Raw genomic sequence first — 144,179 nt, 5'->3', positions numbered from 1 at the left:
GATCGTGCTTTACTTTAGAACGAGATTTTTTGGAAAGAAAAAAAAACGAAAAAGAAACATTGCCATTTTTTGTAAAAGTAAAAATAATTGAAAGATGAAAATAATTGCGAAATGTAAGTAAATGGATGGCCCTACAAATGAGTCATTACATCTTGGGCAAAGTGTAAGACTTTATTATGCATGTAAAAAGGAAAACAATAAAAATTACTCTTTCAGTAGAGTAACTCGGACGACTTTTTCAGACGACCAATTGTTGAGCCTTTCTCCCGGGACACACAGGCGAATCCAGCTATCTAAGTCACAGTCGCTGTCAACCTTGTCTTCATCTGCAGCATTGACGATGTGGGGAGAAACCAAACCCCCGCTGGAGAAAGTACCAGCTTCATTCTTCTGAGACCCCAGAGTATACCCCAATCCGAACTTGTCTTCTTTGATGATTGGCTCCACCAATTTGCCCCAGCCTTAGGCATTACCAGCTTTAACCACTTCAATAACTTGCTTGTATAAAGAGATAAAAGTCCCGACCTTCTCGGACTTAGGTGAAAAGACAGCTTCGGGCGCGACCTCACTGATGTTTATGGCTTCGAAGCCCTGACACAGCATCTCATGCATCTCGCCATCCATCTCCACATACTTAAACGTAGACAGGTGGCTAACAAAAATATCCTCTTCACCATAGACAGTGACGACTTGACCTTCTAGTTCATATTTGAGCTTCTGGTGGAGAGTAGAAGTAACAGCACCGGCAGCATGAATCCAGGGCTGACCTAGCAGACAGCTATAGGCAGGCTGGATATCCATCACATGAAAGGTGCTCTTGAACACCTGCGGTCCAATCTTAACTAGCAACTCAACTTCGCCAAAAACAGCTCTCTTAGAGCCATCAAAAGCCCTCATTATTAAATTACTTGGCTTCAGGATGATGCCATCGCAATCCAACTTCATTAAGGCTTTCTTTGGAAGAACATTCAGAGAAGAGCCTGTATCAACCAAAACATGGGAAAGCACCGCCCCCTTGCATTCCATTGTGATATGCAAAGCTTTGTTGTGATTCCTGCCCTCAGATGTCAGGTCATAGTTGGTGAAACCTAGCCCATGGCTAGCGTTTACATTTGAAACTACCAACTCCAGCTGGTTAACAGTTATCTCTGGTGGAACATGGGCCGCTCTGTGAGCCTCAGAGCACATCAATAATGAGAGAATGGAGATCTTTGAGGGTGTCTGATTTAGCTGGTCGACTACCTTGTACTAACTTTTCTTGATAATCCTCATAAACTTGTCCACTTCTTTCTCGAATGCGGTCTTAGGAGGAGCTTCCTCAGTAGTAACCTCTTCGGTGGCTATCTATTTTCCTTTAGCCTTGGCAGCTGCCTCAGCTTCAGTATTCGTGTGCAATGTTGATGGTGCAAATAGGCGTCCACTGCGGGTGAAGCCACCAACTCCTCTAACATTGTCTACAGCGGAGCTACCAATGTCATTGTCTTCATCGTTAACTTTCCGCCCCGGGAAGTAGATATCAACCCCATAGTGCCACGGGATAGCACTGTCTTTCTCATACGGAACAGGTCCTGGTACCGTGATGGTGACCGGACTAACCAAAGCTGGTTGAGGGCTGTCAGAGTAAATTGTAACTGGTGCTGGACTTTCGATGTTTACCGTTGTTGGTTCTGTACTTTCTGGGAAATAAACTGTTATCGGAGCGGGTCTCTCGGGAACATATATTTCTTCAGGAGTGAAATAAAACGTCACTGTCGACACATCATTCTTCACTGGACGGGTCTGATCGAACTGAAGACAACCTTCATCTATCAGTTGGTGAATACCCCTTCTCAAACTGTCACATCCGTTCTCGGCAGCTTGACAATTTTTGCACTCTCCCCCACAGCCCGGGAAAATTTGTCCTTTCAAAAGTCGGTCTTTGACCACCGATAGCGAAGTCTTCACTTTAGTCACATCAGAAACCAAATTCAAAATTTCCCCGCTATCAACAGCATTAATCCTTTGCCCTCCGTGGGCTGGCATCGGGTTTTGGATAACATTAGGCGCCAGAGAAAAATTGATAGGCTGGGCATCTCTCAAATCTTATACCTTTAGCTGGAGAGCCTTGAAATTATTTGTAGTATGGCCAGGTGCGTTGGAGTGAAAAGCACATCTGGCGTTGACATCATAACCTCTGGGCAAATTATTGGATTGATTGGTGGAGCCAGAGTTCTTAACGTAACCAGATTCAGGTCAATCAGTCTGGGAAGTAATACAGAATAAGGCATTGGGATTGGGTCAATGACCCGGTCCGTTTGCCTTGGACGTTGTTGGTAGTGTCTCTGCTGACCCGGATTAACTCCTTGTTGTTGGTTGTTGTACCTGGGTTGCTGTTGCGGATGATACTACGGTTGTTGTTGATGAGCAGGTGTCGGAATAGTGACTGCGGCCACTTGATCTTGATAATAATTAGGGCGTCCTCTGCCCCTGCCTCTGCCGGCATACACAACGCTTGTCTCGCCTTCTCTTCCTCGCTGACCGTTACCAGTAAATGGTTTCTTGGAAGCACTGTTATCTTGAATTCGGCCCATCTTCAACAGACTCTCGATCTTTCTCCAGTAATTACTATCTCTGCAAAGCTGATTGACGGGAAAGCAGCCAATCTCTCGATATAATTGCCTTGAAGAGTGTTCATGAACATGTCCGCCATCTCCCTTTCAGACATAGGGGGTTGGACGGACGCAACAATTTGTCTCCAACACTGAGCATATTATCTAAAGGTCTCCTTGGCATTCTGAGACATTCCTTGCAACAAGGTCCGATTTGGAGCCATGTCCAAGTTGTATTGATATTGCTTGACAAAAGCTTATGCCAAGTCTTTCCAGCTCTTGATGGTAGTATGAGACAAATGAGAATACCATTTACGAGAAGCTCCAGTTAGACTGTCTTGAAAATAGTACATCTACAACTTTTCATCTTCAGTGTGAGCTCCCAACCTTCCCAAATAAGATTGGAGATGAGTGCGTGGGCAAGAATCCCCGTTGTATTTCTCAAAAGTAGGGGGTTTGAACTTGTGTGGGATCCTTACTCCCTGAACCAGACCAAGATTTGTGACATCAAAACCTAAGGAATTTTGAGACTCCAAAGATTTGAGCTTCTCAGCAAGCTCATCCATACGGCGAGTGGTCTCGTGAGCTTCGTCGTGCAAAGAGAATTGATCATACTGATAATCTTCAGTAACAGGGCGACCGTTAATCCGAATTCCTTGATTCACATTATACCTTCCACCAATACCATTTCCAACATTCCCTATGTTGCCAACATTACCCGGGTTTCCATCAGCATTTGCGTTACCCGCATTACCAGTGTTCACAGGGTTATCAGCGTTCCCCTCGGCATTTGGTATCTCTACCTCTGGATTGGGCCTCGGTTGCTCAACCAATTCCCTCAGCTTTTCCTGGTCTTCTGCCATACCAGTCATCAATGTCATGAACTGGTCCATCCTTTCACGCATATCAGCCAGCTCTTTCTGTACCTGGTCCATTGCTAGTTGCGGACGATTTTCTTTTGTCGGGTACCTGTGGACTCGCTTGGGACCAATAATGCCACAAACAGGGAACAAACTTTAGACACTGCGGTGACACCTGAAAAAGAAACAAGGGTTAATATGCATGGTATGTGATACGCTGCTTATTCAATTTTAAGGCACCCCCTTTTGAAAGGGAATACCCTACAAATGAATAAGCATGAGATGTTGGATGCAAATATGCAGATGATGTTATGCAATGCAAAGGCATGTCAATCAGGATTGCTGGACCCGCTTGAACATCTGTCAGGTTGCACTATCTGAAGAGAAACCCACTGAGGAATATAATACCGGATCAGCACTTCGGCATGAATTCGGAACTGGGAACCATAGAACACAATCATCAACTCAGAACCCATATTTCAGAACCAACGGTCACCAACAAGAACCGAACAATAGTCACCGACAGAACAAGTCACCATCAGTACCTGCAAATGGTTCATTCCCGCCACACTCACTGGTGTAATCTAGGCCAGGGTAAGGTCAAGAGAAACGTAGGGTATCCTTTCAAGAATATCATCATATGCACACCAGGTGTATGCAACGATAATACCCCATCAGAATCTGAACTGCTCGTGATACCATGTTCCGCTAAGTGGCGCCATACCACCCGCTTCCCATGAATCACTCTATTCCTAGGTGTCCTAAAGTTCACTCATAGCCTGTGTATTGGGCCTTTTACCTCTTGTGGAACATCCCATCCCAACAAACAGAAACAGCAGATACGGCAATCATATGTACACAATGCAATAAGATAAAGCAGGTAAATGCTAAAAAATAAATAACTGTACAAAAGAATAAACACCCAATAAACAAACAACCTACAAAAGCTAGGAGGGACTCGCTTAGGGAAACAAGGTCCCCAGCAAAGTCGCCAGCTGTCGCAACCTGAAAAAAGGAAATGCGAAAAAAACAACCGGAGAGAAAAGAGATGACAGAAGAGTCGCCACCGTGCGTTATTTATCCCAAAGGAGGGAAAGGAAACGCTCAAAGTAAACCTGGAAAAAGGAAAGGAAAAGACAAGGTCTCGCAACCAAATCTTGGGTTCGGGAGTCGGTTATGCGAAGGGAAGGTATTAGCACCCCTACGCATCCGTAGTACTCTACGGGATCCACTTTTGTTGTTCTTGTCTAAAGGGTGTGTGTTTATCTAATGTACTATTTATTAAAAAGGGGTCAAAAGGAAATGACTCGCACGGATGTCGCATCCACTGCATACGTATCCCATCTGAATATGAGAATCAGAGCAAGCCGTAGTTCGGCTAATTACGGGTTAAGGGTTGTGTTTTGGGGTGAACGACGTTACTACGCAATCTACCGGATGCTCGACCTTTGGAGACTTACTCGCCTGTAGTAGAAGGAGTAAACGTGTTCTTAGGAGAAGAAAAATCAATGAGTTGTTTGGGGTTTTAGGAACGCTCATGCAAAAGGGGTAATGAGGATAAGACCTCATAGCTTTTAACCCTGGACAGGGTGAGCTCATGACAAAAAGTGGGAGTTCAGAAAGGTGGAACCCTCTCCACTGACTGATCGGACAAAAGATCTGGGGTTTTTGTTCTGAAGCATCGACACGTAGTGTGATCTTAAAGAACGACGCACTGAATAACGGGGGATTGATTATTGATCCCTTTTATCCGTCAATTGCCTCTTCACGGAGGTCTTTAGGCTAAAAAGTAGTAAAATGCGGGAAAGATAAAGGGGGTTAAGAGATCTACCACACGGATAAAGATCCGAAGCAACAGAGAATAAAGAGGTAAGAAACCCAGAGATCTCTCACGCTAGCACCATCAAAGAAAGCGAGTCAGTACAGGTAATCAAAATAAACCTCCAGGTGGTATCCCACCAATAAAGTGGAACACCAGGCCATCTCTGCAAGAGTCATGTGAGCCCTCACAAAAAAACTCAATAAACGGGTTAGAGAAACAAGATAGGGTAATCAAGAGTTGCCCCCAAATCAAAATGTAACCACATGAATCATGCCATTAAAATTCACAAAAAGCTCACAAAAAGCAACCAAGGGTAGGAGGCCTAAACCTCTTGTCAAACACATACATCGAAAGGGTATCAAATTCACCCATAATACCTCATACATTCAGAGCATTCAAATTAAAAGCATAAAGTAATGGGAATAAGGCAAACCTGACTAGAGAGATCGAATGAAATTGAATTGCCCTGTTGGGTTTGCAAAGAAATCTGAGGGTTTATATGAGATGGAATTGGTTCTTTGCAGATGAGCTCCCTTCATTTTCTGGAGGTTGCTCTGAACTCTGTTAGCTCTTCTCTCACTATCTTTTTCCCAGCCGGGGTAATAGGAATAGAATGGCCTTTTGTTTCACTGAAACTCTGAATTTATAACCTGATTTTTGTGGACCTGTGGGCTCAAATGACAGAGGCCCAAGTCCAAAATTTTTCTGTTATATTTTATTTATTTATTTATTTATTTATCGTGTTTTTTTTCGTTTTTTTTTCGTTTTTTTTAAAACACGTGGGCTTCGCCTAGCGAGCATGACAGTTCAAGAAATTCCTCTGAGCGTAGGTGATTCTGGTGGCTTTTCTTGGGACTCGCTAGGCGACCCATTCTGCTCGCCTAGCGGACCCATTCTTCTCTCACTATCTTTTTCCCAGCCGGGGTAATAGGAATAGAATGGCCTTTTGTTTCACTAAAACTCTGAATTTATAACCTGATTATTGTGGACCTGTGGGCTCAAATGAGAGAGGCCTAAGTCCAAAAATTTTCTGTTATATTTTATTTATTTATTTATTTTTGTTTTTTTGTTTCTGTTTTTTTTTCGTTTTTTTTAAAACACGTGGGCTTCGCCTAGCGAGCATGACAGTTCAAGAAATTCCTCTGAGCGTAAGTGATTCTGGTGGCTTTTCTTGGGACACGCTAGGCGACCCATTCTACTCGCCTAGCGAGCATGACAGCTCATGAACAAACTTTTGCTCCTTCAAGATTAACGTTTTGACTGACGAATAGACCCCTGTTGGAAGTAACTCAAGTCCTTCCCTTGTGTTGACTGATCATCTAAATAGAACCCACAAAGTGTCCTGGATGATGTTCAAGCTTCTTGGAGCTAATCCCGATTGACATGATGAAATGCAATGTATCTAATTCTGATTGATAATGATGAAATGCAATGTGAAATGTTAAATGACCTAAAAATGAATGCATGAATGAGGAGGGCAAATTTTGGGGTGTTACAAATTAGCTCCCACTCCAAACATCGAAGTTGAAGTAGACACATTGAATTTGATTTTGCAACTTGGAAATCTTTCATATCATAAAAAATGAGCAAGTTATGGCCTTGGGAAGTTGACTTTCAAATTAGGGTTTAGACAAAATGACCTATAATGTTTCAACATAGAAAATGATTTTCCAGGCAAAACTAGCTCTAGGTATCAACATGAAAGTTGTTTATAATGTCATTTAGAGTAGGTTTGCTCTTGTAATAATTTTCATGTGGTGAAAAGTGTAGGAGATAGGGTATAGGGAGACCCAATTTTGATCAGATGAATCCATCTGGCCTACCACCATCAACCAACTTGCTAACTTCCATTTCTCTTGACTTTCTTGGCTCATGGTAGATCATATATCCATAAGATGATGAATTTTTAAGTTTCCCTTGATAAATTTGATTAATTGGTAAAATAGCTTGTAGAAGAAGTTACTCAAGATACCAAGTCAAACTAGGGTTTCCAAGGCAAACCACCCTCAAGCTCTTAAAGAAAACTTGATTAATATAACATATTGAGATCATTGGGACTCATATATGATGTTCATAACCATTCTTGAATCAATTCTTGGTTGTGCTCTTTGTTCATGAGGGTCTCAAACCCTAGATTTGAACTTGATGAATCCATGAGATCATGCCCCTACCTACAAAAGAGTTAGATAGATACAAAGACATATTTTTGGTATTTTAATTAGTAAAATGATAATGTACAAGTATGATATAATCACAAAGTTCTTGGTGATCTATCCCAAAATAAACCCAATGAAGGAGGGGTAAGGAGGATGCCATGTATGATCCCAATGCTAATGCATATTGTAGCAGGAAATTCATGATCATCAAGCTATTGACAAGATAGAGATCAATTAACAAGAGTCGCCACCGCGTTTTTTTTATTTCCAAGGGAAAGGGAAAAGTATGAACAAAACCCAAATAGTAAGAAGTTTTCAAATAAAAACTAATAAGAATAAGAGATCACAGGTAAGGGGGTTGGTTACACAGAAGGAAGGTGTTAGCACCCAAAGTGTCCTAGGTACTCCTAGGGAGCCCTTTTTTATGTGTATATGTTTTTTGGCAAAAAATGATGTTTGAAAAAATAGAGTGTGGGGATAAGAAAAGAACTCATTAATTATATTTTTGTGTTTGACAAGACCTTCGGTGCCTACGTACCAACAAAAAAATGAGGGATCAAACCCTCGTAGTTCGTGCTAAGAATTTCAAAATGAGTATGTTGGTTTTAACAAAATTTTAAGTTTGAAAGAAACAAAGGCCTAAAATGGTTTGAATGAGTTAGTTCTTTTTGGCTTTTTGAAAGTTTAGGTCAAGTATAGTTAAGTTTATTCATAAGTTTGATTTAAGAAAATAAGTTTTAAAATGCAATGGCATAAGGCCAAAGTTTCTATCTTTTTCGAAAGTGGTCAAAGTTTAGAACAAAAATAGTTCTCACAAATAAGGTTTTAAAAATGGAGGGAGATATTTTGGAATTAAAGAAATGCAGAGAAGATGAAAAGACTACCCTATGCATAAAATTTAAAAGTTTAAAATTAAAAAGATCTGACCAAATGGGTAGCAATCCAATAGACAAGTAAGTCAATAGAAACCCAGAATTCCCATGGACTTTTTGGATCAAGCAACACACAAATGCACAATTATATTATCTTGAAGAGGAAGGCATCAAATTAAGATGGCGTCATCCAAGATTATCCACTTCATGATCTTCTTCAAAATAGCCCATGCAACGGATGAATTCCACAAGTCACAGGTTCAAAACAACAGCTTCACAAATGATCAATGTTGCATATGAATCTTAGAGAGATCTTCAAATATATATCAGATGAATTCAAATTGCAAGCACTTGGTTCTTCATGAATTGGAATTGGCCAAGTGCATTAGCAAAGGAATGTTGCCTAAGTTCTAAGTCTAATTGGTCCACAGATCAAACCAATAGTCCACACAAAAGTTTTTTAGGGTTTTTATGATTATTATGTACATTAATGGTCATAGACCAATCAAACAAACAAAGTATATACAAAACAAAATATATCACACAATATGGTCCAAATGGACAAAGTAAAAATTGCATTAACTTAAACAATTAGAATGATATGTATAATGGCAAATGAAATAAAGTGCTAAAAGTAAATTGCATTAAAAGTAAGAGCTTGAAATTAAAAGTTAATGGTTAGTAAGTTAGAAGTTAGTTTTACTTTGCTTTTGATTTCAAGACATTCTTTGGAGAACACTCAACCCACTTGCCACAAGCATGGATCCTTGAACCAAAACATATTCCAAAGGAAGGAAAGAAGGCCAAGTTTTCATACAATACCATGGAAAGGGGAGACTTACAATCTCACAAACTAGAATGCTTATGCCTTTGTATCCAAAATTTAGCGCTATGTTAAGCAATCGTAATTGGACTTATGTTGAAGTCACAACTATTTGAGGTCGGGCAATAGACTTTTGGTGTTAATTCATGTTGGAGACATAGTATTATGAACTATGCTCATTAAACATACCACACCCAAAAAATATGCAAAAGGTGTAGCCTAATCTCATACATACTCATGTTAATCTTTTAATCAACTAGCAATAGGACTTTGAGATATCATTTGCCAGATGGAAATGAATGAATGAAGAAAGGGAATTAGATGAAGGGGAAGGGGATGAATGAGATCACAAATTGGTCAAAGGAGGACTTTTACCAAATTAAAATCATTCATTCATTTTGGGAGATGGAATGTACATTCCATCAATCCCCTAAATCCAATGATATTAACTTGACAAAGTCAAATCAACATTGACCAAGGCCCAACAACAAACAATCAAACTCAATTAAGTTAATACAAATGGTCAACACAATTAAAATGACATTTATTCAATTAAAAATAATAAAATAGTGCATTAAATTCAAAAATGTTTTTTCCAAATCCTAAAATCTCATCAAAACACCAAAGAAATGGCCATGAGATTTATCATAGGTCAAAAAGGCCAAAGGATCTTTGAGAAAAAAATTCATAATTTTTGGACACTTAAAAATATTTATTAACAATAAAAAACAAATGCAAAATCAATTAATTCATGAAAAATATTAATAATGATCCAAAAATAAATTTTAATTCAGAATATGAAAGAGAAAAATATTTGAAGATTTTTGGTGAAAGTCCCATATTTTTTGGATCAATATTAAATTTAATATGAATTATTGAAGAAAATGGAATTAAAATAAAATTCAGAAAATGCTAAATTACGTGGACCATCAGATCTCCCTCATTAATTGAGGTGGCAGATCTGATGATCCAAAACGCGCGCTCCACATACACCTGAGTCAACCGAGTGGCAAAACGAGTAATCACAAGGAACGATCCAGATTAGAACATTAGACTTGGATCAAGTGGTTTAGATACAAGACACATCATCACCGGAGCCAGAGCTCCTTTTGTCTTCTCCAGTGGGCTTCACCAGACTGGTCATCATGAACCATCACCAAAAAAACAAATAGAGACATGATCTTAAATAAAAAACATCACTGAGCTCGAATATGACCTCCAATTCCTCCAATTCCAAATATATTAAGAGATATATGGATTTGAAAAATGAGGTACATTATCTGAGTTGCTTCGATTTGACCTCGAAGCAACTCAATCTTCTTGCCTACATTGGTAGGACTTCAGACAAACAAAGAATCAATGGAATTGAGCAATAAATTGAGAGAATCGAAGAGTTTAAAATTACTGCAAATTACCTTCAATGGAGGTCTGAACTTGCTGGATCTTGAGCTCGCTTGCACTTGGCTTCACTTCAATTGCTTGCAGGAGAGGAATGGAAAGGTTTAGAAGCAATGGACTCCTGGAGAATTGAATTCCAAAACAGTGGAGATTCAAGCTCAAATTCAAAAGAAATTTATCAGGGTTATCCTATGAGAGTGAAGGGTTATCAATGGAGATTCAAAGCTGGCGCAATGTGTGTGTTAATTCTTAGCAAATGCAGCGGTATTTATAGGGGAATTGGATGATATTTGCACACTCACTTCCACTTTCCAATTTTGGTAAAATGATGATGCCATGCTGCATCGCCGTGTATAGGCCCATGAAATGATGGTTTGAAAGTCCAAATTAAAGTTCAGATGCTTTAAATATGGATTGGATTGCAAGGTACATATGCATTATTGTTTGAAGTTGGATCCATGCCAAATGATATCAGCCTGTTTAAGCCATGCGCAGCCTATGTATTTCTCATCCAAAATGAATGAATTTGAGCTCTTTGAAAATGTGAGATCAAGAGGAACATGTTTGATGTTGAACACTTTTTCATTTGGATCTTGGAACTTGTGGAAATCTGAGGTGGAAGTTTGGAAAAATTTGACATATCAAAAATTTTCTGAGTGTCAAGTCATGTGTCTCAAAATTTCACCTTGGTTAACTTTTTCTATTAGCTTCAAATGAGAAAAGTGTATTATCAAAGTTGTAACTCTCTCAAATACCTTATAAATGGTCACCAATTTAATGTCATTTGGATTTAAAATGATAGAGTTATGCATTTTTGAAGTTTGGAAAAATCACTTGATCAATGGTATAGGTCAAAAGTGACCTATAATGTTGCCTCTTATCACATGCTCAAAAAAGTTGAATTAGCTCCCACTCAAAACATCAAAATTTAAGTAGACACATTTAATTTGATTATGAAACTTGGAAATATTTCATATCATAAAAAATGAGCAATTTATGGCCTTGGGAAGTTGACTTTCAAATTAGGGTTTAGACAAAATCACCTATAATGTTTCAACATAGAAAATGATTTTCCAAGCAAACCTAGCTCTAGGTCTCAACATTAAAGTTGTTTGGAATGTCATTTAGAGTAAGTTTTATCTTGTGATCATTTTCATATGGTGAAAATTGTAGGAGATAGGGTCTAGGGAGACCCAGTTTTGATTAGATGAATTCATCTGGCCAACCACCATCAACCAACTTGCTAACTTCCAATTCTCTTGACTTTGTTGGCTTATGGTAGATCATATATGTATAAGATGACGAATTTTGAAGTGTCCCTTGAGAAATTTGAAAAATTGGTGAGATAGCTTGTTGTAGAAGTTACTCAAGATACCCAGTCAAACTAGGGTTTCAAAGGAAAATTACCCTCAAACTCTTGAGGCAAACTTGATCAATATATTATGTAGAGATCATTGGAACTCATATATGATGCTTATAACCATTCTTGTATCAATTCTTGGTTGTGCTCTTTATTCATGAGGGTCTCAAACCCTAGATGTGATCAATGAATCAATCAGATCATGTCCTTCCTACAAAAAGAGTTAGAAAAAAGCAAAGACATATTTTTGGTATTTTAGTTAGTAAAATGTTAATATACCAGTATGATATAATCACAAATTTCTTGGTGATCTCTCCCAAAATAAACCCAATGAAGAAGGGGTAAGTAGGATGCCAAGATATGATCTCAATGAAAATGCTTATGATGAAATTGCATGATGGATCTTAGGGTAAATTGGGGTCTTACAGCTGCCCCTATTTTGGGACATTCTAACTGAGGAGGAGAAGGTTAAAATCTTCATGTCGACTCAGTAGAATGGGCTTAAATAACAACACATAGAAACAAATTTTGGTCCCTAAGAGACCTCATGATGCATATGATATGAATGCAAAATGTTAACGCTCTGTGGAGAAATATGGCCACAAAGGAAAAAGAAATCATAGAGACCGAAAGTCCGCAGGAGTATAATGCATTCCATAAGGAAAACTCAATGGGGAGACAGAGACTCTAAGGGGATAAAAAGGAGTTATGCGTAGGCCAGGCTATGACTTAAAACTACTGGGTGGACTCGAGGGATTCCATACAAAATGGAAAGACTCAATCGAGGAAACAAAACATCTGTAGAGGATACGTGTAGGTCAGGATAAAACTGAAGTACTCGACTCGCGTAGGGGAAAAGCGATTTCACTAAGGAAATACGCACTCAATTGGGGAAGAAATAAACTTCAACACAGGAGGAGCAGAAATCTACTATCCACTACCTGTTACTGGGTAAGGAGATAATAAAGATCTGACAGAGAGAACATTCGTCATCGGCTAGGATGAACATATCAAGGATGGCTCGTTGAGGACCACCAGGAGGGAGTATTCATTACCGGTTACTGAGTAAGAATAGCCTTGCTGGGGAAAAAATGCAAAAAGAATAGGATTTACAACTACTAGTTACTGGGCAGAAAACCAAGGGTGGGAATATCCGTCACTAGTTAAAGTGAACATATCAAGGATAGACTCGACAGGGAAGAAAATCCATCATCGGTTAGAGTGAACATATCAAGGATATAATTTCACGGAGATGTTCAGGAGGGTACCCGTCATCGGTTAGGATGAACATATCAAGGATATACCAACTGGACAAAAGGGGAATTGCATCTATCGAAATCTGGATAGAAAACCGTCAGAGAGAGAATCCGTCACCGGTTAGGATGAACATATAAAGGATCAACTCTATGAGGGGACAAAGTTGGATTTACAACTACCGGTTACTGGGTAGAAGACCAAATCAAAGAGAAATTCCATCACCGGTTAGGATGAACATATCAAAGATAGACTCTGAAAAGGGGGAACAAAAGTAGGAATTACATCTATCAGTTACTGGATAGAATACCAATCAAAGAGAAAATTCGTCATCGGTTAAGATGAACATATCAAGGATAGACTCTGATGAGGATATAAAATAGGAATTACATCTATCAGTTACTGGATATAATACCAAAGAAGAGAAAATCTGTCACCGGTTAAGGTGAACATATCAAGGATTAAATCTGCACAGGGAAAAAAGTAGGATACAACTACCGGTTACTGGGTAGAAGACCAACAAGGAGAAGAAAACCCGTCATCGGCTAAGATAAACATATCAAGGATTATCTCTCTAAGGAATAAAAATAAGGATTACAACTACCTGTTACTGGGCAGAAAACCAAGGGTGAGAATATTCGCCACTGGTTAAAGTGAACATATCAAGGATAGACTCGACAGGGAAGAAAATCCGTCACCGGTTAAAGTGAACATATCGAGGATATACTTCCAGAGGACTCTACAGGAGAGAAAATGATTGTTTTGTCGGGTATTGGGCAAGAAGTAACAAACTGCAAACTAAGAAGAATATTACCAGTTACTGGGTAATAGACTCTTAGGGGACCATAATATCTATCTAGGTAAAAGCTAGAAAGAAACAATCGATCAAGGCTCAACCCAATGAGGACATAACTCAAGGGGAGTAATTCCATCCAGAAAATCTATTGGGGAGGAAACTGAAATAACAATCATCCACGAGGAAACAAACTCAGTGGGGAAACAGAGAGAGGTTAAAGTCGTTCTGCTTAAGGGGATGACACTATACAATTCAGAGAGGACAGACACCAGGTTTGGTATGGGGGATAAAGTACCACCATAACAGAGAATAAGAATCTCAAACAAATCAAATATGAGGATGCAGGATATGCAAATCACGAAATTTATATGACAAAACGATCATAATGGATACAAAGGTGTCGCAAAGAAATTGAACCACCAGTATAATCCTCGGTCAATCCACAAAATATGGAGACAAGTTGTTGGAGAACAGAGAGATTAACATCCCAAGGGCTTAACCCTAACTGGGGAAAGAGGAGATCTGCTGAGGAAAGAACAACTAACTCTATGTGGAATTTTAGGTCAACACCATAAAAATGGGAGACAACCCTACAGAGAAAATCAGCAAATGCTGCTCAGAAACCAAGAGGAAACTCTGACTGGGAGCAAAGATACAGCGATTGGTGGGGACACCAAAGTGATCTACTAGGGAAGATCTTCCAAATCTCTGATGATCAACCCTACTGAGGAGATACGAACTCCGCTGGAGATATACAAACTTCGATGGGGAAGCCGAAGCTCTCTTGGAGATGGAGAAAGAAACTCCACTTGGATGTACAAACATTCTGGCGACTTCACTAGGGAAAAAGATACGCCACAGAGTATCTGAATCGACCAAACTCGGCTGGGGATAAAGAAGTTCTGTTGGGGATCAAACACTCCATCGGGGAACAGAATCTATCAGCTGAGGATAAAAACATTCCACTGAGGAAATGAATCAACACTGATGTCTAGGGATAACCGAAGAGTTATTGCCTAGGGAACCACAGATGCTTTGCACTTAAGGACTTACCATCCATTGAAATGTTGTTGATATTACTGTTACTTGCTTCTAGAAAAGTTCTTGCTTTTATAGCTTGAGTTTGATTTAAAAATTTAATTTCAAAATCATCATAATAAAATTTAAAACTATTGGGTGAAATAAATAAGAGCAGAAACAATTTGGATAAAGGCCCAACTTTATTTAATAGAATAATAGTCTGTAAATGACAAGACTCCATAGATTTTACAAAGTTTGACAATGGTAATTTACATGGAAAAAGGGTACATTGAATACAAATGATCCTTAATCCTTCTACCAACTCTTGATATCCACCGTGCTCTTGACCGCTGTTGGGATAATAAACTGACGTCAACCCTCGTGCTCAAACAAGTCTTCAAACATTACTGAAGATCAGCAGAATGCAGTTACTTGCCATAATCCCTAATTTTTGCATAAGTTGCCCCAAGGTGGGGCACTCAACTTATCGGGAAATTCTTTCTGTTTTATGTCTCTAACTTTTTCCTGGATCGCCCTTTCGAGTTTTCAATCCAACGAGACGCTCATTTTTGCCTAAGCCGCTCTTTCGGGTTTTCAACTTAGCGAGCTGTTCTTTTTTTTCTTTTTTAGGTGAAGTATTTCTTGACTGCATCTGCGTTCACAGGACGAATGAACTCTTCACCATCCATAGTTGTAAGAATCAGGGCACCGCCTGAAAAACCTCTCTTAACAACATATGGGGCTTCATAATTGGGAGTCCATTTTCTTCTGGAATCTCGCTTGAACGTCAAAATTTTCTTGAGCACAAGGTCACCTTCTCTGAATACCTGAGGTTTGACCTTCTTATCAAAATCTTTCTTCATTCTCTGCTGATATAACTAACCATGACACATGGAAGTCAACCTCTTTTCGTCTACCAAATTCAACTGGTCAAACCTGGTCTGACACCATTCATCTTCAGTCAACTTGGCTTCCATGAGCACACGCAACGAAGGAATCTCAACCTCTATGGGGAGCATTGCTTCCATACCATACACAAGAGAGAAAGGGGTTGCCCCTGTTGAAGTGCGGACGAATGTACGATACCCATGCAAAGCAAATGGGAGCATCTCATGCCAATCCTTATACATCATAACCACCTTCTGGATAATCTTCTTGATGTTCTTATTCACAGCTTCAACAGCCCCATTCATCTTGGGTCTGTAGGGAGAAGAATTATGATGTGCAATCTTAAAGTCTTTGCAAAGAGCTTCCACCATATTATTATTCAAGTTCGACCCATTATCAGTAATGATCTTACTTGGCACACCATAGCGGCATATGATCTGATTCTTGATAAACCTCATAATAACTTGCTTGGTTACATTTGCATACGATGCCGCTTCAATCCATTTTATGAAGTAGTCAATTGCCACTAAAATGAAACAATGTCCATTCGAAGCTCTGGGCTCAATCATCCCAATCATATCAATTCCCCACATGGAGAAGGGCGATGGGGAAGAGATAACATTTAAAAGTGTTGGAGGAACATGAATCTTATCAGCATAGATTTGATACTTGTGGCACTTCTTCACAAACTTGCAACAGTCAGATTCCATTGTCAGCCAATAGTAACCTCCTCGCAACATCTTCTTCGCCATTGCATGTCCATTGGAATGAGTACCAAAGGAACCTTCATGCACTTTGGTCATCAACAAGTCTGCTTCGTGTCTATCCACACATCTGAGCAAAACCATATCGAAGTTTCTCTTGTACACTATATCACCATTCAAGTAGAAGTTACCGGCTAATCTTCTCAAAGTCTTCTTATCTTTCAAAGATGCCCCAGGCGAGTAAATCTGACTATGGAGGAAACATTTGATGTCGTAATACCACGACTTCTCTTCTTCGATCTCTTCAACAGCAAATACATGAGCTGGCCTATCAATACGCATCACAGATGAATTGGGAACTTCATTCCAATATTTCACTACAATCATTGATGCTAACGTTGCAAGAGCATCTGCCATCTGGTTCTCGTCTCGAGGGATATGATGAAACTCAACCTTTGTAAAGAAAGTTGAAATCCTCCTCGCATAATCTCTATATGGTATTAAATCGGGTTGATTTGCCTCCCATTCACCTTTGATCTGATTCACAACCAAATTCGAATCACCAAAGACATCCAAATATTTGATTATGAGATTCATGGCCTCTTCAAGCCCCATAATGCAAGCTTCATATTCTGCCGTGTTGCTTGTACAATTGAAAGTCAACCTAGCTGTAAATGGTAGATGCGTGCCTTGAGGAGTAATAATCATTGCCCAAATGCCATTTCCTTACTGATTAACAACTCCATCAAATACCATGCCCCAACGGGAACTAGGTTCTGGCCCTTCTTCTAGCAATGGTTCAACACAATCTTTCATTTTCAAGTACAAAATCTCTTCATCAGAAAAGTCATATTGCACTGACTGATAATCTTCAATTGGTTGGTGAGCCAAATGGTCAGCCAAGATACTACCTTTGATTGCTTTTTGAGATCGGTATTCTATATCATACTCTAGTAACAACATCTTCCAACGGGAAATTCTCCCAGTTAAAGCAGGCTTCTCAAATATATACTTGATTGGATCCATTTTGGATATCAACCAAGTGGTATTATTCAACATGTACTGACGCAGACGCTTAGCAGCCCAAGCCAATGAGCAACAAATCTTCTCAAGCATAGAATACTGAGTCTCACAATCGATGAACTTCTTACAGAGGTAATAAATTGAAAATTCTTTCTTCCCAGTCCCATCTTGCTGACCAAGAACACAACCCATACTATCTTCTAGCACAATCAAATACATGATCAACGGTCTTCCTTCAACAGCCGGAGACAAAATCGGAGGTTCAAGCAGATATTCCTTGATACTATCAAATGCTTTCTGGCAATCTTCGGTCCAATCACAAGACTGATCTTTCTGAAGAAGCTTGAATATAGGCGCACATGTGGCAGTCATATGGGAAATAAATCTGAAAATATAATTCAAGCGGCCGAGAAAACCTCTGACTTGCTTCTCAATTTTGGGCGCAGGCATCTCTTGTATTACTTTGCCTTGGCAGGATAAACTTCAATACCCTTCTCGCTGATAATAAAGCCCAACAACTTACCAGAACGAACACCAAAAGTACACTTTTTGGGATTCAAGTGGAGTTTATACTTCCTCAAACGCTGGAATACCTTCAACAAATGCTCAACATGTTCCTCTTCATCAATTAATTTAGCAATCATGTCATCGACATAAACTTCAATCTCTTTATGCATCATATCATGAAAAAGAGTAGTCATTGCTCTTTTGTAAGTTGCACCAGCATTCTTTAAACCGAAAGGCATCACTCTATAACAGAATGTTCCCCAAGGTGTAATGAATGTGGTCTTCTCCATATCTTTAGGTGCCATATTGATTTGATTATATCCGGAAAAGCCATCCATAAACGAAAAGACTTTGAATTTAGCAGTATTGTCTACCAACATATCAATGTGTGGCAAAGGGAAATCATCTTTCGGACTGGCTTTATTCAAATCTCTATAGTCGACACACATGCAGACTTTTCCATCTTTCTCCGGCACAGGCACAATATTGGCCACCCATTGCGGGTACTCAGCGGTCACAAGAAAACCGACATTAGTCTGCTTCTGAACTTCCTCTTTGATCTTCACATCCATGTCAAGATGCGCTCTTCTCAACTTATGCTTGACTGGCGGGCATTCTGGCTTCAACGGCAATCTATGCTCCACAATCTTAGAATCTAACCCAGGCATGTCTTTATTGGACCAAGAAAACACATCTGAATACTCTCGCGGAAGATCAATTAACCCCTTCTTGACATCTGAACACAGGCGAGACCCAATCTTGATTTCTTTCACATCATCCTCGGAACCCAAGTTAACTAGCTCCATCTGATCTTCAAACGGCTGAATAATCTTTTCATCTTGCTCAAGAAGATGAGACAATTCTTCGCTCACCTCTACATCACTTTCCTCCTCGGCTTCCAACACAGGGAATTCAAAATTTGGAGAAGGAGAAGGATCATTGTTTTCAATGGGGTTTGGATAATTATATTATTTATTTATGTTTTTTGGTGATTACCATTTTCAGAATAAAAGTAAAAAGTAAAATAAACATCAAAGATGTGGATGAATAAAATTAATTATATTGATGATCAAATTAAAATAAACATCATAGGAGAAGGATTTTTTTAAATATAAAGAAATTACTTAGATCGATGCAAAATAACAAGAATATCAACAGCAATCCAATTGTTGCATGTCCCTCCATGCGTTATAAAGTTGGTGCAGTCTTCCTCTTCACTATCCTCTAACACAACAGTTGAGTTTTGTTCATTTCCATGAATGAACCCTCCGCTACGGAAGTTAAGTTGCATCTCTTCAGATCTAACACCTGACGATCCCTTCTGGAACCCTAAACCAATTATGTCTTTGTTCTCGGAGACCTCTACCATGCGCCCCCACTGATCAACATGACCTTCTTCAACAATTTTCTGAGCATCTTTCAGAGAGGACATTGGTGCCCCAACTCTCTTCTCAGCAGCAATAGATAAGGCTTGGAACGGAGTTCCAACCTCATCCTCAACTTCCACCTATGAGAAAGATGACAGATGGCTAACCAACAACGCCTTCTCTCCTCCAACAATTACCAGCTTGCCATTCTTGACAAATTTGAGCTTTTGGTTCAGAATGGAGGTAATAGCCCCTGCCTCGTGAATCCATGGCCTTCCCAATAAACAACTGTAGGCCGGGAGAATATCCATTACTTGGAAAGTAATCTGAAAATCACTCAGACCTTTCTTAACTGGAAGGTCCACTTCACTAATGACTGTCTTGCGCGAGTCACCAATGGCTTTGACAATCACCCCACTGTAGGCCGGGAGAATATCCATTACTTGGAAAGTAATCTGAAAATCACTCGGACCTTTCTTAACTGGAAGGTCCACTTCACTAATGACTGTCTTGCGCGAGTCACCAATGGCTTTGACAATCACCCCACTGTAGGCCGGGAGAATATCCATTACTTGGAAGGTAATCTGAAAATCACTCGGACCTTTCTTAACTGGAAGGTCCACTTCACTAATGACTGTCTTGCGCGAGTCACCAATGGCTTTGACAATCACCCCACTGTATCTCATGGGAGCTCCTTGGTAAGATAACTTTGACAATGTTGACTTCGGAAGCACATTGAGTGACGAACCGGTCTTAACATGCACATTTGACAAAGCATCCTCTTTACAATTCATCGAAATATGCAAAGCCATATTATGATTTCTTCCCTCTTCAGGGAGTTCTTCGTCGCGAAAGCTCAGATTATTGCATGAAGTGATGTTAGCCATAATGTGATCAAATTGATCCACAGTAACATCTTGTTCCACATATACCTGTTCAAGAACTCTCTGTAGTGCTTCTCTATGCGCTTCAAAATTCAAAAGTAGAGACAACACTGAAATCTTTGAGGGGGTCTGGAGCAACTGCTCAACCACATTGAATTCACTCCTCTTGATCAGTCGGAGTACCTCATCATCATCATTGGCTTCCAAATTGCTGGATTCACCAGACTTATCCTTTGAACAACCAACTGGATCTACGTTAGGTATCTCCACCTTCTTACCATCAATTGTATCTTCTTTATTCTCCGGGAACACCGGTCCAAAAACTCGACCATTGCGGGTCACCTTTGTAACATCGACAATGCTCACTATTGAACTTGTAATAGGCAACGAGACCTCTTGACCATTCTCTAACATCGTAGCATTGTGCTGGTATGCTATAGCCTTATCAGATACATACGGGATTGGGCCCGCTAACCATATTACCTATGGCGATACTGATCTTTGATTGACATTCTTGTTACTGCTGCTATCATACTGGATTACCAACCGCTCTTGCTGCTTGAAAACGGCCACTATGACATTGACACCGTCATCTACATGACAGGATTGAACAATCTGGATCATGCCTTCATCCACCAGACGTTGGATGTCCCTTTTCACTACATCACAACCCCTTGGGTTCACACTACAAATAACACAACCATCATGGTCATGTTCACAATCACTCACCAAATAGATATCTTTGTGCATCTGCACCAAAGAGCTTCAGATAAACCGGATATCAAAAACTTTGAATTCACCAAGACAACCGTCCACCATATTCATTGAGGTGTTCCCATGAGCGGGTAAAGGGTTATCTTTCACATTAGCATGCGGTCTTCAAAAGACACCATGCCATTCTTCATAAGCTTTTGCACCTCATACTTCAACGAATAACAATTTTCAATATCATGCCCAGGTGCACCCTGATGAAAAGTACAACGAAGCTCAGGTTTATACCACCAAGGAAGTGGCTTTATGATCTGCGGTGGGTTCTTGGTTGAATCAAGTTTTTGAGGACTAAGGATGGATATAACTCCGCGTACGACATTGGAATCGAGTCAAAAGAGACCTTCTTCCTCTCGAAGTTCTGCTGATGTTGATTGTTGATATTGTTGTTGTTGTAGGTGTTCGTTATTTGTTACGGTTGTTGTTGTTGTTGTTGTTAATGTTGATATTGGTGTCGTTGTTGTTGCTGAATCGGAGTGGTTTGCTGATTAGAGAATACTGGAATAACTGATGATACTTGATGATGATGATGTAGACGTGGTGGTGGACTTCTTCTTGCTTGAGGCCTCCTCTGCCTCCCACTAGAAATTGCATTGGTCTCATTATCTTTCCTCTTGCTGAAACTGCTGCCATACTTCTTAGTGGTTGATGCCTCATCTTTTGACAAGCATCCTTCACGGACCCCCTCTTCAAGTCTCATCCCCATGTTTACCATTTCGGTAAAATCACTGGGAGCACTGGAGATCATACGTTCATAGTAAAATAAACTCAGGGTTTTCAGGAAGATTTTTGTCATCTCTTTCTTCTCCAAAGGAGGAGAGATCTGGGGAGCCAACACCCTCCATCTCTGCTCGTACTCTTTGAAAGTCTCCTTGTCTTTCTGAGACATGGACCTCAATTGGTCTCTATTTGGCTCCATATCCACGTTGTACTTGTATTGCTTCACAAAAGCCTCACCTATATCATTGAAAGTGCAGATGCTTGCACTATCTAACCCCATATACCAACGGAGTGCAACACCTGTCAGGCTATCCAAGAAGTAGTGAATCAGCAACTGGTCATTATCTGTCTGGGTTGACATCTTGCGGGCATACATCACAAGATGACTGAGTGGACAAGAATTCCCTTTATACTTCTCAAAGTCAGGCACTTTGACTTTCACTGGGATTTTTACATTGAGTACCTAACACAGTTCAACATCACTCTTCCCAAACAGATCTTTACCTCTCAGCGTTTTCAATTCCTTGCGCAGCTCAAGAAATTGGTCTTTCATTTCTTCCATCTTCTCATAGACATCCGGACCCTCAGACGATTGGGAGTGATAGATGGTGTCCTCTACAAGAGGCAAAGTGTGCACAACTGGAGGTGCTGTTTACATGACTGGGCTAGATGTCGGCATGGAAGGAAATGTAGGAGCAAAACCTTCTGGACCAAAATTGGACGGCAATCCCCACGGGAATCCGGCAGGCAGGTTAGGCGCGAAGTAGGCGGTGGCAACAGGTACTGTAGAGGTAACCACTTCAGAAATAACTGTCCTCGCGGGAGGAGTTGCAGGCATTGGAGAAGCTTGGCTTTGGGCAACAAGAATTGACTCCATCATGGCAGTCAGCCGGGCAATCTCCTCTTTCAAATCTCGGTTCTCTTGCTCCAGGTGGTCCCTGATTCTTGGATGATTAGCTCTGGTGTTGTACGGGTGAGTCATCTAGGCTAAAGCATAGAAGAACACCAATCAGACACCTGGAAAAAACCTGTTTATGCAAATGATGCATGAAATGCAATGTTTGATTATTTTTTTATTTTCCAAGAAATTTACTATATCATTTGCAAATATATATATTTAAATGGCAATTGCAACAATTTGATATGACCAAAAATCTCTTTTTATTTATATAAATTGGAAGGATTGCACTGAGTACAATTTTAGAAACCAAAGTAAAAGAAAGATACAAGAGAGAAGGAGACTAGTCATCCTAAGGATCCCTAACAACAATGTCAGAAGATCTGGATGAAGGCGCGTACCTCCTTCGAATGCGACGGATCTCGGTCTCAAAAGAAGCCTTCATCTGAGTTTTCTCGAGGACAAGCTAGTTAACAAACTTCTTCCAAGCAACGGAAGGTTGAGGCGTGATAGAAGATGAAACCTCTGGCTCTCTCTGTCTCTTCATCACTCGGTTTTCAAGTAGCTCAATCAGTGCATCTTTGTCCTTATACTCCAATAGCAACTCCTCATGCTTCTTGCTAAAAGCATGGAAACGCTCTTCCCACATATCCTTCTCTTGCTTCATCTTGATGAGCGCGTCTTCCAACTCCTCTACATCTTAGTTAGAGAGAGTTCATGGCTCAACCACAACCATAAACATAGGTCTTTCACAAGGATAAGGCATTTTCAACTCCATAGCTCTCTTCTTCACCCAAAGAATGTAAGCTTCCAAAGCTACACAGTTGCGCGGACCATGCTCGGATCTTCCTTTCCTATGCACATTATGCCAAGCATGCACAATCTTCTGCTTCAAATGTTGGGGATCTTTACCCTCTTGATAGAGAAGACCTTCTAACAACATGTTATTAGGTTTGTCTCTCAAGGGGAACCCAAGTTGACGACGAGCCAAAGTAGGGTTGTAGTTAATTCCTCCTTGTGTACCAATGAGAGGCACATTAGATAATTCACCACAACTATCACTAATCTCCAAACTTCTTAAGGACGGATCATACCAAACTATATCATCATTAGTGAGAGACATAAGTCTCTGAGACCACCTTAGACATTGCTTGTTCTCCAGAAAAGCAGGTGTCTGAGGCAAGTGAGAAATAAACCACTTATTCCGAAGAGGAATGCAACAAACAATAGTTCCACCACCCTTAGAATTCCTTAGATGCAAAGAGAAATACATATCACCCAACAAAGTAGGCACATGATTCCCAATCAAGAAAACTCTAATGGCGTTAAGATCAACAAAACCGTCAATGTTAGGGAACAAAGCTGACCCATAGATGAGCAACACAAAGATAACTTCAAAAACATCCACACTACCAGCTTGAGCAAAAGTGGTAGCTTCCTTGATGAGGAAAACAGATGGCAACCCAAATAAACCTCCTTTCTTCACGCAATGAGCCTCTATCTCAGACTTCTTCAAGTGAATTGCTTCAACAATAATACTTGACCGGGGAATCTCCTCCAATCCACTAAAAGGCACTCTACTAGAAACTGGTATCCCCAAAAGATGAGAATACTCCTCCAACGTAGGCACAAGCTGAAAATCTGGGAAAGTGAAACAATGGTAGAGAGGATAATAGAACTGCACTAGCACACTCAAAAGTCCTTAAACTACATCACCAGACAAGATGGATAGAAGCTTCCCATGATGTTGTTTGAAGTCCAAGGGATCTAATACAAAAGATGCTAACTTCCTTAGCTATTTCAAATTTGGACATCTGAAACTGTACTTCTTAGTGTTCCTTCGTCCATAATCCATGGTCTGAAAATATTTGCAAATGATACCTTAGTTCCTTGAAATTTTCGTGTGATGAATGTTATGATGCACATGAATGCACGAATGCAACAATCACAAGTAAGGGACCACACACAAGGCAAACAAAGGTCAAGGGAGGAATCAAGTCATTGTCAAGATCAATCATCCAGTTTGGTGGAGTCTGGTTTTCACCTTATCAACACCCAAGTTCCATTGATATTGAAAGACTTGATTGGATCAACCAAGAATCAAGGGTTTGTTGCAAGTCACGAGCATGGAGTCTGGGTAAGAACCATCCCAAAGGAGTGAAATAAGGATAAAAACCTGTAGATCATGTTCTAAAAAGTTCCCAGAGTCTTAATTCCATCTATCGGATATTACAAGTTAAGATGACTGACTCATCCACCCATAATATTCTCAAGAATAACTCGTCTGAGTGTAGTATCACGTAACAACTGTTAGCAAGTCTACACTTGAACAGATTCCGTACTACGTCCTAAATAGGCCAAGATGGGTTAGGCGTTCTAAGGTCCTTAGCTTCTCAGACCCAATTAGAAATAGTAATGCCTAACCACAAATACTTGTGTGACACTTCCAAATCCAAAGAAGTCTCCATTGAGCAGATGGATCTCAAGCCAACTTGTTAAGGACTACACCACACAAGTCGAACATGACTATATCATCCTCTTATCTAAATTGCACTCAAGTTCGGGTGAGAACTTATCTCACCACTCAGAGATCACCAAGCACAGCAAGCAGATTAATCACACATATATACAAATATATTCACACAAAATGTAGGCTAAACTCACTGGAGACTACTCCCTAGTAGAGTCGCCACTTAATTTCTGTAGCGGGAAATTCATGATCATCAAGCTATTGACAAGTTAGAGATCAATTAACAAGAGTCGCCACCGCGCTTTTATTATTTCCAAGGGAAAAGGGAAAAGTACGAACAAAACCAAAATAGTGAGAAGTTTTCAAATAAAAACTAATAAAAATCAGAGATCACAAGTAAGGGGGTTGGTTACACTGAGGGAAGGTGTTAGCATCCAAAGTGTCCTAGGTACTCCTAGGGAGCCCTTTTTGTATGGATATGTATTTTGTACAAAGTGATGTTTACAAGCAAATAGAATGGGGGATGAGAAAAGAATTCATTAATTATATTTTTATGTTTGACAAGACCTTCGGACTTGTGCCTACGTACCAACATAAAAATGAGCGATCAAAACCTCGTAGTTCGTGCTAAAAATTTCAAAATGAGTATGTTGGTTTTAACAAAATTTTAAGTTTGAAAGGCACAAAGGCCTAAAATGGTTGGAATGAGTTAGTTTGTTTTGGCTTTTTGAAAGTTTAGGTCAAGTATAGTTAAGTTTATTCACAAGTTTGATTTAAGAAAATAAGTTTGAAAATGCAATGGCATAAGGACAAAGTTTATATCTTTTTTGAAAGTGGTCAAAGTTTAGAACAAAAATAGTTCACAGAAAGAATGTTTTAAAAATTGAGGGAGAGATTTTGAAATTAAAGAAATGGGGAGAAGATGAAGAGACTACCGTATGCACAAAATTTAAAAGTTTAAAGTTGAAAAGATCTGACCAAATGGGTAGCAATCCAATAGACAAGTATGTCAATAGAAACCCATAATTCCCATGGACTTTTTGGATCAAGCAACACACAAATGCACAATTATATTATCTTGAAGAGGAAGGCCTCAAATAAAGATGGCCTCATCCAAGCTTATCCACTTCATGATCTTCTTCAAAATAGCCCATGCAACAGATGAATTCCACAAGTCACATGTTCAAAATAACAGCTTCACAAATGATCAATGTTGCATATGAATCTTAGAGAGATCTTCAAATATGTATCAGATGAATTCAAATTACAAGCACTTGGTTCTTCACAAATTGGCATTGGCCAAGTCCATTAGCAAAGGAATGTTGCCTAAGTTCTAAGTCCAATTGGTCCACAGATCAAACCAATAGTCCACACAAAAGTTTTTTAGGGTTTTTATGATTATTATGTACATTAATGGTCATAGACCAATCAAACAAACAAAGTATATACAAAACAAAATATATCACACAATATGGTCCAAATGGACAAAGTGAAAATTGCATTAACATAAACAATTAGAATGATATGTATAATAGCAAATGAAATAAGGTGCTAAAAGTAAATTGCATTAAAAGTAAGAGCTTGAAATTAAAAGTTAATGGTTAGTAAGTTAGAAGTTAGTTTTGCTTTGCTTTTGATTTCAAGACATTCTTTGGAGAACACTCAACCCACTTGCCACAAGCATGGATCCTTGAACCAAAACATCTTCCAAAGGAAGGAAAGAAGGCCAAGTTTCCACACAATACCATTGAAGAGGGGAGACTTACAATCTCACTAACTAGAATGGTTATGCCTTTGTGTCAAAAAATTAGCTCTATGTTAAGCAACCGTAATTGGACTTATGTAGAAGTCACAACTATTTGAGGTCGGGCAATAGACTTTTGGTGTTAATGCATGTCAGAGACATATTATTATGAACTATGCTCATTAAACATACCACACACAAAAAATATGCAAAAGGTGTGGCCTAATCTCATCCATACTCATGTTAATCTTTCAATCAACTAGCATTAGGACTTTGAGATGTCACTGGCCAGATGGAAATGAAAGAATGAAGAAGGGGAATTAGATGAATGGGAAGGGGATGAATGCGATCACAAATTGGTCAAAGGAGGACTTTTACCAAATTAATATCATTCATTCATTTTGGGAGATGGAATGTACATTCCATCATTTTGGTCATATCATTTCAACTCTTAACTTTTAATTTTATGCTTAAGATTAGCCTCTTAATCTTCTCCCACTTCTTAAATTTCAAAATCTTTACCCCCTTTTTCAAAAATTTTCTTTTCTTGTGATTTCAAACTTAGATGTCATTGCAAATTATATACTTTGTCCTTATGCCATTTGATTTTTAAACCCTTTATATTAATCAAATTTTTAAATGAACTTAACCATATTGACTTAAAATTTCAAAAGACAAAAATAACTAACACTCATTCAAGCTCTTTGGGCCCTTTTTTCCTCTTTTAAATTTAAATTTTGATTAAAAGCAATCCCCTCATTTTGAAATTGATACCACAAACTACGAGGTTTCGATACCTCATTTTTATGTTGGTACGTAGGCACGAGACCGAAGGTCTTGTCAAACACAAAAATATAAACAATGAATTCTCTTCTCATCTTTACACTCTATTTGTTTCAAACATCTTTTATACCAAAAACACATACACACATAAAAAAGTGCTCCCTAGGAGTACCTAAGACACTTTGGGTGCTAATACCTTCCCTCTGTGTAACCAACCCCCTTACCTGTAATCTCTGGAATTTTATTAGTTTTGATTTGAAAACTTCTTATCTTTGGGCTTGGTTCATACTTTTCCCTTTTCCTTTGGAAACAATAAAAGGCGACTCTGGTTTTATTGACGTTAAGTTTATCCATAGCTTAATGGTCATGAACTTACCGCAATAGAAATTAAGTGGCGACTATGCTGGGGAGTAGTCCTCAGTGGGTTTAGCCTACTCTTTATGTGTATATAATTGTACATTTGATATTTGTATACTTGTTTGTGTGATATAATCTTCTTGTTATGCTTGGTGTTCTCCGTGTGGTGAGATAAGTTCTAACCCGAACTTGAGTGCAATTAAGATAGGAGGATGGTGTATTCATGTTCGACTTGTGTGGAGTAGTTCTTAACAAGTTGGCTTGAGACCCATCTACTCAGTGGAGACCCTCTTGGAGCTATTGATGTCACACAAGTTATTTATGGTTAGGCATTACTTTCTCTGATTTGGAGTCCGAGAAGTTGAGGACCGTAAAAAAATTAACCCAACTTGGCCTATTTAGGACGTAGTATGGAGACTGTTTAGGTGTAGATTTGATAACAGTTGTTATGCGATACTACACTCAGACGAGTTACTCTTGAGAATATTATGGGTTGATGAGTCAGTCATCCTAACTTATAATATCCGATAGATGAAATTAAGACTCTCGGAACTTTTTAGAACATGATCTATAGGTTTTTATCCTTAGTACACTCCTTTGGGATGGTTCTTAACCTAAGTCCATGCTCGTGACTCGCAACAACCCCTTTGATTCTTGGATGATCCAATCAAGTCTTGACAATATCAATGGATCATGGGTGTTGATAAGGTGAAAACCATAATCCACCAAAATGGATGATTGATATTGACAATGACTTGATTCATCCCTTGACCTTTGTTTTCCTTGTGTTCCCTTATCTGTGATTATTGCATTCATGCATTCATGCGCATCATGGCATTCATCACATGAAAATAAATTCAAGTAATTATGGTTTTATTTGCAAATATTTTCAGACCATGGATTGTGGCTGGAGGAACACTAAGAAGTATAGTTTTAGATGTCTTGACTTGAAAGAGCTAAGGAAGTTGTCATCCTTTGTATTAGATCCCTTGGACTTCAAGCAACGTCATAGGAAGCTTTTATCTGTGTTATCTACTGATGTGGTTGAAGGACTTTTTAGTGTGTTGGTTCATTTTTACGATCCTATCTACCGTTGCTTCACTTTTTACGATTACCAGCTTATGCCTATGTTAGAGGAGTATGCCTATCTCTTGGGAATACCTATTTCTTCTAAGGTGCCTTTTAGTGGATTGGAGGAGATTCCCAGATCTTATACCATAGTTGAAGCTCTTCATCTGAAGAAGTCTGAGATTGAGGCTCATTGGGTGAAGAAAGGAGGAATGTTTGGGTTGACTTCTGAGTTTCTCATAGGGAAAACTACTGTTTTTGCTCAAGCCGGTAGTATGGACGCTTTTGAAGCCATCTTTGTGTTGCTCATCTATGGTTTAGCTTTATTCCCTAATATTGACGGTTTTGTTGATGTTAATGCCATTAGAATCTTCTTGATTGGGAATCATGTGCCTACTCTGTTGGGTGATGTGTATTTCTTATTGCATTTAAGGAATTTTAAAGGTGGTGGGACTATTGTGTGTTGTGTTCCTCTTTTGTACAAGTGGTTTATTTCTCACTTGCCTCAGACGCCTGCTTTCATGGAGAACAATCAATGTCTACGGTGGTCTCAGAGACTCATGTCTCTCACTAATGATGATATTGTTTGGTATGGTTCTACCTTGAGTAGCTTGGATATTATTGATAGTTATGGTGAATTCTCTAATGTGCCTCTGATTGGTACACAAGGAGGAATCAACTACAACCCTGCTTTGGCTCGTCGTCAACTTGGGTTCCCCTTTAGAGACAAACCTAATAACACTCAGTTAAAATGTCTTTTCTATTAAGAGGGTAAAGATCCCCAACATTTGAAGCAGAACTGTATAGCTTTGGAAGCTTACACTACTTGGGTAAAGAAGAGAGCTTTGGAGTTGAAGATGCCATATGCTTGTGAGAGACCTATCTCTGTGGTTGTGGTTAAGCCATTAACTCTCCCTAACCAAGACGTAGAGGAGTTGGAAGATGCACTCGCCAAGATGAAGCAAGAGAAGGACATGTAGGAAGAGTGGTTCCATGCTTTGAGTCGAAAGCATGAAGAGTTGCAGCTTTAGTCAAAAGACAAAGATGCACTCATCGAACATCTTAAAGACCGAGCAGTGAAGAGACAGAGAGAGCCAGAGGGTCCATCTCCCTCTAGTATGCCTCAGCCTTCTGGTGCATGGAAGAAGATTGTTGATCAGGTTGCCCTTGAGAAGGCTCAGATGAAGACATCCTTTGAGTCCGAGATTCAACGCATCCTAAGGAAGTACACACCAGCAGCCAGATCATCTGATATTGTTACTAGGGATCCTTAGGATGATTAGTTTCCTTTCCTCTTGTCTTTGTACTTTGGTTTCTGAAATCGTACTCAGTGTAATCCTTCCAAATTATATGAATAAAAGAGATTTTTATGGTCAATCAAATCGTTACTATTTTTATGATATATTTGCAAATAAAGCAGTATGTTCCTTGAAATTAAAAAAAAAAACATTGCATTTCATGCATCATTCACATAATAGGTTTTCTTCTGCCAGATGTCTTATCGGTTATTCTTCTGTGCTTCAGCCAAGCTAACTCACCGATACAACACTCACGCCAATCAACCCAAAAACATGGAGCATTTGGAACAAGAGAATAGAGAATTGAAAGAAGAGATTGCTCGTCTGACTGCTATGATGGAGTATGTTCTTGCTGCATAGAATCAATCTTCACCAAATCCTGCAACTCCTCCTCCTCAGAGGATTGTCATCTCAGAGGTTACTACTTCAACCATGCCTATGGCTACTACTCAACCTAGTCCAACTATGCCTGCTGGATTCCCGTGGGGAATGCCACCAAATTTCATGCTTGAAGGGTTTGCGCCCATGTTTGCTTCTATGTTGGCATCTAGCCCAGTCATGTCTGTGCCACCTCCAATTGTTCATACCTTGCCTCGTGTTGAGGACACCATTTACAATTCTGATCCGTCTTAGGGCCCAAATGTTTATGAGCTGCGCAAGGAATTGAAAACATTGAGGGGAAATTATGTGTTTGGTAAAGTGTCGATGAACTCTGCTTAGTACCAAATGTCTAGATCCCGATGAAGTTCAAAGTCCATGACTTTGAAAATTATAAGGGAAATACTTGTCCTCTTAGCCACCTTGTTATGTACGCCAGAAAAATGTCAACTCAAATTGATAATGATCAGTTACTGATTCACTACTTTCAAGACAGTTTAACTGGTGCTGCTCTAAGATGGTATATGGGGCTAGAGTGTGCACGTGTTCGCATGTTCAACAATTTGGGAGAAGCTTTTGTGAAACAGTATAAGTAAAATGTGGATATGGCGCCTGACAGAGACTAGTTTAGGTCTATGTCTCAGAAGGAAAAAGAGACATTTAAAGAATACGCTCAAAGATGGAGAGAACTTACCACTCAGATCAATCCTCCATTGGAAGAGAAGGAGATGACAAAGATTTTCCTAAAGACCCTAAGTTCATTTTATTACGAACGTATGATTGCCAGTGTCCCCAGTGACTTTACCGAGATGGTAAACATGGGGATGAGGTTATAGGAAGGAGTCCGTGAGGGAATTCTGTCTAAAGAAGGGGGTCAACTAGTAAGAAATATGGGAGTGGTTTGGCCAGAAAGAAGGAAGGAGAAACCAATGTAGTATCCGTAGGGAGGCAGAGGAGGCCTCATGTCAGAAGAAATCCACAACAACATCATTGTGACACCCCGATAATAATATGGTAATTATTTAAATTAAGTTAATAATATATTTATTAATTTAATTAGATAATTGGATTATTATTATTATTATTTTGGAATTATTGAATTATTATTTTATTGGGATAATAAAATAAATTGGAAAATATATAAGTGTGAAATAAAGAAAAAGAGCCCAATTGGTAAAGAAAAGGTTTTAACGTGAAACAGAGAAGCGATTGAGAAAGAGGAGAAAGGGCAAAGAGGCAGAGCAAGAGGAAGAAGATTGGAGAAGAGAAGAGCTTGGAGCTTAGAGATTGCCGGATTAACTCAGGTAAGGGGGGTTTATCGTCGTTTAATGGGTATTATGGGTTAGCATGTAATGGGTAGTGATAAACCGTTGAATTGACCCTAATTGGGATTAGGAATGCTGAAAATTGTGATGAATATGTTGTGTAAAAACTGAAATTTAACCTGTAATTGAGTGTGTTGTAATTCCCCTAACGTATAGCTTTTTACGGAATTGGAATCGGAGGTCCGGAAGTCCCCCAACGGCGGAAAATGCGGAGAATTTTGCATTCTGCTTTGTGTTAGCGCAGGAACTACTGTTTTGTCTGCGTTAACCGGTTAACCCAGGGTGTTAACCGGTTAACACTGTTACGAGTTGAGAATTAGTGCTGTTTTGCCTGCGTTAACCGGTTAACCCAGGGCGTTAACCGGTTAACACTGTTAAGTTTTGGGCAGTAAGCGTGTTTTGCCTGCGTTAACCGGTTAACCCAGGGCGTTAACCGGTTAACGCTGTTGCAGAGTGGAAAAATTGTTAATTTAAATGTTGTGTGCCTAATTGGTGGTTGTCTATATCAGTGTGTGATATGGTAGGGATTATTTCCCGCTGTTTTGAGCAGTATAGGTATTAGTAGAGTGTGCTAATACTGTGTTCAATTATTTGAGATGATACGATGTTTTGACAAATGTGTTGATGATGTATGATGATATGCATAATGTTGTGAATGTATGTATTATGCATGTATTGTAAATGGGTTGTTATATGGCTTAGAGTGTGAGCATGTGTCCATTGTGGATTGTTGTTGATGTTGCATTGCTAGATGATTAGCGTGCATAGCATAGCCCTTGGGTTGTAGCTAATTCCCATGGTGAGGAATTAGTGAGTGAATTATTGTAGATTTGTTGTTGATGTCTGCATGCTAGATGATTAGTGTGCATAGCATAGCCTTTGGGGCTGTAGCTAATTCCCATGGTGAGGAATTAGTGAGTGAGTCACTAGGTCTCAAATGAGTGGGACTAGTGAGCTTAGTAGCCGTATCTGGATTTGATCGGTGAGCTTGAACTATATGTTCAAGAATAGTCGGTACCGCATGTGTGGAGTCTCATTGCATAATGTATGTATGGCGTATAATATGAATGGATGTATTCCAATATTATACTTGTGGTTGTGTTGACATTGAGTACGAGTATGATTGAGTTGATATTGCCGTTGCTGAATGTGTAATCTGATTTGGGTGATGAAATGTGTTATTTACTTAACATGACATGATAATTGATAATGCTTATTATATCGATTGAGGAACTCACCCTTACAACTATTTTTCAGGTAACGAGCAATGAGTTGAGTAGAAGCTAATGCTTGGAGTCTAGTGTAGTCTCCTTAGTGGGTCGTGCTCTGATAGATGTAACATCGGGATGGGATGTTTTAACTTGTTTTAAATGTTTTATGTTGGTTGTGAACCATTTTACATGTAATGTCTTACATGATTGATGAGATTTATATCCGCTGCGTTTTATGCAAATGTTTATGTTTTGAATTAATAAAGGAGCATGACCGTTATATTGTTGAATGGTGTGGAATATTGTGTGGCACCCTTAAATGGCATATTTACTCTGATTGATATATGTTGTTATTTTAATTAAATATTTGGGGTATTTTAGAAGGGTGTTAAATTAGTGGTATCAGAGCATAGTCGGTCGAGTCGAGTCGTAATTATTCTGTTTCTCCTGTACGGGATAGGTGTTGTGTAACCCTATCAGTACTTATTGTTTTAGCTTGTTGGATTTTCAGAATAGAGATGGCTGGAAGAGGTAGAGATGACGCTGCGATTGCTGAGGCTCTGGGTATGCTAGCTGGAGTACTTGGAGGAAATCCGAATGTTGTGGGAATGGGAGCTGCTCGTCAATTGAGTGAGTTCCAGAAGAACAATCCTCCAATGTTCAAGGGAGCATACGATCCAGATGGCGCTCAGAAGTGGTTGAAGGAGATCGAGAGGATCTTCCGAGTGACTGAGTGTGCCGATAACCAGAAGGTCAGGTTCGGTACGCATATGCTGTCAGAGGAAGCAGATGATTGGTGGGTTGCTACCCGCACTGAGTTGGAATCTGCTGGAAATGCTGAGATCACTTGGGCTGTGTTCAGAGAGAGATTCCTGAGGAAGTATTTTCCAGAGGATGTTAGAGGAAAGAAAGAGATAGAGTTCTTGGAATTGAAGCAGGGCAATCGGTCGGTTACTGAGTATGCTGCTAAGTTCACATAGCTGTCGAAGTATTACACTCCCTATAATGAGGCTGCTGGAGAATTTTCGAAATGTGTGAAGTTTAAGAACGGGTTACGTCCCGAGATCAAGCAGGCTATTGGATATCAACGGATCAGAGTGTTTTCTGACTTGGTGGACTGTTGCAGGATTTTTGAACAGGATTCCAAAGCCAGAGCTGAGAGCTATCAGCAAAGGGTTGATAGGAAAGGCAAGAATCAGAATGATCGTGGAAAACTGTATGCAGCTGGCAAAGGTTTCCAGAGGCAGAGTGGGATGAAGAGGCCTAGTGGGGGAGACTCTAGCGCCCCTACTAAGTGTTATAGATGTGGTCGGGCTGGACATCGTGTCCATGAGTGTACCAGTGCTGAGATGAAGTGTTTCAAGTGTGGCAAAGGTGGTCATTTGGCTGCAGAGTGCCGGTTGAAGACTGTAACTTGTTTCAACTGTGGAGAGGTGGGTCATATCAGTCCACAGTGTCCTAAGCCGAAGAGAGAGAACCAGTCGGGAGGCAAGGTCTTTGCTTTATCGGGTTCTGAGACTTCTGCAGATGATCGTTTGATCCGAGGTACGTGTTATATTAATGGCTTTCCTCTTGTAGCTATTATTGACACCGGTGCTACTCATTCCTTTATATCTTTGGATTGTGCTGTGAAACTTAAGTTAGAAATATCTGAGATGCATGGTAGTATGGTGATTGATACTCCTGCAAAGGGTTCAGTGACTACTACTTCAGTTTGTTTGAGTTGTCCTTTGAGTATTTTTGGTAGAGACTTTGGAATGGACCTTGTGTGTCTTCCACTAGTACAGGTTGAGGTTATCCTGGGTATGAACTGGTTGGTGTTTAACCGAGTTTCTATCAATTGTTTTGATAAGACTGTGATATTTCCTAAGGTTGAGGAAGGAAAGGATTTGTTTCTATCAGCGAGACAAGTGGATGAGGCAGTAGCAGATGGGGCAGAGTTGTTTATGCTGTTAGCGACTTTGGAGGCTAAAGATAAACTGGTGATTTGTGATCTAGCCGTGGTGTGTGATTTTCCTGATGTGTTTCCTGAAGAAGTGAATGAATTGCCGCCAGAGCGTGAAGTTGAGTTCTCGATTGATTTGGTACCTGGTACTAGACCGATATCGATGGCTCCGTACCGTATGTCTGCTGTTGAGTTAACTGAATTGAAGAGTCAGTTGGAAGATCTGTTGGATAAGAAATTTATTCGTCCGAGTGTGTCACCGTGGGGTGCACCAGTGTTATTGGTTAAGAAGAAAGAAGATACTATGAGGTTGTGTGTGGACTACAGGCAACTGAATAAAGTGACGATCAAGAATCGGTATCCTTTGCCGAGGATTGATGATTTGATGGATCAATTGGTTGGTGTGAGTGTGTTCAGCAAGATAGATTTGAGATCTGGGTATCATCAGATACGTGTGAAAACTGAGGATATTCAGAAGACTGCTTTCAGAACAAGGTATGGACATTATGAGTATTCTGTAATGCCTTTTGGTGTGACTAATGCGCCTGGAGTATTTATGGAGTATATGAATAGGATTTTCCATTCGTACCTAGATAAGTTTGTTGTGGTGTTTATTGATGACATTTTGGTGTATTCGAAATCTGAAGAAGAGCATGCTGAGCATTTGAGAGTGGTTTTAGAAGTTCTCCGAGAAAAGAAGTTATTTGCTAAACTGTCTAAGTGTGAATTTTGGTTAGAGGAGGTTAGTTTTCTTGGTCATGTGATTTCAAGAGGTGGTGTTGCTGTTGATCCTTCTAAGATAGAAGCGGTGTCTAAGTGGGAAGCTCCGAAGTCTGTTGCTGAGATTCGCAGTTTCCTGGGATTGGCTGGTTACTATAGGAAATTCATTGAGGGATTTTCTAAGTTGGCGTTACCGTTGACGATGTTGACTAGAAAGGGGCAAGCATTTGTTTGGGACTCAAAATGTGAAGAAGGTTTCCAAGAGCTAAAGAGAAGGTTGACTACTGCTCCTATTCTGATATTACCGAGTTCGTCGGAATCATTTGAGGTTTTCTGTGATGCTTCATTGTTGGGTTTGGGTGGTGTGTTGATGCAGAATAAGCAGGTTATAGCTTATGCTTCGAGACAACTGAGGGTTCATGAGAGGAACTATCCGACACATGATTTAGAGTTGGCAGCTGTGGTATTTGTTCTGAAATTATGGAGGCATTACTTGTATGGGTCAAGATTTGAGGTTTTCAGTGACCATAAAAGTTTAAAGTATTTGTTTGATCAGAAAGAGCTGAATATGAGACAGAGGAGATGGTTAGAATTTCTGAAGGATTATGACTTTGGTTTGAATTACCATCCGGGTAAAGCAAACGTAGTGGCTGATGCATTGAGTCGGAAATCATTGCATATGTCTATGTTAATGGTTAAAGAATTGGATTTAATTGAGCAGTTTAGAGATTTGAGTTTGGTGTGTGAGAGTACTCACAATAGTGTTAAATTGGGAATGTTGAAGTTAACGAGTGGTATTCTGGATGAGATCAGAGAGGGTCAGAAATCCGATGTGCTTTTGGTTGATAAGTTGACTCTAGTGAATCAAGGTCAAGGTGGTGAATTCAGAGTTGATGAGAATGGCATTTTGAAATTTGGTAATCGGGTGTGTATTCCGGATGTTACCGAACTTAAGAAGAGTATTCTAGAAGAAGGACATCGTAGTGGCCTGAGTATTCATCCTGGAGCTACGAAGATGTATCATGATTTGAAAAAGTTATTTTGGTGGCCGGGAATGAAAAGAGAAATTGCGAGTTTTGTTTATTCCTGTTTGACTTGTCAGAAGTCGAAGATTGAGCATCAGAAGCCGTCTGGGCTAATGCAACCGTTGACTATTCCAGAGTGGAAGTGGGATAGTATCAGTATGGATTTTGTTTCTGGTTTGCCGAGGACAAGTAAGAATTTTGAAGCTATTTGGGTGATTGTGGATAGATTGACGAAGTCGGCTCATTTCATTCCGATCAGAATGGATTATCCGTTAGAGAGATTAGCCGAGTTGTATATTGAGAAGATTGTAAGTTTGCATGGTATTCCGTCTAGTATTGTTTCGGACAGAGATCCTAGATTTACATCGAAGTTCTGGGAAGGTTTGCAGAGGGCTTTGGGAACTAAGCTGAGATTGAGTTCTGCATATCATCCGCAGACTGATGGTCAGACTGAGAGGACGATTCAATCACTGGAGGATCTTTTGAGGGCTTGTGTTCTGGAGAAGGGAGGTGCTTGGGATTGTTATTTACCTTTGATTGAGTTTACCTACAACAATAGTTTTCATTCGAGTATTGGTATGGCACCGTTTGAAGCTTTGTATGGTAGGAGATGTCGGACACCTTTATGTTGGTATGAGTCCGGTGAGAGTGCTGTGGTTGGACCGGAGATTGTTCAACAGACTACGGAAAAGATTAAGATGATTCAGGAGAAGATGAGAATTGCTCAGAGTCGTCAGAAGAGTTATCATGATAAGAGGAGGAAGTCACTTGAGTTTCAAGAGGGAGATCATGTGTTTCTTCGTGTTACTCCGATAACTGGGGTTGGGCGAGCTTTGAAGTCGAAAAAGTTGACACCTCGATTTATTGGTCCTTATCAGATTTTGGAGAGGATAGGAGAGGTAGCCTATCGTATCGCTTTACCGCCGTCGCTTGCGAATTTGCATGAGGTTTTTCATGTGTCTTAGTTGAGGAGATACATTCATGATCCGTCGCATGTAGTCCAAGTAGATGATGTACAGGTGAGAGATAACCTGACTGTTGAAACATCACCTATGAGGATTGAGGATCGAGAGTTGAAGCAGTTGCGGGGTAAAGAGATTGCCTTGGTGAAGGTAGCTTGGGGAGGACCAGCAGGTGGCAATGTGACTTGGGAACTGGAGAGTAAGATGAAGGAGTCTTACCCAGAGTTGTTTGCTTGAGGTATGTTTTCGAGGACGAAAACTCTTTTAGTGGGGGAGAGTTGTGACACCCCGATAATAATATGGTAATTATTTAAATTAAGTTAATAATATATTTATTAATTTAATTAGATAATTGGATTATTATTATTATTATTTTGGAATTATTGAATTATTATTTTATTGGGATAATAAAATAAATTGGAAAATATATAAGTGTGAAATAAAGAAAAAGAGCCCAATTGGTAAAGAAAAGGTTTTCACATGAAACAGAGAAGCGATTGAGAAAGAGGAGAAAGGGCAAAGAGGCAGAGCAAGAGGAAGAAGATTGGAGAAGAGAAGAGCTTGGAGCTTAGAGATTGCCGGATTAACTCAGGTAAGGGGGGTTTATCGTCGTTTAATGGGTATTATGGGTTAGCATGTAATGGGTAGTGATAAACCGTTGAATTGACCCTAATTGGGATTAGGAATGCTGAAAATTGTGATGAATATGTTGTGTAAAAACTGAAATTTAACCTGTAATTGAGTGTGTTGTAATTCCCCTAACGTATAGCTTTTTACGGAATTGGAATCGGAGGTCCGGAAGTCCCCCAACGGCGGAAAATGCGGAGAATTCTGCATTCTGCTTTGTGTTAGCGCAGGAACTACTGTTTTGTCTGCGTTAACCGGTTAACCCAGGGTGTTAACCGGTTAACACTGTTACGAGTTGAGAATTAGTGTTGTTTTGCCTGCGTTAACCGGTTAACCCAGGGCGTTAACCGGTTAACACTGTTAAGTTTTGGGCAGTAAGCGTGTTTTGCCTGCGTTAACCGGTTAACCCAGGGCGTTAACCGGTTAACGCTGTTGCAGAGTGGAAAAATTGTTAATTTAAATGTTGTGTGCCTAATTGGTGGTTGTCTATATCAGTGTGTGATATGGTAGGGATTATTTCCCGCTGTTTTGAGCAGTATAGGTATTAGTAGAGTGTGCTAATACTGTGTTCAATTATTTGAGATGATACGATGTTTTGACAAATGTGTTGATGATGTATGATGATATGCATAATGTTGTGAATGTATGTATTATGCATGTATTGTAAATGGGTTGTTATATGGCTTAGAGTGTGAGCATGTGTCCATTGTGGATTGTTGTTGATGTTGCATTGCTAGATGATTAGCGTGCATAGCATAGCCCTTGGGGTTGTAGCTAATTCCCATGGTGAGGAATTAGTGAGTGAATTATTGTAGATTTGTTGTTGATGTCTGCATGCTAGATGATTAGTGTGCATAGCATAGCCTTTGGGGCTGTAGCTAATTCCCATGGTGAGGAATTAGTGAGTGAGTCACTAGGTCTCAAATGAGTGGGACTAGTGAGCTTAGTAGCCGTATCTGGATTTGATCGGTGAGCTTGAACTATATGTTCAAGAATAGTCGGTACCGCATGTGTGGAGTCTCATTGCATAATGTATGTATGGCGTATAATATGAATGGATGTATTCCAATATTATACTTGTGGTTGTGTTGACATTGAGTACGAGTATGATTGAGTTGATATTGCCGTTGCTGAATGTGTAATCTGATTTGGGTGATGAAATGTGTTATTTACTTAACATGACATGATAATTGATAATGCTTATTATATCGATTGAGGAACTCACCCTTACAACTATTTTTCAGGTAACGAGCAATGAGTTGAGTAGAAGCTAATGCTTGGAGTCTAGTGTAGTCTCCTTAGTGGGTCGTGCTCTGATAGATGTAACATCGGGATGGGATGTTTTAACTTGTTTTAAATGTTTTATGTTGGTTGTGAACCATTTTACATGTAATGTCTTACATGATTGATGAGATTTATATCCGCTGCGTTTTATGCAAATGTTTATGTTTTGAATTAATAAAGGAGCATGACCGTTATATTGTTGAATGGTGTGGAATATTGTGTGGCACCCTTAAATGGCATATTTACTCTGATTGATATATGTTGTTATTTTAATTAAATATTTGGGGTATTTTAGAAGGGTGTTACAATCATCATCAACATCAAGTTTCATCAACAACTCTAGTGTTTTCAAACAATTCAAACAATCAATCAGTCCCTGTTCAACAACAACGTCAACAACAACCGCAACAAAGAACCAACTACAACAATAACAAAAATAATCAACAACAACAAAACTTCGAGAGGAAGAAGGTCTCTTTTGACCCTGTCCCTATGTCGTATGCCGAACTCTACCCATCTTTGGTTCTCAAGAACCTACATCAACGAAGAAATACGCCTCAAATTCCTAAATCACTTCCATGGTGGTATAAGCCTGAACTCCACTGTGCCTTTCATCAAGGAGCTCCTGGCCATGATATTGAGAATTACTACCCATTAAAGAATGAGGTCAAGAAGCTTGAAAAGAGTGGGATGGTCTCCTTTGAGGACCGTGCGCCAAATGTGAAAGACAATATGTTGCCTGCTCATGGTAACTCCTTTATCAACATGGTAGAAGGTTGCCCAGGAAATTTCCGAGTCTTCGATGTATGACGTATCTGTAGGTCTTTGGTGGAGATGCATAGGACCTTTTATATAATCAGTGATTGTGAGCACGACCATGATGGTTGTGCAATTTGTAGCGTGAACCCCCGTGGGTGTTTAATTATCAAGAGGGATATCCATAAATTGATGGATGAGAATGTAATCCAGATTCAACAGTCAAGGGATATAGATGATGTCAATGTAATAATATTATTGTTTAAGACCCCTGAGCGGGTAGTCATCCAATTTGATAGCCACAACAATAACATCATTAATAGATCCGTATCACTGTTAGTAATACGGTTAGCAGGCCTCATCCCGTATGCATCCGATAGAGTTGTTCCTTATCAGTATAATGCTACCATGGTAGAGAATAGTCAAGAGGTTCTGTTGCCTACAACAAATTCTGTTGTGAATATAGATGATATCGCAAAGGTGACGAGTAGCGATCGTGTTTTTGGTCCCGTTTTTCCAAAACAGGTGGTAAAAGATGTTTCAGTCGGTAAGAAGGTTGATGGGCCTGCAGTGAACCCAATTAGTATGCCTGCGTGTCAGTCTAGTGAATCCAGCCAGCTAAAGCCTAACGATGATAATGAAGCGCTACGTTTGATCAAGAAGAGTAAATTTAATATGGTGGAGCAGTTGCTCCAAACTCCTTCGAAGATTTCAGTGTTATCTCTACTAATGAATTCTGAAGCGCACAGAGAAGCATTGCAAAGAGTGTTAGAGAAAGCCTACGTCGAGCATGACGTTACGGCGGATCAGTTTGACCACATTATGGCTAACATTACTTCTTGCAACAATCTGAGCTTTTGTGATGAAGAACTTCCTGTGGAAGGTAGAAATCACAATCTGGCACCACATATATCAATGAATTGCAGGGAGGATGTGATGTCTAATATGTTGGGTTGATACCGGTTCTTCCCTGAATGTACTCCCAAAATCAACTCTATCCATATTATCCTATCAAGGTGCCCCGATGAGGTATAGTGGCGTGATCGTCATAGCATTTGATGGTTCTTGCAAAACCACCATTAGAGAAGTGGACCCTCTAGTGAAGATAGGTCCGAGTGATTTTCAAATTACTTTTCAAGTAATGGATATCCACCTGGCCTATAGCTGCTTGTTGGGAAGGCCATGGATTCATGAGGCTAGAGCTGTAACATCGACTCTGCATCAGAAATTGAAATTTGTGAAGAATGGCAAGCTTTTCATCATTAGTGGGGAGAAAGCGCTTTTGGTGAACCATCTGTCATCTTTTATGTATGTGGAAGCTGAGGAGGAGGTTCGGACTCCGTTCCAAGCCTTGTCCATTGCTGAAGTAAAGAAAACTGGGGCACCCATGTCTTCTTTCAAAGATGCTCAGAAGGATATTGAGGTAGGCAGTACAAATCAGTGGGGCCGTATGGTAGAGGTCTGCGAGAACAAGAATATGGTCGGATTAGGATTCCAGCAAGGTCCGTTTAGTGTCAAAACTAAAGAAGTGCAATCGAGTCTCCGTAGCGGAGGGTTCATCCATGGTAATGAACAACACTCAACTGTTGTGATCGAGGATGATGAAGATGAAGATTGCGCCAACATTGTGACGCATGGTAAGACTTACAATAATTGGGTTGCTGTTGATGTTCCCGTTATTGTCTATCGCTCTAAGTAATTTGTTTTTCATTGTTTTAAAAAAATCATTTTTCTATGCCTAAGGGAGAAGTGAACATTGTTAGGCATTTTTCAATTATCATCAATAAAATGAAATTCTATTTCATCCACATCTATGATGTTTTATATTTACTTTTTGCTTTTCTGAAAATGGTAATCACAAAAAAGATAAATAAATAATTCTCCATCTGCATAATATTTGGTCACAATTTACTTCTCTAAAGTCAAAATATCAAATCACTATGCAGGTTGGTTTCCAAACCCATTGAATACAATGATCCTACTACCTCTCCAAACTTTGATTTCCCTGTGTTTGAGGATAAGGAAGAGATTGATGAAGAAGTATCTGATGAATTATCTCGTCTACTTGAGCACGAGGAAAAATCCACTCAGTCGTTCGAAGAGAAAATTGAGTTAGTCAACTTGGGTTCCGAAGATAATGTGAAGGAAGTCAAGATTGGGTCTCAACTGTGTCCAGAGGCTAAGAAAGGGTTGATTGATCTTCTTCGAGAATATTCAAATGTATTTTCTTGGTCCTATCAAGACATGCTTGGCCTGGATTATGAGATTGTGGAGCATAGATTGTCGTTAAAGCCAGAATGCCCATCGATCAAGCTGATATTGAGAAGAACTCATCCTGATATGGCAGTGAAGATCAAAAAAGAAGTGTAGAAGCAAATTGATGTCAGTTTTCTTGTTACCGCTGAGTATCCGTAGTGGATGGCCAATATTATGCCTGTTTCGAATAAGGATGGAAAAGTTCGTATGTGTGTTGATTATAGAGATTTGAACAAAGCGAGTCCGAAAGTTGATTTCCCTCTTCCACACATTGATAGATTGGTAGACAATACAGCTAAATTCAAAGTCTTTCCGTTTATGGACGGATTTTCTGGTTACAATCTGTAAGACCCCAATTTTGACCCTAAGATCCCTCATGGCATCATAACATTGCATTTGCACAGCCTCAAGGATCATGAGCATCTTCGTTCCCTTTGCCTTTGGGTGGGACTCCTTGTGATTGGTTTGAGATCACAAAGCATGCTTGAATTATACATCATTGTTTCTCTTACTTTTGTTTACTAAAAAATAAAAAATAAAAAAATAAAAAAATAAAAAGTAAAAAAAAAACGAAAAAAAGTAAAATAAAAAATAAAAAATAAAAATAAAAAATAAAAAGAAAAACGGAAAAAAAAAATAATAAATAAATAAAATATAACAAAAAAAATTTGGACTTGGGCCTCTCTCATTTGAGCCCACAGGTCCCCAAAAACCAGGTTATAAATTCAGAGTTTCAGTGAAACAAAAGAGATTCCATTCCTATTACCCTGGCAGGAAAAAGAAAGTGAGAGAAGAGCTGACAGAGTTCAGAGCAACCTCCAGAGGCAAACCCTCAGATTGCGCTGCAAACCTCACGGGTGCAACTCAATTTCAATCGATCCTCCCCAATCAGGTATGCCCTATTTCCACTACTTTATACTTTCAACCTGAAAATTTTTGATACCCTTTTAATGTATGTGTTTGACAAGAGGTTTAGGCCTCCTGCCCTTGGTTGCTTTTTGTGAGCTTTTTTTGTGAATTTTAATGGCATGATTCATGTGGTTACATTTTGATTTGGGGGCAACTCTTGATTACCCTATCTTGTTTCTCTAACCTGTTTGTTGAGTTTTTTTGTGAGGGCTCACATGACTCTTGCAGAGATGGCCTGGTGTTCCACTTTATTTGTGGGATACCCCCTGGAGGTTTATTCCGATTACCTGTGCTTAATGGCTTGAGATATTTGTTTGTGACTGCTTATTCCAAAGGATGGGAGCTACTTGGATCATCAATATGATCTCAAGAGGGGAACTCCTAATGTGGTTTTATTTTCTTTTCCCTTATCTCTTGTATGTTTAGGAATTTAACCCTTCTTTTTTCCCCATTCTAACCCAAGCCAAAACTTTTTGTGCAAACAATAACTTTTGTTTTCAACATTAGAAACCTAAGCCTTATGCTTTTGATTTTCAAAACTTATTTTTCATAACACTTATTCTGAATTGAACCTTTTAATCCACTTTAACCATATTTTTGAAAATACTTTTAATTGGTAAATATAACCCATTCAAATACTTTTTGTGGTTTCAATGGCCACCTTCTTAATCAAACCCTTTTTTTATAACCATTAGCTATTAGGTTTGAATTATCCTTGAGGTAGATATAATACTCACCTTTATCCTTAGTGATGGATGTAACACCTCAAATTTGCACCCCACATTCATCCATTCATTTCATTTTTTAGGTCATTGACATTACACTAACATTACATTAACATTGCAGAGTATATTGCATCTTATCAGTCAAGACTGGCATCAGGAGAATTCCTCAGTGCAAAAAAGCAAGGTTTTTCTTGAGATGAAGGCCCTATGGTTGTTTTAGAGAACTTATATGAACCAAGGTTCATTTTGAAGCAACTTGACCAAGTGTTAGAGGCTCAAAGTCCACATTGCAGTTTCAGGTCATCTGGGGCCCATAAAAGTCAACTAAGGGCTAGGAGGTGGAGAAATGGTTTGAGACACTTCATTCATGTCCAAAAGAGGTTCATTCATCATGGAAAACATCTACCTTGAAGGATTTGAAGCCAAATCAGAAGTTTCCCAAAATGGAAAGTGACCTGTAATTTCAAGTTTCCAAAAAAGGCATGTTTTGGACCAAGTTCAACTTGACTTTCCAACATCAAAGAAGCTTAAAATGAAATTTTCCCCAGCATGAAAGTTGAAGAAGATCTTTCTCTCCCATTTCCAAAAAGCCCAAGATCATGAGCATCTGATGAATGGTTGAGGAGATATGATCAAATCATTGCCAAGTGTGCATGGAACTTCAACAAGCCATAACTTTTGATCTAAAACTCCAAAATGAGTGCCTCTTTTTGCATATTTCTTCTCATGACATGTATTTTCCAAATCATTCATCACATTCCATGAAATTTCATCACATGACCATTTGATCATTCATGCTCATTTTGGAGGGAAAATCATGAATTTGAATTTGGTGCATTATATGAGCTTTTTAACCATTCCAACATGTTCATAATATGGTTTTAAGTGAAATTGCATGGTGCATGTGTACTGTTCACGTGGGATTGCCATGCATAGGGTGAAAAATCAATTTTTGCACTACACCTTATTTCTCACTAAAATTTCATTAACCATGCTTAATTCTAATTAGCAAATGGATTAGCACAACATATAAAAGGATAATTGTAACAGAATTTTCAGATTTTCACCATTTCTAGATCTAAATTCAAGTTCCCTCCAAAATTTCTCCAATTTGAAACTTCAATTTCTTCCACATAAGCCTTTGATTTTCTTCCATATTCTTGTTCTCTGATCTTCATTTAGTGTAGATCAAGCTTTGGTTTGGACGATTCGAGCAGAAATCAAGCATAGCAAGCTCATGAAGGTGAAGATGGAAACTGTTATTTGAGCTAGATCTAAGCCTCTCCAAGCCTCAATTTCTTCATAAAGCGTCATAACAGTGATAAAGGAGTGGATTTGAATCGTGCCAGGCCTTGAAACTGCTGATTCTAGAAACTGCTCTTCAAGAGGTAGGTTTTTCGATCCTCTTAATTGCTGATTTTATGTGCATGATCTTGTAGTTCTTCTCTTGCTGATTAATCTGATATAAAATTCATGTGAAATGGTTGATTATTTAGTGAGATACGTGTGTTTGAAGTTTTTGAATGCAAAGATGTTTTGATTCGATTTGCATTGTTTAGCAAGAATTAACATGATTTGATGCTGGATTTGTATTCCTCGTTGCATGAGCTTTCATTTGGTATAGATATTGCACGATTCTGGAATTTCTTTTGCATGAAGTTACTGTTCCTCCACCGTCTTCATGAAGAAGACGGTGGTTTCGGCCATGAGGACCGCCGTCTGCAACTGTGCATGCGCCTAGGGTTTCCAGAGATGAAACGATGCCGTTTTGGTCCAAATGCATACCTACTTCGATTCCCCCTGAGCGCATTTCCTCATTTTTGCATTTTAATTCCACTTAACCAAAATGACATTGTTTGATGTTATGCGCTCATCCACCATTCGATTCTGTCTGGCTGCATTTTTCAAATTCAATCCACATTTCTCATTTCCCTCCAAACATCATGTACATGATTCAATTTTATTTCATATTTTTCTTCCAATTTCAAAAATTCATAACAAATTGAAAATTACTCCAAATAATTCCAGATATTTTGCTACATGATCCTTGAAGTGTCTACTATTTTTTGGTGGTGGTTTCATGATTTTATCATCTCTGGATTTTTGATTGTGGACTAGTAATTGATCATACATGCATATGTGACATTGCTTCATTCTTTCTATCATGAAATGCTCAATAATGATCCAATTGCCATGAAATTTTGTATGATGATTCCCAACATGATGCTTGACCTTTGAGGCTTATTTGTGTATTTTTATCATTTTTTATTTCTGTTTTAGACACATGGACATTGTTGTGCAACATTTGGTGTCACATTCTTGGTCTCATACTTGAGCATTTTCATTTCTAGGTCAAATGAACTCTGTTGATTCTGAATTTTGGCATGATGATTATATCTGACATGTTATGTGCATATAAAAATTTCCAGAGTTGTTTGAGTCATTTCTATTTTATTATGGAATTTTGATTCTTAATGCTCAATTGTGTGCTTTGAACTTGTCTTTGCCATAACTTGTGCACTACATAACTTTTCTTGATGCTTTTGACTTGGTCCTTTTTAGGACATGTTCTTACTTGATTAAATGTGACTCATGTTGAGTTTTAGCTTCTGTTTTAACCTTTTGCCTCTCCTTTGACCCTAGGCTTTGCCCTAGGGGTTTTGTACTCATCTTTTGAGTTTTGCATTTCAGGTTCAAGCTTATAGTCCTAAGGGATGATGTTGATCTCATGATTTGAGATGCCTTTACTTTGTCCACTAACCCTTGCTGTTTGTAGGTCATTTGAGATGATGAAACAATTTGAATGCTTGCACATAAAGCTTGCTTGTTGTGTATATTGGGAACCACTGTTGTTAACTGTTGGTTGTTTGTCTGAACATAGTACTGATTGGTTAGCTTTTCTTACAGGTACTTTAGCCGCTTTAACTCATTGCTTGAGTTGCTTTGCTTTGCTTGTGGTTGGCATACCACCTAGGTAAGCACTCTTGTTCTCCATGTAGTCTGGAAGACCTGCTATTTTTGGCAGGCACCTGTCTGAAGCCCTCCTTAAGAGGCCATGTTCTTGATTGTTTAATTTTGTGCTAAAGACCTCAATGAGGCATGGTTACATGTAAAGACCTCCTAAGTGAAGAGGCATCGGCAGATAGAAGGGATGTGCAATCCATCCCCTGCTATTCAGTTGAGTATTTCATCTTGCTCGCACTATGTACTGATGCATTTTGAATAAACACCCAAGATCATTTGTATATAGAGTCAGTCAAAGTGGAGTAGAGTCCCACATTCTGGACTCCCACGTTTTCATTGATTGAAGCTCACCCAGGCCCGGGTTAAGAGCTATGAGGTCTTATCCTCATTACCTTTTCATCTGCTCACCCTGACGGTCAATGTCAGTGGTTAAGAGCCCTCAGATACCCTTCAAGCCGGCTTGTTTGTCGAGGTTGATATGACCCCTTGACTAAAGCCCAACCTTGATGTTTGAGCCCCTTTGCTGGTGTGTTTACTTCGTGCTGAATGTGTTTGTGTGGTGTGATTGTATCCCATAGGATTGCTAGACTTCACATAGTCTCTCGTTTGCATGTCAATTAAGGTAGCACGGTTCCTTCGTATAGGACTTCCTTTCTTGAGTGAGCTTTCCTAAAACACAAACCAACTTTATCCCCTCTTAAGGGCACGTTAACTCCTTCTACTACAGGTGAGTAAGTCTCCCAAGGTCGAGCATCCGGTAGATTGCGTGGTAACGTTGTTCACCTAAAAAACACAAAACAAGCAGAAATAGTTTAGCTGAACTACGGCAACTCTGATTCTCATGTCCAGATGAGATACGTAGGCACGGGAGGCGATGTCTTGTCGAGTTTGACTAACAACTAACTTTAATCCTTTTCTCTCGCCCCCGTTGCGATTGAGAGCTTCCCTTTCTCTTGCCCTAGTTGCAATCGAGACTCTTCTTCTTGGGTGTGTGCTTGGAGTCTGATGTAAGTCCAGCGATTGGCATTCGGTTTCCTGTTGGTGTGTGTTTGTTTGGAGTTTGATGTAAGCCCAGCGATTGGCATTCGGTTTCCTGTTTCCTGTTTCTTTTGTGGAGTCGGATGTAAGCCCATCGATTGGCATTCCGTTTCCAGTTGGCGGTTGTGTGTTTCGTTTGACATCTCATCGTCTTCTTTTAGCATTTTGTTTGGCGTGCGTTAGCCGAGCTACGAGTGCTCTGATTCTTACTCTGGTAAGAGAAGATACGTATGCATAGGATGCGAGGTCCTAGCAAGCACGTTTCTCGTTCCCCCGAACTACGTCGACTCTGATGTTTGTGTCTGACAAACTACGTAGACCCAGGATGCGACATCCTGCCGAGTCCGCTTCTTCCTCCTTTCATATGTGTTTTATTCCAGTGTTCGTGCAGTTTTGAGCAGTTATTTAGCAACCTTTCTTCTATTCTTTCTGAGCGTGGATCCCGTCAAGTACGACGGATGCGTAGGGGTGCTAATACCTTCCCTTCGCATAACCAACTCCCAATCCTTGCAATCTCTGGTCGTAAGACCATTTCCTTTCCAGGTTTACTTCGAGCGTTTCCTTTCCCTCCTTTGGGTTAAATAACGCACGGTGGCGGCTCTGTGTTCTTTTTCCCGTCGGTTTTTCGCGTAATGCGACAATGGACAATGAGTCTTCCATGCTTATTATAGGGTTAACCCCTCACTAGCATGTCGTAGCTATCCTCACATGGTGGATTTGTGGTTTTAGGTTGAGTTTTCTCCCTTTGATAACAAAAGACCTTAAGGTTTCTGGACCAATCAATTCACTAACTTTTTTTTGAATTTTTTTACCCCGTACTACGAGGTTTTTATCCTAATATTTTTTTAAGATGGTACGTAGGCAATGGGTTCATCCATTGAAACACAAAATGTAAATAAATTTTTATATTCTTTTCTCATCCCTTCAATCATGTTTGCACAAATAAATTTTCACAAAAAAAAAAAAACAACAACCTTACAACAAATGTGAAAAAGGCTCCCTAGGAGTACCTTGGATGCTTTGGGTGCCTAACACCTTCCCATTGCATAACCAACCCCCTTACCCAAATCTCTGACATTTTTACTAGTTTTTGATTCGATAAAACTTTTAGGTTTTTGTTCGCTTTCTAACCATTCCTTTGGATAAATAGAAGTGCGGTGACGACTCGACTTGTATGATATACCTTGGATTTAGTCAATATCTCTAATGGTAACGAATACACCGCTACAGAAAAATGGCGACTCTGCTGGGGATCGAATAATTTGCCTAGTGGGTTTTGCCTACTTTTCATATTTGTTGTATTGTATTGTATATCTTTTTGTGACATATTTTTGTGCAATTTGGGATTACTGTATTGTATGTAATGATTGAATTGTTTGAATATTAATTCCTTGTATGCTTGGTGATCTTCGTGAGATGAGTTCTATACCCGAACTAGAGTGCACTTAGAATAGGAGAATGGCATAGTCTTGTCGACATGTGTGGAGTTATTCCTTAGCAAGTTGACTTGCAAGTCCATTCACTTGGTGGAGGTTATGTTGGGATCAATAATGTCACACAAGTAAGTTGTGGTTAGACATTACTTTTCCAATATAGACCTTAGAAGCCAAGGACCTTAGTTTACCAAACCCATCTTGACCTATGCCTAAGATGTAGAGCGAAGGTCGTTCAAGTGTAAGATTTGATACGATTGTTACGCGATACTACACTCATAAGAGTCTCTCTTGAGAATATTTTTGGAATACGAGTAGTCGTTTCCCCGATAATATCCAAAAGATTGGATGATGACTATGGGAACCTCTTGTAGAACATGTTTGGCAGGTTTAAACCCTAGTACACTCCCTTTTGGGTGGTTCTTAACCTAAACTCCATGCTCGTGACTTACAACAAACCCTTGATTCATGGTTGATCCGTTCAGGTGTCCTTAATATCAATGGAACTTGGGTGTTGATAAGGTGTAAACCATAATCCACCAAAATGAATGGTTGACATTAAGGATAACATGATCCATCCCATGACCTTTGTTTGGTGTGCTTTGCTTGATCCTTGAGTGTGATTGTTGCATTCATGCATTCATGCACCCATTTGCATTCATATCATCAAAATAATAAGAAAATTTTCAAGGAACTTAAGAGGTTTATTTGCAAAATTTTCAGACATGGAAAGACAAAGAAGGAATACAAAGAAATACAGTTTCAGACAACCAGACTTGAAAGAGTTAAGGAATTTGACATCTTATGTATTATATCCCTTGGGTTTCAAGGCTCATTTCGGGAAGCTTCTTCCTCTTCTGACCACTCAGGTGGATGAAGGATTGATGAGTGTATTGGTTCAGTTTTATGATCCATTGTACCGTTGCTTCACGTTTCCGGATTTCCAGCTTTTGCCTACCCTTGAGGAGTATGCTTATCTTGTGGGTATACCTATTCTGGATCAGGTGTCGTTCAGTGGCTTGGAGAGTATTCCTACTTCACAAGAGATAGCAGACATGTTGCACATAGATGAATCTCTGGTTGGTGCTCATATGACTACCAAAGGAGGAATTCAAGGTCTCCCTTCTGAGTTCCTCATTGCTCAAGCTACTATGTATGGGAAGGCCATGAGTGAGGACGCCTTTGAGGCCATATTTGTACTTCTCATCTATGGGCTAGTATTATTCCCCAACATCGACAAGTTTGTGGATGTGAACGCTATTAGGATTTTCTTTACTCTTAATCCTGTTCCGACTTTGTTGGGCGATACCTATTTCTCTTTGCATATGAGGAATGCAAAGCGTGGTGGCGTTATTGTGTGTTGTTTGCCTCTGTTGTATAAGTGGTTTATTTCTCACTTACCTCAGACGGTCGCTTTCAAGGAGAACAAGGAATGTCTACGGTGGTCCACGAGACTTATGTCTCTCACTAATGATGATATCTCTTGGTATAACCATGTGTATGATGGTGTGCAGATTATTGACTCTTGTGGGGAATTCTCCAATGTACCTCTTCTTGGTACATGTGGTGGGATTAACTACAATCCTATTTTGGCACGTTGGCAGCTTGGGTTCCCCCTAAAGGATAAACCCAATAACATTCTGTTAGAGGGTGTATTCTTTCAGGATGGTAAAGATCCCCAAGGCTTGAAAGCTAGGATGGTCCGCGCTTGGCGCAAGATTCATAGGAAAGGAATGAAAGAGTTGGGTCCAAAGAATTGCATCGCTTTAGAGCCTCACACTGCTTGGGTAAGGAGGAGAGCTTTTGAGTAACTCATGCCTTACGAGTATCTGAGACCTACACCTATGATTGTGGCTGGGCCTTCAACCCTCCCTAATCAAGGAGTAGAGGAGTTGAGAGACGATGACCGATCGCGTGCTTGGATCCGTGAAAGGGAAGAGTTGCTTCAGCAGATTAAGGAGAAGGATGCTTTAATTGAGTTCCTTGAGCATCAAGTTATTGATGACCCTGATGATGTATGGACTTCTCTACTTCCTCAGTCTTCTAAGTTCTGGAAGAGGAAGTATGATCGACTCGCCAAAGAGAAGGCCGATATGGAGGCAGCCTACGAGAGGGAGGTGAAGAGGCTTCGCGCATGTTATCTTCCTGTGTCCGGAGCTTTAGATGATTGTTTCTAGGGATCCATAGGATGATTATTTTCCTTTTCTCTTGTATATGATTGACGATGCTACACTTCTTTTCCCTGATATTATTTGATAACATATTTCCGTATGTGATAAAATGCTTAATATTTCCAAAATTTGCAAATAAAACTCTAAAGTTCCTTTAAAATAAAAAACAAATCATATGCACAAGCATTGCATGCATCATATGCATAAGCAGGTTTTGTTTCCGGTCCCTTGCCCTGTGGTCTAACTCTGTGTCCTTCATTTATTTTGAGGACAAGCTGACTCACTGGTACTACACTAGAGCCAACATTTCGAGACTGATGGATCACCTAGAACAAGAGAATTATCATTGCTTCTGAATTCAGAACCACACCGAGAGGCTCTGCAGAAGGTGTTGGATGTGGCATATGTGGATCACGATGTCACTTTGGAGCAATTCGATAGCATTGTTGCAAATATTACTGCTTGTAACAACTTGAGCTTTTGTTACTCTGATCTCCCTGAGGAGGGAAGAGACCACAACTTGGCTTTACACATATCTATGAATTGTATAGACGACGCCATGTCCAATGTACTGGTGGACATTGGGTCATCATTGAACGTATTGCCAAAGTCCACTCTCTCAAAGCTATCATATCAAGGATCTCCCATGAGGCAGAGTGGAGTAGTTGTGAAGGCTTTCGATGGGTCTCGCAAAACTGTGGTTGGGAAAGTTGATCTCCCAATCAAGATCGGACCAAGTGATTTCCAGATTACCTTCCAGGTTATGGACATTCACCCATCGTATAGTTGTCTCTTAGGAAGACCATGGATTCACGAGGCAGGCGCCGTGACGTCCACCCTACACCAGAAACTGAAATTTGTGAAGAACAAGAAGCTGGTGGTGGTAGGGGGAGAAAGGGCTCTCCTGGTTAGCCATTTGTCTTCCTTATCTTATATAGATGCTGAGGTTGAAATTGGAACTCCTTTCCAAGCTTTATCTATAGTTGAGCCTATTGAGAAGAGAACTCCTTCATTTGCTTCCTACAAAGATGCAAAGGTGGCCATTGAGTGTGGTGCAACCACTGGTTTAGGAAAAATGATTGAGTTAGAAGACAACGAATCCCGGGCTGGCATAGGTTTTTCTTCTGGTACTTTTAACAAGCAAGGTTTATTCAAGAGTGGAGGTTTTATCCATACTGGTCTAGATGAGGAGGCTGCTGCCGTCTTAGAAGAAGATACAAAGGATTCTGGCAATTTCATCATCCCTGGAGGGGTCTGCAACAATTGGGTCGCTGTGGATATTCCAACAGTTGTCCATAAGTCAACGTAATGATCACTTTGTTTAAAAACCCTTCTCCCATGCCAAAAGGAGGAGGGATGACATTGTTGGCGCATAAACACAATGATATTTTCATTCAATAAATTCATGTTAAATGTTTGTTTTTCCATTTATTTTCCCTTTTCGCTTTTTGCATGAAATTGGTGATCACATAAAACCCTAAATAAGAATAAAATCAATCTTTTCATCTGCATAATGATTTTCCTTGTTTGAAATCTAAAGCTTTTCATATCCAAAAATCATTATGCAGGTTGATTTCTAGACCCATTGAACATAATGACCCAACACCATCTCCCAATTTTGAGTTCCCTGTATTTGAGGCAGAGGAAGATGATGTTGAAGATATTCCTGATGAGATCACCCGTCTACTTGAGCATGAAGAGAAGATCATTCAGCCGCATCTTGAGAATCTGGAAACAATCAACTTGGGGTCTGAAGATTGTGTGCGAGAGGTAAAGATTGGGGCACTTCTGGAAGAATCTGTTAAGAAGGGGTTGATTAAGTTGTTACGAGAATATGTTGACGTCTTTGCCTGGTCATATGAAGACATGCCTGGTCTAGATACTAATATTGTGCAACATTTCCTACCTTTAAAGCCTGAGTGTGTGCCTGTGAAGCAGAAGCTCAGAAGAACTCATCCTGATATGGCAGTGAAGATCAAAGAGGAAGTTCAGAAGCAAATTGATGCGGGGTTTCTGGTGACTTCTACATATCCTCAATGGGTGGCCTATATTGTGCCCATGCCTAAGAAAGACGGAAAAGTCCGGATGTGTGTGGATTATAGAGATTTGAATAAAGCTAGTCCGAAAGATGATTTCCCTCTACCACATATTGATATGTTGGTAGATAATACAGCTAAATTCAAAGTCTTCTCGTTTATGGATGGATTTTCCCGATATAATCAAATTAAAATGGCACCCGAGGATATGGAGAAGACAACATTCATCACGCCTTGGGGAACATTTTGTTATCGAGTGATGCCCTTCAGTTTGAAGAACGCCGGAGCCACGTATCAACGAGCTATGACTACCTTGTTCCATGACATGATGCATAAGGAGATTGAGGTGTACGTTGATGATATGATCGCTAAGTCAAGACCGGAGGTTGAAGCCAAGTTGACTGATGCTAAATGGGTTCAGATTCGTTATGACCAGCTAAATTTGATAGAGGAGAAGAGATTGACTGCTATGTGCCATGGTCAGTTATATCAGCAAAGAATGAAGAAAGCTTTTGATAAGAAGGTCAAGCCTCGTGTGTTCCGAGAAGGTGACCTGGTGCTCAAGAAAGTCTTGTCTTTCGCGCCCGATTCCAGGGGCAAGTGGACTCCGAACTATGAGGGTCCGTATGTTGTTAAGAGAGCCTTTTCTGGCGGTGCTTTGATACTTACAACTATGGATGGGGAGGATTTCACTCGTCCTGTGAATTCAGATGCAGTCAAGAAATACTTCGCCTAAAAAAAAAAAACTGAATAGCTCGCTAAGTTGAAAACCCGAAAGGGCGGCTTAGGCAAAAATGAGCGTCTCGGTGGATTGAAAACCTGAAAGGGAGATCTAGGCAAAAGTTAGAGACACAAAAAATATATAATAATGATATATGTATCCCGCTAGATTGAGTACCTCATCCTGGGGCAATCTAGGCAAAAATTAGGGATTTGGCAAGTAACTGCATCCTGACAAGACTTTGTTCTACAACTGTCGTCCGTCAGAGATCCTTGCTCATTATCAGCCAAAGCTTCAAATACATCGGATTCAGAATTGGTGGAGAAATGGTCATTATGTTCAATGTAGCCCTTTTCCAATATATATCACCAATTTCAAATTTGTAAAGATCTATGGAGTCTTGCCATTCGCAGGCTACCATTCTATCAAATAAATTTGAGCCTTTTATCCAATTATTGGCACTCTTATCTGTTTCTATTCAACAAATGTTTTGCATGTTTTGATTAAGAAAATATCATTGTTTTAAACGATCAAATTTTTTTATAATTTGTTTTTAAACAAAGTGAACATTCACAAATGACGAAAGGATACTTAGGAGATCCTCAGTGCCCTCTCAAGGGTGGTACGATCTCCAGCAGGGTAAGATTTTTGTCCATATTCCTGGCATGACTGTATCTCCTCCCTCCGGAACCCCTTGTGATTTATCCGACCAAGTGGATTTCTTGTTGAGAGTCACCTCTCTTCCCTTCAGCAGAGTAGCAATCTTTCTTCCTCAGCAACTTGGATCTCTTTGGGCAAGAGCGGTTTTTGGTGGTTGATCCCGATAAATCCTTTATCTCCTCAGATAGATTCCCCAGTAGAGTTGTTGGTGTGGTGGACCTTGTCTGTGATAACTCTCGTCCCCAGCTGGAATGATTGATGATTCATCCCTTGCAGAGTTCTTTGCTTCCTGGTATCTCTGATCCCCAGCAGATTGGATATTCTCCGGCGAACTTGGCTTTCTCTCTTGAGATGTAGTACCGGGTGGTTAATTCCTGGACCTGGTTGTGTTAGATATGTCTGTCTGTCAGCATACATCATACATAAACCATGCATATTCATGCATAATTATAACATTCAGGTATTCCTGTTGCATTCTTTGCCATATATCGTTGTTTGTTGTCTCCTGCTATTTGGTGATATACTTTCCCAAGCAGACGTGTGTGTCTGATCTCTCCATATAGAGTCAACTCCATAAGCAGAAAGCATCTATCCTTTCTTCCATATTCCCCACGGGTTATATCCTCGTGGATGTTGATGGTTTCTGTTCCTTCCCAACACATATACTGGGATGGTTTTCCCCATTAAGTTATATCCTCACTGGGACAAGTCTTGATTTGGTGTGCCTATCTAGTTTGATCCTAGATCGGTCTCTTGAGACTCTTTTCCTATTTCCCCGTAGTAAATGAATAATCGCTCAATAATTAGTAATTATTATCCCGGCGGAGTCTGTGGTTCTCTACCCTCATACCGGTAGTTGTAAGTCATATTTCTGTGGTCTACTACCCAGTAACCGGTAGTTGTAAACCCCATTTTGTCCCCGTGCAGAGTTAAACCTTGATTGTTGTTCATCCTAACCGATGACGGGTACTCTCTTTTGTGGTTCTCTACCCTCATACCGGTAGATGTAATTCCCTCCTTGTTGGTTATCTTTATACAAAATTTGATATTGACATTCCTTAATTTTTTAGTATACCACCCAGTAACCGGTGATATATCTCTTGGATAATTGCTCTAATTACGCAATTTATCCCCAGCGGGTCATCTCTCGTCTATCTTGTTGTTGTTAGTAACGATTGTTCCTCCCCTGAATAGGTCATCATTATATACCTAGTTACGGTATCCCGATGCCTTTTCTTTTCGGTCGATTTATCCTTTATTAACCCAGTAACCGGTTGTGGATAATCGTCCATGCGAGTATATTATCTACGTTCTGACGGTAATAGATAGTATATCTCATGCACTCTTTGGTCGAAGCCTTTTGTTCTTCCCCAGTTGAGTAAGATTCGTACCCCCTTTTCGGAGTCGAATGTCCATCCCATAATCGAGTTTGCTTTTTGCCCTCTTTTTGGATGATGAGTGTTTTGGGAATATTCCCCAATTCACGCCTTGATTGGTCATCATTATATACCTAGTTTCGGTATCCCGATGCCTTTTCTTTTCGGTTGATTTATCTTTTATTAACCCAGTAACCGGTTGTGGATAATCGTCCATGCGAGTATATTATCTACGTTCTGACGGTAATAGATAGTATATCTCATGCACTCTTTGGTCGAAGCTTTTGTTCTTCCCCAGTCGAGTAAGATTCGTACCCCCTTTACGGAGTCGAATATCCATCCTATCATCGAGTTTTCTTTTAGCCCTCTTTTGGATGATGAGTGTTTTGGGAATATTCCCCAATTCACGCCTTAGTTTGTCACCTATTATATGCCCAGTAACCGGTATCCCTGGTGTTCCCTCCTCTCTGCTCCCTATTATGACTTTTTGTCCTATGTGGAATCAGATTTTCCTGAGTTGAGATATACCTTTTTAGGTCTTCCTCAGATGATTTGGTTGATTGATATCTCTCACCCTTATACCGGTCTTAGATATTCGTTCTTCCCGAGCATGTTGTATCTCACCCTCATACCGGCGATCAGATCACATGTCTCCTTGAGCTTATTACCCAGTAACCGGTAATACCCCATCCCTTTGCTTCCCCAGGAGTGTCCTTTTAGGTATCCCCAGCGAAGTCCCTTAGTGGATTGTTTTCATCCGGATTTTTATCCGAAGTATCCGTTGTGGATAGTTTTTGCTGTATTGGCATATTCCCCAATACATGCACCTTTGAGTCAGCTCGGGTCTTTCCATTGGATATTTTCCCTTTGGAATTATGTTCCCCAAGCGTTGAGTCGTGACCTGCTCACGCATTTTATTCCCTCTCCTATCCCCATAAGAGTCCCCAGAGTCTCTGTCCCATTAAGTGTATTTCTCATATGGATTGTCAGTTTCTCCGGATGTCTTTTCTTCTTTGTGGACACATATCCCCACAGAGTTCGTACTATTTGCATACATACATCTGCATCATGAGATCTCTTAGGGACCAAAATTTGTCTCTTTGTTATTGTTTAAGCCCATTCTACCTCGTCGAGACGAAGATTTTAACCTTCACTTCTCCGGCTAGAATGATCTTAAATAGGGGCATCTGTAAGACCCCAATTTTGACCCTAAGATCCCTCATGGCATCATAACATTGCATTTGCACAGCCTCAAGGATCATGAGCATCTTGGTTCCCTTTGCCTTTGGGTGGGACTCCTTGTGATTGGTTTGAGATCACCAAGCATGCTTGAATTATACATCATTGTTTCTCTTACTTTTGTTTACTAAAAAAAATAAAATAAAAATAAAAATAAAATAAAACGAAAAAACGAAAAAAAAATAAAATAAAAAATAAAAAAATAAATAAAATATAACAAAAAAATTTTGGACTTGGGCCTCTCTCATTTGAGCCCACAGGTCCACAAAAATCAGGTTATAAATTCAGAGTTTCAGTGAAACTAAAGAGATTCCATTCCTATTACCCTGGCTGGAAAAAGAAAGTGAGAGAAGAGCTGACAGAGTTCAGAGCAACCTCTAGAGGCAAACCCTCAGATTGCTCTGCAAACCTCACGGGTGCAACTCAATTTCAATCGATCCTCCCCAATCAGGTATGCCCTATTTCCACTACTTTATACTTTCAATGTATGTGTTTGACAAGAGGTTTAGGCCTCCTGCCCTTGGTTGCTTTTTGTGAGCTTTTTTTGTGAATTTTAATGGCATGATTCATGTGGTTACATTTTGATTTGGGGGCAACTCTTGATTACCCTATCTTGTTTCTCTAACCTGTTTGTTGAGTTTTTTTGTGAGGGCTCACATGACTCTTGTAGAGATCGCCTGGTGTTCCACTTTATTTGTGGGATACCCCCTGGAGGTTTATTCTGATTACCTGTGCTTAATGACTTGAGATATTTGTTTGTGACTGCTTATTCCAAAGGATGGGAGCTACTTGGATCATCAATATGATCTCAAGAGGGGAACTCCTAATGTGGTTTTATTTTCTTTTCCCTTATCTCTTGTATGTTTAGGAATTTAACCCTTCTTTTCTTTTCAACATTAGAAACCTAAGCCTTATGCTTTTGATTTTCAAAACTTATTTTTCATAACACTTATTCTGAATTGAACCTTTTAATCCACTTTAACCATATTTTTGTAAATACTTTTAATTGGTAAATATAACCCATTCAAATACTTTTTGTGGTTTCAATGGCCACCTTCTTAATCAAACCCTTTTTTTATAACCATTAGCTATTAGGTTTGAATTATACTTGAGGTAGATATAATACTCACCTTTATCCTTAGTGATGGACAATGAGTCTTCCATGCTTATTATAGGGTTAACCCCTCACTAGCATGTCGAAGCTATCCTCACATGGTGGATTTGTGGTTTTAGGTTGAGTTTTCTCCCTTTGATAACAAAAGACCTTAAGGTTTCTGGACCAATCAATTCACTAACTTTTTTTTGAATTTTTTTACCCCGAACTACCAGGTTTTGATCCTAATCTTTTTTTAAGATGGTATGTAGGCAATGGGTTCATCCATTCAAACACAAAATGTAAATAAATTTGTATATTCTTTTCTCATCCCTTCAATCATGTTTGCACAAATAAATTTTCACAAAAAAAAAAACAACAACAACCTTACAACAAATGTGAAAAGGGCTCCCTAGGAGTACCCAGGATGCTTTGGGTGCCTAACACCTTCCCATTGCATAACCAACCCCCTTACCCAGATCTCTGACATTTTTACTAGTTTTTGATTCGATAAAACTTTTAGGTTTTTGTTCGCTTTCTAACCATTCCTTTGGATAAATAGAAGTGCGGCGGCGACTCGACTTGTATGATTTACCTTGGATTTAGTCAATATCTCTAATGGTAACGAATACCCCGCTACATAATCAAATCAAAATGGCACCCGAAGATATGAAGAAGACCACATTCATTACACCCTAGAGAACATTCTATTATAGAGTGATGTCCTTCGGTTTAAAGAATGCTGGTGCAACGTACTAGAGAGTTATGACCACTCTTTTTCATGATATGATGCATAAAGAGATCGAAGTCTATGTCGATGATATGATTTCCAAATCCAGTAATGAAGAAGAGCATGTTGAGCATTTATTGAAGTTATTCCAGCGTTTGAGGAAGTAGAAACTCCGCTTGAATCCCAATAAGTGTACTTTTGGTGTTCATTCTGGTAAGTTATTGGGCTTTATTGTCAATGAGAAGGGTATTGAAGTCGATCCTGCCAAGGTCAAAGCAGTATAAGAGATGCCTACACCCAAAACTGAGAAGCAATTTAGAGGTTCGTCGGCTGCATGAATTATATCTCAAGATTTATATCGCACATGACTTCCACGTGTGCGCCTATATTAAAGCTTCTCCGGAAAGATCAATCTTGTGATTGGACCGAAGATTTCCAGAAAGCTTTTGACAGTATCAAAGAGTATCTACTTGAGCCTCTGATTCTGTCCCGACCTGTTGAAGGAAGACCTTTGATCATGTATTTAACTGTGCTTGAAGAAAGTATGGGTTGTGTTCTAGGTCAGCAAGACGAAACTGGAAAGAAAGAATATGCAATTTACTACCTCAGTAAGAAGTTCACCGATTGTGAGACTCGGTATTCTATGCTAGAAAAGACATGACGCACATTCGCTTGGGTTGCTAAGTGGCTGCGTTAGTATATGTTGAATCATACTACTTGGTTGAACTCCAAAATGGATCCAATCAAGTATATTTTTGAGAAGCCTGCTTTAACTAGGAGGATTTCCTGTTGGCAAACGTTGTTATCCGAGTATGATATTGAATACCGATCTCAAAAAGAAATTAAAGGTAGTGTCTTGGCTGACCATATGGCTCACCAATCGATTGAAGATTATCAGTTAGTACGGTATGATTTTCCTGATGAAGAGATTTCGTACTTGAAAATGAAAGATTGTGATGAACCTTTGCTTAAAGAAGGGCCAAAACTTGGTTCCTGTTGGGGCATGGTATTTGATGGAGTTGTTAATCAGTATGGTAATGGCACTGGGGCAGTGATTATTACTCCTCAAGGCACTCATTTTCCATTTACAGCTAGATTGACTTTCAAGTGTACAAATAATATGGCTGAGTATGAAGCTTGCATTATGGGGCTTGAAGAGGCCATTGATCTTCGAATCAAGTATTTGGATGTCTATGGAGATTCAGCTTTGGTCGTGAATCAGATCAAAGGTGAATGGGAGACGAATCAACCCGGTTTGACACCATATGGAGATTATGCAAGGAGGATTTCAACTTTTTTTACAAAGGTTGAGTTTCATCATATCTCTCGAGATGAAAACCGGATGGCAGATGCTCTTGCAACGTTGGCTTCAATAATTATGGTGAAATTCTGGAATGAAGTTCCTGATCTGACTGTGATGCGTCTTGATAGGCCAGCTCATGTATTTACTGTTGAAGAGGTCAAAGATGAAAATCCATGGTATTTTTATATCAAGTGCTTTCTCCAAAGTCAGATATACCCTCTTGGGGTATCTTTGAAAGATAAGAAGACTTTGAGAAGATTAGCTGTCAACTTTTGCCTGAATGGTGATATGCTTTACAAAAGAAATTTCAATATGGTCTTGCTCAGATGCGTGGATAGACACAAAGCAGACTTATTGATGACTGAAGTCTATGAATGTTCGTTTGGTACTCATTCCAATGGACATGCTTGTAGCGGTAAATTCATGATCATCAAGCTATGGATAAGCTAGTCATCAAATAACAAGAGTCTCTACAGCGCTTTTATTGTTTCTAGGGGAATAGGGAAAAAGTACGAACAAAACCCAAAAGTAAGAAGTTTTCAAATCAAAACTAATAAAATGTCAAAGATTACAGGTAAGGGGGTTGGTTACACAGAGGGAAGGTAATAGCACCCAAAGTGTCCTAGGGAGCCCTTTCTTGTGTGCATATGTATTTTGGACAAAGTGATGTTTACAAACAAATAGAATGGGGGGGATGAGAAAAGAATTCATTAATTATATTTTTGTGTTTGACAAGACCTTCGGACTTGTGCCTACGTACCAACATAAAAATGAGGGATCAAAACCTCGTAGTTCGTGATACAAATTTCAAAGTGGGTGCATTGCTTTTAACAAAAATTAAGGTTGAAAGGCACAAGGGCCTAGAAAATGGTTTAAATGAGTCAGTTCTTTTTGGCATTTTGAAAATTTGAAGTCAAGTATAGTTACGTTTATTTACAAGTTTGATTAAGAAAATAAGTTTGAAAATGCGATGGCATAAGGCCATAGTTTCTAGTTTGCCAAGTGGTCAAAGTTTAGAACAAAACTAGTTCAAGCAAAGAAGAATTTTTAAAAGGAGGGAGAGATTTTGAAATTAAAGAAATAGGGAGGATATGAAGAGACTAATCCTGTGCACAAAATCAAAAGTTAAGAGTTGAAAAGTTCTGACCAATGGGTAGCAATCCAATAGACAAGAATGTCTTATAGAAATCCCAAATTCCCTTGGATATTAGATTCAAGCCACAAACAATGCATACAATATTATCTTGAAGAGCAAGGCATCAAATAAAGATAGCCTAATCCAAGCCTTAGCCACTCCATGATGTCTTTTCAAATTTCCCCATGTAGTAGATGAATTCCACAAGTCACAGGTTCAAAATAACAGCTTCACAATGATCATGTTGCAGATGAGCTCAAAGGGATCTTCAAAGATGTATCGGATGAAGTTTCAAATTGCAAGGACTTGGTTACATGATAGTTGGCATTGGCCAAGTCCTTATTTCATAAGGATGTTTCCTAGATTCTAAGTCCAATTGTTCAAGATCAAACCAACAGTCCACACAATAGTCTTTTAGGTTTTTTTGTTTCTTATTATGTAAATTAATGGTCAAAGACCATACAAACAAACAAAATATACACAAACAAGATATATCACACAATATGGTCCAAATGGACAAAGTGAAAATGGCACTAACATAAACAATTAGAATGGTATGACTAATGGCAAATGAATAGAACTTTAAACATTAAAGTGCATTAAAATAAAGGACTTGAAATTAAATATTAGTTATTGATAACTTAGAAGTTAGTATTGCTTTGTTTTTGCTTTTAGTCATTCTTTGGAGAACACTCAACCCACTTATCACAAGCATGGACCCTTGAACCAAGACATCTTTGAAAGGAAGGAAAAAAGGTCAAGTTTCCACACAATACTATGAAAGAGGTGAGACTTACAATATCACTAATTAGAATGCTATGCCTTTTTGTATCAAAAATTTAGTGCTATGTTAAGCAATTGTAATTGGACTTATGTAGAAGTCACAACTATATGAGGCCGGGCAATAGAATTTTGGTGTTAATGCATGTTAGAGACACAGTATAATGGACTATGCTCATGAAATATACCACACACAAAAAGAATATGCAAAATAGGTGGCCTAATCACATCCATACTTATGTTGATTTTGCAATCAACTAGCCTTAGGATTTAGAGACATCATAGGCCAAATGAAATGGATGCATAAAGAAGGGGAATTAGATGAAGAGGGAGGGGAATGGATCAAAACTCAAATTGATCAAAGGAGGACTTTCACCAAATTAATATCATTTATTCATTTTGGGATATGGAATGTACATTCCATCAATCCCCTAAATCCAATGATATTAACCTAGAAAAGTCAAATCAACCTTGACCAATGCCCAACAACAAAAGTCAAACTTACACAAACCATCACAAGAGCTCAACACAATTATTTGGCATTTATTCAATTTAAAAATACTAAAATAATGCATTTAAATTAAATATGGTTTGTTAAATTCCTAAAACCTCATCAAAACACCGGAGAAATGGCCATGAGATTTATCATAGGTCAAACAAGGTCAAAAGACCTTGGAATTTTTTTTCCAGAATTTTTAAAGACTTAAAAGTATTTTTAAACAGTTAAAAATAATCACAAAATCAATTAAATCATGATAAATATTATTAATGATCCAAAAAGTAATTTAATTCAGAATATGAAAGAGGAGTTTATTTAAATTTTTTTGGTGAAACTCTCATATTTTTTGGATCAATATTAAAATTAATATGAATTAATGAAAATCAAATGAATTAAAACAAAAATCAAAAAATCAAGAAAACGCGAGCCACTTGATCTCCCTCATTAATTGAGGTGGCAGATCAAGTGGATGGAAACGTGTGTTCCATGGTGGAACCTAGTCAGCGTGCCACGCACGTGGTATCAAAACTGATGCCTAAGATTACAACATTTCACCGTACCGTACTGGTCCACCCTCAACCATCACCAAAAAAAAGGAGGACATGATCTGAAAGAAAAAATGACGTAGAGCACGAATCTAACCTCAATTTCAACTAACTCCAAATATATAAAAAGATATGAGGAGTTGAATTTTAAGGTGTGACAACTGAGTTGCTTCGATTTGACCTCAAAGTAACTCAATCTTCTTGCCTACATTGGTAGGACTTCAGACAACCAAAGATTCAAGAGAATTGATGAGAATTTATTGAGAATCGAAGAGAAGAAGTTTTCTGAAATTTACCTTTAATGCTATGCAGAAATGGATCTTGCTTGCTTCAACCTTGATCTGATCACACTTAAGAAGCTTGCAGGAGAGGTTTGACAATGGTACAAAGCTTTGGATCCTGGAGTTTCTGAATCTCCAAACAGTGAGATTCAAACTCAATTTTCAAGTTGAAAAAACTCATGTTTTCCTTTGAATGGTGAGGGTTTTAATTAGGGGGAAAAGTTGGTGCGCAAGGTGTGTTTGAATTGAGCTCTGAAGGCCTGTATTTATAGCAATTGTGACTGATATTTACACACTTGAAAAATTCCTAAATTTGGACATTTCATGCACAAGCTTGCATGGGCGTGTACATGCCCATGAAGCAATCCAATTTGATCCATGTACAATCATTCTGAAGTTCAAATGAGGCTTGGATGTCAAGGCAATGTGAAATGTGATTTTTGGCATTTAATTTCGTCCAATCACGCAGATCTGTTAAAGCCATGTGCAGCCCTAGCAATCCTTATCCAAAAGGCATGAACTTTGGTTCTTTGGAATGCTTAGACCAAGGGGAAAACTTTGATGTTGGACACTTTTTCATTAGGAACTTGGATCATGGTGAATTTTGAGGTGGATGTTTGGAAATTTCAACATGTTGAAAATGTTTCTAAGTGTCAAGCCATATATCTCAATATTCCACCTTGCTTATGTTTTTATGTGAGCTTCAGATGAGAAAAGTGTATTCATCAAAGTTGTATCTCTTTCAAGTACCTTCAAAATTTCACGTCATTTTGATTTAGAATGATAAAGTTATGCATTTTTTGAAGTTGAGGAATGTCACTTATTCAATGGTATAGGTAAAAAATGACCTATAGTGTATCCTCATATCACATGCTCATAAAAGTAGAATTAGCTCTTACTCCAAACATAAAAGTTGAAGTAGACATCTTGAATTTGATTGTGCAACTTGGAAATATTTCATCTCATAAAAATTGATCATGTTATGGCCTTGGGAAGTTGACTTTCAAATTAGGGTTTAGATAAAATGACCTATAATGTTTCAACATGGAAAATGATTTTCCAAGCAAAACTAGCTCTAGGTCTCAACACGAAAGTTGTTTGGAATGTCATTTAGAGTAACTTTACGCTTCGAATCATTTTCATATGGTGAAAATTGTAGGATATAGGGTCTAGGGAGACCCAGTTTTGATTAGATGAATTCATCTGGCCAACCACCATCAACCAACTTGCTAAACTTCAATTTTATTGGCCTTTTAGGCTCATGGTAGATCACATATGCATAAGATGATGAATTTTGAAGTGTCCCTTAAGAAATTTGATCAATTGTTGAGATAGCTTGTTAAAGAAGTTACTCAAGATACCTAGTCAAACTAGGGTTTCCAAGACAAATCACCTTCAAACTCTTGAAGAAAACTTTATCAATATGACTTGTAGAGATCATTGGGACACATATATGATGCTTTGAAACATTTAGGATCAATCCTTGGTTGTTCTTTTATCCATGAGGGTCTCAAACCCTAGGTGTGGACTTGATAGATCAATGAGGCTCATGCCCTACCTACAAAAAGTTAGGCAAATACAAAGACATATTTTTGGTATTTTGGTTAATGAAATGATAAAATTCAAGTATGATACAATCACATGGTGCTTGGTGATCTCTCCCAAAACAAACCCAATGAAAGAGGGGTAAGGAGGATGCCAAGGTATGATAAAATTGCATGAGGGATCTTAGGGTCAAAATTGGGGACTTACAGCTGCCCCTATTTAAGGACTTTCTAACTGAGGAGGTGAAGGTTAAAATATTTGTATCGACTCAGTAAAATGGGGTTAAATAACAACATAGAAACAAATTTTGGTCCCTAAGAGACCTCATTATGCATATTATATGAATGTAAAAGCCAATTCTCTGTGGGGAAATGTTTCCACAAAGGAAAAGAAATCTGAGAGACCGAAGACAAGTAGAAGTATAATGCATTCCATAAGGAAAACTCACTAGGGAGACAGAGACTCTGGGGGATAAAAGGTTACGCGTAGGCCAAACTACAACTTAAAACTGATGGAGGACTATAGGAATTCCATGAAAATGGGAGGACTCAGCCGGGGAAACAAAACAACTGCGGGGAATTACAAGTTGTCAGGGTAACACTTAAGTACTTGAACCAATGCAAGAAAAACGATTTCACTAAGGAAAAGCGCACTCAATTCAACTGGGGAAGAAATAAACTTCAACGCAGGAGAAGCAAAAATTCATTGTCCAATACCCGCTACTGGGTAAGGAGATAATAAAAGTCTGACAGAGAGGACATCAGTCATCGGTTAGGATTACAATATCAAGGATGACTCGCTGGGAAACACTAGGAGGGAATATTCATTACCGGTTACTGGGTAAGAACAACCTTGTTGGGGAAAACTGCAGAAGATAGGATTTACAACTACGAGTTACTGGGCAGAAGACCGAAGATGAGAATACTTGTCACCGGTTAAGGTGAACATATCAAGGATAGACTCAAAGGAAAGAAAATTCGTCATCAATTAAGATGAACATATCAAGGATAGTCTTGCCTGGGAATTATTAAGGAGGATACATGTCATCGGTTAAGATGAACATATCAAGGATAAACCAACTGAACAGAAAGTAGGAATTACATCTACCGAATACTGGATAGAAGACCATCAAAGAGAAAATTCGTCACCGGTTAGGTTTAACATATCAAGGATAGACTCTGTTTAGGGGAAGAGTAGGATTTACAACTACCGGTTACTGGGTAGAAGACCGCAAAGAGGAGGAAATCCGTCATCGGTTAGGATGAACATATCAAGGATTAGCCCTTTGGGGAACAAAATAGGGATTACAACTACCTTTTTATTGGGTAGAATACCAAGGATGAGAATATTCGTCATCGGTTAGGATGAACATATCAAGGATAGACCCAAGCAAGGGAAGAAAAATATCTGTCATTGGTTAGGATGAACATATCAAGGATATACTTCCTGGGGAAACATGAAAACGAATCCGCTTGGGAGAAAAAGTTGCTCTTATCGGGTATTGGGAAAAAGTGAAAAACATGAGAAGAATATTACCAGTTATTGGGTAATAGGCTCTCAGGATATCAAAAGCATCTATCTAGGTAAGATCTAGAAAGAAAAGGTCAATCAAGACTCAACCCAATGAGGATATAACTCAAGGGGAATAATTCCATCCAGGTAATCAACTGGGGAGGAAACTAAAACAATGATCATCCACGAGGAAATAACTCAGTGGGGAATGGAGAAAGGTTAAAGTCTTTCTGCTTAAGGGGCCGACACTTCTATCACTGAGAGGACAAACACCGATCTTGTATAGGGATGAAGTACCACCATATCAAAGAACAAGAATCTCAAACAATGAATCAACAAATATGATTATGCCAAAATATGTAATCATGAAATTATATGAGTGTATATGTATACGTATGATGATTATGCTGACAAAACGTCGCAAAGGATACAAAGGTGTCGCGAAAAATTTGAATCATCGCTACAAACCTCGGTCAATCCACAACAAAGGGATACAACTGCGAGAGAACAGGGAGATCAATCATCCCAAAGGCTCAACGATATCTGGGGAAGGAGGAGATCTGCTGAGGAAAGGAAATATCATCGAATCTGCAGGGAATTTTAGGTCAACACCATATCAATTGGGAGACAACGATACAGAGGATAAACACAAATAGCTGCCCAGAAACCAGGAGGAAACTCTGACTGGGAGTGAGTCAGATGGCTACTGGCGGAGAAACCAACGCGATCCACTAGGGAAATCGATCTTACACTTGTCACACCCCGATTTTGACCCTGAATCATCGATTCAACATATTCGTCATATCTATTGCATCTTTACATAGTATAACATGCATTCCATACCGCATAGTGCCTAGAATATCAGTCGAAATAATTTTTTGGAATTACAGGCGAACCAGTTGAATTAATCGCCAGATGCACGTCAAATCTGTAGACAAAATTTTTTAAAAATCAAGCTTGCAAACACCAGTTTTATTAATCTACGTTCCACGTAGTTTAATCTGGTATGCTCGATTTATTTTTCAGCTAAGTTCTCGATTACCTTTTGACCCGCCTGAGCCTTTTAACTAGTCAAAATTTATTTCAAAATTAAAAGAAACGCTGTATTTTTTCAAGAAGTATATTTCGTGCTGATCACTTTAGTGCATCCGAATTATTTTTTTGAGCGAAGTTTCGCGCAACTTTTATTCATTTTGAGTCCGTTTATATTTGTTTATTTGTCAATATATTTGAAATAAGTAAATAGAATTTTCTATATTTTTTGTTTCGAGTTAATTTTGATTATTTAGATTAATTTAACTTTATTTGATTTAATTTGTTTATACCTAGTTTTACACTATTTTCACTCATTAAGGGCATGTTGGACATTTAATAAAAATAGAAAACCCTACTATATAAGTTAGTAAGTGTTGAAAGGAGAGGATCTCCATTTTGCAATCCGTGGCGTTTTTTTCTTCGGGTCAAACAAAAATTGAAAAGAAAAATAAAGGATTGAACCAATAGCAGCTACACTACGCCGTTCACTTTCCAAGATATCCATCTCATTTGACATACTATCCCATACTTCATGTTCTCTCCTCCACATTTCTTCATTGAAAAAACTCATTTTCCTTTAAAAATCTCCAAACTTTATCCTACAAGCATATATCGCCGGAAGACTCCCTAATAGTTACACCGGACCACCACCACCATACACTACATTGACTCAGAACAACAACAACACACACGAGTTGCATCACCACTACTTTATCCACCGGAAACCGAACGTGAAGGTATCCCTCTAATCTCATGATTTATATTTGAATCTTCCATGTTTTGTTGTTTAGTGTTATTTTCACATAAGAACTATGAATGATATTGTTGGTTTGAGTGAATGAGATGTGTTACTGTCGGATCTGCTTTGATGTTATTCTTGGTCATCCTGCTTTTATGTTGTGAAGAAGATAGTGAACAATATTCGAAATAACTTTTTTTTTATTTCCATTTTTTTATGCATTTTTTTATTGTGATACTGTTAGTTCTCATGTATATATCATTTCTTGACATAAAGCTTTACATATTATACTCATTGTGTTTTTATTTTCATTTTTATGTATATATTTTTTATTCAAGTTGACATTTGTATATGTACCATTTTTTATTTGAGTTCACACACATATATATATATATAATATATATTATATATATATATATATATATATATATATATATATATTATATTATATATATATATATATATATATATTATATATATATATATATATATATATATATACTGTTCTTTTTATTTCATTAGTTTTATGTATCATGTATATGATATCTTAATCTAGTTTTATAATATATTTACTCAGTTGTTTCTTAGTTATATATATTCATTCATATTCGTATTTTAGGGCTTAGATATATAATATAGTGCTTGAAGTTTTTACAATATATATGTACTTTTATTTTTTTTTTAATTTTGATAATACGTATATATTTGAGTCTAAGTATATATATATTTATATATAATTTCTATATAATATTTAGATATAAAAAATTGTGATACTACTGTAATAATAATAATGTCCTTGATTGTTGTTTAGTTTATTACTGCGTTGTGATCTCGGAGTTAAAATTCAATTTAACTTTGAAAAGTCGCTTGAACACATAGAGTTTTTGCTCGGCTACTTATAGAGTGATTCATACATGAGTCTACTCTAAGTTATCTCAGAGCTAAATTCAGTTTGCTCTCGATTTCGTTTCACTTTCAGTCCTGTGGCTTACTCTTGGGCTTTCTTACAATGAGACCGTTATTATCGCACCTACACGCATGCATTGTTTATTTGTTTATTGGGTCCGACTTATTTGTTTTATTATTTTGAATCCCCATTCGACAAAAATGTACCCCCACTCCCATGATGTGTAATAATTTTACCGTTTTATTTCTTTATTTGCTTGACTATTTAGCTATTTACTAACACAAAAGTAAAATCAACCATTTCCAAAAGTTCAAAATAATGACTGGATCTGACGTCGAGTATTTCCTCAATAAACTAATCAATCCATATCTATCCATTCCATTTCTTTCACACCATTTCATTCAAATCTTTCTCAATCACTCATCAAACGCTTGACCCAACGTCAAGCCATTTTCATCATAAAACTCAAAATACGTAATGCTTATCAAATACTTTTCAATAAGGATGGAAATGGAACATGGTGGATATTATGCACTCCTGAGATTAAGATCCGAGGTGGATGCCTCGCCTATTTTAGTTCTCTCCATCATTCAAAATTGCCAATGCGGTTTCTTCAAACCCTTTCTCAATCAAATTCAAAAACACTTAATTCTTATTAAATACTTTTCAAAATAGGATGGAAATGGAACATGGTGGATACCACGCACTCCTAACACTGGGATTCGAGATGGATATCTCGCCCATCCAAGTTCTCGCCATTACTCAAAACACATCAAACCAATCTATTTCTTTTCTCGCCGTCGTGCGATTGACTCTTAAACCTTTTCTCGTCGTCGTGCGATTGACCCTTCAAACCCTTTCTTAAACGAAAGGTACTTTGTTTCAAAACAATGCAAGGCGATTGACAAAAAGTAGCTTTCGCTAAAATCGACCAACAAACAAACATTTTTCTACCCAGAACTACGTAAGCCTTGAGTTCTCTATTTAGATACGTAGGAGCAGGATTTGTAAATCTTGTTAGGCCCACTAATAAAAACTTAGGTTTAGTCCTTCGTCGAAAATCCAAAAACATTCTCCTCTCTTCTATTCTTTCTTTCCCACCTAACAACTTGAGAAGCCTAAAATTTCAAACTAACACTAACACGCACAACTAACCTAATGGTTCCCGTTGAGTACAATGGACGTGAGGGGTGCTAATACCTTCCCCTCGCATAATCGACTCTCGAACCCTGATTTGGTTGCGACGACCATAATCATTGTCGTTCTTTCTTAGGTTTTATCGATATTTCCCCTTTCCTTTTTAGGAATAAATAAAGTTCGGTGGCGACTCTGTTCAATCTATCATTGCGAGCGTGCGATTATGCTTCACTATGTCGTGTTCTCATTTTCCGTGGTACGACAACTCTGCTGAAGATCAAAATAGAAAATCGACCCTGCTGAGGAGCACACAAACTCTATCGAGGACTAAATCAACCAACTCAGCTGGGAAAAGTACAGAAGCTCCGCTGGGAATCAAATACTTCGCATGGGAACTAGATCAATAAACTCGGCTAAGGATACCCGAAGGGTTATCTGCTTGTGGGACCCATAGAGCTCCACACTCAAGACTTGTTGTTTTTCGGAATGTTGTTGATATTGCTTTAAAACTGCCTCTGAAAAATTCTTGCTTTTATATGTTTAAGAAAATGATTTTGATTAAAAAAAATTAATTTCGAAAATGATCATAATAAAATTTAAAACTATTTGGCTGAAATAAATAAGAGTAGAAACAATTGGATAAAAGCTCAACTTTATTTAATAGAATGGTAGTCTGTAAATGACAAGACTCCATAGATCTTTACGAAGTTGAAAATGGTAATTTACATGGAAAAAGGGTTACATTGAATACAATTGACCGCTAATCCTTCTACCAACTCTTGATATCCACTATGCTTTTGACCGCCACTAGGGATAATGAATCACCATCAACCCTTGTGCTCAACAAAGTTTCTCCAATACTGGACGACGAGTAGCGTGCAGTTACTTTCCATAATCCCTAATTTTTGCATAAATTGCCCCAAGGTGGGGTACTCAAATTATCGGGATAAACTTTTTTGTTTTATGTCTCTAATTTTTGCTTGGATCGCCCTTTCGAGTTTTCAATCCACCGAGACGCTCCCTTTTTTGCCTAAGCCGCCCTTTCGGGTGTTCAACTTAGCGAGTTGTTCTTTTCTTTTTTAGGCGAAGTATTTCTTGACTGCATTTACGTTCACAAGACGAGTGAACTCTTCACCATCCATAGTTGTAAGAATCAAAGCACCGCCTGAAAAGGCTCTGTTAACTACACATGGGCCTTCATAATTAGGAGTCCGTTTTCCCCTAGAATCTGGTTTAAACAATAAAATCGTCTTGAGCACAAGGTCACCTTCTTTGAATATACGAGGTCTGACCTTCTTATCAAAAGCTTTCTTCATCCTCTGCTGATATAACTGACCATGACACATGGCAGTTAATCTCTCTTCTTCTATCAAATTCAACTGATCAAACCTTGTCTGACACCATTCAGCCTCTGTCAACTTGGCTTCCATGAGCATACACAATGAAGGAATCTCATCCTCTACGGGGAGTACTGCTTCCATACCATAAACAAGAGAGAAATGGGTTTCCCCTGTTGAAGTGCGGATGGATGTACGATACCCGTTCAAAGCAAATGGGAGCATCTCATGACAATCTTTATATTTGACGACCTTCTTCTGAAAATTTTTCTTGATGTTCTTGTTCGTAGCTTCAACATCCCCATTCATCTTGGGTTTGTAGGGAGAAGAATTATGATGTGCAATCTTGAAGTCTTTGCAAAGAACTTCCATCATATTATTATTCAACTTCGATCCATTATCTTTAATGATATTACTTGGCACACCATAACGGCATATGATCTGATTCTTGATAAACCTTACAATAACTTTCTTGGTTACATTCACATACGATGTTTCTTCCACCCATTTTGTGAAGTAGTCAATTGCCACTAAAATGAAACGATGTCCGTTTGAAGCTTTGGGCTCAATCATCCCAATCATATCAATTCCCCACATGGAGAAAGGCCATGGGGGAAGAGATAACATTCAATAGTGTCGGAGGAACATGAATCTTATTTGCATATGTTTGACACTTGTGGCATTTCTTAACAAACTTGCAACATTCAGATTCCATTGTCAGCCAATAGTAACCTGCTCGCAACATCTTCTTTGCCATTGCATGTCCATTGGAATGAGTACCAAAGGATCCTTCATGCACTTCAGTCATCAACAAGTCTGCTTCGTGTCTATCCACGCATCTGAGGAGAACCATGTCGAAGTTTCTCTTGTATAGTACATCACCATTCAAGTAGAAATTGTCGGCTAACCTTCTCAAAGTCTTCTTATCTTTCAAAGATGCCCCAGACGAGTAAATCTGACTTTGCAGGAAACATTTTATGTCATAATACCACAACTTTTTGTGTTAGACTTCTTCAACAGCAAATACATGAGCTGGCCTATCAAGACGCATGACAGTCAAATTGGGAACCTCATTCCAATACTTTACCACAATCATTGATTCCAACGTTGCAAGAGCGTCTGCGATCCGGTTCTCATCTCGAGGGATATGATGAAACTCAACTTTTGTAATGAAAGTTGAAATTCTCCTCGCATAATCTCTATACGGTATCAAACCGGGTAGATTCGTCTCCCATTCACCTTTGATTTGATTACAACCAAAGCGGAATCTCCAAAGACATCTAAGTGTTTGATTCCGAGATCGATGGCCTCTTCAAGCCCCATAATGCAAGCTTCATATTCTGCCATGTTGTTTGTACACTTGAAAGTCAATCTAGCTGTAACCGGAAAACGTGTGCCTTGAGGAGTAATAATCACTACCCCAATGCCATTACCATATTGATTAACAGCTCCATCAAATACCATGCCCCTATGGGAACCAGGTTCTAGCCCTTCTTTAAGCAATGGTTCATCATAATCTTTCATTTTCAAGTACAAGATCTCTTCATCAGGAAAATCATACTGCACTGACTGATAATCCTCAATTGGTTGGTGAGCCAAATGGTCAGCCAAGATACTACCTTTGATCGCTTTCTGAGATCGATATTCAATATCATACTCTGATAACAACATCTGCCAACGGGCGATTCTCCCATTTAAAGCAGGCTTCTCAAATATATACTTGATTGGATCCATTTTGGATATTAATCAAGTGGTATGATTCAACATATACTGACACAGACGCTTAGCAACCCAAGCCAATGCACAACAAGTCTTCTCTAGCATAGAATACCGAGTCTCACAGTCGGTGAACTTCTTATTGAGGTAGTAAATCACAAACTCTTTCTTTCCAGTCTCATCTTCCTGACTTAGAACACAACCCATACTCTCTTCAAGCACAGTCAAATACATGATCAATGGTCTTCCTTCAATAGGTGGAGACAAAATCAGAGGCTAAAGCAGATACTCTTTGATACTATCAAAAGATTTCTGGCAGTCTTCGGTCAAATCACAAGACTGATCTTTTCAAAGAAGCTTGAATATAGGCGCACATGTGGCAGTCATGTGTGAAATGAATCTTGAGAAATAATTCAAGCGGCCGAGAAAACCTCTAACTTGCTTCTCATTTTTGGGCGCAGGCATCTCTTGTATTACTTTGACCTCGGCAGGATCAACTTCAATACCCTTCTCGCTGACAATAAAGCCCAACAACTTAGCAGAACGAACAACAAAGTACACTTATTGGGATTCAAGCGGAGTTTATACTTCCTCAAACACTGGAATAACTTCAACAAATGCTCAACATATTCCTCTTCATCAATTAATTTAGCAATCACGTCATCGACATAAACTTCAATCTCTTTATGCATCATATCATGAAAATGAGTAGTCATTGCTCCTTGGTAAGTTGCACCAGCATTCTTTAAACCGAAAGGCATAACTCTATAACAGAATGTTCCCAAAGGTGTAATGAATACGGTCTTCTCCATATCTTTAGGTGCCATATTGATCTGATTATATCCGGAAAATCCATCCATAAACAAAAAGACTTTGAATTTAGTAGTGTTGTCTACCAACATATCAATGTGTGGCAGAGGGAAATCATCTTTCAGACTGGCTTTATTCAAATCTCTATAATCGACACACATGCAGACTTTTCCATCTTTCTTCGGCACAAGAACAATATTGGCCACCCATTACGGATAATCAGTGGTCACGAGGAAACCGACATCAATCTACTTCAGCACTTCTTCTTTGATCTTCACTGCCATATCAGGATGAGTTCTTCGTAACTTATGCTTGACTAGAAGGCATTCTGGCTTCAACGGCAATCTATGCTACACAATCTCATAATCCAAACCAGGCATGTCTTGATAGGACCAAGCAAACACATCTGAATACTCTCAGAGAAGATCAATCAACCCCCTCTTAACATCTGGACACAGTCGAGACCCAGTCTTGACTTCCTTCACATCATCCTCGGAACCCAAGTTGACTAGCTCAATCTGCTCTTCGAACGACTGAATGGTCTTTTCATCATGCTCAAGAAGACGAGATAATTCTTCACTTACTTCTTCATCACTTTCCTCCTCGGCCTCAAACACAGGGAATTCAAAATTTGGAGAAGGAGAAGGATCATTGTATTCAATGAGGTTAGAAACCAACCTTCATAATGATTTGATATTTTGATTTCAAAGAAGTGAATTTTGTGACCAAATATTATGCAGATAGATAGTTACATTATTTATTTATGTTTTTTGTGATTACCATTTTCAGAATAAAGCAAAAATTAAAAACAAAACATCATAGATGTAGACGAATAGAATTAATTTTATTAATGATCAATTTCAAAATGCCCAAACAATGTTCACTTCTCCCTAAGGCATAGGAGAAGGATTTTTAAAACATATAAAAGCAATTACTTATATTGATGCAAAATAACAGGAATATCAACAGCAGTCCAATTGTTGCAAGCCTTTCCATGCATCACAAAGTTGGTGCAAGCTTTCTCTTTGTCATCCTCTAGAATAGCAACTAAGTGTTATTCATTGCCATGAATGAAACCTCCGCTACGGAAGCTAAGTTGCATATCCTTAGACCTTGCAGTTGACGATCCTCGCTGAAAGCCCACACCGGTTCTACCTTTATTGTCGGAGACCTCTACCATACGCCCCCACTGATAAACATTACCTTCTACAACAATCTTCTTTGCATCTTTCAATGAGGCCATAGGTGCCCCAACTCTCTTTTTAGCAGTAATAGATAAGTCTTGGAACGAAGTTCCATCCTCATCCTCAGCTTCAACATAAGAGAAAGATGACAGGTGGCTAACCAACAATGCTTTTTCCCCGCCAACAATTACAAGCTTTCCATTCTTCACAAATTTGAGCTTCTGATGCAATATGGAGGTAATAGCTCCCGCCTCATGAATCCATGGCCTTCCCAACAGACAACTGTAGGGCAGATGGATACCCATTACTTGGAAAGTAATATGAAAATCACTCGGGCCTATCTTCATTGGAAGGTCCACTTCACCAATAACTATTTTGTGTGAACCTTCAAAAGCTTTGACGATTACACCGCTATACCTCATGGGCGCTTCTTATATGACGACTTTGACAGAGTTGACTTCGGCAGCATATTCAGTGATGACCCGATGTCAACAAGCACATTAGAAAACGCATCATCTTTTAAATTCCTAGAGCTATGCAAAGCCAAGTTATGATTTCTACCCTCCTCAGGGAGTTCTTCATCGTAGAAACTGAGATTGTTGCAGGAAGTGATGTTAGCCACAATATGATCAAATTGATCCAGCGTAACATCATGTTCCACAAATGCTTGCTCAAGAACTCTTTGTAGTGCTTCTCTGTGCACTTCTGAATTCATAAGCAGAGATAGTACTGAAATTTTTGAGGGGGTTTGGAGCAGCTGCTCCACCATATTTAACACACTTTTCTTGATTAGACATAGTACCCCATCATCATCATTAGTCTTCAAATTGTTGGATTCACCAGACTGACGCTTTGAAGCACTAATCGGATCTACAGCAGACACTTCCACCTCCTTACTTCCAGCTGATTCTTCTTTGTCTTTTGGGAACACTGGCCCAAACACACGACCACTACGGGTAACCTTGGTAACATCAGCAATGCTCACTATAGAGCTGGTCGTAGGCAACGGTACCCATTGACCATCCTTCATCATTGTTGCATTGTACTGATACAGAACAACTTTATCGGATGAATATGGGATTGGACCCGCTAACTGTATAACCAACAGAGACACCGATCTGTTGCTGACGCTGTTACTATTACTGTTGTCGTACTGAATCACCACTCTCTCGGGATTCTTGAAAACGGGCACTATGACATTCACATCGTCATCTACATGACTGGATTGAACAATCTGAATCATGCCTTCATCCATCAACCGCTAGATGTTCCTTTTCACAATCTCACAACCTCTCGGGTTGACACTGCAGATAGCACAACCATCATGGTCATGCTCACAATCACTCACCATACAAATGTCCTTATGCATCATCACCAAGGACCTCCAGATGAAACATACATCAAACACATTAAATTCCCCAGGACAACCGTCCACCATATTAACAGAAGAATTCCAATGAGAGGGTAATGGATTTGCTTTCACGTTTGGCGCCCGGTCTTCAAAGGGCACCATTCCACTCTCTACTAGCTTCTGAACCTCATACTTGAGCGGATAACAATTCTCTATTTCATGTCCGAGTGCTCCTTGGTGAAAAGCACAACGGAGTTCAGGCTTGTACCACCACGGAAGTGGTTCTGGAATTTGTGGTGGGTTTCTTGGTTGGAGTAGGTTCTTGAGAACCAAATATGGGTATTGTTCTGCATAAAAGTCATAGGAATCAGGTCAAAAGAGACCTTCTTCCTCTCAAAGTTTTGTTGATGGTGATTATTGGTATTATTGTTGTTGTAGGTGTTTGTTCGTTGTTGTGGTTGTTTGTGTTGACGTTATTGTTGTTGAATTGGTGTTGATTGTTTATTCGAGAATACAGGAATGACTCAAGATACTTGATGATGGTGTTGACGGGATGGTTGATTCTTTCTGATCTGAGGCCTCCTCTGCATCCCACTACAAATTGCATTAGCTTCGCTATCTTTCTTCTTCTCAAAACTGCTACCATATCTCTTACTTGATGATGCTTCCTCCTTTGACAAACGTCCTTCTTGGACACCTTCCTCAAGCCTCATCCCCATATTTACCATTTCGGTAAAGTCACTGGGAGCACTGGCAATCATGCGTTCATAATAAAATGAACTCAAGGTCTTCAAAAAGATTTTTGTCATCTCTTTCTCCTCTGAAGGAGGAGTAATCTGAGCAGCCAACTCTCTCCATCTCTGCGCGTACTCTTTGAATGTCTCCTTATAATTCTGAGACATAGACCTCAGCCGGTCTCTATCAGGCGCCATATCCACGTCGTACTTATATTGTTTGACAAAAGCCTCTCCCAAGTCGTTGAAAGTGCGAACGCTTGCACTGTCAAACCCCATATACCAACGGAGCACAACACCGATCAAACTGTCTTGGAAGTAGTGTATCAACAGTTCATCATTGTCAGTTTAGGTAGACATTTTGCGGGCATACATCACTAGATGGCTGATCAGACATGTGTTCCCTCTGTATTTTTCAAAGTCAGGCACTTTGAATTTGACCGGAATCTTCACATTCGGTACCAGACATAACTCAACAACACTTTTCCCAAACAAGTCCTTGCCTCTCAATGTCTTCAATTCCTTGCGCAGCTCAAGAAACTCATCCTTCATCTCGTCCATTTTCTCATAAACATCCGGGCACTCAGTTGGCTCGGAATGATAAATGGTGTCCTCCACACGAGGTAAGGTGTGCACAATGGGAGGTGGCACAGACATGACCGGGCTAGATGCCGACATAGAAGAAAAAGTAGGCGCAAAACCTTCAGGCATGAAGTTTGGCGGCATTCCCCACGGGAATCTGGCAGGCATAATAGGCGCAAAGTGAGTGGTAGCAGAAGGCGTGGTAGAGGTATCCACCTCTAAAATAATAGTCCTCTTAGGAGAAGGAGTTGTGGGTGTTGGAAAAGATTGACTCTGAGCAGCCAACACTGACTCCATCATGGCACTCAGTCGAGTGATCTCGTCCTTCAACTCTCTGTTCTCTTGCTCAAGATGTTCCATGATTCTTAGATGATCAGCGCGAGTGTTGTACCAATGAGTTAGCATGGCTGAAGCACAAAAGAAACACCAATGAGACATCTGGCGGAAGAGAAACCTACTTATACAAATGATGCATGAAATGCAATGCTTGTTTGTTTACTTTTATATTCAAGGAACTTATGGTATCATTTACAAATATATATGTACTTTATAACAATTGCAACAATTTGATATGACCATAAAAATCTCTTTTCATTTATAATTGGAAGGATTACACTGAGTACAATTTCATAAACCAAATGAAAAATACAAGAGAAAAGGAGACTAGTCATCCTAAGGTGCGTACTTCCTTCGAATGCGTCGAATCTCGGTCTCAAAAGAAGCCTTCATCTGAGTCTTCTCGAGGACAAGCTGATCAACAATCTTCTTGCAAGAAATAGAATGATGAGGCATGCTAGAAGATGAAACCTCCAGCTCTCTCTGTCTCTTTGTCACTCGGTCTTCAAGTAGCTCAATAAGTGCATCTTTGTCCTTAGACTCCAACTGCAACTCTTCATGCTTTTTGCTCAAAGCACGGAAACGCTCTTCCTACATATCTTTCTCTTGCTTCATCTTGGTGAGTGCGTTTTCCAACTCCTCTACATCTTGGTTAGGGAGATTTAATGGCTCAACCACAACCATAGATATAGATCTCTCACAAGGATAAGGCATCTTCAACTCCAAATCTCTCTTCTTCACCCAAAGAGTGTATGCTTCCAAAGCTACACAATTGCACGAACCAAGCTCGGATCTTCCCTTCCTATGCACATTATGCCAAGCATGCAAAATATTTTGCTTCACATGGTGGGGATATTTACCCTCTTGATAGAAAAGACCTTCTAACAAAGTGTTATTAGGTTTGTCTCTCAAGGGGAACCCAAGTTGACGACGAGCCAAAGCAGGGTTGTAGTTAATTACTCCTTGTGTACCAATGAGAGGCACATTAGAGAATTCACCATAACAATCAATAATCTCCAAAATGCTCAAAGACGGATCATACCAAACTATTTCATCATTAGTGAGAGACATAAGTCTCTGAGACCATCGTAGACATTGTTTGTTCTCCACAAAAGCAATTGTCTGAGGCAAGTGTGAAATAAATCACTTGTACAGAAGAGGAATGCAACAGACAATCGTTCCACTACCTTTAGAATTCCTTAGATTCAAAGAGAAATACATATCACCCAACAAAGCAGGTACATGATTCCCAATCAAGAAAAGTCTAATGGCGTTAACTTCAACAAAACCATCAATGTTAGGGAACAAAGCTAATCATAGATGAGAAACACAAAGATAGCTTTAAAAGCATCCATAGTATCGGCTTGAGCAAAGGTAGTAGCTTCCTTGATGAGGAAATCAGATGGCAACCCAAACAAACCTCCTTTCTTCCCCCAATGAGCCTCTATCTCAGACTTTTTCAAGTGAAGAGCTTCAGCAATAAGATAAGATTTGGGAATCTCTTCCAATCCACTAAAAGGCACTCTACTAGAAACGAGTATCCATGAGAGATGGGCATACTCCTCTAATGTAGGCACAAGCTGATAATCAGGAAAAGTGAAGCAACGGTAGAGAGGATCATAGAACTGCACCAACACACTTATAAGTCCTTCAACCACATCAGCAGACAAGATATACAGAAGCTTCCCATGGCGTTGTTTGAATTCCAAGGGATCTAATACAAAAGATGCTAGCTTCCTTAACTCTTTCAAGTCGGAACATCTGAAACTGTACTTCTTAGTGTTCCTTCGTCCACAATCCATGGTCTGAAAATATTTGCAAATAATACCTCAGTTACTTGAAATTTTCGTGTGATGAATGTTATGATGCGCATGAATTCATGAATGCAACAATCACAAATAAGGGATCACACACAAGGCATACAAACAAATGTTAAGGGATGAATCAAGTCATTGTCAAGATCAATCATCCATTTTGGTGGATTATGGTTTACCCCTTATCAACACCCAAGTTCCATTGATATTGACAAGACTTGATTGGATCAACCAAGAATCAAGGGTTTGTTGGAAGTCACGAGCATGGAGTCTGGGTAAGAACCATCCCAAAGGAGTGAACTAAGGATAAAAACCTGTAGATCATGTTCTAAAAAGTTCCCAGAGTCTTAATTCCATCTACCGGATATTACAGGTTAAGATGACTAACTCATTGACCCATAATATTCTCAAGAGAAACTCGTCTGAGTGTAGTATCGCGTAACAAATGTTATCAAGTCTACACTTGAACAGTATCCGCACTACGTCCTAAATAGGCCAAGAGGGGGTAAATGTTATACGATCCTCAACTTCTTGGACCAAAATTAGAGATACTAATGCCTAACCACAAATATTTGTGTGAAATTTCAAAATCTAAAAGAGTCTCCACTAAGCAGATGGATCTCAAGCCAACTTGTTAAGGACTACTCCACACAAGTCGAACATGACTATACCATCCTCCTATCTTAATTGCACTCAAGTTCGAGTTAGAACTTATCTCACCACTCAGAGATCACCAAGCATAACAAGCAGATTATATCACACAAACAAATATTCACACATCACATATATACAATTATATACAGACAACAAAATAGGCTAAACCTGTAATACCCCAAAATTTACCCTTCATTTTTCCTGGAAGCATGGGATTATGTTTTACACTTCATTAGCATCATATTAGATCATACTCATTGCATACTGCATTAGTGACATGGAGATCAGGTTTTGATCGATCACTCCTTAACAGAAGGAGCCCACACAAAGCAAGATTGAGAATTGGACTTAAGGGTCTCAGGGGGGGTCCAAGTATCTTATTATGGTCCTCAGTTCATTAGTGAAGGATTCAAAGCTATCAGAGTGTTCATCTGGATTTAATCAGAAATTAGGGTTTCATGGCTACCTGCAACAAGCAATGTTTGGTTGGAAGTAGAGGATCTCATCAATGTCATGATTAGACAGGCATCTTGGCCTAGGAAGATTCACAATTATCTCAGAAAGATCCATTGGCAATCAGTGCAATCAGTTCCTGATCATTTTGCCCTAAAACTAGGGTTTGGTATAAAATCAGTTTATTTCTGATTCTTTGGGTGAAACTCTTTTCCATGGCCCTCCATATGTCCATAAGGGTCTACATACAAAAAATCAGCTCTTTATTTGAGCTAGAAGTGCTTCAATTGATCATTGGAATCGGGAATCAGACAATTTGAGAAAAGTCAACTGTGGGGCCAGAAAAGTTAACTCCTGACATTTTGAGAGTGGAATCTCAAAATCCATGCCTAGGGGATCCTACATGTGAAATTTGATCATGGTTGGATCATGGATTCATCATTTAATCAGGAATTGGAAAAGTTACTTAATTTGGAAATGGTTGACTTTCCATTTAGGGCAAGTTTTCATAATCGTTGCACTCACTTTAAGCCCATTTTGCATCAAGACAAAAGCTCCATTTGAGAATTTCTCCAACATGAAAGTTGTTTATCTTGTTCCAAGCTTTCTAGAGATATAAAGTTTGCTCCATTTGGATTAGAATTGAGAAAGTTGTGCTTAGTCAAAGTGAGACATTTTTTGGGACACTTAGAAAAATTTCTAAGTCCAAAATCTTCAAAATTTGTCAAGACTTCTTGGCCAGTTTTCTTGCACTTCAACGCATTATTTGAAAATACTTTCTTCACAACAATTGCACCTTGCCATGTCCTCTTTCACATCCTTTTGGAATCATCTCATTTGGATCCATGGTTTGAGAGATACGTTCATTTAAAGTGGGCACCATGACTTGATTTTCTAGGCAGATTTTGGGCCTGGCTGGCCCAATCAGATTTTCTAAGCATGCTGCACAAACCGGTCACGTTTTTTTACCTCTTTTGGCCATGCATTGGACATCCATTCACTTAAGTTTGGCCCAAAATAACAACATTTTACACGTCACTTCACACTTTTATTCTTATGGATAAATCACTTATTAAAAAGCCCATGAGAACACCTAATCCACCTTAATTAAGAAGCTGAAACCCTAACCCTAAAGGAGCATTGGAATTTCATGGCATGGAGGCAAAGCTTCATCACATATCAGATTCCATTCCACTTCTATTCTCCATTACGTAATCATCTCTTCCATGACCATGTTTTGATATATCTACGCTTGTTTACCATGTTCATCACCATTAATCCTTCCATTTTCGTATTTCTTTTCCTTATTTAAAATATTTTCTTCACCCATAAAATTACCCAAAAATATTTTTCGCTTTTCCTTAATGTTTTATTTAATTTTATATAATTTTTATTTTCGTATTTTTTTAATATTAATATTTTATTTTAATTATTTATTCTAAATGGTCCATTTTAACACACTTTTTTTTATTGATTTCATTTTTATGACTTAAAATTATTGTTAGCATTTGATTTTTGGGATGAAGGTTGACCACTTCCTCATGGTCAACCTGACCTTTTCTTGGAATTTTATTTCACATTTTCAATTTATTTTGGATTTATTTTTGACCTAGTTTGGTTGGTTGACTTTTAATTTGACTTTTGTTTTGTTTTAATTAATTCACGTACCAATTTTCATTATTTTTAAAATCTTTTTGGGGGATGATGATGTCCGGACCCCACCTTATTTAGTTTAATTTTTCATAATTTTCTTGATTAATTTACTATTTATTCTTGATTTATTTCTAACCTAGTCTTATTAATTGACTTTTGGTTTGACCTATGTTTTGTTTTAATTAATTTATGTACCAATTTTCGTTATTTTTAAAAAAAAATTGGGGGATGATGATGTCCTGACCCCGCCTTATTTAGTTTAATTTTTCATAATTTTCTTGATTAATTTACTGTTTATTATTGATTTATTTCTAATCTAGTCTCATTAATTGACTTTTGGTTTGACCTCTGTTTTATTTTAATTAATTTATGTACCAATTTTCGTTACTTTTAAAATCTTTTTGGGGGATGATGATGTCCTTATCCCACCTTATTTAGTTTAATTTTTCATAATTTTCTTGATTAATTTACTATTTATTCTTGATTTATTTCTAACCTAGTCTCATTAATTGACTTTTGGTTTGACCTCTGTTTTATTTTAATTAATTTATGTATCAATTTTCGTTATTTTTAAAATCTTTTTGCGGGAAGATGATGTCCTGACACCACCTCATTTAGTTTAATTTTTCATAATTTTCTTGATTAATTTGCTATTTATTTGTTATTTTTTAAGTTGACTTGAATTTTCAGTTGACTTCTTTATGATCGATGTTTGACTTTGGGATTGCTTATGGCAATTGAAGAGATCTTTTGATCCTCCCTAGTTCATCTCATATGCCATGTATTAGAGGCCTTTTACCTTGATTTTATTTGGTCCTTACCTCATTTCCTGATTAAATTATTCAGTGGACCCTTCGTGTGTATATTTTCATCTGTTTGATTCATCTGTTATCTTTCATACTTGTTTCTCTCATTCATGCTTTCTATTGCTTGATTATTTAACATGTTCATACTCCCATGCATTATTTAAATGCTCCATTATTTGATTCTTTGGTTTGATTATATATTGTTTATTTATCCGATCTGATTGATAACTGTTGCCTAGTTGTATGATGTATGAGGCATATATTCTTATTGTTTGTTTGCCATGAACAATCCCCATTCATAACAAATGTACCCCTCTCCCATAAAGTGTATAATATTTATTTCTTTATTTCTTTAGTCACCTGTTAATACAAGAATTAAAACGAACATCCGATAACCATTTCAAAATAAGATCAAAAGCTCGATCCAACGTCGAGTAATCATTTTCAAAACATAACAGAACCAGCCCGCATTCATCCATCCTCTTGTAAGTCGATTACCTCAGGCATCGCCATCTACCTGTAAGTTGATTGTCTCCGACATCGCCATCTACCCTTATCCGTAACTCCTCTTCGTGCTCCATCCGTCGACTTTTGTTCCGTTTAGGTAGCACCCATTAGGTAGAACCCTTTGTATGATAACATAGGTAGAATTCCCTTATTCTTTGCATGCTAACATTAGGTAAATGTTCCCCTTTGTAAATCCTAACACATAGGTCCATATTGCATGACAACTCTAGAGCAGAGCTTCCCCACTTTTAGACCTTCCGTGCGTCTCCGATCTTGTGGCATGTCAGTCCGTTCTATTGCAAAGAGGTAACTGCCTAAGACTCGATTCAGCGAGCTGCGACAGCTACTGCTAGGACGTTGAACACACTGCCCACCCTCCTTTGACACAGCTAGTGTCCACTTTTGTAAGTCCATGTTCAAATGGCAATCCTTAACCCCTAGTTAGCCGAACTACGTTTTGCTCTGATTCTCATACTCAAATGAGATACGTAGGCAGTGGATGCGACATCCTTGCGAGTCATTTTATTTTAACCTTCCTTTTAGTAAATAGTACTTTAGATATACCTACACCCTTTGGACTAGAACAACACTTATGAAAAGGGCTCCCTAGGAGTACCTAGGATGTTTTGGGTGCTTAAAACATTCCCATTGCATAACCAACCCCCTTACCCAGATCTCTGACATTTTTACTATTTTTTTATTCGATAAAACTTTTAGGTTTTTGTTCGCTTTCTAACCATTCCTTTGGATAAATAGAAGTGCGATGGCGACACGACTTGTATGGTTTACCTTGGATTTAGTCAATATCTCTAATGGTAACGAATACCCCGCTACAGAAAAGTGGTGACTCTGCTGGGGACAACATTTGCCTAGTGGGTTTTGCTTACTTTTCATATTTGTTGTATTGTATGGTATTTTGCTTTGTGACATATTTTTGTGCAATTTGGGATTACTGTATTGTATGTAATGATTGAATTGTTTGAATATTAATTCCTTGTATTCTTGGTGATCTTCGTGAGATGAGTTCTATACCCGAACTCGAGTGCACTTAGGATAAGAGAATGGCATAGTCTTGTTGACTTGTGTTGAGTTATTCCTTAGCAAGTTGACTTGCAAGCCCATTCACTTGGTGGAGGTTATGTTGGGATCAATAATGTCACCCAAGTAGTTGTGGTTAGACATTACTCCTTCCAATATAGACCTTAGAAGCCAAGGACCTTAGTTTACCAAGCCCATCTTGGCCTATTCTTAGGATGTAGTGCGAAAGTCGTTCAAGTGTAAGATTTGATACGATTGTTACGCAATACTACACTCATAAGAGTCTCTCTTGGGAATATTTTTGGAATACGAGTAGTCGTTTCTCCGATAATATCCGAAAGATGGGATGATTACTATGGGAACCTCTTGTAGAACATGTTTGGCAGGTTTAAACCCTAGTACACTCCCTTTGGGTGGTTCTTAACCGAGACTCCATGCTCGTGACTTGCAACAAACCCTTGATTCATGGTTGATCCGTTCTTGTGTATCCTTAATATAAATGGAACTTGGGTGTTGATAAGGTGTAAACCATAATCCACCAAAATGGATGATTGATATTAAGGATGACTTGATCCAACCCATGAGCTTTGTGTGGTGTGATTTGCTTGATCCTTGAGTGTGATTGTTGCATCCATGCATTCATGCATTCATACATATCCATATCATCAACAATGAGAAAACTTTCAAGGAACTTAAGAGGTCTATTTGCAAATTTTCAGACATGGATAAGCAAAGAAGGAATACGAAGAAGTACAGTTTCAGACAACCCGACTTGAAAGAGTTAAGGAGTTTGACATCCTATGTATTAGATCCTTTGGAATTCAAGGCTCGTCATGGGAAACTTTTGTCTATTCTGGCTACTCAAGTGGATGAAGGTCTAATGAGTGTGTTGGTGCAGTTCTATGATCCCTTGTACCGTTGCTTCACTTTTCCGGATTTCCAGCTTTTGCCCACGCTTGAGGAGTATGCCTATCTTGTGGGCATACCTATCCTAGACCAGTTGTCGTTCAGTGGCTTGGAGAGAGTTCCTTCTTCTCAAGGGATTGCTGATCTGTTGCGTATAGATGAATCTATTATTGGTGCTCATATGACTACCAAAGGTGGAATTCAAGGTCTCCCGTCTGATTTCCTCATTGATCAAACTACTATGTTTGGGAAGGCCATGAGTGAGGACGCCTTTGAGGCCATATTTGTACTTCTCATATATGCGCTAGTGTTATTCCCCAACATCGACAAGTTTGTGGATGTGAACGCCATTAGGATTTTCTCTACTCTTAATCCCGTTCATACTCTGTTGGGTGACACTTATTTCTCTTTGCATATGAGGAATGCAAAGGGCGGTGGTACCATTGTGTGTTGTTTGCCTCTGTTGTACAAGTGGTTTATTTCGCACTTGCCTCAGACGCTCGCCTTCAAGGAGAACAAAGGATGTCTACGGTGGTCCACGAGACTTATGTCTCTCACTAATGATGATATCTTTTGGTACAACCGTGTATATGATGGTGTGCAGATTGTCGACTCTTGTGGTGAATTCTCCAATGTACCTCTTTCAGCTTGGGTTCCCCCTAAAGGATAAACCCAATAACATTTTATTAGAGGGTGTGTTCTTTCAGGAGGGTAAAGATCCCTTAGGCATGAAGGGCAGGATGGTCCGTGCTTGGCGTATAATCCATAAGAAAGGAAGGAAGGAGCTAGGTCCGAAGAATTGTATCGCTTTGGAACCCTATACCTCTTGGGTTAGGAGGAGATCTTCCGAGTACCTCATGCCTTATGAGTATCCAAGACCCACACCTTTGGTTGTGGCTGGGCCTTCAACCCTCCCTAGCCAAGGAGTAGAGGAGTTGAGAGACGAAGACCGTTCGCGTGCTTGGGTCCGTGAGTGGGAGGAATTGCTTCAGCAGATCAGAGAGAAGGATGCTTTGATAGAGTTCCTTGAGCACCAGGTTATTGATGATCCTGATGACGCATTGACTTCTCTACTTTCTCAGTCTTCCAAGTTTTGGAAGAGGAAGTATGATCGACTCGCCAAAGAGAAGGCAGATATGGAGGCAGTCTATGAGAGGGAGGTAAAGAGGCTTCGTGCAGCTTATCTTCCGGTCTCGAGGGCTTTGGACGATTGCTTCTAGGGATCCATAGGATGTTCATTTTCCTTCTCTCTTGTATTGTATTCGGTTACCAAGACTGTACTTCTTTGGCGTAAAAACATTTCCAAATATTAATTGACGTGATATTTCCGTATGTGATAAATGTTTAACATTTCCAAAATTTGCAAATAAGACTCTAAAGTTCCTCTAATATAAAAACGTAAATCATAAGTATTGCATGCATCATGTTTAGCTATTCCTAGGGGTTTAATCTTCTTCTTGATTCTATTCGGGGTTTTCTTACACTGTTTATCTAATGTGAGACTGGAATCAAGGGGTAGAATACCCTTTGAAATTGATAAACATGTTATTGCATTTGCATATTAATTAGCATGTCTTGCATAACAGGTACCGCCACAGTGTTCTCATCTTGTCTGGTATTCCATTATTAGGATAGCTGACTCAGGCATTCACTGATATGGTACCCGAAGAAATCAACAAAGAAAATGAGGATAGTGATTGCGACATTGACAACTGGGTGCGTCCAAGGGTCCCGAGTGAAGTTCTCTGCAACTGGTCTTCTGAAGAGATTATCCAAGTCACTCTTCTTAAAGAGTAATTTTCTTTGTTTATTCATGCATATCCAAGTCTTACGTTTCGCCCAAGGCGTGATGACTCATTGTAGGGGTCATCTATGTGGATACCTTAATTTTTTATCATAAATAAAGGACGTCTTTTTGCATTCAAATATTTTGTTCATTGTCTTTCTATTTTTGCAGTTTTAAAAAAGAAAATATATATATATATATATATATATATATATATATATATATATATATATATATATATATATATATATACATTTGGCAATGTTTTGTTTAGATTCCAGTTCTTGTTCACACTCATAAACACATACCATCACTCATGCAGATGCATGTCACCGGATCCTATGAATAACAGTTCTACTATGGCTCGCTTCGACTTTGAAAATCCAATCTTTCAAGCTGAAGAAAAGGGTGATGAAGACTGTGAACTCCCTGAAGAACTTGCCAGGTTGTTAAAACAGGAAGAAAGGGTCATTCAACCGCATCAAGAGTCTGCTGAAGTGATTAATCTCGGTACCTAGGACGTCAAGAGAGAGATCAAGATAGGGGCTGCTTTGGAAGATAATGTGAAGAAGGGGTTGATTGAATTGCTGCAAGAGTATGTTAACATCTTTGCTTGGTCTTATCAGGACATGCCAGGGCTTGACACAGACATTGTGGTACATCGTTTGCCTCTCAAAGAGGATTTTCCTCCAGTCAAGCAGAAGCTCAGAAGAACAAGACCAGAGATGGTTGTCAAGATAAAGGAAGAAGTGCAAAAACAGTTGGATGCGGGGTTTCTAGCGGTTACAAATTATCCGCCATGGGTTGCAAATATCGTTCCAGTACCTAAGAAGGATGGAAAGGTACGGATGTGTGTCGACTACCGGGATCTGAACAGAGCTAGCCCTAAAGATGATTTCTTATTACCTTAGATCGACGTTTTGGTGGATAACACGACTCAGTTCTCGATATTCTCCTTTATGGATGGATTTTCTGGCTATAATCAAATTAAGATGGCACCAGAAGACATGGAGAAGACAACTTTCATAACCCCATGGAGCACCTTCTGCTACAAGGTGATGCCGTTTGGTCTGAAAAATGCTGGGGCAACATAACAACGATCTATGGTAACTCTTTTCCATGATATGATTCATCATGAAATCGAGGTTTATGTTGATGATATGATTGCCAAATCTCAGACGGAAGAAGAACATCTGGTGAATTTGCAGAAACTGTTTGAGCGTTTGAGGAAATTCAAGTTAAGGCTTAATCCGAACAAGTGTACTTTCGGGGTGAGATCTGGAAAACTGATGGGTTTTATTGTTAGTGAAAAAGGGATTGAGGTGGATCCGGCCAAAGTGAAAGCGATACAAGAAATGCCTGAGCCAAGAACAGAAAAACAAGTCCGTGGTTTTTAGGAAGGTTGAACTACATTGCAAGGTTCATCTCTCACCTAACAGCCACGTATGAGCCAATATTCAAATTGTTGAGAAAAGATCAGGCCATCAGGTGGAATGATGATTGCCAAAGGGCTTTCGAGAAGATAAAAGAGTATTTGCAGAATCCTCCAATCCTTATGCCTCCAGTCCCAGGGAGACCGCTGATTATGTATTTGACAGTACTTGATAATTCCATGGGTTGTGTTCTCGGTCAACACGACGAGACAGGTAGGAAAGAGCATGCCATCTACTACCTGAGTAAAAAATTCACGGATTGCGAGTCGAGATACTCAATGCTTGAAAAAACATGTTGTGCACTTGCATGGGCTGCTAAGCGATTGAGACAATACATGCTGACTCACACGACCTTACTAATCTCCAAAATGGATCCAGTCAAATATATATTTGAGAAGCCAACTCTCACCGGAAGGGTTGCTCGTTGGCAAATGGTACTGACAGAGTACGACATCCAGTATACATCCCAGAAAGCCATCAAAGGGAGTCTTCTGTCAGACTATCTTGCTCAGCAGCCGATTGATGATTATGAGTCGATGAAGTTTGATTTTCCAGATGAAGACATCATGTTCCTCAAGATGAAAGACTGTGAAGAGCCAGTTGTTAAGGAGGGACCTGATCCAGATGAAAAGTGGACTTTAATGTTTGATGGGGCCGTCAATGCCAAAGGAAGTGGAATTGGTGCTGTCATTACCACTTCGAAAGGTGCCCACATGCCTTTCACCGCTCGTCTGACTTTTGAATGCACCAATAATGAAGCTGAGTATGAGGCTTGTATCTTGGGTATTGAGCAAGCTATTGATTTGAGAATCAAGACTCTAGACATCATCGGAGATTCAGCTCTAGTAATCAATCAGGTGAATGGTGATTGGAATACTCTCCAGCCTAATCTGGTCCCCTACAGAGATTACACGAGAAGACTGTTGACTTTCTTTACAACAATAAAGCTGTATCATATACCTCGTGATGAGAACCCGATGGCAGATTCTCTTGCTAATATATCTTCCATGGTCAAGGTGATTCGGTGGAATCATGTTCCCAGGATCGATGTTATGCGCCTTGATAGGGCCGCGTATGTGTTTGCTGCTGACGTGGTAGTTGATGACAAGCCCTGGTATCACGACATCAAGTACTTTCTGAAGAATCAAGAGTACCCAGCAAGGGCATCCAACAATGATAAAAAGACTTTGAGAAGATTGGCAGGAAGTTTCTTCTTGAACAAAGACGATGTGCTGTATGAGAGGAAGTTCGACATGGTTTTGCTCAGATGCGTGGATAGACACGAAGCGGACATGTTAATGTAGGAAGTTCATGAAGGCTCCTTCGGTACTCATGCCGGGGGACATGCAATGGCTAAGAGATTGTTGAGAGCGGGTTATTACTGGATGACCATGGAATCTGATTGTTTTAAATATGCTCGAAAGTGTCATCAATGCCAGATTTATGCTGATAAGGTGCATGTGCCGCCAAATCCTCTAAATCTGATGTCTTCGTCGTGGCCGTTTGCTATGTGGGGCATCAATATGATTGGAAAGATTGAGCCGACTGCTTCCAATGGGCATCGCTTCATCCTTGTTGCCATCGACTATTTCACCAAGTGAGTCGAAGCAGCGTCATTTGCGAAGATCACCAGACATGTGGTTGCCCGATTCATCAAGAAAGAAATCATTTGTCGTTATGGGATTCCCGAAAGAATCATTACTGATAATGGTTCTAACCTCAATAACGAAATGATGAAGGAGTTGTGCAAGAACTTCAACATTCAACATCACAACTCTTCCCCTTATCGTCCTAAGATGAATGGTGTTGTTGAGGCAGCAAATAAGAACATAAAGAAGATTGTGCAGAAGATGGTCGTTACCTACAGAGATTGGCATGAGATGTTACCCTTCGCCTTGCATGGGTACCGTACTTCAGTACGTACATCGACGGGGGCAACCCCTTACTCCCTTGTGTATCGTATGGAAGCAGTCCTACCTGTTGAAGTGGAGATTCCTTCTCTAAGAGTCTTGCTAGATGTTAAGTTAGACGAAGCTGAATGGGTTCGGACAAGGTTCAATGAGTTGAGTCTTATCGAAGAGAAGCGAATGGCATCTATTTGTCATGTGCAGTTGTATCAAAGTCGGATGAAGAGAGCCTTTGATCAGAAAGTGCGTCCTCGATGCTTCCAAGTCGTAGATTTGGTGTTGAAAAGGATCCTTCCTCCTCAGACAGATCATAGGGGCAAGTGGACTCCTAACTATGATGGACCGTATATTGTCACCAAGGTTTTTAATGGTGGAGCCTTAATGCTTGCAACTATGGATGGTGAAAACTTCACTTCCCTTTTGAACTCATACGCAGTTAAAAAATACTTCGCATAAAATAGACCGGCTGGACAATAAAAAGAATAGTCCAGGCAAAAAATGGGCATCCTGGCGAACCAAGAAAATGAAAAAGGTTCGGGAAAAAGTTAGGGATTAAAAATGAAAAGATTGTACACCCGGTAAGTGGAAAACCTGAAAGGGCAACTTAGGCAAAAATGGGTATCCCGGTGGATTGAAAACCCGAAAGGGTGATCCAGGAAAAAGTTAGGGATTAAGCGAATGGCTGCGTTCTGAGTAGTTCTAAATATCATCTTGTGTCGATAACCGGAAACTTCCGAAGGATAAGAAACAGTCCAATCACCTTTTTCGGAAAGCTGATCATCTGGAGGATCTGGAAGACGAGCGAATCATAGCAGAATTGGAACCCGATAGAAATCCATTTCACATTGCCATTAGATTAATTTCTATTTTTTATCTGTTGTGCAATTACCTCTTTCCAGGGATAACTTCCTGATGTAAATACCTATTTAGAGGCCAGTCAATCAATAAAATCATGTTATTCAGTACATCTCTGTGTTCATTTTCATTTTACTGTTTTGTTTGCAAAAATGACGTCCGAATTTTTGATAAACATTGCATCATGAAACATAAGAGCTTTACAGGTACATGCTTGATAAAAATTGAAAATTGCTGTAAATTTTAAGTGCTTCAGATCGTTTATTCAGAACAGGTACACTCGGGGCATTTCCTTAAGGTCCCCATCAAATGATCGCGGATGTTTTTCCTCAACAATTGGAATTTGGTATCTTATCCCTACAGAGATGGTCTGAGCGTTGGATTCTTCAATCCCCAACACAGGCTCTCACTGCTGTACTTCCCCAAGCATTTGTTTCAGATTATACATTCACCAGTAGAGTCGACAGTGTCAGACTGTATATCCCCAGCGGAGTTGACAGTGCCAGACTGTATCTTCCCAGCAGATGCGGATGCTCCTCAGAGTTCGATGCCTGATCGATGATCTCGACGCTAGACCCATGGTCTCTTTCCTTGAAGCAGAATCTCGATACCGTATCGGTGTTTGCTTCCCCTGTTGAGTCGTCTCTCTCGCAGATTATGGTTGTCAGAATCACTGTTGCTTTCCTCAGCAGCAAGTTTTCAGTGCCATTCTCTCCCCAGTCAGAGCCTCGGTATTTTGTTATTTTCCAGAACACCGTGAGGTAGGTGATTTCCCCATTGAGTTCTTTGTGTTGTGCATCTCCAACAGCCTTGCCAGGGTCCAAAAGATGGTGATCATTTCCCAAGCAGAATTCCCTGCCTCAGCTTGGCGTTCTCTCTAATCAAGCATTTCGCATCCCTGCATGTAGAATCATATTGCATTACATCCTCCCAAATTGCGTAGCATTTCCATTTTCATGGAGCATTACGCCATTGAAAAATTCAAACATACGCATGTAAAGCATAAGGTATTCTCGGTATCCCAAGTGATAAGCAAGAAGTTGTTTCCAGTACTCAGACTGAAGATTGTTCATGACTTATCTTTATTATTCCCAGCAGGGGTCGTTGGCCCACGCGCCACCTCAATTATCATTTTACCTATTTCTGTCGATGCTGACAGGCATGAAAGTTTCCGGTATTCAGACCGAAGTTGCATTCAGGCCAGTTTTCCGATGTTCAGATAGAAGAAGTTTCCGACATTCAGGTCGATGCAACTTGTGGCATTCAAGCCAAGTTTCCGGTATTCAGACCGAAGTGGCATTCAGGCCAGTTTTTAGATGTTCAGATCAAAGAAGTTTCCGACATTCAGGTCGATGCAACTTGTGGCATTCAGGCCAAGTTTCCGGTATTCAGACTGAAGTGGCATTCAGGCCAGTTTTCCGATGTTCAGATCGAAGAAGTTTCCGACATTCAGGTCGATGCAACTTGTGGCATTCAGGCCAGTTTTCCGGTATTCAGACCGAAGTGGCATTCAAGCCAGTTTTCCGATGTTCAAATCGAAGAAGATTCAGACATTCAGGTCGACGCAACTTGTGGCATTCAGGCCAAGTTTCCGGTATTCAGACCGAAGTGGCACTCAGGCCAGTTTCTTGGTGTTCAGATCGATGTTTGATAATCTAATATCTTCCGATGTTCAGATCGAAGAAGTTTCCGACATTCAGGTCGATGCAACTTGTGGCATTCAGGCCAGTTTTCCGGTATTCAGACCGAAGTGGCACTCAGGCCAGTTTCCCGATGTTCAGACCAATGTTCGATAATCAAGTATCGTCTGATGCTCAGATCGAGGTCATTTCCAGTATTCAGATTGATGAGCGGCATTCAGGCCATGGTTATTTCTGTGTTACCATTTATTTTGGAATTCAGGCTAACATTCTTTTTTCGGTGTTCAGACCGACTCTCACCGTACCAGACGGATTCTTTTTTAAGACCACCTCTTGGCCGATTCTGACAGGCATTGTTACTTCATTTTTCCACATCAATGTAAATTTTCGGGCTTTTATCGTATCCAATCACTTGATACCTCGAAAGCGCGAAAGCCGTTGCTATCTTCCTTTCGGGTTTCCAGTTGATTGAATAGGGGCATCTGTAATACCCCAAAATTTACCCTTCATTTTTCCTGGAAGCATGGGATTATGTTTTACACTTCATTAGCATCATATTAGGTCATACTCATTGCATACTGCATTAGTGACATGGAGATCATGTTTTGATCGATCACTCCTTAACAGAAGGAGCCCACACAAAACAAGATTGAGAATTGGACTTCATTTTCTAAGTATACAAGTCTCAAGGGTCTCAGGGGGGTCCAAGTATCTTATTATGGTCCTCAGTTCATCAGTGAAGGATTCAAAGCTATCAGAGTGTTCATTTGGATTTAATCAGAAATTAGGGTTTCATGGCTACCTGCAATTGGCAATGTTTGGTTGGAAGTAGAGGAGCTCATCCATGTCATGATTAGAGAGGCATCTTGGCCTAGGAAGATTCATAATTATCTCAGAAAGATCCATTGGCAATCAGTGCAATCAGTTCCTGATCATTTGCCCTAAAACTAGGGTTTGATAACAAACAAAGATATATGGCAAAGAATGCAACATGAATATTTGAATGCTATAATTATGCATGTATATGCGTGGTTTATGTATGATAAATGCTAACAAACAGACATATCTAACACAAACAAGTCCATGAGTCAATGGACAGACGTCCGGTACAACATCTCAAAAGAGAAAGCCAAGCCCACAAGAGAAATCCAATCTGGTGGGGGCAACAAATACCAGGAAACCAATCACAACTGAGGATCGAGCAAAGTTGTTGTCGGGGACCAAGACTACTGCTAGAGGAACAAGCAGAATCACCAGGGATCAGAGACCATTGTTGGGAATAAGCCAAGGGGCACAACCACTAAAGTCGGGGATCTTCCAACAGTACGCAGAGATGTGGATAAGATTAGTCAGAGACGAACTCTACTGGAGATCTTATCAGGGAGGTGATGTGGAACTCTGTGGGGAATAACCACCAAACAGAAGTACATCAAAACAAACATTCACTTCTATCCACCGAAGGAAACATCTCTGTTGCGGATAAGGAGAACCAGTCACTCCACTGGGGAAGGAATCAACACATCTTCCTCGAAGTTCCAAACCTGAACTAGGATCAAGCAAAGCCTTAGCTGGGGAAGCTTAACACGGATAAGATCCACCGTATAAGTAACTCTACTGGGGAAAAACCAAGGAGAGATATGAAACTCTGTGGGGAACAACCACCAAACAAAAGTTCCAATAGCCATCACATTTCCTCATATTGCTAGAGAAACAATCTCTGCCGAGGAGAAGAGAAAAACCGCTCCGCTAGGGATAGAAAAATAAACATTTTCATCACCCGCTCTACTAGGAGGAAACTATCCAAGAAGGAGGAAGGAACAAATATCAAGCTCCGATCAGGCAACTCCATTGGGGAAAAATCGCTGATGACTGAACCGGGGATAACATGTAGGCGATCAGCTAGAAATAACCTGCTGGTGACCAAACTGGGGAAGTCTAATGTGAGCATCCCTGCTGAGGATGAACGGGAGGCAAACCTGCTGGAGATCAATGTATGCGAATCCGCTGGGGATAAGCTACAAACAAACTTGTTGAAAATTCTCCTCATGATTGGATTTCATGCTCACTCTGCGGGAGATTTCCAATCTGAATGAGGGAAGACCAACTTCCTCGAAAAAGATAGCATGTCAATTTATCAATCTATAAGGGATTTTAGGTCAATCCACACAAAGGATGACAACCATATAATTGATAAAACACATATGCTAGATCCAGACTCACTGGGGAGCTAGAAGATTGAGACCCAAACTCCAAACCCTCTGGGGACTTTGATGGTATATTACCTTTTTCTGCACTCGCTGAGGAGACAACCTGAAAGATAATAAAGAGAAAGCAAATATGCTAGGAATATTAACAGATGTCTTACCCTTTTGGAGATCGTACTATCCTTGGGAGAGCACTGAAGACATTCCATTTATCCTTTCAGTCATTGTGAATGTTCACTTTGTTTAAAAATAGTTTATAAAACTTTATTTGTTTAAAACAATGATATCTATCAATTAAAACATGCAAATATTTGTTGAGCAGAAACAAATAAGAGTGCAAGGAATTGGATAAAGGCTCAAATTTATTTGATAGGATGGTAGTCTGCAAATGGCAAGACTCCATGGAACTTTACAAATTTGAAATTGGTGATATATATCGGAAAAGGGCTACATTGAACATAATGACCATTTCTCCACCAACTCTGAATCCAATGTATTCGAAGCTTCAGTTGACGATGACTGAGCGAGAATCTTTGACAGAAAACAGTTGAAAAACAAAGTCTTGTCAGGATGTAGCTACTTGCCAAATCCCTAATTTTTGCCTAGATTTCCCCAGGGTGAGGTACTCAATCTAGCGGGATATATATTCATTGTTTTATGTCTCTAACTTTTGCCTGGATCGCCCTTTCGGGTTTTCAATCTACCGAGACGCTCATTTTTACCTAAGTCGCCCTTTCGGGTTTTCAATCTACCGAGACGCTCATTTTTACCTAAGTCGCCCTTTCGGGTTTTCAGCTTAGCGAGCTATTATGTTTTTATTTTAGGGGAAGTATTTCTTTACTGCATCTGAATTCACAGGACGAGTGAAATCCTCCCCATCCATAGTTGTAATTATCAAACCACCGCCTAAAAAGGCTGTCTTAACAACATATGGACCTTCATAGTTTGAAGTCCACTTGCCCCTGGAATCGTGCGCGAAAGACAAGACTTTCTTGAGCACAAGGTCACCTTCTCGAAACACACGAGGCTTGACCTTCTTATCAAAGGCTTTCTTCATCCTCTGTTGTATAACTGACCATGACACATGGCAGTTAATCTCTTCTCTTCAATTAAATTCAGCTGGTCATAACGACTCTAAACCCATTCAACCTCAGTCAACTTGGCTTCCATCAATACTCTCATTGATGGGATCTCAACCTCCACGGGGAGCACAACCTCCACGCCATAAACAAGAGAGAAAAGGGTTTCCCCTGTAGAAGTGCGGACAGATGTAGGATAACCATTCAAAGCAAATGGCAGCATCTCATGCCTTCTTTGTACGTAACAACCATCTTCTGAATAATCTTCTTGATGTTCTTATTAGCAGCTTCAACAGCCCCACACATCTTGGGTCTATAAGGAGAAGAATTATGATGTGCAATGTTGAACTCGCTACATAACTCTTTCATCATCTTGTTGTTCAAGTTAGATCCATCATCAGTAATGATCTTGTCTGGCACACCATAACAACATATGAGTTGATTCTTGATAAACTTCACAACCACCTGCCTGGTCACATTTGCATATGATGCCTCTTCAACCCACTTAGTGAAGTAATCAATTCCCCATAAGGAGAAAGGCCAAGGTGATGAAATCACATTCAGAAGTGTCGGGGGAATTTGAATCTTATCCGCATAAATCTGACACTTGTGGAATTTCTTCACGTATTTGCAGTAGTCAGACTCCATTGTCAGCCAATAGTAGCCTGCTCTCAACATCTTCTTAGCCATAGCATGTCCATTGGAATGAGTACCAAATGAACCCTCATGAACTTCAGTCATCAACAGGTCTGCTTCGTGTCTATCCACGCATCTGAGCAGAACCATGTCAAAATTCCTCTTATAAAGCACATCGCCATTAAGATAGAAACGTCCAGATAATCTCCTCAAAGTCTTCTTATCTTTAACAAATGCCCCAGACGGGTAAATCTGACTCTGAAGAAAGCACTTGATATCATAATACCATGGCTTATCATCTTTCACTTCTTCAACTGCAAATACATGAGCTGGTCTATCCAAGCGCATCACAGTAATAATGGGGACTTCATTCCAGAATTTCACCACAATCATAGAAGCAAGTCTAGCAAGAGCATCTCCCATCCGATTCTCATCTCGAGGAATATGATGGAAGTCAACCTCTGTAAAGAACGTTGAAATCCTCCTCGCCTAATCTCTGTATGGGATGAGGCCAGGCTGATTTGTCTCCTATTCACCCTTAATCTGATTAACAACAAGGGCCAAATCACCATAAACATCAAGATGCTTGATCCTAAGATCAATACATTCTTCCAATCCCATAATACAGGCCTCATACTCCGCCATATTATTCGTGCATTTGAAAGTTAGCCTTGCTTTAAAAGGAAAATGTGTGCCCTTAGGAGTAATAATCACTGCCCCAATACCATTTCCATATTGATTTACAGCGCCATCAAACACCATGCTCCATCGGGAACCAGGCTCTGGCCCTTCATCGAGCGTAGGCTCATCGCAATCTTTCATTTTCAAATACAGAATCTCCTCATTAGGGAAGTCGTACTGAACTGACTGATAATCCTCAATTGGTTGATGTGCCAAGTGGTTAGCCAAGATACTACCTTTAATAGCTTTCTGAGCACGATACTCAATATCATACTCAGACAACAGCATCTGCCAACGGGCAATCCTCCTAGTTAAAGCAGGCTTCTCAAAGATATACTTAATTGGATCCATTTTGGATATCAACCAAGTCGTATGATTCAACATATACTCGTGTAAACGCTTAGCAGCCCAAGCCAAAGCACAACATGTCTTCTCGAGCATTGAGTATCGAGACTCACAATCAGTGAACTTCTTACTCAGATAGTAGATGGCATACTCTTTCTTCCCTGATTCATCTTACTGACCCAGTACATAACCCATGGAGTCTTCAAGAACTGTTAAGTACATAATCAAGGGTCTCCCTTCCACAGGCGGAGACAAAATCGGAGGCTCGGACAAATACTCTTTAATTATTTCAAAGGCCTTCTGGCAATCTTCGGTCCAATCATGACGCTGATCTTTCCGAAGGAGCTTGAATATTGGCGCACATGTGGCAGTCATGTGGGATATAAATCTGGAAATATAATTCAACCGGCCAAGAAAACCTCGGACTTGCTTCTCAATTTTGGCCACATGCATCTCTTGTATTGCTTTGACCTTGGCAAGATCAACTTCAATACCTCTTTCACTGACAATAAAGCCCAATAACTTGCCGGAACGGACTCCAAATGTACACTTGTTCGGATTCAGGCGGAGTTTGTATTTCCTTAAACGCTGAAAAAGCTTCAACAAGTGCTCTACATGTTCAACTTCCATTTTCGACTTTGCAATCATATCATCAACATATACCTCGATCTCCTTGTGCATCATATCATGAAACAAGGTAGTCATAGCTCGTTGGTACGTGGCTCCGGCGTTCTTCAAACCGAAGGGCATCACTCGATAACAAAATGTTCCCCAAGGTGTGATGAATGTTGTCTTCTCCATATCCTCGGTTGCCATTTTGATTTGATTATAACAGGAAAATCCGTCCATAAATAAGAAGACATTGAACTTAGCTATATTATCTACCAACATATCAATATGTGGTTGGGAAAATCATCTTTCGGACTAGCTTTATTCAAGTCCCGATAGTCCACACACATTTGGACTTTTCCGTCTTTCTTAGGCACGGGTACAATATTGGCCACCCATTGAGGATATGTAGAAGTCACCAGAAACCCCACATCAGTTTGCTTCTAAACTTCTTCTTTAATCTTCACTTCCATATCTGGATGAGTTCTTTTGAGCTTCTGCTTTACAGGCACACACTCAGGCTTCAAAGGCAGGAAATGTTGCACGATATCAGTATCCAGACCAGACATGTCTTCATATGACCAGGAAAATTCGTCGACATATTCTCGTAGCAACTCAATCAACCCCTTCTTCACAAACTCTTTCAGGAGTTCCCCGATCTTCACTTCACGAACACAATTCTTTAGAACCCAAGTTGACTGTTTCCAGATTCTGAAGATGTGGCTGAATGACCTTCTCTTCGTGCTCAAGCAGACGGGTAATCTCGTCAGGAATCTCTTCAACATCATCTTCTTTGGCCTCAAATACAGGGAACTCAAATTTGGGAGATGGTGTTGGATCATTATGTTCAATGGGTTTGATCAACCTGCATAATGATTTTGGATATAAACAAGATTTTAGAATTCAAACAAGGCAAATCATTATGCAAATGAAAAGATTGATTTTATTCTCTTTTTAGGGTTTTTATGTGATCACCAATTTCATGAAAAAAAGAAAAAAGTGAAAATAATTTGGAAAAACAAACATTTAACATGTAATTATTGAATGAATATCATTGTATTTATGTGCCAACAATGTCATCACTTCTCCTTTTGGCATGGGAGAAGGGTTTTTAAACAAAAATTAACATTACGTGGACTTATGGATAACTGTTGCAACATCAACAGCGACCCAATTATTGCAGACTCCTCCAGGGATGACAAAGTTTCCAGAATCTTCCTCTGCATCATCCTCCACTATAGCAGCAGCCTCTTGGTCTTTGACCATGTGGATGAAACCACCACTCTGAAACAGACCGCGCTTATCGAAAGTGCCTGAAGAATACCCTATGCCAGCCCGGGATTTATTGTGTTCCAGCTTAATCATTTCTCCTAAACCAGTAGTTGCGCCATGCTCAATGGCCAACTTCGCATCATTGTAGGACGCAAATGAAGAAGTTCCTTTCTTAGAAGGCTCAACAATAGACAAGGCTTGGAACGGCGTCCCAACCTCATCCTCAACATCAATGTAAGAAAAGGAAGATAAATGGCTTACCAAGAGAGCCTTCTCTCCCCCTACCACCACCAACTTCTTGTTCTTGACGAACTTTAACTTCTGGTGTAGGGTGGATGTCACGGCGCCTGCCTCGTGAATCCATGGTCTTTCTAGCAAACATCTATATGATGGGTGGATATCCATGACTTGGAAAGTGATCTGGAAATCACTAGGTCCTATCTTGATTGGGAGCTCAACCTCGCCAATCACCGTCTTTCTGGATCCGTCAAAAGCCTTTGCAACCACTCCACTCTGCCTCATGGGAGGCCCCTGGTAAGAAAGTTTCGCCATAGTGTATTTTGGCAACACATTCAGTGATGATCCTGTGTCTACCAGCACATTAGACATGGCATCATCCTTGCAGTTCAATGAAATGTGAATTGCCAAATTATGGTCTTTTCCCTCCTCAGGAAGATCAGCATCGCAAAAGCTCAAATTGTTACAAGCAATAATGTTTGCAACAATGCTATCAAATTGTTCAATTGTGACATCGTGATCCACATATGCCACGTCCAACACCCTCTGCAAAGCTTCGCGGTGTTGCTCAGAGTTCATCAACAAAGACAGCACAAATATCTTTGATGGAGTTTGAAGCAGCTGATCTACAACATTATACTCGCTCCTCTTGATGAGCCTCAGCATCTCATCACAATCCTCTCTTAATATGCCATTCTGGCAAACAGGGACAGGAGCTCTAGCAGTCATGACAGGTCTATCAACAGCAAGTGCCAGATTTGGAGAAGAAGAAGAAGTCCCCACAAGACGGGCAACATTATCAACAACATCAGTTCTTCTGGTGTCAGCCTGGGGTTTCGGCGGTGTCGAAAAAACACGACCACTGCGGGTCAAGCCACTGACATCAGAGATACTTGTCACAGAAGTGGAGGGCAGAGGCACCTCCTTCCCATCTTCTAATGCAACTGCATTATATCGATAGGGAACAACCTTGTCTGAAGAGTATGGAACAGGGCCAACTGGCTTAATAACGAGAGTAGGAGAGGCCTTCTGCTTGCTTCCATCGTATCTGACAATAACAGGCCTAGGTATTCTGAATACAAGCGATATAACATTAACTTCATCCACATCACGATTCTGAAGTATCTCGATCACACCCTGATCCAGCATTTCTTGGATGTCTTTCCCGACTTGTTGACATCCCCTCTCATTGACAGTGCATACACGGCAGCTGTCATGGTCATGCTCATAGTGACTGTATCCACATAACAGTCTATGCATCTTGACCAATGATTGTCTGATATGGCTGACATATCTGACCTTGTACTTGCCAGGACAACCCTAAACCATATTAACAGCAGATTTCCCATGCTCGGGCAATGGGTTCTTCTTCACATTAGGACCTACGTCCTCAAAAAATAAAATACCGCTTCTAACAAGGTCTTGACCCTTGTTCTTGAGAGGGTAACAGTTCTCCACATCATATCCGGGAGCACCAGAATGATAAACACAGTGAAGCTCGGGCTTATACCACCACTGAGGGTTGGTTGGTATAGCAGGTGGGTCACGTGGAGTAATCAGCTTCCTTTCAATCAGTGAAGGATATAGCTCTGCATAAGTCATTGGAATAGGATCAAAAGTGACCCTCTTCCTATCATAGCTAGTTCTGGTTTGATTGTTGTTTCGATGCTGGTAGGCCTGCTGTTGCGGACGGTGCTGTTGCTGTTCATATTGTTGATGTTGTTGTTGCCGGTTCTGATGCTGATAATGTTGGTTTTCTCTGAATGCAGGTGCTATATGAGCCACCTAGTGTTGGGTACTGGTCGGGCGCACAATATTCCTCTTCATAGAGGGTTTTCTTTGTTTTACATGGGAGGATACAACATGTGCCTCTCCATCTTTCTTCTTGGCAAACGCCCCATAACGTTTGGCAAAAGAGCCTTCTTCTCTAGTCAGGCGTCCTTCCCTGACTCCTTCTTCTAATCGCATCCCCATGTTCACCATCTTGGTGAAATCACTGGGAGCACTAGCAATCATCCGCTCGTAGTAGAAAGAGCTTAAAGTCTTGAGAAAGATCTTCGTCATTTCTTTCTCTTCGAGCGGAGGCACAATCTGTGCAGCCAAATCACGCCACCTCTAGGCGTTCTCCTTGAATGTTTCCTTCTCCTTCTGGGACATAGCCCTCAATTGGTCCCTATCGGGAGCCATATCAACGTTGTACTTGTACTGCTTGACGAAGGCTTCGCCAAGGTCGTTGAAGGAGCGAATATTCACACTATCCAAGCCCATATACCATCTCAATGCGGCACCGGATAGGTTGTCCTGGAAGTAGTGGATCAGAAGTTGATCATTATCTGTTTGAGTCGACATCTTGCGTGCGTACATCACAAGATGGCTGAGCGGGCAAGTGTTTCCTTTGTACTTTTCAAAGTCAGGCACTTTGAATTTGATAGGAATCTTGACATTTGGCACGAGGCACAGCTCAGCAGCAGATTTGCCGAAGAGGTCCTTCCCTCTGAGAGTTTTATGTTCCTTGCGCAACTCAAGGAATTGACCATTCATAGCATCCATTTTCTCATACACATCTGGGCCCTCAGATGGCTCAGAGTGATAAATGGTGTCATCAACTCTCGGCAAAGTATGCACAACTGGAGGTGGCACAACAAGGACCGGGCTAGATGCCGGCAGATAAGCAAATGTAGGGGTGAGACCCTCTGGAATAAAATTAGCGGGCATGCCCTAGGGAAACCCGACTAGCATAGCAGACGGAGCAAAATGAGCACTGGAAGCAGACACGGTAGAGGAAGCAACCTCTGGAATGACCGTCCTCTGGGGAGGAGTTGAAGGCGTTGGAGAAGTTTGGCTTTGGGCGGCCAAGAATGACTCCATCAGGGAAGTCAATCTTGCCACTTCCTCCTTGAGTTCTCTGTTTTCTTGCTCGAGGTGATCCATTAGCTTTGATGAGTTGGCTTTGGTATAGTACCGGTGCGTCAACTTTTCTTTGAAATAAATGAAGAACACACAGTTAGACCACTAATCAAGAAGACCTGAACAAAACCTGCTTATGCACATGATGCATGCAATGCGTGTGCATATGATTTTATTTTTAATCCGATGAGCTTTAGAGTTCTATTTGCAAATATCTGGAAAATATTAATCATTTAGACATATAATGGAATAATCATATCAATAATATCTGGAAAAAAATTTACACCAAAGAAGTACAGTCTTGGTAACCAAATACAATACAAGAGAGAAGGAAAATGAACATCCTATGGAACCCTAGAAACAATCGTCCAAAGCTCTTGAGACCGGAAGATAAGCTGCACGAAGCCTCTTCACCTCTCTCTCATAGGCTGCCTCCATATTTCCCTTATCCTTGGCGAGCCGATCATACTTCCTCTTTCAAAACCTGGATGACTGAGGAAGAAGATAAGTAACCACATCATCAGGTTCGTCGTTAACCTGATGCTCCAGAAACTCTATCAAAGCATCCTTATCTCTGAGTTGCTGAAGTAGCTCATCTCGCTCACGGACCCAAGCATGCGAATGGTCTTCATCTCTCAACTCCTTTACTCCTTAGTTAGGGAGGGTTGAAGGCCCAACCATAACCAAAGGTGTAGGTCTCAGATAGTCATAGGGCATGCGATCCTCAGAAGCTCTCCTCCTCACCCACGAGGTGTAGGGTTCCAAAGCAATACAATTCTTCGGACCAAGCTCTTTCCTTCCCTTCCTATGAATCTTGCGCCAAGCACGGACCATCCTGCCCTTTAAGTTTTGGGGATATTTACCCTCTTGAAAGAACACACCTTCTAACAGAATGTTATTAGGTTTATCCTTTAAGGGGAACCCAAGCTAACGACGTGCCAAAATAGGGTTGTAGTTAATCCCACCACATGTACCAAGAAGAGGCACATTGGAGAATTCACCATAAGAGTCAATAATCTGCACACCATCATATACGCGGTTATACCAAAAGATATCATCATTAGTGAGAGACATAAGTCTCGTGGCAAGTGCGAAATAAACCACTTGTACAACAGAGGCAAACAACACACAATGGTACCACCACCCTTTGCATTCCTCATATGCAAAGAGAAATAAGTGTCACCCAACAGAGTAGGAACGGGATTAAGAGTAGAGAAAATCCTAATGGCGTTCACATCCACAAACTTGTCGATGTTGGGGAATAACACTAGCCCATAGATGAGAAGCACAAATATGGCTTCAAAGGCGTCCCCACTCATGGCATTCCCAAACATAGTAGCTTGAGCAATGAGGAAATCAGATGGGAGACCTCGAATTCCACCTTTGGAAGTCATATGAGCACCAATAGCAGATTCATCTATATGCAACAGATCAGCAATCTCTTGGGAAGAAGGAACTCTCTCCAAGCCACTGAACGACAACTGATCTAAGATAGGTATACCCACAAGATAGGCATACTCCTCAAGCGTAGGCAAAAGCTGGAAATCCAGAAAAGTGAAGCAACGGTACAAGGGATCATAGAACTGCACTAACACACTCATCAGACCTTCATCCACCTGAGTAGCAAGAATAGATAGAAGCTTCCCATGGCGAGCTTTGAACTCCAAGGAGTCTAATACATAGGATGTCAAACTCCTTAACTCTTTCAAGTCGGGTTGTTTGAAACTGTACTGCTTCGTATTCCTTCTTTGCTTATCCATGTCTGAAAATTTGCAAATAGACCTCTTAAGTTCCGTGAAAATTTTCTCATTGTTTGATGATATGGATGTGTATGGATGCATGATTGCATGGATGCAACAATCACACTCAAGGATCAAGCAAAACACACCACACCAAGGTCACAGGATGGATCAAGTCATCCTTATTATCAATCATCCATTTTGGTGGATTACGGTTTAGACCTTATCAACATCCAAGTTCCATTGATATTAAGGATATACGAGAACGGATCAACCACGAATCAAGGGTTTGTTGTAAATCACGAGCATGGAGTCTCGGTTAAGAACCACCCAAAGGGAGTGTACTATGGTTAAACCTGAAAATCATGTTCTACAAGAGGTTCCCATAGTCATCATCCCATCTTTCGGATATTATCGAATAAACGGCTACTCGCATTCCAAAAATATTCTCAAGAGAGACTCTTATGAGTGTAGTATCGCGTAACAATCGTATCAAATCTTACACTTGAACGACCTTTGCACTACGTCCTAAAATAGGCCAAGATGGGCTAGGTAATCTAAGGTCCTTGGCTTCTACGCACAACAAAGGTAAAAAGTAGGCAAAGCCCACTAGGAAAATTAAGGTTCCCCAACAGAATCGCCACTTTTCTGTAGCGGGTATTCGTTACCTTTAGATTTATTGACAAAATCAAAAGTAAATCATACAATTTGAGTCGCCACCGCACTTCTATTTATCCAAAGGAAAGGTTAGAAAGCGAACAAAAACCGAGAAGTTTTATCAAATCAAAAACTAATAAAAATGTCAGAGATCTGGGTAAGGGGGTTGGTTATGATATGGGAAGGTTTTAAGCACCCAAAACATCCTTAGTACTCTAAAGGAGCCTTTTTTACAAATATTGTATTGGTAGGTTGGTATTTGTGAAAAAATATTTGTGCAAACATGATTGGGGAGATGAGAGGAGAATATACAAATTATTTACAGTTTTGTGTTTGAATGGATCAACCCATTGCCTACGTACCATCTTAAAAAGGTAGGATCAAAACCTCGTAGTTCGGGGTAAAAATCTCAAAATGAGTTGGTGAATTGATTGGTCAAAATCCTTAAGAAATTGATGAGAATATTTTTCATAGATTCATCAACATCCAAAGAAGTTAGGGAAATATTTTTCGCATTTTTGAATATCAAAAAGTATTTTAAATGAATTAAAAACAATCAGAAATGAAATAATTCACAAAAAATAAAATGGAATCACAAAAATAATTAAAAATCATTTTTAGAAACTAGAATTTAAGAGATTGTTTTTGCAATTGGTCCCATATTTTTGTGATTCCAAATAAAGAAGTTATGAATTTTTAAAATAAAATGGAATAAAAGAAATTAAAATAGAAATTCAGAAATTGGAAAAATCAGGGAACGTCTGATCAAAGTTCATTAAATGATATGGCTGATCAGAAGGCTATGGAGCGCGCGCTCATTATGTTCCTTGGTCAACAGCGAAACACAATGCATTTAAAATAGTCAAAACAATCAAAGGACCATACTATATCGTTCCAGTTGGATCCAAGGGCTATGAGGTCAGCCGCGTGTGAACGGTGGTGGAAACCACCGTCTTCTCCGGTGAGAAGCCTTTTTCCCACCACCAGTTGCAGGTTTTCAAACCTCAATCATAACACGCGATGTACATCACCCCTGTGACCTTAGTTTTTGCTCAAGACTCTCACAGAAGGAGAAATCTGAGATGGAAAAACAAAGTACTCGACCTGAACTTGTTCAATTCACAAAATTAAAAGCACAAATCAATTGCCTCTCACATGAGGACTTTAGAGGTACCAACCAAACCAAGTAATGCACAATAACAAGGGAGATTCGAAGAAAAACAGTTGGAGAATCAACCTTTGAAGTGCAGCTTTTCAGTGCTTGATCCAATCCAATTCATCAATGCAGCTTGATCTTGAAGTAACAAGGAAGCAAGGCTAAGGAATTATAAGTCAAAGATCAACCAAGGAAGTTGAAATTTGAGCTTGAAAAATGAAGAGAAAAATCAGAATTCCTTTAATGGAGGGTTGGGGATTCAGTTGTGCAGAGCTTCAGGCGCCTTTAGGTTGGTTTTCAAGTGAAGCAAGCATGTGTATTTATAGTAAGAGTTGATGCAATGCATGAAGAATTCGTGTGTGCATGAGCTTGGGTCCTCTATGCATGGGCCTGTACAGGCGCATGTGAGGCCCAAACTCAATTGGTTTTGCATGCTGAACACAAATGAATGAGTTTTGGACATGCAAATGGCAAGGCAATCTAGTATGCAAGAAGATTTCACATGTTATGCATAATTGAACCTAAAACTTCACCTCTTTGAAAATGCCATTTGCAAAATTGAAACATATGCATGTGGGTAATGGTTGGAAAGGTCTTGACATAAGGAACAAATTTTATGTTGAACAAAAATCCATTTAGAGTTGGGAAAGTATTGAAAACTTGCCATGAAGTTCAAGGTACAAAACATGTATATGGAAATTTTGCCAAAATGGACCAACTTCAAGCCCTTATGTTTCAACGATTTAAGCCTCAAATGACAAAACCTCAAACATCAAAGTTGTATATCTTTTCCGGACAATCAATTTGGACTTAAATTTTGCATTATTTGTATTTTGTATGAGAAATTTATGGGCACTTGAAGTTGGACTTTTTCACATTTCAATGACTTTGGTCCAAAGTGACCTATAATGTTTTGTATTATCACATGTATTTATTTTAGGATTATGAAATTTTGTCCAACATAACAATTTAAGTAGACATCTCAAAATTTCCAATTCACTTGGTCTCACCTCAAAATCATAAAAAATGAAGGAGTTAGGTCCTTGGGAAGTTGACCCAAAATTAGGGTTTCAGTCAAAATGACCTATAATGTGTTGAAATGAATTATGACTTTCCAAGTTTCAAATGGATTTTTGATGAACATGCCAGTTGTTCGTATGGTTATTAAGAACATTTTTGATCTTGGGGCCATCTTCATTTGACAAACACATCAAAAGTTAGGTCTCAGTGGATTTCAAAATAGTTAGATGATTTGACTGATCAACTTCTCAAGTCCAAACTTCAAATCTTGATGAATTAATGATTGAGGACAACCACATAATCTCATATGTGCATAAAATTATGAATGAAAGAACTTCCCTTGATTGTATTTGATCATGGGTTGAAGTTGCTTCATGAGCAAGGCACAGTCAATGCACAATTGAATTAGGGTTTCCTTGGGAACACTCCTCAAGCCCTTTGGTTTATCTTGATAAAATTGACAAATTGAGATATTTGGGAGGCATGTATGATGATTTATAGCTTTGGGAACCATTGTCAGGCTTGCTTTCATCTTCATCTGGTCATGTCAATGAACATAGGGGCCTCCTAGGAGCCTTCGATCAAATGATTGCTCAAGCTTCAAAATAAAAAAAATTAGTGACATATTTTTGTGCTTTTGGTTAGTAAAAAAAAAGAAAATCAATAATATACAATTCAAGCATGCTTGGTGGTTTCAAAACAAACTCACACAAGTTCCAACCCAAGGGTAAGGAGCCAAGATGCTCTGATCCTCTAGGAAAATGCAATGAGCAATGATATGATGCCATGAGGGATCTTAGGGTCAAAATTAGGGCCTTACAGGGTTGGTTACAGAGAGGGAAGGTGTTAGCACCCAAAGTGTCCTAGGTACTCCTAGGGATCCCTTTCTTGTGTGCATATGTATTTTGGACAAAGTGATGTTTACAAACAAATAGAATGGGGGGGGGGGTGAGAAAAGAATTCATTAATTATATTTTTGTGTTTGACAAGACCTTCGGACTTGTGCCTGCGTACCAACATAAAAATGAGGGATCAAAACCTTGTAGTTCGTGATACAAATTTCAAAGTGGGTGCATTGCTTTTAACAAAAATTAAGTTTGAAAGGCACTAGGGCCTAGAAAATGGTTTGAATGAGTCAGTTCTTTTTGGCTTTTTGAAAATTTTAAGTCAAGTATAGTTACATTTATTTACAAGTTTGATTAAGAAAAGAAGTTTAAAAATACGATGGCATAAGGCCAAAGTTTCTAGTTTGCCAAGTTGTCAAAGTATAGAACAAAACTAGTTCAAGCAAAGAAGAATTTTTAAAAGGAGGGAGAGATTTTGAAATTAAAGAAATAGGGAGGATATGAAGAGACTAATCCTATGCACAAAATTAAAAGTTAAGAGTTGAAAAGATCTGACCAATGGGTAGCAATCCAATAGACAAGAATGTCTTATAGAAATCCCAAATTACCTTGGATATTAGAATCAAGCCACAAACAGTGCATACAATATTATCTTGAAGATCAAGGCATCAAATAAAGATAGCCCCATCCAAGCCTTAGCCACTCCATGATGTCTTTTCAAATTTGCCCATGTAGCAGATGAATTCCACAAGTCACAGGTTCAAAATAACAGCTTCACAATGATCATGTTGCAGATGAACTCAAAGGGATCTTCAACGATGTATAAGATGAAGTTTCAAATTTCAAGCACTTGGTTACATGATAGTTGGCATTGGCCAAGTCCTTATTGTATAGGGATGTTGCCTAGATTCTAAGTCCAATTGTTCAAGATCAAACCAACAGTCCACACAATAGTCTTTTAGGGTTTTTTGTTTCTTATTATGTACATTAATGGTCAAAGACCATACAAACAAACAAAATATACACAAACAAGATATATCACACAATATGGTCCAAATGGACAAAGTGAAAATGGCACTAACATAAACAATTAGAATGGTATGAATAATGGCAAATGAATAGAACTTTAAAAATTAAAGTGCATTAAAATAAAGGACTTGAAATTAAATGTTAGTTGTTAATATGTTAGAAGTTAGTATTGTTTTGTTTTTTCTTTTAGTCATTCTTTGGAGAACACTCAACCCACTTATCACAAGCATGGATCCTTGAACCAAGACATCTTCCAAAGGAAGGAAAAAAGGCCAAGTTTCCACACAATACCATGAAAGAGGTGAGACTTATAATCTCACTATCTAGAATGCTATGCCTTTTTGTATCAAAATATTAGCGCTATGTTAAGCAATCGTAATTGGACTTATGTAGAAGTCATAACTATTTGAGGTCGGGCAATAGAATTTTGGGGTTAATGCATGTTAAAGACATAGTATAATGGACTATGCTCATGAAACATACCACACACAAAAAGAATATGCAAAAGAGGTGGCCTAATCTCATCCATACTTATGTTGATTTTGCAATCAACTAGCCTTATGATTTAGAGACATCATAGGCCAAATGAAATGGATGCATAAAGAAGTGGAATTAGATGAAGAGGGAGGGGAATGGATCAAAACTCAAATTGATCAAAAGAGGAATTTCACCAAATTAATATCATTTATTCATTTTGGGAGATGGAATGTACATTCCTTCAATCCCCTAAATCCAATGATATTAACCTAGCAAAGTCAAATCAACCTTGACCAAGGCCCAACAACACAAGTTAAACTTACACAAACCATCACAAGAGGTGAACACAATTATTTGACATTTATTCAATTTTAAAATACTAAAATAATGCATTTAAATTAAATATGGTTTTTTAAATTCCTAAAACCTCATCAAAACACCAAAGAAGTGGCCATGAGATTTATCATAGGTCAAACAAGGTCAAAAGACCTTGGAGAAAAAGTTTCAGAATTTTTAAAGACTTAAAAGTATTTTTAAACAATTAAAAATAATCCCAAAATCAATTAAATCAGGAAAAATATTAATAATGATCCAAAAAATAATTTTAATTTCAGCATATGAAAGAGGAATTTATTAATTTTTTTTTGTGAAAACTCTGATGTTTTTTGGACCAATATTATAATTAATATGAATTAATGAAAATCAAATGAATTAAAATATAAATCGGAAAATAAAAAAAACGTGAGCCACTTGATCTCCCTCATTAATTGGGTGTCAGATCAAGTGGATGGAAATGCGCGTTCCATGGTAGAACCTAGTAAGTGTGCCACACGCGGGGTAATCAAAACCAACGCCTAAGATTAAAACATTTCGAACGGATCATGTGGTCTAGAGACGTGCCAACACACCGCCGAAACCAGAGCTCCGGTCTACTTCTCCGGTGGACCTCACCGGGCTGGTCCACCCTCAACCATCACCAAAATAAAAAAGGAGGACATGATCTGAAAGAAAAAATGGCGTAGAGCACGAATGTGACCTCATATTTCAACTAACAACAAATATATAAAAATATATGAGGAGTTAAATTTTGAGCCGTGACAATTGAGTTGCTTCGTTTTGACCTCAAAGTAACTCAATCTTCTTGCATACACTGGTAGGACTTCAGACAACCAAAGATGCAAGAGAATTAATGAGAATTGAGTGATAATCGAAGAGAAGAAGTTTTCAGAAATTTACCTTCAATGTAGTGCAGAAATGGATCTTGCTTGCTTCAACCTTGATCTGATCACAATTGAGAAGCTTACAGGAGAGGTTTGGCAATGGTACAAAGCTTTGGATCCTGGAGTTTCTGAATCTCCAAACAGTGAGATTCAAACTCAATTTTCAAGTTGAAAATTCTCAGGTTTTCCTTTGAATGGTGAGGGTTTCAATTGGGGGGCAAAGCTGGCGCCCAAGGTGTGTTTGAATTGAGCTCCAAAGGCCTGTGTTTATAGCAATTGTGACTGATATTTGCACACTTGAAAAATTGTTAAATTTGGAGATTTCATGCACAAGCTTGCATGGGCGTATACATGCCCATGAAAAAATCCAATTTGATCCATGTACAATCATTCTGAAGTTCAAATCAGGCTTGGATGTCAAGGCAATGTGAATTGTGATTTTTGGCATTTGATTTCATCCAATCATGCAAACCTGTTAAAGCCATGCGCAACCCTAGAAATACTTATCCAAAATGCATGAACCTAGGTTCTTTGGAAATATTAGGTCAAGGGGAACAACTTTGATGTTGGACACTTTTTGATTTGGAACTTGGATCATGGTGAATTTTGAGGTGGAAGTTTGGAAATTTCAATATGTTGAAAAGTTTTCTAAGTGTCAAGCCATATATCTCAATATTCCACCTTGCTTATCTTTTTATGTGAGCTTCAAATGAGAAAAGTGTATTCATCAAAGTTGTATCTATTTCAAATACCTTCAAAAGTGTCACAGATTTCATGTAATTTGGATTTAGAATGATAGAGTTATGGATTTTTGAAGTTGAGGAAAATCACTTGTTCAATGGTATAGGTCAAAAATGACCTATAATGTATTCTCATATCACATGCTCATCAAAGTTGAAGTAGACATATTGAATTTTATTTTTAAACTTGGAAATATTTCATGTCATAAAAATTGAGCAAGTTATGGCCTTTGGATGTTGACTTTCAAATTAGGGTTTAGACAAAATGACGTATAATGTTTCAACATAGAAAATGATTTTCCAAGCACAAATAGCTCAAGGTCTCAACATGAAAGTTGTTTGGAATGTCATTTAGAATAACGTTTCTCTTGGAATAATTTTCATATGGTGAAAATTGTAGGAAATAGGGTCTATGGAGACCTAGTTTTGATCAGATGAATTCATCTGGCCAACCACCATCAACCAACTTGCTAACCTTCAATTCTATTGGCCTTTTAGGCTCATGGTAGATCACATATGCATAAGATGATGAATTTTGAAGTGTCCCTTGAGAAATTTGATCAATTGGTGAGATAGCTTCTTACCAAGTCAAACTAGGGTTTCCAAGGCAAATCACCTTCAAACTCTTGAAGAAAACATGATCAATATGACATGTAGAGATCATTGGGACTCATATATGATGCTTTGAAACATTTGGGATCAATCCTTGGTTGTGCTTTTAGCCATGAGGGTCTCAAATCCTAGGTGTGGACTTGATAGATCAATGAGGCTCATGCCCTACCTACAAAAAGTTAGGCAAATACAAAGACATATTTTTGGTATTTTGGTTAGTGAAATGATAAAATACAAGTATGATACAATCACATGGTGATTGGTGATCTCTCCCAAAACAAACCCAATGAAAGAGGGGTAAGGAGGAAGCCAAGGTATGATCCCAATGCTAATGCATATGATAAAATTGCATGAGGGATCTTAGGGTCAAAATTGGGGTCTTACAATGCTATGGATAAGAAGATGTTGAGAGCAGGTCACTATTGGTTGACATTGGAATCTGAATGTTGCAAGTTTGTGAAGAAATGCCACAGGTGTCAAATATATACGGATAAAATTCATGTTCCTCCGACACTGTTAAATGTTATTTTCTCTCCATGGACCTTCTCCATGTGGGGAATTGATATGATTGGCATGATTGAGCCCAAAGCTTCTAACGGACATTGTTTCATTCTGGTGGCTATTGACTAATTCACAAAGTGGGTTGAAGTGGCATTGTATGCATATGTAACCAAGCAAGTTGTTGTAAGGTTTATCAAGAATCAGATTATATGTCGTTATGGTGTGCCGAGTAAGATCATTATTGATAATGGATCAAACATGAACAATAATATGGTGGAAACTCTTTGCAAACACTTCAAAATTGCACATCATAATTCTTCTCCCTACAAACCTAAGATGAATGGGGCTGTTGAAGCTGCAAACAATAACATCAAGAAGATCATTTAGAAGATGGTTGTAACATACAAAGATTGGCATGAGATGATCCCTTTGGCTTTACATGGGTACCGCACATTCGTCCGCACTTCAACATGGGAAACCCCTTTCTCACTTGTTTATGGCATGGAAGTTGTGCTCCCAGTAGAGGTTGAGATCCCATCACTGTGTGTGCTGATGGAAGCCAAGTTGATAAAGCTGAATGGTGCCAGACTAGATATGACCAGCTGAATTTAATTGAAGGGGAGAGGTTGACTTCCATGTGCCATGGTCAGTTGTACCAGTAGAGAATGAAGAAAGCTTTTGATAACAAGGTCAGGCCTCGTGTGTTTAGAGAAGGTGACCATTTGCTCAAGAAAATTTTATCTTTCAAACCAGATTTTAGGGGAAAATGAACTCCTAATTATGAAGGCCCATATGTTGTTAAGAGAGCCTTTTTAGGCGGTGCTCTAATTCTTACAACTATGGATGGTGAAGAATTCACTCGTCCTGTGAATATCGATGCAGTCAAGAAATACTTCGCCTAAAAAGAAAAGAATAGCTCGCTAAGTTGAAAACCCGAAAGGGCGGCTTAGGCAAAAATTAGCGTCTGGGTGGATGAAAAATCCAGAAAGGGCGGTATAGGCAAAAATTAAAGACATAAAATAGAAAATTTATCCCGATAGATTAAGTACCCCACCTTGGGGCAATTTATGCAAAAATAGGGATTATGGCAAGTTACTGCATTCGGTTGTTCCCCAGTCATGGGAGCAGTTTTGACCAAGTCATTTGGTTCTTATTCATCATTCTCAACCAAAACCAAGAGCACAAGGGATATTGAAGTTGGTAGAAGGATTAGTGATCATCGTATTCAGTGTAGCCCTTTCCATGTAAGTTACCATTTTCAAACTTTATAAAGATCTATGGAGTCTCGTCATTTACGGACTACCATTCTATTAAATAAAGTTGAGCTTTTTATCCAATTGTTTCTATTGCTATTTACCTTTCAGCTAAATAGAATTAAATTTCTATGATGATAATTTTGAAAAATTAAAATCAATAAAAATTAAAATCATTTTTCTTAAAATAATAAAAAAATTACTTTTAAAAGCAGTCGATTTTAGTAAGGAATATCAACAACAGTCTGAGGACAAGTCCCAAAGTGCAAAGCATTGTTGGTCATTCCCCTTGCAGTTGGTTGAGTCACTTTTTTCAGCAATTCAATTTCTCTAACATAATTTTGTGATCGCCTCCCCAGCTGAGTTGTAGGTGCGTATACTTAACGGTTTGCATAGATTCGGCACAAATTGTTTATTCCCCTCAAGTCGCCAACAAAGTTCACTTCTGAACCTCGCCAACACTGTTTCTTGAGCAGTATTTCTGCATGGTTGTCTCCCAGCGGATCTTTTCTCTTTCCCCAGTCAAGGCCGGTCTATTTTGAGGTGAATGATTTATGCTCGTCCCAAACCTTTCTCTCTAGTTGAGGCCTCCATCCTGTCGAGATCAGTCGAGTGTTGTAGCAATGATTTAGATTAATGATGTTCGTATCCTTTGTGATTGTTTTGTCAGCATAATCATAAATCATATACATATACATATACATTCATACATCAAATATTTCATTACTGCATTATTATTGCGTTTGATTCCCTGCTGAGGTGGTATCCTTTCCCTACGCAGATTTGGTGTGTATGGCATCCCTCAATTATAGAGTGTGAAACCCTTAAGTAGAAATAATTTAACCTTTCTCATTCCCCGCTGAGTTATTTCCTCGTGGATTATTATTATTTTAGCTTCCTCCCTAGTTGATTATCTGCATGGAACCACTCCCCATGAGTTATATCCTCACCAGGTCGAGTCTTTGTTTGACCGTTTATTTCTAACTCTTACCTAGATAGATGCTTTGGTCTCCTGAGAGTTTATTACCCATGAACTGATAATATTCTTCTCAATTTGGGAATACCTTACTCTTACCCAATACCCGGTAATAGTAATTTATTCCCTCTTATTTTCCCCAACGTATTCATTTTACGTTTCCCTAGGTAGTCTATCCTTGATATGTTTATCCTAACCGATGATGGATATTCTTCCCTTTGAGTCTATCCTTGATATGTTCATCTTGAACGATGACAAATATTCTTCTCTTTTGGTTTTCTACCCAGTAAGAAAGGTAGTCGTAATCCCTATTTCATTCCCTAGAGAGTTAATCCTTGATATGTTCATCTTAACCGATGACGGGTTTCCTCCTCTTTGCGGTCTACTGCCCAGTAATCAGTAGTTGTAAATACTGCTTTCCCCTGCTGATTCTATCCTTGATATGTTCACCCTAACCGGTGATAGATATTCTCTTTTTGGTATTCTATCCAGTATCTGATAGATAGAATTCCTACTTTTCCCCGGCAGTTTATCCTTGATATGTTCATCTTAACCGATGACAAATATTCTTCCTTTTGAGTTTATCCTTGATATGTTCATTTTAACTAGTGACGAATATTCTCTCTCTTTAGTATTCTGCCTAGTAACCGACACTTGTAAGTCCTATTTGGCTTTTCCCCAGCAGGTTATTCTTACTCAGTAGTTGGTAATGAATATACCTCTTGTTTCCCTCAGTGAGCCATCCTTGATATGTTTAACTTAACTAGTAACGGATGTCCCCTCTGAGAAATTACATTATCTTCCTACCCAGTAACCGGTAATAGGTAATGTACTTCTGGTACTCCTGTGTTGAAGTTCATTCTTCCCCAATCGAGCTTGAGTGCGTATTTCCTCAGTGAGATCGCCTTTTACCTGTTAAGTTCAAGTATTTAAGCTTTTTTCTAATTTACCCATTTCCCCTGCAGGTTTTTCCTTTATCCCCAACCGAGTCGTTCCATTGATTTATTTTCATGGGATCCTCTTGTGTCTCCAGCAATTTTCAAGTCGTAGCCTGGCCTATGCAAAACAATTTACCCCCAGAGTCTCTGTCTCCCCAGGGAGTTTTCCTTACGGAATGCATTATTCTCCTGCAGATTTTTAGTCTCTCTGATTTCTTTTTTCTTTGTGGCAACATTTTCCCCACGAAGATTCCTTTTCAACGTTTCATATCATATGCATCATTAGGTCTCTTGGGGACAAAAATTTATTTCAATTTTTGTTATTTAAGTCAATTCTATTGAGTCAATACAAAGATTTCAATCTTCATCTCCTCATCTAGAAAATCATTAAATAGGGGCGGCTGTAAGACCCCAATTTTGACCCTAAGATCCCTCATGCTATCTCATCACCTGCATTGGCATTGGGATCACACCTTAGCATCCTCCTTACCCCTTCATTCATTGGGTTTTCATTGGGAGATATCACCAAGCACATTTGATTGTATCATACTTTTTTTTTCATTATTTACTAACCAAAATACCAAAAATATGTCAATGTATAGTTTGATTGCTTTTGTAGGTAGTGTGCATGCTCACCTATGCTCCATCAAGCTCATATCTAGGGTTTAAGACCCTTAATGCAAGGAGAACAAATCAAGAATATGTTCACATTGACTCTTATCATCATATATGGATCCCTATGATCTTCACATGATATTTTGATCAAGATATCATCAAGAGTTTGGAGTTTGTTTGCCTTGGAAACCCTAATTCATCTGGGTATCTTGTGGGACTTCTTCAATAAGTTTCTTAAACAATTGATCAAATATTTCAAGGGATACTTCACATTACATCATCTCATGCATATATGATCCTCCATGAGTCCCAAAAGTCAAGAGAATGTCATGCTAGCAAGATGGTTCATGGTGGTTGACTAGAGAAAGTCAATTGGTTAAAACTGGGGTTCCCTAGACTCTATCTCCTACACTTTTTGTCATATGAAAATTATTAAAAGAGCTAGGTTTGAAAAACTTTCATTTTGACGTCAAGAGCTAGGTTTGCTTGGAAAGTCATTTTTTATGGTGAATAATTATAGGTCATTTTGTGCGAACCCTAGTTTGGAAGTCAACTTCCCAAGACCATAACTTGCTCAATTTTTATGAGATGAAATCCATTCAAATTCCATGATCAAATTTAAGATGTCTACTTAAATTTTTATGTTTGTAGGAAGTTCAAATTCAAGATTAAAATACATGTTCCAAGAGGAAACATTATAGGTCATTTTCGGCCAATACCATTGAACAAGTGATTTCCTCAACTTCTAAAATGCATAACTCCATCATGCCAAATCCAAATGAGGTCAAATTTATGACCAAATTTAAGAGGTTTGAAAGAGCTACAACTTTGATGAAGCAACTTTTCTCATATGAAGTCCATAAAAAAGTTATTCAAGGTGGAAGAAGTGAACATTTGACTTGGGACTTAGAAAATTTTCAAATATATCTGATTTACCAAACTTCCACCTCAAAATTCACCATGATCCAAGCTTCAAATGAAATATTGTTCAACACGAAAATCGTTCACCTCGAACTCACTTTTCCAAAAAGTCCAAGATCATCTCATTTGGCCAAAGGATGAAGGACTTGCGCACGGATGCAACATGAAGGACCATTTGGATGATTTCCACTTCCACTTTTCATACACGATTGCATGGCTTCATCAAATGATTTCAGCATGATCCTCACTCATTTTTGGACCTAATTACATCACTTGATGGGCCTATCACATGTCCATGTAAGAATGCAAAGGGAATTTCTCATTTGTGCCAAATTTGGAAGTGTGTAGAAATGAATCTCCTTGGCTAAAAATAACACCCTCATTGCTCAGAATTAAGGACCTCATGCCCAAGCTTTGAACCTGCAATCCCAAACCCTCACCATTGAAGGATAATCTTGAAGGTTTTCTTTGTAAATCGAGTTTCAAATCTCCAACTGTTTTGAGATTGAAACTCCAAGAGTTCATACCTTTTCTTGATCCTAATCACTTCCAAGAAGCATCTAAAGCAAGGCCAAGCACCATTAGAATCAAGATCGTGCCAATCTGAAGCTCCATTGAAGGTGAATTTTCAGAATTTTCTTCTCTTTGATTCTCCCTCAATTCTTCAGGATTTTTGGTTGTCTGAAGTCCTATCAATATACGCAAGAAGATTGAGTTGCTTTGAGGTCAAATCAAAGCAACTCAGTTCATGATCATCAAAATTCAAATCCCTGTATCTTCTTATATACTTGGAATTGGGGAAAATTGAGGCCGGATTCGAGCTCCTGAGCATTTTTTCTTTAAATCCATGTCTTTGTTTTTTATTTTGGTGATGGTTAATGGTGGACCAGTCCGGTGAGGTCCACCGAAGAAGAAGACCGGAGCCCTAGCTCCGGTGATGTGTTGTCACACATCTCAGCCACATGATCCGTTTGAAATGTTTTAATCTCACGCGTCCAATCTGATTACCAAGCGTGTGGCGCAGTTGACTAAGGTGTTTGTGGAACGTGCGCGGCTGGCCATCAGATCTGCCACCTCAATTAATGATGAAGATCTGATGACCCTTGTTTTTTGATTTTTTGATTTTTTATGTTTAATCCATTTATTTTGATTAATTCATATTAATTTGATTTTTAATCCAAAAGATATGGGACTTTCACCAAAAATATTTAAATATTTTCCTCTTTCATTTTTGAATTAAAATTATTTTTTGGATTAACTTTGATATTTTTCATGATTTAATTGTTTTTGTGCAAACTTTTAATTATTTAAAAATACTTCTTACTTTTCAAAAATTATGAAATATTTTTTCTAAGGTCCTTTGACCTTGTGTGACCTGGGATAAATCTCTTGGCCACTTATTTGGTGTTTTGAAGAGGTTTTAGGTTTTGCCAAACCAAATTAATTTAAATGCATTTTTAATTTTATTTTTAATTGATTAATTGTGTAAAAATTATGTTGAGCCATTTTTATTGACTTGTGAAGTTTGACTATGTGTTTAGGCCTTGGTCAAGGTTGATTTGACTTTTTTTGGATTAAAATCATTGGACTTAGGGGATTGATGAAATATACATTTCATCTCCCAAAATGAATGAATGCTTTTAATTTGATAAAATTCCTCCCATGACCAATTTGTGTTTCTCTCATTTCCCCTCCCTCTTCATCTTCAATCCCATTCTCTCCCATCCTTTCCATTAACCAATGAAGTCTCAATATCCTAAGGCTAATTGGTTCATCAACAACTTTGTGTTAGATAAATCAATACAAGTATGGATGAGATAGGTCCATCCTTTAATCTTTTTTCTCTTTGTGTGTGGTATATTTTAGGAGTATGGTCCATCATACCATATCTCTAACATGCATTAACACAAAAAAAATTATTGCCCGACCTCAGATAGTTATGACTTCTATATAAGTCCAATTACGATTGCTTAACCTAGAGCTAAATTTTGACCCTAAAGGCATAGCATTCTAGTAAGTGAGATTGTAAGTCTCCCCCCTTTCGTGGTATTGTGTGGAAACTTGGTCTTTTTTCCTTCCTTTGGAAGATGTCTTGGTTCAAGGATCCATGCTTGTGAATAGAGGCTTGAGTGTTCTCTAAAGAATGACTTAATCAATTGAAAAGCAAAACATCACTAACATCTAATCAACTAACATTTGACTAACTTTTATTAATATTGCTTTTATTTCCAAGTCATTTACTTTATGCAGTTTTAATTCAAGTCATTTACCTTTTCATTTGTCATTTACATATCATTTAACTTGTTTATGTTTATGTTATTTTCACTTTGCTCATTTGAGCCATATATTGTGATTATATATATATATATATATATATATATATATATATATATATATATATATATATATATATAATATATATATATATATATATATATGTGGTTTTTGTTTGTGTTTGTGGTCTTAGGACCTTAAAATACTTAATAAACAACAAAAACCCTAAAAAATGTTTGTGTGGACTGTTGGATTTGATCTGAGCTTTTGGACTTAGAATTAGGCAACATTCCATATGCAAAAGGACTTGGCCAATGCCAACATTTCCGAGACCAAGTTATTGTGATTTGAGCTTTCATCTGATGCAAGTATTGGGATCTACATGAATTCATCTGCTACATGGTCTTGATGTAACTGTTACTTTGAACCTGTGTCTAATGCCTTATTCTGAGCTAATCAAGGAGTATGTCATCTGATACATGAGAAGACAAAGAAGATTGTTAGCTGTGAAGTTTCTTGCTTGGATGTGACAATATTTATTTGATGCCTTGCTCTTCATATTTCTATTTGCTTGTTGATATTTCTTGATTCAAAGTCCAAAGCGAAAGTGGGTTTCTATATGACATTCTTGTCTGTTGGATTGCATCCCATTGGTCAGATCTTTTCAACTCTTAACTTTTAATTTTATGCTTAGGATTAGCCTCTTCATCTTTTCCCACTTCTTAAATTTCAAAATCTCTCCCCCCTTTTTAAAAAACTTTCATTGCTTGTGATTTCAAACTTAGACGTTATTGCAAATTAGAAACTTTGGCCTTATGCCATTGCATTTTTAAACCCTTTTCTTAATCAAATTTGTAAATTAACTTAACCATATTGACTTAAAATTTCAAAAGAAAAAGAGAACTAACACTCATTCAAGATCTTTGGGCCCTTTGTGCCTCTTTTAAACTTAAATTTTGATTAAAAGCAACCCACCTATTTTGAAAGTGATACCACGAACTACAAGGTTTTGATCTCTCATTTTTATGTTGGTACGTAGGCACGAGACCGAAGGTCTTGTCAAACACAAAAATATAAACAATGAATTCTCTTCTCATCTCTACACTCTATTTGTTTCAAACATCTTTTATACCAAAAACACATATGCATATAAAAAAGGGCTCCCTAGGAGTACCTAGGACACTTTGGATGCTAACACATTCCCTCTGTGTAACCAACCCCCTTATCTGTAATCTCTGGAATTTTATTAGTTTTGATTTTAAAACTTCTTATCTTTGGGTTTTTTTCGTACTTTTCCCTTTTCCTTTGGAAACAATAAAAGCGCGATGGCGACTCTGGTTTTATTGACGTTAAGTTTATCCATAACTTAATGTTCATGAATTTACCGCTACACTCCACCACATTAAAGTCACTTCTCTTTATCAATTTTAATACCTTATCATCATCACTAGCCTTCAGTTTGCTGGATTCACCACACTGATACACTGGAGCACTAACCGTATTCACCACTGGAACCTCTGCCTTCCTACTAGTTGCAACATCTTCTACTTCTCTCGGGAAAACCGGACCAAACACACGACCACTACGGTCACCTTCACAATATCAACAATGTTTACCATAGAATCTGCAATTGGTAAAGGAACCTCTTGACCATTCTTAACCATTATGGCATTGTATTGATAAGGCATAACTTAATTGGATTCATACGGAACAGGGCCCGCTAACCGTATAACTAACGGAGATACTGATCTTTTGACATTGTTGTTGTTGCTACTATTAAACTGGATAATTACCCACTCATGGGTATTGAACAAAGGCACAATTACATTCACATTATTTATATCTCTTGATTGACAAATCTGAATAAGTCCTTTATCCATCAACCTCTGAATATCCTTCTTGATAATAACACATACACGAGGGTTCACACTGCATATTACACAACCATCATGGTCATGCTGACAGTCACTGATCAAACACAAGGTTCTACGCACTTCCACTAACGAACTACAGACACGTCGTACATCGAATACTCGGAAATTCCTTGGACAGCCGTCCACCATGTTGATTCAAGCATTTCTATGAGCAGGTAATGGATTAGCTTTCACATTAGGCGCTCGGTCCTCAAAGAACACCATCCCACTCCTCACAAGCTTTTGTACTTCATACTTCAACGAATAACAGTTCTCTATGTCGTGGGCAGGGGCTCCCTGGTGAAAAGCACAATGAAGTTCAAGTTTAAACCACCATGGAAGTGGCTCAGGAATCTGTGGAGAATTTATGGGTTGAATGAGGTTCTTGAGAACCAAGGATGGGTACAATTCTGCATACGACATAGGAATAGGGTCAAAGGAGACCTTCTTCCTCTCAAAGCTTTATTGTTGATTATTGTTGTTGTTGTAGTTGGTTCTTTGTTGCGGTTGTTGTTGAGGTTAATGTTGTTGAATTGGAACAGATTGATTGTTGGAATTGTTGGAAAAAACTAGAATCACTGAAGAAACTTGATGTTGATATTGACAAGGTTGAGAACTCTTTCTAACATGAGGCCTCCTCTACCTCCCCATTAACACTGAATTAGTTTCCCCTCCTTCCTCTTGGAGAAACTCCCACCATATTTCCTGCTAGACGGTGCTTCTTTTTTAGACAGATGTCCCTCACAGACTCCCTCTTCTAACCTCATCCCCATATCTACCTGTAAGACCCCAATTTTGACCCTATGATCCCTCATGAAATTTCATCATAAGCATTAGCATTGGGATCATACCTTGGCATAATCCTTACCCCTCTTTCATTGGGTTTGTTTTGGGAGAGATTACCAAGCACCATATGACTGTATCTTACTTGTATATTATCATGAAATATGTCTTTGCATTTGCCTAACTCTTTTGTAGGTAGGGCATGATCATGATTGACTCATCAAGTTCATATCTAGGGTTTGAGACCCTCATGACAAAGAGAAAAACCATGAATTGATCCAAGAATGGTCATGAGCATCATATATGAGTTCCATTTATTCCTACATGTTATATTGATTAAGTTTTCTTCAAGAGTTTGAGGGTGATTTGCCTTGGAAACCCTTGTTTGACTGGGTATCTTGAGTAACTTCTCCAACAAGCTATCTTACCTATTGATCAAATTTATCAAGGGGCACTTAAAAATTCATCATCTTATGCATATATGATCTACCATGAACCAATAAAGTCAAGAGAATTGAAGGTTAGCAAGTTGGTTGATGGTGGTTGGCCAGATGAGTTCATTTGATCAAAACTGGGTCTTCCTAGACCCTATTTCCTGCAAATTTCACCACATGAAAATGATTCCAAGAGAAACGTTACTCTAAATGACATTACAAACAACTTTCATGTTGATACCTAGATCTAGTTTTGCTTGGAAAATCATTTTCTATGTTGAAACATTATAGGTGATTTTGTCTAAACCTTAATTTGATAGTCAAATTCCTAAAGCCATAACTAACTCAATTTTTATACGATGAAAGATTTCCAAGTTGCACAATCAAATTCAAGATGTCTACTTCAATTTTTATGTTTGGAGTGAGAGAAAATTCAACTTTTTTGAGCATGTGATATGAGGTTACATTATAGGTCACTTTTGACCTGTACCATTGAGCAAGTGATTTTTCCAAACTTCAAAAATGCATAACTCTATCATTCTAAATCCAAACGACATGAAATTTGTGACAATTTTGAAGATATTTTAAATATCTATAACTTTTATGAAGACACTTTTCCCATTTTAATCTCACACAAAAAGTTAAGAAAGGTGGAATGTTGAGATATATGGCTTGACACTTAGAAAAAATTTCAACATGTTGAAATTTCCAAACTTCCACCTCAAACTTCTTCATGTTCCATGCTCCAAATGAAAAAGTGTTGAACATGAAAGTTGTTCCTATTGATCTAACCTTTACAAAAAGTCCAAATTCATCCATTTTGGATAAGAATTGCTAGGGATGCGCATGGCATCATCATTTGGCAAAGATCAAACTTCAAAGTTGATTTCAGACTTACTTACACTCAATTGTGGATCAAATGGAATGATTTCATGGTCATGTACACGTCCATGCACACATGCATCACTCATTGCCAATTTTGGAAAGTCGTTTGGAAGGTGCAAATATCACACGATCCATCTATAAATAGAACTCCATATGCTCATAATTAAGGACCCCTTCATGCCAGCTTTGATCCCCAACACCTAACCCTTCCATTTAAAAGGATAATCCTGATAATTTCCTTTGGAAATTGAGTTGAGTTCTCACTATTTTGAGATTCAAAACTCCATGGATCCAAGACCTTTTATGCATTCTAAGCTACTTCTGCAAGCATCATGAGCAAGATCAAGCACTAGCCAAAGAAAGAACAAGTGAATCCAGACCTGCATTGAAGGTATTTTCCAGAAAATTTCATCTCTTTGATTCTCTCTCAATTCCACTCAATTCTCTTGGATCTTTGGTTGTCTGAAGTCCTACCAATGTAGGCAAGAAAGTTGAGTTACTTAGAGGTCAAATCAAAGCAACTCAATTGAAACACCTCAAAATTCAACTCCTCATATCTTTCTATATATGTGGAGTTAGTTAAAATTGAGGCCAGATTCGTGCTCTATGCCATTTTTTCTTTCAGATCATGTCCTCATTTTCCATTTTCTTGATGGTGATGAGTGAACCAGTCCGACCAGGGTCACTGGAGAAGATGATCGACCTTTGGACGCCAGCGATGCGCTGGATGTGTTCAAAGCCATTGATTTGGTTCAAATTGTTTTAATCTCGTTCATTGCTTTTAAATACCATGTCTATGTCGCGTTGACTGCAGTGCACCATGGAACGCGGGCTGGTGGCCACTTGATCTGCCACCTCAATTAATGAGGGAGACCAAGTGGTCCACGTTTTTTCTAATTATTTCAATTTCATTTTAATTGTTTTATTTTCATTAATTCATATTAATTTTAATATTTATCCAATAAATATGAGAGTTTCACCAAAAAATTTCAAATAATTTCCTCTTTCATATTCTGAATTAAAATTAGTTTTTGGATCATTATTAATATTTTTCATGATTTAACTGATTTTGCATTTGTTTTTAATTATTTAAAAATACTTTTTGAAGGTTGAGAAAAACAAGAAAGGGGGGTTTGAATTATTTTGGAAATAAAAGCTTTTTCAGAAATAAGAACACACAAAATTTTATACTGGTTCGCTTGAAAATCAAAGCTACTCCAGTCCACCCGACCAAGGTGATTTCGCCTTAAAAAAGGACTTAATCCACTAATCTTGAAAGATTACGCAACAAATCGTCTAAGAGAATAATCTCTTAGTCTCTCAAGTATACAGACTATGCAGAGTCACTTGAGGAAATAATTTAAGCAAAAAAATGAGTTGTAATGTAAAGTGCTTCTAACAACAAGCAATTATTACAGAAAAGTATTAAAGCGAAAGCTTTTCACGTAAGAGCAACAGCTCGTGAAAAATAAGAGAGTGTGAATGATGTTTCTGTGTGTCTCAGGTGTCTCTCTAGAGAAGTAATATGTCCTTTATATAGTAGTTGAGAAGGACCATTGGAGTGATGACAGAATCTTGGTCATTGATGAGTATTTAATGTCATTACTTTTGTTGTTTCTTTCTATAACCATTTTGTCCGCCTCTTTAATTCTTTCTTAAAATACTTCCTTTCCATAGTGAGATTTCTTTCCGTTGCGTGTTCTGGACTTGTGAATCTTCATCAGAGTCTTGATGTACCAGAGTCAGTCTTCAGAGGATGGTTACGTCTAACTTCATCAGAGCTTCTTAGTGTTCTAGTCTTCTTAAGGATCAGAGTCTAAAACTAGTAGTCTGTTGGAGCTTCTGACCTTTTTGTTGTCTCTCTTTGATCAGAATTAGAACGTTCTGGACGTATTCCTTTCTTAGTGGGGTCTGATCATCTAATACTTTATATCTGACCACTACGCCAAATAAGGGAAAAGAGGGCGCTTATTTTGGCCTATAACAGCGCTTTTAAGCGCCCTCTAAAGTGGCGCTGGCATAGGTAAAGACAGCGCTTTGTTTTCCTGGAGAAAGCGCTGTCTAAAGTGGCCCTCTAAGGGCCACATTATAGTGCGCTTTCAGAAAAAAGCGCCCTCTGGAGTGGTCCATAAAGGGAAACCTTAGAGGGCGCTTTCTGGAAAAAGCGCCCTCTAAAGTTGTCAATGTAAAGTGTTTAGAGGGCGCTTTCTGGACAAAGCGCCCTCTAAAGTTGTCAATGTAAAATGTTTAGAGGGCGCTTCCTACATAAAGCGCCCTCTAAAGTGTTAAGCGCCCTCTAAAGTTGTCAATGTAAAGTGTTTAGAGGGCGCTTTCTGGATAAAGCGTCCTCTAAAGTTGTCAATGTAAAATGTTTAGAGGGCGCTTCCTACAGAAAGCGCCCTCTAAAGTGTTAGTTATTTTAACAAAATTTATTTGAAAAACAGTGGATATTTAATTGGTAACCTGTTCGCATGCTGCAAAAGTGTAAAATTCATATTGATTTCATCCTTTAATCCAATGTTATACACCATTAATCCATTGATATATACAACATGAATCCATTTATATACAACATTAATCCTCCATATATACAACATAATATATGATTCTTTGATCAACAATATACAACAACATATTCATGAGTTAGTAAAAGTACAACAACAATATACAACATATATACAACAACAGCATACAACAACATTCCATACATATATGTACAACAATATACAACCTAGCTATATGATTCTTTGATCAACAATGAATTGACACAATTCATCCTTCATTTCATTCAAATGAGCTCTTGAGTAAGATTTGTATTCCTCAAAGTACTACAATTAAGAGAATAAAACATATTCATGATTTAGTAACAAATTAAATGAAATATCCGATAATATTAAAATAAACCCTAAGTTATTATTCCATACCATTTTTGGGATGTCTATACGATTCAACGCAATGATATCTCTCATAAATCTCAATACAAAAAATCCGCAATCGACCGAATTATTTTGCTGAGGACACTACACAGAAAAACAAACAATATATATATAGTTAATTTCTCACAAACACTATTATAAGCAAAAAAACAAACACTATTATAAGCAAAAATAAGATACTTAATATATACCTGAACTTTGATCCAGGTAATGTCCTTCCTATTGCGATAATTCTTTTTCGATCTAAATTTTATTATTGCCTAACAAAATAAAAACGTATATTGAGATCAATCTGACAGACATAATTAAATATACAAATACACACGAATATTTAGGGGAATTTCACTTACGCGTCAACCGTCTTCTTCATACTCGGATATTTACTCCAATCACCCGATAACGAATCGAGATAATACACTATTAGTCTCGAAAGATCCATAGCAACCAACACCCAGTGACCACTGTAAAATAAAACAAAAATTTAGATGAATGAAAATTTTCTACGTAAAAGATATACATAGATTAGAATGAAATTATTAGAAAGAAAATCTAACCCGTTGCCAGAATTAAACGGTAAAAAATACAAACTGGGTGTAGTATTATCGCCGGCCGCCATGAATCTATCGACTAGATCATTCTTTACGGATGTTGGATTTTTCGTTATTAACGTTGCGTTGATACGGGAAGCAGCAATAAAATTGAAATGGTTACACAATTCAGTTCCCCGCAGCAATGTTACATACATATACCTTAAATAGAAACATAATAAACATTAGACTACTCATTGAAATGTGTAAATAAATTGTTCAACTAAGTAAATTATAGATTGATCGGAGTACCATATGTATGTATGAATGACAGCGATGCCCAATTCGTCGTGTTCAAAAAGTTGTTGCATGTCCTCCTTTCCAATTATTTCGAAATGAGTAGCTCCGAAAACACCTTCATCAAAATCTATACTACGAATGGCCCCGTGCATAATATCGGACTCATTCACCATTTTCTCAAGACGCATCATAATTTGAGATTTTGTCCCGGACGTCGTTGGAGGAATATCGTTACCAGCTTTTTTCAACTTTCGACCGGGAACCTAAAAATTCATATAAATTAAATCATGACTTTTTGTGATGCAACAGAATCGTTGCGTATATAATTCAATAGGTATATATATTTGTACCTCTTTTAGAGATGCAACCGACTCGATGCGTCTTGAAATCCCTTTACCAGCTTTATGCGTGGGTCTTGTAGGAGTCTAACATTACCATGTAATAAGGATTGATTAAATATCATAATTGTAGCTGAATTGAAATGTGAATACTAAAGATTCATAATCATTTAGAACATATATACCTCGGCATCTGGGAAAATTAGATCTGACGGCCATCCAACAAAGGATCCGACTGCTTCTCGCATCAACGTTGTCTCTGAAACAACGTCAGGTAATGGTAGAAGCGCGTCGGTATCTAATACAAGGTCAACCGAAACTTTCATATATCCCACCGGGAGGGGATTATGGTGAAGTAATTCACCCGAAGTGTTGTGCACTTTTCCCTTGCCAACCATGCGATAAGTTGGTGACGATAGATACAGCTGACAAGGTGAAATGCCCTAAACCAATAATAAATGTTATTGTTAACATGTATATGTGTCAAGTAAAAAAGTGCTATTTTAATTTCATAATAACATATATAATTACCTCGGGAAATTTCGGTTGACAATTGATATTAGCTCGGTCACTAGTATCTTTTGCCTCGGAGGCGTACCTTTCCTCTCTATACCTTGCATTCTCGTTTTGCAGTTGGAGTACTTGTGCCCTTAACTCCGCCAAGGTCTCCATCACCTCTTTGTTGGTAGGATTTTTTATTTTTGGTTTTTTATAAAATGACGACGGAGTCACACCAAAACCCTTACCCCTCACACGACCGGAATACTCAGGAACATTTAGTACTCGACTAAGTACGCTCCTGCAATCCTGTTTTTGGCGTAGTGGACATAAGTTTGTAACTGATGTGTGGTCAGAATCCTCCGTGAGTGTTCAGAGTCCTGTATGAATGTTCAGAGTCCTGCACACTTAGAAAAAATCTCGTTAGGATGCCATTTTGGGTTTCATCCTTTGTTATCATCAAAATCTTAGAAATTTATTGTAGAACCAGTTTTGTTCCTACAATCTCCCCCTTTTTGATGATGACAAAACATTTTAGATTAAAGATGAAACAATTACAGAAAAATCTTAGATCAGATATTGTAGTGAGCTCCCCCTAAGTTAGATCTTGGATAGTTCAGAAGTTCTTACCGGACCTTCCATGGTTTGGTGTTTTTAGCTACTTTCCTGTATATCTTAAGTCATATTTAGAGACAATGTTTACAGAGTTTGAAAGGAATTAGATATGTTTTCATCAGAGCTATTTTTAGTTCTCCCCCTTTTTGTCAGAATCAAAAAGACTTAGCAAGAAGCTTAGCAAAAAAAAGGTTTATATAAACAGATAAGCATTTACATAAGCCAGAAATGCAGAAAGCAAATATGGAAACAAAAAGCAACAAGCAAAGAAGAGAAAGCAAAAAGCAAATCAGAAAGTAACAAGCAGAAAATATTCTAGGTGCTAAGGGTTTAGGGGTGGAGGCATCCTCTAGAGCAGCTGGGACAACATGTTCTGAATGTTGACATTGACAGAATCATGTTGATCCAGTTTGGCTCAAACTACTTGTTGTTCTTTCTACAACTCTTCAAGGGTCTTCAGGACCAGAGGGACGAATCTAGAGTTGGAGGACTCCCCCTTAGTCAGTGCATCATTTCTGGCTTTGGCAGCAGACTCTTCAGCAAGGCGAGCTGCTTCTTCAGCATTAGCTTTTGCTTTTGCCTCATCTTCGGCAGCAGCAACATCAACAAGAGCTTTGGCTTTAGCTTCTCTGATTCTCTGAAGTTCTTCTTGTCTTGCTTTCTCTTCAGCTTCCTGTCTTGCCCGCTCCTCAGCTTCTCTGGCTAGACGCTCTTGGAGTCTGATCTCAGCGTCTCTGATGAAGTCATTGCAGACTTGTTCAGAGAGGCCTTTCAGCTTGAAGGCTTCAGAGGTCATCCAACTTATCACTCTGTTCCAGTGAGTCCTTACAGTGGAGGGATCATCACTGATGCCAAAGTTGATGGTCAGAGACTTGACCTTGTCAACTGAAGACTCTGCAAAAACCGTAATTGCTTCCTCAAGGGTTAGAAGGGTGGTTTCTGGTTCAGAGGCTTAGGAGGGTGAGGTGGGTGTACTTAGGTTAAGTGTGGGAGTTGTTGGGTCAGCGGAGGTTGTGGGTTAGGGTATTTCTGAGTGTAGTGGTTCAGATGGTTGTGCGTCATAGTGGATTGGTTCTAAAGGCGGAGGTTCATAAGTGATTGTGTTTGGGTTTTCTGGGAGTGGAGAAGTAACTTCAGGTTCAGGGTTAGAGTGTGGTGGCTTTTGAGGGGCCAGAGCACGGGGTTGGATCTGAGCCAGAGTTGGGGAGTGAGGATCAGAGGGTTCAGAGTCAGATGAGAGGTTATAGTAAGGTGGGGATTATGGAGATAGGGATGAAGATGGTGAAGTGGTTTCATTTAGCATTTCTGCTTTTGAAACAGGTAGATTTGTGGTGGCAAGGTTGAATTTTTGGGATGGTAGGTTAGAGGGTTTGGTGGTTAAGGGAGGAGTATTAGAGGTTGTATATATAGGTTTTGGTTGAGGGAGTGAGGAAGCAACATGTTTAATTTTTATAGAGGGAGGGAGAGATACAGACTTACCAGGTGATCCAACCAGAGGCACTGGAGGTCTTGATCCAAATGTTTCTCCCATCTTCTCTCTCTTTGCCTGCTTAGTCTTATTAGAAGGATTTCGTGTCCTCTTCTGGAAGTCTGGAGGAAATTCGGGCAGCCAGTCTAATGAGAAATCTGAGATGTCCACTCCTTGTTTGTGCAGATCCTCTAGATAGTATGCGACTACCTCTGGAGGGTCGATCTTGGAGAAAAGGTAGAGTCCATTTGGAATCTCCCTCTTATCTTTAAGTGCTTCCCAGGAGGTGTCCAGTGTTGGTTTGACCCTCACTTGATTAATGATTCCTATGCTCTTCAGATTGCGAGCGTTCAGAGGTCTTCTAGTATCTATCATCACGTCTTCCATGAGTCTGAGCTGAATCAGATGGTCCACGAGGCCACTTTCAATCAGCACATCAGATATAAGTCTCCCCAGAGGAATGTAGTTTACTGTCTTCATGTTGTTTCTGGTGTCTTTCACGGAGTCTCTGAGATATTTGAAGAGAAGTGCAGGAAGGCAGAGCTTTAGACCCTTGTGAATGCAGTAGAGGATGCATTTATGGTATGTGTTGATGTAATCTGAGGAGTTAGAGGCTGGACGGTGATGGATGGTGCCTAAGATAATCTTCAGCCATACCCGGAGGTTCTGATGCAGTTCCTTGTTCTTGGAATGCTTGCCTTCAGCATTCTGTTGGAAGATTGTAGGGTTTATCTCATGGGATAGATACTTTTCCATAGGATTGATGTTGTATATGCGTCTTCCTCCAATCTTCTCCATGTTGAGAAGAGCAGCAATTGATTTCTCTCTGATAACTGTCTTGACTCCCAGAACGTAGGAGACAATGTAGTGATCATCAGAATCAGCGAACCGCCAGAACTCCTTTACCAGATTTGTATATACTGGGACATAGAGGCGTTGAAAGTAGTTTTCCCACCATTGCTTCTTCAGTTCATCAGTGAGGTCGACACCATTTCTTTTCATGTTGTCAAAATCCACCAAGGTTTCACACAACACTTCCAGTTTCTCAAACGGAGTTGCAAGATGAATGTGAGGCTCACGATCAAGAATGTGGGGTTCTTTGTAGATGAGAGTGGAAACGACGCCGGTGACTCCAGGGTTTTGATGAATGGAACTAGGAGCTTGCTCAGTTGAGTTCATATGTTGAGAGAAGTTGTATACAGACTGTTGCTGAGAATCCATGAAGAATGTTGAAGAACTTGAGATGAAGGTTGAAGAACTTGAGTAAGAACTGCAGAGAGGCCTTTGAGAGAGGAGAGAACTGAAAGAGAGGGTTAGGTGAATTCGTGAGTGTAAAAGTGAGCAGTTGTGAAATGTGAAGAGTATATATACCCAAATTAGGGTGCATGCAAAACGACATAAAATTGGGGGTTTAGTACATAAACCAAGTACGCACGCTAGAGGGGAGAATGATTACATCTCATAAATGATGTCTAATCCCAATATAAGCATACTGCTCGAGGAGATATCAAGATACTGTTTCTCGATTACTGCTAGACAGTTGTCTAGAAGTTCCAAGGTCAGACGCATGATGTTCCACGTGTTACTTTTTCTGATCTTCAGGAATACCAAAGGGTTGGTTCCTGGAGATTTCTAACTCAGATGACTTCTAACTGGTAGTAGCATTAGAGTCAGATACAGAATCCAACTGTTTACTTTAGAGGCTTATTTTGCTAACTCAGAGGCACATTTCATATAGGACAATTTTGAATGTTTAGATTTTTTAAGATAAAAGAGAATCTATCTTCAGCAAGGGGTTTGGTAAAAATGTCAGCCCATTGATGGTCTGTATCAATAAATTTTAACGTGTATCAATAAATTTTAACGTTTATATCCCTTTCTGAACATATTTCTATGTGCTTAGCTCTGGAGTGCAAAATAGGATTCTTACTTAAACAGATGGCAACAGTATTGTCACAAAAGATATGAATGTTACTCTCAAAGATTTGAAGATCTTTTAGTTGATTCTTCATCCAGAGTATCTGAGTAGTGCATAATGATGCTAAAATATATTCTGCTTCTGCAGTGGACAGAGCTATGGTTGATTGCCTTTTGTTGGCTCAGGATATCAGATTCTCTCCCAAGAGCTGACAATTCCGAGATGTACTTTTATGTTCCATTCTGTCTCCTGCGTAATATGCATCACAATAACTAGAGAGTCTATACTCTGATGTTTTCTCATACATCAGGACCATGTTAGGAGTTTCTTTCAGATATCTGAGTATTCTTTTAATAGTTGTTAAATGAGATTCTCTAAGATCTGATTGGAATCTGGCACAGAGACATACACTAAACAAAATATCAGGACGTGTAGCAATCAGATAGAGAAGAGAGCCTATCATACCACGATAGAGCTTCTGACAAACCTTCTGACTAACTTCTTCTTTTTCCAGAATGCAAGTTGGATGTATAGGTGTCTTAGAAGGTTTGTATTCCACCATTTCAAATTTCTTCAGAATGTATTTTATGTATTTACTTTGATGAACATAGGTGGCTTATGAGGCATGATTGATTTGAATTCCTAGAAAGAACTTCAGTTCTTGCATTAAGCTCATTTCAAATTCTGCCTGCATTAGCTCATAGAATTCTTGACATAGAGAAGGGTTAGTTAAACCAAAATTAATGTCATGAACATATATCTGGCATATCATGAGGTCATTATTAATATTTTTACAGAAGAGTGTAGAGTCAACTTTCCTCTAATAAAGTCATGTTTCAGAAGAAAATTGCTTAGCCTTTCATACCAAGCTCTGGGAGCTTGTTTTAATCCGTATAGAGATTTCTTAAGTTTAAAAACATGTTCTGGACAATTTGAGTTTTCAAAACCTGGAGGTTGATTGACATACACTTCTTCTGATATATAACCATTAAGAAATGCGCTCTTGACATCCATTTGATAGAATGATTTACAGCGAATGAAACAAGTAAGCGAATAGAGTCTAACCTGGCAACTGGGCAAAGGTTTCGTTATAGTCAATGCCTTCTTGTTGACTGTACCCTTGTGCCACCAGTCGAGCTTTATTTTTGACAACTTTGCCTTTTTCATTTAGCTTGTTTCTAAATACCCATCTGGTTCCAATAATGTGAGTGCCTTTGGGCTTGGGAACAAGATCCCAGACGTCATTCTTTGAGAATTGATCTAGCTCTTCTTGCATGGCTAGAACCCAGTCATCATCTTGAAGTGTCTCATCACATGAAGTAGGCTCAATTAGAGATACCAGTCCTAGAGGAATTTCTTCAAGTACCTTGAATGTTGACCTAGTTCGGATAGGTTCATCCTTGTTTCCCAGAATCAAATCTTCAGAGATATTGAGGCGACTTTTTGATTTCTTTTAGATCGTTGGGGTTTTAGTTCCTTCTGAACTTTGTATATTAGATACTTCTGGTGTTTTGATCTTTTCGTCAGAACCTACAAGAGTAATCTCCAGATCTGCAAGTTTCTCAACTAGCTTTGACTTTTCAGGGTCAATCTTATCATCAAATCTGACATGAATTGATTCTTCCACAATTTTGGTTTATGTGTTGTATACTCTGTAGCCTTTAGAGCGTTCTGAGTATCCTAACATAATACCTTTTTGTGCTTTTGAATCAAACTTGGTCAGATGTTCTTTAGTATTCAGAATAAAGCAAGAGCATCCAAAAGGATGAAAATAAGAAATGTTGGGTTTTCTTCCTTTACACAGTTCATAGGGAGTCTTTTCCAGAATAGGTCTTATGGAGATTCTATTATGAATATAACACGTTGTATTTACTGCTTCAGCCCAAAAATGCTTAGCCATATTTGTTTCATTGATCATGGTTCTGGCCATCTCTTTGAGTGTCTTATTCTTCATTTCTACAACTCCATTTTGTTGTGGAGTTCTAGGACAGGAGAAATCATGGGATACTCCATTAGAATCAAAAAGTTCCTCAAAAAATTTATTTTCAAATTCTCCACTATGACCACTTCTAACTCTGATGATTTTAGAGTCAAATTCGTTTTGCATTTTGGAACATAAGCTAGTGAATACAGAGTGAGACTCACTCTTATGCTTTAAGAATTTTACCCATGTCCAACGACTAAAATCATCGACAATAACTAGTCCATATTTCTTTCCATTGACTGATGTTATTTTGACAGGACCAAATAGATCAATGTGAAGAAGTTCCAGAGGCTTAGAGGTAGAAACAATATTTTTATTTTTAAAAGATGATTTTGAAAATTTTCCTTTCTGACATGCTTCACACAGAGCATCTGAAGAAAACTTCAGCTTGGGTAGACCTCTGACTAACTCGAGTTTATTTAGCTGAGATAGCTTTCTCATGCTAATGTAGCCCAAGCGTCTATGCCATACCCATTGCTCTTCATGAACAAACATTAGACATTTTACATTTTGTTCTTTTAAGTCTGAAAGATATATTTTGTAAATATTGTTTTTCCTCTTGCCAGTGAATAGGATTGTTCCATTGTTCTGATTAATGGCTTTACATGTTTTTTGATTGAAGATTACATCATAGCCCTTATCACTTAATTGACTTATTGATAACAGATTATGCATTAATCCTTCTACATAGAGATCATCAGATAATGAGGGAAGAGTACCATTACCAATAGTTCTTGAGCCTCTGATCCTTCCTTTCTGATTTCCTCCGAAACCTACGAAGCCAGCATCTTTAAGTTCCAGGCTTTGGAACATATACTTTCTTCCCGTCACGTGTCGCAAGCATCTAGAGTCCAGGTACCATAATTGGTGTCTTAACTCTGCTGCATAAGATATCTCCAACATAAACAATCTAATCCTTTGGTACCCAGAATCTTTTGGGTCCTTTGTGATTAGTTTTCCTAGAGTTTCTTAACACTTTGGGTTTTCTGGCATTCTCAAAACGTTGTGCTTGTGTATGTGTGTAGTGATAAGAAAACGAAGATTTAGGTTTGTCATTAGTGAAAGATTTAACTTTTGAAAGGATTTTTCATATTCATAAATTATTGTGTTTGAAGTTTGTGGAGCTTGAGATAACGATTCTTCAAGTTTTAAACATTGTTTATTTGTGGAATCTCTTTCTAATGTCAAAATTTGATTTTCATCTTTTAGATCTGAAACTGTTATCTCAAGTTTACCACATTCTTCGAGGGTTTCTTCAAGAACCTCTTTTACAACTTTAAATTTTTGTTTAAATTTCTGATATGAATTTAGATTTTCAGACAGGCATGATTCGAGGTCAGAGCGAGAAAGATCAGAAAATACCTCTTCGGATTCAGATTCTCCATCTGATGTATTCCTGGAGGTGGTAGCCATGAGTGCCACATTTGCCTGTTCATCAGATTCTGATTCTGAGGAGTTAGATCCACTGTCGTCCCAGGTAGCCATCAGTCCCTTTTTGGTTCTCAAGGAACTTTTCTTGAAATTTTCTCTTATAAAGCTTTCTTTCTTCAACTTGGGACATTCGTTTCTGTAGTTATTATTCCTTTTTCTCTAGAGTTGTTTTACTCTTCTGGTTAAAAGGGATAATTCTTCTTCATCGTCGAAGTCTTCCTTTTCAGAGTCATCAATGTCTTCTTCTTCAGCATGGAAGGCTTTGTTTCTATCAGATTTGTGTCTTTCTGATCTGGACTTTAGTGCTACAGGCTTGATCTTCTTTTAAGGCTCATCTTCATCCAGTTCTATCTCGTGACTTCTGAGTGAACTGACAAGTTCTTCAAGGCTGATGTTCTTCAGATCCTTTGATAGTTTTAAGGCTGTGACCATAGGTCTCCATTTCTTTGGCATGCTTTTGACGATCCTTTTGACAAGATCCGCAGTTGTATATTCTTTATCTAGCACTTTGAGTCCTGCAATTAAAGTTTGGAATCTAGAAAACATTACCTCTACAGCTTCATCGTCCTCCATTTTAAAGGCTTCATATTTCTGGATTAGAGCCAGAGCCTTTGTTTCTTTGACTTGAGAATTTCCTTCGTGAGTCATCCTCAGAGAGTCAAGTATTTCTTTAGTTGTTTCCCTGTTGGTGATCTTTTCATATTCATTGTAGGAAATGGCGTTGAGTAGTATCGTTCTGGCTTTGTGATGGTTCTTGAATTCACGCTTCTGATCATCTGACATTTTGCTTCTGGGAATAGCAACTCCAGCGTCTGTCACAGGTGGTGTGTAGCCAATAGTGACAATGTTCCAAATATCAGCGTCATAGCCAAGAAAGAAACTTCCAATTCTATCTTTCCAATAATCAAATTTCTCTCCATCAAAGATTGGAGGTTTAGCGTTGTAACTATCTCTTTCATTGGTGTTGGCCAAAGTTTTTCTCACTCTGGATCTCTCTACACTGTTAAGTGTTTGATTAGAAAATCAATAACAGAGCCGAAGCTCTGATACCAACTGAAGGTTGAGAAAAACAAGAAAGGGGGTTTTGAATTGTTTTGGAAATAAAAGCTTTTTCAGAAATAAGAACACACCGAATTTTATACTGGTTCGCTTGAAAATCAAAGCTACTCCAGTCCACCAACCAAGGTGATTTCGCCTTCAAAAAGGACTTAATCCACTAATCTTGAAAGATTACACAACCAATCGTCTAAGAGAATAATATCTTATCCCTCTCAAGTATACAGACTACGCAGAGTCACTTGAGGAAATAATTTAAGAAAAAAAAATGAGTTGTAATGTAAAGTGCTTCTAACAACAAACAAGTATTACAGAAAATTATTAAAGCAAAAGCTTTTCACGTAAGAGCACCAGCTCGTGAAAAATAAGAGAGTGTGAATGATGTTTCTGTGTGTCTCAGGTGTCTCTCTAGAGAAGTAATTTGTCCTTTATATAGTAGTTGAGAAGGACCGTTGGAGTGATGCTAGAATCTTGGTCATTGATGAGTATCTAATGTCATTACTTCTGTTGTTTCTTTCTATAACCATTTTGTCCGCCTCTTTAATTCTTTCTTAAAATATTTCCTTTCCATGGTGAGATTTCATTTCGTTGCGCATTCTGGACTTGTGAATCTTCATTAGAGTCTTGATGTACCAGAGTTAGTCTTTAGAGGATTATTACGTCTGACTTCATCAGAGCTTCTCAGTGTTCTAGTCTTCTTAAGCATCAGAGTCTAAAACTAGTAGTCTGTTGGAGCTTCTGAACTTTTTGTTGTCTCTCTTTGATCAGAATCAAAACGTTCTGGACGTATTCCTTTCTTAATGGCATCTGATCATTTAATACTTTATATCTGACATAAGTTTGTATCTGATGTATGGTCAGAATCCTCAATGATTGTTTAGAGTTCTCTATGAATGTTCGGAGTCCTGCACACTTAGAAAAAATCTCGTTAGGGTGCCATTTTGGGTTTCATCCTTTGTTATCATCAAAATCTTAGAAATTTATTGTAGAACCAGTTTTGTACTTACACTTTTAAGTCTTTAAAAATTCTGAAATTTTTTCTCCAAGGTCCTTTGACCTTGTTTGACCTATGATAAATCTCATGGCCATTTATTTAGTGTTTTGATGAGGTTTTAGGAATTTGACAAACCATATTTAATTTAAATGCCTTATTTTAGTATTTTTAATTTGAGTAAATGCCAAATAATTTTGTTGACCAATTATGATGACTTCTTTGTGTTTGACTCTTGTTGTTGGGCCATGGTCAAGGTTGATTTGACTTTATCAAGTTAATATCATTGGATTTAGGGGATTGATGGAATGTACATTCCATCTCCCAAAATGAATGGATGATATTAATTTGGTAAAAGTCCTCCTTTGACCAATTTGAGTTTTGATCCATTCCCTTCCCTCTTCATCTCATTCCCCTTCTGTATGCATTCATCTCATTTGGTCTATGATATCTCAAAGTCCTAAAGTTAGTTGATTGAAAAATTAACATGAGTGTGGATGAGATTAGGCCACACCCTTTGCATAGTCTTTTTGTGTGTGGTATGTTTTATGAGTATAATCCATTATACTATGTCTCAAACATGCATTAACACCAAAATTCTATTGCCTAACCTCAAATAGTTGTGACTTCTACATAAGTCCAATTACAGTTGCTTAACATAACGCTAAATTTGTGACATAAAAGTCATAGCATTCTGGTTAGTGAGATTGTAAGTCTCCCTTCTTTCATGGTATTGTGTGGAAACTTGGCCTTTTTTCCTTCCTTTGGAAGATGTCTTGGCTCAAGGCTCCATGCTTGTGATAAGTGGGTTGAGTGTTCTCCAAAGAATGTCTAAAAAATGAAAAGCAAAAGCAAAAACAATACTAACTTCTAATCCATTAACAACTATCTTTTAATTTCAAGTCATTTACTTTAATGTCATTTAATTCTAGCCTTTATTCCTCTACCATTGTTCATATCATTCTAATTCTTTATGTTAATGCAATTTTCACTTTGTCCACTTGGACCATATTGTGTGATATTTCTTGTTTTTATATACTTTGCTTTTTTGTATGGTCTTTGACCATTAATGTACATAATAACAACAAAAACCCTAAAAAAACTTTTGTGTGGACTGTTGGTTTGATCTTGTACAATTGAACTTAGAACTTAGACAACATTCCTATGCTAAAGGACTTGGCCAATGCCAACTTATTGAGAAACCAAGTGCTTCCAATTTGAAACTTCATCTGATACATCATTTAAGATCCCTTTGAGTTCATCTGCAACACGATCATTGTGAAGTTGTTATTTTGAACCTGTGACTTGTGGAATTCATCTTCTACATGGGCTAATTTGAAGAAGATCATGGAGTGGCTAAAGCTTGGATGTGGCTATCTTTATTTGATGCCTTTCCTCTTCAAGATAATATAATTGTGCATTTGTGTGTTGCTTGATTCTAAATGTCAAAGGGAATTTTGGGTTTCTATTGACATTCTTGTCTATTGGATTGCTACCCATTTGGTTAGATCTTTTCAAATCTTAACTTTTAATTTTGTGCATAGGATTATTCTCTTCATCTTCTCCCCATTTCTTTAATTTCAAAATCTCTCCCTCCCTTTTAAAAGTCTTCTTTGGTTGAACTTATTTTGTTCTAAACTTTGACCACTTCGAAAAAAGTAGAAACTTTGGCCTTATGTCATTGTATTTTCAAACTTCTTTTCTTAAATCAAATTTGTAAATAAAATTAACTATACTTGACTTAAACTTTCAAAAATCCAAAAAGAACTAACTCATTCAAACCATTTTTAGCCCTTTGTGCCTTTCAAATTTAATTTTTATTAAAAGCAATGCATCCACTTTGAAATTTGTATCACGAACTACGAGATTTTGATCCCTCATTTTTATGTTGGTACGTAGGCACAAGTCCGAAGGACTTGTCAAACACAAAAATATAATTAATGCATTCTTTTCTCATCTCCGCATTCTATTTGTTTGTAAATATCATTTTTGTACCAAATACATATGCACACAAAAAGGGCTCCCTAGGAGTACCTATGACACTTTGAATACTAACACCTTCCCTCTGTGTGACCAACCCCCTTACCTGTAATCTCTGACATTTTATTAGTTTTGAGTTGAAAACTTCTTACTTTTGGGTTTTGTTCTTACTTTTTTCCTTTTCCCTTGGAAACAATAAAAGCGAGGTGGCGACTCTTGTTATTTGATCTCTAGCTTATCCATATGATTCAAAACTAGCACAGCTGTCCCACACAAAGGCCAATTGCCAACTTCCAGAGACAGGTACACACAATTCCTGTCATGAATAGTCCATCCACCTACTTCAAGGGACCATTCAGGGAAATAACAGAACCTTCCACAGGTTCCAACCTCAGTACTAACATTACTCCTTGCAAGATACCAGAAAGTATCACCCATGGATCTCATCCAGAAACAGAACAGGATGCCTGCTCTGATACCAATTGAAATTCTGGTATAGTCAGAGTTCAGATGTTCTACTCCAACATTGTTACTAATACAACAAGACATTTATACAAATTAAAATCCAGTACTGATATGCACACATTCATAGATGTCACGACATCTGCTACTATATCACCATAGTATGGAAGAACACCTAGTTATGTCCATCTGGTACAAAGACACATCAGAGATCAACCATAGCACTTACTTCTGTTGAGCCTACACAGTTATCAGCATGATGTCTCAACATTGATTTGAACATCACCTGTTATAGCATTACAGGTTTACCTTATTTTATAACAGACAGAATTGTAACATGCAGAAGGTAAAAACACAAGTAATTGTTAACCCAGTTCGGTGCAACATCACCTACTCTGGGGGCATACCAAGCCAGGAAGAAGATCCACTATCAACAGTATTAATTCAGAGTTAAACTCCCCCGTTTACAACTCTTCACTTAATTCCTACCCAATGCAATCTATACCTAGGAGCTCCTAGATAGAAACCTCCAGTTTCCATTCCTATCACTACAAATACAATGTAATGCTAAACAACTTGAACTTGCTTCACAGCTTCGTTCAAGACCATAACAAACTCTTACCTACAGGCTTTGAGTTACAAATAATCTCATGCCTTCGAGCACTGAGAAACACATGGTAACCTTCCCACAGGTTGGGAGATTTACCTCACACACACCCCTAATTTTACATTATTTCAGGCTTCCAAAACCTAGGTTACAATCTGCTATTTATAACCTAAACACCCAACTGGATTTGGGCCTTCAGAAATCGCAGCAAGCTTCTCCTTTGCTGTTACAAAGCTGGCAGAATTCTTCTACTACAATCAAGGTCTTCAATCTTTTAGTTCCTAATATATCTCCATATTTAGAGACTGTATATTCACCAAATATTCTGATTGAGTCTTCAAGACCTCCACAAATAATGCCACATAGGATTCTAACTAATCCCAGACTATAAAATCAGTCCAATTCAATCATCAATGGATGACTTGAATGACCTACAAGTCTTACGACTAGACACAAACCCTAGCTCTCTCTCTATATTTCGCTCAGTATTGGTTGTGTGTACAAACAGGTTTTCTAAGTCCCTTTTTAGAGAAGCATCCAGCTGGGCTTGGACATCTTGAAAACCCTAAATCTATTTTCCAATCAAATCTTTTTATAACAGCTATATAGATCTCCTTGGAAAATAAGTAAATCTGGTTGTAATCCATGATTGAATGCGCCAGCTAGCCATATCTTCAATCATCCAAAGATTGCCATTAATTGTGCAATCACAAAACACCAGACATTCATACTGAATGTTCTGTGTACAGGATGTCATGACATCGGGTTTGACATCCTGGAAAAATCCTGCATAATCCAATACTTCCTTTTATAACTTCCAGCAGGTACAGCCATATCAGATTCCATGACATTGTGTATGTCATCTGAAACAATCCTGCATGAACATGTCTTTCATTTAAGCTCCAGCAGGTACATCCATATCAGAAGCCTTGTCATTGTTTGTGGCATTCTGAAACAATCCTGCATGCACATGTTCTTGAACTCCAGCAGGTACATAGGATATCTTATGTTAAGACATCACACATGACATCTTCTGAACACTCTTTGTTTTACCAAAATTGCTGCCAACACTTAGAATCAACAGGTTTAGCCTACTTTTTGTGTCTATATATTTGTATATATGTGATGTTTGTAGATATATATGTGTGATATAATCTGCTTGTTGTGCTTGGTGATCT

This window comes from Lathyrus oleraceus, chromosome 6 (assembly GCF_024323335.1).
Source record: "Lathyrus oleraceus cultivar Zhongwan6 chromosome 6, CAAS_Psat_ZW6_1.0, whole genome shotgun sequence".
Classification (NCBI taxonomy): domain Eukaryota; kingdom Viridiplantae; phylum Streptophyta; class Magnoliopsida; order Fabales; family Fabaceae; genus Lathyrus; species Lathyrus oleraceus.
This window is presented reverse-complemented; position numbering follows the sequence as displayed.